Below are 142,615 nucleotides of genomic sequence, written 5' to 3'. Positions count from 1 at the left end.
TTGATGCCCAAGGGAGGAGATTTGGAGCTTTAGGAAGGTGTAGGGGTGACCTGGATTGATGCCTGTTTGCCCCAGGGAGATTCTGGGATGTCCAGGAAGATGCTTGGGTGACCAGGGAGGTGTTTGGGTGCCACGTGGACATTGATTAATATCTCCAGGGAGGTGCTTGGCTTCCCTGGGAAGAAGTGCCAGGTCCTGCACTTGGGACGGGGAAACCCTGGCTGCACGTACAGACTGGGCGATGAGACGCTGGAGAGCAGCCTAGAAGAGAGGGATCTGGGGGTCGTGGTAGACAGCAAGTTGAATATGAGCCAGCAGTGTGCCCTGGCAGCCAGGAGGGCCAACCGTGTCCTGGGGTGCATCAAGCACGGCATCACTAGTAGGTCAAGGGAGGTGATTGTCCTGCTCTACTCTGCGCTGGTGCGGCCTCACCTCGAGTACTGTGTGCAGTTCTGGGCACCACAGTATAAAAAGGACATGAAACTGTTGGAGAGTGTCCAGAGGAGGGCTACAAAGATGGTGAAAGGCCTGGAGGGGAAGACGTACGAAGAACGGCTGAGGTCACTGGGCCTGTTCAGCCTGGAGAAGAGGAGGCTGAGGGGAGACCTCATCACAGTCTACAACTTCCTCGTAAAGGGGTGTCGAGAGGCAGGAGACCTTTTCTCCAATAACACCAGTGACAGGACCTGCGGGAACGGGGTTAAGCTGAGGCAGGGGAAATTTAGGCTTGACATCAGGAGGGGGTTCTTCACAGAGAGGGTGGTTGTACACTGGAACACGCTCCCCAGGGAAGTGGTCACTGCACCGAGCCTGTCTGAATTTAAGAAGAGATTGGACTGTGCACTTAGTCACATGGTCTGAACTTTTGGGTGTCAAGAGTTGGACTTGATGATCCTTAAGGGTCCCTTCCAACTTAGGATATTCTATGATTCTATGATTCTATGTTTGGATAATTCAAAGGAGAGGCTTGGGTGTTCCAGGGAGGTGTTTGGGTGCCCTGAGGAAATGTTTGGGTGATCCCAGGGAGGTGCTTGTGTAGCCCAGGGAAATGCCCAAGGAGGTGTTAGTATGCCTGGGAGAGATGCCTGGGTGCTGCACAGAGATGTTTGCATGCTCCAGGAGACACCAGGGTGGCTTGGTGGACAGTAGGGTGCTCCAGGGAGGTTCTTGAATGCCCCGGGCAGGCTCCTGGGTGTCCTGGGGAGATGCATTGGTGCTCCACTGAGATGTCTCCTCCAGGAAGATGCTCTTTGGAGATTCTTGGCTACAGACGTTGATGTTGTTCAGCCCTAGGGAGGTGCTTGAGTGCTCCTGGGAGATACCTGGATGCTATAGAGGGTTCTCCGAGAAGATGCTTGTATTCCCAGGGGAGATTTTTTGCTTTCCCAAGGAGGTACTCGGCTTCTCCAGGGAGGTGCCTGAATGCTCCTTGGAAAATATCTTCCGCTTTTGATAGGTGTTTGGGTCCTCCTTGTAAGATAGGTTGGTGGTCTGGGGAGATTCTTGAGTTGTCTGGGGAGATTCTTGGGTGCTCCAGGGAGAAGCCTGCGTACCCTTGGGATGTGCTTGTTTGCCTAAGGGAGATGTTGGTGTGAACCAGGGCAATGCTTTGTTTGCCAGGCATCTCCTTGGTATAACCAAGCACCTCTCTTGGACACAAAAACATGCCCAGCAGGAACAAAATCATGCCATTGCAGGAGCCAACCATTACCATTCCCATCGTAGCAGCTCTCTGAGGAACTTCATTATACTCCCAGTGGAAACAAGCATCTCTGCCCAGCACTCAGTGGTGCCAGCACGTATCTCCAGAGGGCAGTGAGGCATCTCCCTGGGGCACACAAGCATCTCCCCAGGACATTCAAGAACTTGCCTGGAGAAAAGAGGTTTCTGCTTGGACAACCAAGCAACTCCCCAGGGAATCATAGGGTGTCCCCTGAGAACTCCATCACTTCTCAAGATTTCAACTCAAGGATGTCCCCAAGGCATCCAAGCATCTCCCTGGAGTTCCAAGGCATTTCCACGGGAACACAAGCATTTCCCTGAGGTGCCAATCTTCTCCCCAGGGAACACAGCCATCTTCCAGGAGGACCCATGCACCTCCCCACTGCACTCTAACATCTCTCTGGAGCACTGAAAAAGCATCTGCATAGGTCATCCAAGAATATCTTTAAAGCACCCAGGAATCTCCCTGCAGCAATGAAGTATGTCTCTGGAGAAACCATCCATTGCCCTGGGTCAGCCAAACACCTTCCTGGGTGCACCAGCATCACCCTGGGGAATCCAAGCACCTTCCTGGAGGACCCATGGAGCTGCTGAGGGTAACCAAGAATTTTCCCACAGCCCCAAGCACCTCCCAGTCACACAAGAACAAACCAGTTGCACTCCAGCACCTCCCTGGAGCACACAAACTGCTCTCTGCAGTACTGAAGAATCTTCTGGGGCACACAAGTGACCCCAGAGGAATATAGCATCTTCCTAGAGAGCCCAAAGATATTCTCAGGGCACACAAGCAACTCCCTAGGGCATACAAGCATACCCCTGGGGCACAAGAAAAGCCTCCCTGGGGCACACAAAGTTATCCCCTAATCACACAGAGTTGTGCCCCTGTCACCGAAGCATGTCCCTGCAGCACAGATGCATCTCCCTGGAACAACCAAGCACCTCACCGGAGCACACAGAAATCTTCCCACCACATGCCTATATCTGAGTGGAGAACCCAAGCATCTCCCCAGGGTTCCAAAACACCACCCGGGGCACACAAACCTCTCACTGGAGATGGGAAGCACCTCCCTTGGCACCCAAGATCTTCTGTGGGATGCACAAGATCCTGCCAGGCATCATCTGAAGGCACATCAGCATTTTCCATCTGGCACCCAAGCATCTCCCTGGTCACCCAAGCATCTTTCTGGACATCCCAGCATCTCCCCAGAGCAATCAGGCATCAATCCAGGTCATCCCTACACCTTCCAAAAGCCCCAAGGCTCCTCCCTTGGGCATTAGATAATGTATCCCTGGGGCACGCAAGCAGTATGTCAGAGCACCAGAGAATCTCCCCAGGCCACACAAACACCTCCCTTGAATATGCAGGCACCTCCATGAGGCTTGGGTCTCTCAAGGTGCTGCTTGGTCCTCTATTTAGGTGTGTGGGTAGTTAGGTGTCGTGCTGTACGGAAAGGTGGAGCCCCTCCCTTGATGGACAGTAGTGTGTGGGCTGTGATGTAAGCAAGCGGAAGAGGCGCTATGGGCCTCGGGTATAGAACCCCATCTGACTCGACAATAAACGCCAATTGCCATCCACCATATTACAGAACAATATAACATTCTCCATCACATCTGCATTTCTGCAATGACCTTGCTTTTATTAAGTTCTTGCCACTGTAAGAGAACAGTCATTTCCATCTACTTTACTAACTTTTCCTAAATGCTACTCGCTTTGCTACATTTTCAGCTCCAAATTTTGCTATCAATTTACTTCTAACATGCTCATCATCCTTTTGCAATTCTAAATCGTCCTCTCTGCTCCATACAGGGGATCCATCCAAACGCTGCTCTGTCTGCAGAAAGTATGATGTAGTCTCCACTTCACCAGTGTTTTTCAGAAAGGCCTGTGTAACAGCGAACAGGTCCACGTTAAACCTTTCCATGAAGTGCCGCATCGTTTTCACTACTTCTCCCACCACACTGGAAGAAGAGCAAGTGCTTCTTGGTCTGTCTGCCCTTTGTAACCGAGTGCCAGGGACATTGGTGTGTGTGAGCCGAGGGACCGAGCGGCCTGGGGTTGGTCGCCGTGCCGTTCCTGAACCGGGTCGCCACTGCCCCCTGAAGGCAACAAGTGGTGCCAAAACCCGGGAAAACTCCTGGATTTGGGAGAACGGCGGCCGGAGCGGAGGGACCAGCCCGGCGGGGAGGACGCTCCCGGACCAACAAGGAAGATGGAAACCCTTGTGAAGGTCGTATCAAAGTTGTGGAAGCTATGGGGTGGCTCAGCTGAGGAAGCCAGGGGTGCCGGTGGGGAACCAGAGCCTGGGGAAATCTGGGAGAGACCACCGCCATGTGCGCCCCAGTACGGCGCTGATTCGTCGGGTGAAGAAGCCGCCTGCGGGAACGGGGATGAAGTGCTAGGTTTGAGTAACACGTGGAAATGGGAGAAAGAAAACGGTTGCGGGGTTCGACCGGGGAGGAGGTAGAAGCGCGAGAGAGGGGCAGAGAGCCGATCGGAACGGCCATCCGAAAAAACGCTCCAGTGGCGCAAACGCCTCGCTGAGAAGGCGGCGGGGCGAGCCACGAGGGAGAGAGCGGCCCCCCCGCAGGGGCAGTGGGCGGGGCCCGAACTCGACGGGAGGGTAGCGGGACTCGGAGGAGACCAGTCAGCCGAGCTCCGACTCCGGATCAGATACCGCTCCAAATTCGGAGGAGGAAATGGGGACAGATAGCAAAAACATCCCCAACCGAAATAAAGCTGCACCGCGAGGGGGAGAAATTCCTCTCACGGATCGGAGGAAAATTAAGATTGTGTGTGCCGTCTGGGCTCTATTGGCCATGTTAGCGTTCCCGGTCTGGGTGACAGACGGGGGGCAGAGGGTTCACTCACCAATAAACCCGAAGGATGTACAAGCGGTTGTTAAAGCCATTGCAGATAAAGGGCTTCATTCTGCAATGATCTCCACCCTCATAGATGGTGTTTTCGGGGGAGACAATATGCTCCTGTTTGATATAAAACAAACTTGTCGACTGATCTTTGACGGGGGGGGGGGGATGATCATTTTTAAACAAGAATGGGAGGACAACTGTATGCTAGCCTGCAGTGCCTAATGGGTATGGACCCAACAGTGATCACCCCCCAGGCGCAAGCCCAGGGCCTGTGGGCCCATGGCAACGCTCCAACTTCCAGTGGAAAATGCTGCCTCAAGGAAAGATCAACTCGCCTACTGTTTGCCAGATCACAGTGGCTTGGGCGCTGGCACCAGTTCGGCGCATTGACCCGACCGCGACTCAGAATAAAACTAATGAAAACTGAGTTTCTGTTCACAGGAACGGATCATCGGACACCCCCGTAATCTGTATACCCCGGTGACAAGAGAAGACAATAAGTCAGCAAGCGTCCTGTCTAAGCCTGAGAGTTCCACACTGGCAGAATCCAGACAACAGCGAAGCGACCTCCGTGGGTGGGGGGCTGCGATGCCGTTGTGTGATCTTATCTTTGGACCTTGTATACTAAATAAGCTTGTGTTGTTTGTTAAAAGCTGGTTAGAGAAAGTTTACATTATGTTGGTAGAACACCAACAGCTACTTTAAGAGTGTATTTACTCAGGGTTACCAGTTACCTCCTAGTTTTCTCCTGGTTATTGTGCCTTATGTTTTTTATTTAAGTTATGATGTCTACGTCTTAAGATTGTTATATTTTAGCTAATTTGGTTGTGCATAGGGAGGGGGGAAATGTGGGTAGTTAGGGTCTGGCGGCCGGAAGATGTCGTGCTGTACGGAAAGGTGGAGCCCGTCCCTTGATGGACAGTAGCGTGTGGGCTGTGATGTAAGCAAGCGGAAGAGGCGCTATGGGCCTCGGGTATATAACCCCATGTGACTCGACAATAAACGCCATTTGCCATCCAGCACATTGGTGTCTGTGAGCCGATGGACCGAGCGGCCTGGGGTTGGTCGCCGTGCCGTTCCTGAACCAGGTCGCCACTGCCCCCTGAAGGCAACACATAAGTTAGTGATACTACTGAAAGAGTTGTGGTTCAGATGTAGATCTGATTTCTCCTAAGCACGCTGAATTCACAGCTGTTGATCCTCCAGAGGAGGCTTTGCAATTGAACACGTGGAGAATAGGTAAATTTCCCGCTGTTGTTTTCCTCTCCTCTTGTTTTGTTTTGTTTTGTTTTTTTCCTAGTAGCATAGGCTTAAGACTCTGAAGAAACGGGCTGCTTTTTTTCATTTCCAGCACTGGCTGTTCCTCCTCAGTCCCGCCTTGTATTTTTTCAGTCATAGGGTATGTGAATGTAAATTCTTGGGAGAGAGGTAGAAAACTCTGTTTCAACTGGTGTTTTTTTCAGCTCTGTGGGGAGAACAAATAGGGTGGTTTTGAATATTCTGGCTCTTATTCAGAGCAGCATGTGGAGGGAGAGAGATGCGTTTGCTTTTTTAGTGCAATGGCTTCAGAAGCAAGAGGGGAAAAAACACTTTCTCTGGGAGCTGGAGAAGGTGTCCTAATCACCGGAGAGGTTTCTAAATGGCATATCTTTGCGAGTGTTCTGTAGTCCGGAGGTTTTTGTTTGTTTGACTTTGGAAGGTTTTCCTCTTAATATTCACGTCCTTCAGCAGAAGTGAGAAATGTGATCTTATTTTGTGCAGTGTCGTGGACCCTCCGAAATCTGCTGGGAATGATGAATACCTCGCACAGTACCAATGTGATGACGGTGGAGAGAAGGAGAAACCAAGACGATCAAAAGAACGTGACCTCATTTCAAAAGAAAACGTTTTGTCCGGCAAAGAGTCTTGTGAGCCTGGTGAGAAATTGCGGCAAACTTCCTCTCTCAAGTCTGACACTGAATGTAGCTCTAAAAACCTTTCCTCCTCAGCTATTACAGAGAGATGCCAAGATACAAAGGATGAGACTAAAACCACTGACAAAGGGCGTTACCAAAGCAAGAGGGAACGTGCTCCTACTGAAGAGAAGGAGAGTCCAAAAGCAGGTCCTTCCAGCAAGAGGAGGTGCTCTCAGAGCATGGAAGTTGTTGAGCAAAAGCGTCACAAGCAGGAGTACTGGGAGGGAAGCAGGTGCAGAGCTTTCCCTGCTGAAAGAAACAGCCCTGAGAATGGCAGACGAGCAGTCAAATATTCAAAGTACAGATCTGGCAGTGGAGGAAGATCAGAACAAGGTAGCAATAGATATTACCGATCCAAAGGGGAAAGAAGTTGGAGCAGAGAAAGATACCATCGAGATGAAGCACGGAGATGGGAAAGATGTAGCTATTAGAACGATTACTATTCACCTCATGCGACAGGAGACAGTAGAGAGAGAAAGTTCTCTCACGGAGATGCAGCCCTTGACAAATCGACTGCAACTTAACTACAGCAGGTCACATAAGCGTTATCATTACAAAAGCGGATGGCCTCACGGTTCCCTCTTGAGAGAGGAAGATGTACGTCGCTTTAGCACACCCCGAGCAGACTTGCATCGTTGCTCAGTACTTCAGCAACATTCCGGAAGACATTCTCGTGAAAGACATGCGCTTCCACCTGTGTCAGCTCATTTGGAGAACTGTCGCCAGAAAAATGAAACAGAAGGAAACAGAAAAAGAAAATATACCCGTGCAGAAGGTAGTGAAAGTGAAATAGAAAGGAAAGACAGAAAGATAGAAAAGGAGCTTTTAGGTGGTGAAAAAAATGCAAAAATATCACAAGTTCTAGAAGAAAAAGAAGTCTAAAGATAAACATGGAGAGAAGGATTCCAAGTAAGCAAGGATTCCAGCATGCTCCGCATATTTTATCCTAATTCTTTTCTGGGTGCTTCTCATGTCTTCCTTTTTTTTTTTTTTCTCCTTTTTTTTCTTCTCTCTTTTTTTTTTTTCTGGTAGTTTCTAAGTTATTTAGATAGCATCAGCTGACTGGGGATCATGTTGTTAGGTTGATCAGTGAAGACGTGAAAGCTATTGTTGAATTGTGTCAGAGCTTTGGACCACATAATTCGAATCACATCCGTACACCATTCTGGATTAGGTTAAAAGTTTTTTTCTGCTTGCACCTATTCCAGAGCTAGCCATTGTTAATGATCTGTGTACAAACCAGGACCTATGGTCCTTCAATCTGAGGGCTTAAGTTTGCTGCATCTAAAGTAAGTTGCGTGTGCACATAGCACCACAAAATAGCTGACATGCTGCAAATCATCACCTGTGGTAAAATAAATCAAGTTTCATATAGGCAACAAGTGCCACATCTTTTTTTTCTCTTTTTAACTTGCATGTTTCTTTCAGACTTCACGATTTGTGTTTCTGTGCGCTCCACTTTGACAATGCCAATCGCAAGCGTAAAAGAAGAAGAAAAAGGAGAAGAAGAAAAAGGAGAAACACCAGGAAAGCGAAAGGCTCCTTGGAACACTTAGATCATTGTTTCCAGAAGATAATGTGGGAGAAGAAGGAAGAATGCCATCCTCCAGATGGCTCTTCATGTGAGCAATGCAGAAGCGAGGGCAGTAAACAACCTTACAAGGAAAGGAAGCCTTCCAGCGCAGGCGAAAGCAAGAAATACAGCTCCATGGCATCCAACGAGTATATTAAAGGTAAGCGGCCGCAGTGTGTTTGAGGAATTCCTTTTATATTAATGTAGAGATTATTTCAACCAGTCTTGAAGTGCTTGATGACTTAACAGTCTGCAGATTTATTATCAAATCAAAAAAAGCCGACTTGGTAGACTATTTTTTTCCCAGTTTTGAATGACCACTAGGAAGAAGGTTGTTCCGGCATCAAACAGGATCTTGGCTTCACCCGGACAAGCACTATCACCCATTTTCATGGCACTTTTTAAAAGATCAGTAGAGAATATTTTACAAGTTGTGCAGAAGATCTTCCCGTATGCACAGCTTGCGCTAAAGGAGGACTGACAGCAAGATATAACCACAGCATCCACTTCTTTATAATTCCTCTAAAGCAAAAACTTGTGGTTTGTGCAATCAACTTAAACCTTTCAGACATAATGATGGTAGAATTTTATTTTTTGCATGTGCATGTCTTTCTTTTGGGCATGTCTGGAATATAACGCATAGGTTTTATTGTGGATTCGAAACTGAAATGCCAAATGGAAGCTCTGAATGACTCAATACACAGTAAAGGACGATGCGTTCTCTACTGAAGCATCCTGCTTCTGATGGCAGCTAAGATAATTAGCATTTGTAGAGGTTGACTTGAGGTTTGAAGTATAAGGCACCTATTTTTCTTTCAAAAATCAAAACTCAGATCTTTGGAGGGGAAGCATTTCTAGGTCAATGTTTCTAATTCCTTTCTGAAGAATGTCAGGACCAGGATACAAGTATAACTGGTCTAAGCTAAATATTGTTTTAGCTATCATCATTTTTAACCAGTCTCCTAATTTAAATGTTTGTGGATCATACTATACATGTGCACGTGAGATCAATTAGCATTAATACTTACTAGACGAATGGAATTCTGTGACCATCACATCCTTTATCACCGTGCTTTCATTGTGGGAACCTCCTCCAGAAAGAAATGTTCTTTTTTTTTTTTTTTTTTTTTAGTTATTTAGCAACTGCAGAAATTGTTCGTAATCTCCTTTATTCCAAGGGGGAGAAAAAAATCACCAAGAGTAGCATACCTTATCACATCAGTGATACCACATCAGTGGGACTTAGTACAGCTTTGTAGGGCCTTGTGCCATCTCCTTAAATCTGTGGTGGGATGAACTCTAGGAAATAGCTTTCAGTGTGTGCTCTCAAATGAAGAAAGGGTTTTGGCACTTATTTAGAAGCTGTATTAATGTAAGAGAAAGAGACAAAGGCTATTCAGGAAAGTTAACAAACCTCTTTTGCCTTTCAGAGCATTTCAATCCTATTTTACAAGATGATATGTTCGACAGTGATGACGATGCATCCTTGGTTTCTGGAGATGAATTAAAAGATGGAATGCCTGACGGACCAGAGAAAAAACGCCTCTGTTTCAGCAGGTAAAGAAAGATAGATCCCTGTTACGTTTAAATTCTCAGGTCTGCTGAGTCTTTTAAACAGTTCCAGCTGTTAAAAGTGCGAGGGGTGGTAGACGAAGGGGTAACATCAAGTTTGTGTGTTGAAGAGGTGCTTGGTATTCACAAGAAGAAAGGGTGAAGGGACTAAAGTAGTAATGAAGTTGCTCTGAATAACTAAATTGAAAAGCGCAGGCTTCTCTTCCTAAGCCAAAGTGATCCGTAGACTACCAGAACACGTTGACTTAATCCATGGCGTTCTTTGAAAGACTCAAGACCACATAAATGTCCTGTCTGTCCTTTTAGCTAAAAATACGCCAACTTTATGGGTTTGTGTTGCCACCTTTTGCCCTTGTGTTTTCCAGGATTGTTAAACCAGTAGTGAATTATGTAGCAGAAAGAAAACTGAGAAATGGCTTGTTAAAACACCTTGAGAAAAATTTGAACGGTGTCTTTATTTGTTAAGCCACCAAGTTGTGTTAATCTTTTGGTATTTTAGTATGGAAGTCATGCAAGCCCACAGTTGGAAAGTTAGATCATGTTGTTGCAGCTGGATCAGTTATTTTTCTCAGTTTCTATTGCTGTGCTGTCCAGAAGATTTTCTGTGCTTCAGAGCAAGGCTAAGTCTCTAGCATCTTTGATTTAAGCCAGCAAAGGTACAGCCTGATTGTAGTGGGGAAACAAATGCTCCTAGCAAATTTATTTCCTAGTAGTAAAGCAAGATTGCAGGGATATTAATTTGCAGTCTTGGTTTAGTAAAGAATAGGAAACACAAGGGAAGAAGATGAAACATTTGGGATGACTGAATAACTTAACTGGAAATCTTACATGTATTTAATATACCACTGCCATTTGGATTATTTGGGGAGGGAAAAGAAAGTCTATAGGAAAAGTACTTGGAACATCTGTGTGTCTGTCTATTCAGCACCTCATTTATAAACTTGTTTTCTTAACTCTTGTTCTAGGAGTGCTTTCTGCGAACCAACATCATGCCGGCCCCGTCCGCTAATAGTAGGAAAAGAAGGGTACGGCCAGGTTTCTTACGTGGCACCCGCGGTGTTGCACGCTTTGGAGAAGTTTCCCGTTCACACCCTGGACCTTTCTGTTCTGCTTACAAACGTTGCACTGCCAGAAGAAATCTGCGGACACGTACCTTTTTATTCTCATCGGACTCACTGACTGTATGTAAAGGATCAATCGAGTTGCAAGTAAGGTGAGCAAAATTCATTGGTAATGGAGGTGGCCTTGTTTTAATGTGCTGGGATGTTTGCTTCTGTCTGAAAATCCCCTTTTCTTTTAGACAAAACCACAGACAATCTGGATGTTGTACATGTCCACATTTTCCATGCCCAATTTCACAGTGAGGATGTTGCTAGCAGCTCAGGAAGCTGGGCGGTGTTGCTAATAAACATCTCTTTGTGGAAAGAAATGCTGCTCATGTCACTGGGATCCAGAAAGTAGTTTTCATTGCCTCCTAAGACTGTGTGCTCCCAGTAGATGGCTCTGTACCAGACTGCATGTCGGCTACTTTTTGTAGCCTTCTTTTAAATTATATTAGTAAGGCAACCAAGGTTTGGGGCTTCTGTTTATTTTGTTTTCACACGGACATACACAACTTGTGCTGTTGCAGTATGTGCAATAAAAGCATTAACATTCACAAAACACTTCATTTGCACGCTGATGTGGTTTTAACTAGAAAAAATGAACAGATTTGGTGTTTTTACGTTTAGGCAGGAAATCCATTTTATTGTTTGGCATCACTACCTCAAAATATTTTTACCTTTAGTGGAAACGTTTGAGAGCCATACAAGTAAGGACAGACATGTTACATGACTGAATACTGATGTGTCCCATAAGAGGGACATTTCCTTTCTTTGTTATGTGATGATTGTGGCTGTGGCCATACAGCTACGGTGTCTAGCCACTGCCTGAATATATCCTTCCCATCTTCTGACTAGAGTTCTCCGAATACTGATAATCTGAAAGGGTGCACAGAGAAATTCCTTATGTGAAAGGATGCTTGCCACTCTGTTCACGTAGTTTCATTTCATGGGGCAGTCCGATGGCTATGTAGCTATGTATTAACAGGTTATTCTACGTGTTTTAGTTTTCTTACCCAAGCTTTCCTTTTCGGTAGCTGATCCGAAATGCTCAGAAGACAGCACCAAGCATAATTTATGTCCCAGATATCCATTTATGGTGGGACAACGCTGGACCTGCCTTGAAACTTACTTTTCTAACTCTACTACATAACATTCCAGCATTTTCGCCAGTTTTGCTGCTTGCTACGTCTGATGTATGTCACTCAGATCTCCCAGAAGAGGTATTTGTCAATACTTTTCTTACTATTTCTTCAGTGTCTTGTGATTTATGAATGCTTTCAGCATCAAAATGCTGTGCTTTGTTAAATGCATGCTGTTATTACTCAGGCACCCTAACAAATCACTTAAAATTTGCTTAGAGAAAAAGAATACTGTGAAAGCATCTGCTTAAGGTTTTTTCTGAGTCAAGCAAGTGACTTTCACCCCTTTCTCATGCATGCAAATAATAAATTAATACAATAATTCCGGTGGCTACAAAGTGGTTCAGTCAAGAATATGCAGTGCTTGAAATGACAAGAGGATGTCTTTACTGAAGAGATTTTTTCTGACAGTCTGCCATTCCATGCTATGGTGGGTAAACTGCTAATAATGCAATTTAGTAGAGAATTGAAACACTTTGATTAAAAAAAATAAAAAATCAGTTTCTTTCTTCAGATAGGCCAAAGCATTCCAAGCTGGAAAGCTGAGTTCCAATTTCTGCTAAAGTAACTTTGGAATCGAATTCTAGTTGTAGTCCTAAATAAACTGTAGTAAAAGTACATGCAGGACTTCATTGACTTCTGAGAGTTTACATTAAGGGAAGGTGCCCAAAACAGGACCACACTGTTCTCATTCTGATTATTTTGTCTCAGTTATTGGGGGAAGAGAACGGGTCTAACCTAGAGGTGTTTATTATCAACTGCTTTGAAAGTGCTTGAGTTCCCACAGAAGTTTTTGTACAGGTTGTAAATTCCTTCTAAAATAAGTAGTGAAATTCCTTACCTACCTTTTAATACTAGAACTTGAACATGGAGGAAGACGTAGAGGTACTAGCTACTTCAGACACCTTTTGGTAGAGAAATAAAAACTCAGCAAAAAGCCCTCACTTGTCTGCTGAAGCCTTTCTCTTCCCTCTATAGCCATAAAGGTTCTAAGTAAAGGATGCAGCAAGGCAAGTAAATACAAAGGAGGCGCTGTTGGATGTGGTGAAAGCCATTACTTTATCAGTGTAGCGTACAATCCCTTCAGCGAGCTTTAATTCTACAGGTGATTCTTAAAGGCGATATTTGAATTTGCCGTGCCAGCCTGTGAAAATGTAGCCTTTTAAGGCCAGGAAGATAACTTTTTTCAGTTTGTGTTCTTCAGGTTATTATTAATTTGAAAAGGTACTCGTCTTTTTGGAATAGAATATGAGTTTTTGTGGCCTTAAATCTGAAATGTCTTTCCTCCTTCTGCTTTAGATCCCAAAATTATTTAATAAGGAATTTGGAGAAGTGTGCAATATTGAATTGTCTGGTAGGGCAGAGAGAGCAGCTTTTTTTGAGGACCTAATTCTAAATGAAGTGGCTAAGCCTCCTGTAAAGAAAAGAGGTGAGGAGGATATAAGAAGTACATCTAAAACTTTCCTATCGAAGTTACTAGCTCTTTGGGATTTGCTTTGGTGGTCATTTTCTGTCAGTAATTTGTCATATGTCATTTTGCTGACTCTCAAATGTCTCTTATGGGATTATTCGCTGAAAGCCCTGTTTTCGTTCTAAAAAGCCAGTCCAAATGCCAACACAGTTTGCTCGTGAAAAGGCTTTGATACGTAGGCATGTCACAGCACTGAAAAGCACAGAGATCTTTCCTTATAATTACAAACAGTATTTATAGGACTACTTGAATGAAGTCTAAAGCCCTTTCTTGGACTGTCAGTTCCTGTGGGAACAGGAATAGGAGCAGCAGTTTGTAAAAATAAGTTTTGAGGTCCTGTTCTCTGTTTCATCTGGAACTCCTCAATAGGAATCAATCATAAGTGCAGTGTGTTTTCTTTTTCCTCCAATTGGCTGCTTATATCCCTTTTTCTCCTTAATTTATTAGATAAGCCTAAACTAGGGGCGTGTATTTCAAAGACAGATGTAACTTGAATATACCTGCGGATCAGCAAAAGTCCTCTTCATGTGGGCATCCACTGGCTTTTCTTCCCCTTTTCTCCTAGGTTCTTGAGCTGTGAAAAATCTAGACAAATATATATTTCCTCATCTGAACTAGTCATTAGGCTCCTCTTCTGGTCTGAGGGAAGAAATCAGCACCTCTCGGCCCAGTTATCTCATTCTAAAGTAGATGCCTGCAATAGGTACTTCACAGGTGCAATTCATGCACCTTTTCCTCAATGTCGACAACAAAGAAAATGTCGGATGGCTTGCTCAGCTTTCACTGTTGTGATTTTCTGAAGCAAAGTGAAATGAATCTCCCACCCTCAGTGTTTCTTCTCTACCATGCACGTGCTTCTGACCTCCCTACTTCTTGTTGTCCTCTCCTAGCAGCTCTAATGCCAGTTGAAAGAGCCCTTCCATTTTTGAGAAGCAAACTGGTTAATTTCAGCATCTTCTGATGCATCGCAAATGTTCAGAGTTTTTAGGAAGTCGTTTATTTAAAGTTTTCAGAATAATTTTGGTAGACAGTGTGCAAGGTTAAGAAAACCCCTGAATGCTTGTATTTGATCTGCAGGTACCTGACTATGCCACAAGGATTAAAGAGCTGATGGATCTTTCAACAGTTCTGACTCAAATTGACTCGCGCCAGTACCTCGCTGCAGGAGACTATCTGAAGGACATCGATCTAATCTGTAACAATGCCTCAGAGTACTACCCGGATCAAAGATCTACAGGTGAGGATGTGCTTTTTAGCCCTAGTTTAAAATATCTGTCAGATGTATAGATGGATAAATGCTGTGTGTGGACAATAGACTTCGGATGGATGAGATGATTTTGGACATCCACAGAGAACATCTCTTACCACATTGTAAATATTTTATCATTTTGCTACTTGGGTATGGAATTGTGATACAAGTGTTCCCAAGGAACTAGTGCTTTTGTTTTAATTAACTTCGATGTTGTTATGCTGAAAATATTCACTGAGATAACCTTTTGGAACCAACCTATGAAGAAAGCAATTTTTTCTGTGATCAAAACAGTTTCATTGGTTGGTAGACAACATTCAGTTAAAGTCTGTAAAATTTCAGATCGTCACAGCGCCTATGTTTTGCAAGACACTGCATATTCAATGGCGAGGAACGAAATGGATACAGAGTTTGGACGACTTTGTGAACAAATTAAAGAATCTCGTGAGAAAAGAGGTACATGCTTTAACGCTAAGGATTTGAAGACTTGTCTCTGCATTTGTAACTGAAAATGCACGGCAAAGATCTTTGGTATCTATTCTTTATTGCAAGGTCGCACCTCTCCAGCGTGTGCTCCATGCGACAACTCCAAGTCACCACAGCAGAACCCTGCTACTGAAGACGACAAGCCAGAGGAAGAGTCATGAAAATGAGGAGATGACAGCGGCACCTGTAGATGCCAGTACACCCATTTCTAATGGCAAGTTGCATTTTATTCAGCTGCTCTTGTCATTCATACCTTCTCTGTTCTTGAGGCGCAACAGGTGTCTCTGATGCCTGGCTCTTTATGCCAGAGGTATTTTGTTTTCAAATTGACTTCCAAATGGGAGAGAGAAATCCAGAGGTCATTCATTCAATATAGTGATGAATTAAAGTTCAAAGAAAGTTGGTTCATTTGATGTACTCTTACTGGAACTTCATTTTGTAAACAGAACGACCCCCCACTCAAGGATATCACAGCTTCCCTCCCGTACTAAAAATGATAGTACTCACCCTTGTAGGAGCAGCAATGTGAAGAAGGTCAAGGGCAGTAAGAAGGGTTCAAAGCTTTGATATAACAAGCCTTACACTTTTTTTGACAGAGCTCCTAATCAGCATCTTTCGCAAGGTCTGGAGATGGGAGAAAAACTCAAACTAGATTTTAATTCTAGGATGTATAATGTCAAGCTTGACTGTTCCTCTGAACAGTCAATTGAATTTAAATTTTTTAAATTTAAATTAATTAGTTTAGTTTTTTTAATTTAAATTCAATTGAATTTAAAGTTTTGAATTTAAATTCCAATTGAATTTATGAAAAAAAATCCAATTGAATTTAAAGTTTTTTTGTTGTTGTTGTTTTTCACGAAACACTAAGTTTATGTGAAAGGTTTTGCTGCAATATCTTTTTGCCAAGGATATTAAGCTTAAGTTATCCACAAGAAAATGGTGGGGAGAGGGAAGCTTTAGTTTTGAAAGCTTTTTTTTTTTTTTTTTTCCCAGGTTTTTCTTGAGCACAGCAGCGTTTAAGTGTCTGCCTGCCATTAGTTGCCCCACTACCAAGTCAGGAGGGTTAATTAAACTTGCGTGAGGCAGAATTTCTTTATCTGAATCTACGTGGTTTGCATAAATATATTCTTATTTCCTTCTTTCCCTAGGATTATTCTTCTACCAGTATTGAATGTTTCAACGGACACCGTTTAAGATCAATGAGAAAAAGCATCCTGCGGTGTTCAGTCTCCAGCTTTGAAGAAAGTATGGCGATACTGAGGGGAAATGTCAAGAGAAGACGCTTTTCAAGGTACTGTATTTCTGTATGTTCAATCTCTGTTCGATCTGTAGATTGAAAAGCAAGAGAGAAAGCATGTGCAGTGAGTTGTGGCCTGATAAACCTCTGGCTAAAATCAGCAGAGGCCTATGAGCATGCTGATGGCATACCAGTACCTTAAAACTAGAATCCCTCTTCTCAGTGGAAGTCTTCTGCTTTTCTAAAAAAAACATGTGTTTTTTTTCCCAAACCCCTTTGAGGTGGTGTTGTGGTGTTTAGCTGCCGGCCGGGTTAAACCACACAGCCCTTCTCCAACCCTCCCACCTCCCTCTCTGGGATGGGGGAGGGAAACGGGAAAGTGAAGCCTGCGAGTTGAGATAAAGACAGTTTATTAAGACAGGAAAATAATGATGATGATGATGATGATGATGATAGTACTGCTAATAGTAATGTGTACAAAACAAGTGATGTGCAATGCAGTTGCTCACTACCCGCTGACCAGTGCCCAGCGTAACCCCTAGCAGCCCAGCTGCCCCGCCCTATCCATGGTGCAGCATGTTGCCATAAGGCATAGAATTCTTTGGCCAGTTGGGGTCGGCCATCCTGAGTCTGTCCCCTCGCAGCTGTTGCTGTGCGCCGATTCTGATCGCTAGTAGGAGAGTGAGACACCGAAAGTTCCTTGGCTTGTTGTAAGTACTGCTCTGCAGCAACTGAAACATCGGGGTGGTATCAGCACTCTTCTAAACATCCTTTCACACTTCCTAAGCCAAAACATAGCAACCTACCCGCCACTAGGAGGAGAACTAACTCTGTCCTAACTGAAACCAGGACATGTATCTTTTCCACTTGGGTGCTATTGCTCATAATTTTGAGAATTCAACATGAGCAAGCTAGGAAATGTGGGTACATACAGAACCGCGTGTATATGGTACGCAACAGACTTGGGATGTGGATCCTGCGTGAGGCCTACAGGCTTCTCTTTGTATACCATGGAGCACTGGCTTGTAAACATGGTGAAATTTCCCATCCTTGATGGGTCTAATACAACAAGTCTTTCCTCCCTTCTCTCCCCTGTCCTCTTTCTTAATGTAGGCAGTTGAGAAAAACACAGGTAAGTGGCTGTAAGTCCCCGGGATACCTATTTACGCTGGTTACTGAAGAGGATGGCACTTGGTCACTCCATCGCTTTCATTTGGCCCCAAAGCCTTCTGTAGTCAGCTGAATTCAGTCCTCAGTGACTTTTCTGTGAAGAGAGGTAGGTGCAAACAGGAGATTTTATGAATTCCTTGGGGAGGGAGCAGTGTGAATTGCAGCTTCGTAGGCACAAAGCAAACTGTTCTAATTGTGCAAAGTAAATTGATACTTGGTAAGTTCAAACTTAGTTTTATAGTTGGCAAGCACAAAAGTAAACCTTAGCTGTGATCCTACCAGCACAGTGGTGTAGCTCTTCCCTTCCCCTTGTCCTCTTGGCTCTTTTAATGACAGTGCAAGCAACAAACCTGTGCCAAAGGGTGCTGTATAGTAAACAATGGGCAGGCTTTTTTCTAAAAAGCACGAGTTTGAGTTATGTGGTGTTTGGGTGTTTCTCTTGAAACGATTCTTACCTCCTTGAGCTGTTAGATCATAATGCAGGAAATGAAAGTGCTGCATGCATAAACAGAGTAATCAAACATACACCTCTTAGGAAGAGGCTTGCAATGTAATAGTGTTTGTTTTGAGCACTGTTAGATACAGTTTGACATGAATGGAGTGAAAACACCTTAGAGAAAGGTGTTGATTGTTCTCACTTTTCCAAGACAGAAATAACTGGAGTAGATTTCCCTCCTGCATGGAACAAAAGTTGCACCTTTTTTTTTTGTCTGGCTAGCTTTCAGTCTCTTTAAGAATTTCTCTACAGGTCACAGTTTTAAGTAGACGGTTTAAACGTGCAGAGCGATAAGTAAGTGGAATGCAGTGGTTGTGACAACAACTTCTGATCTGAAATGTAAAGAAAAATCAATCCACTTCAGGGTGCCTTTTTTGTTTGTCTGTTTCCATTTTACAAGAGCAACGGTGAAATAAGGAGAATCCCATCTTCACTGTTTCAAAATACTTTGTTTCTGCGTTTCAGTCACCAGAACATTGAGGAGTAGAGCTGGTGCAAAAACTGTGAGACGAGTCCACGGAGAAAACAGGGACTTGGAGCTGCGCCGCAGCTGTAGAGTCGGACGCAGTCGGTACTCTACTACTAACTCGTCCATTCTATTTGACAAACTTATAACAAAGTAAGTCATCTTTTCTTGCAGACCTCTTAAAATGATCTTTCTTAGCAAGCCTTTGCACTATGGCATGATGTTGGCCTCGACTTGCTCTGTATTTTGACAGCAAAGAGGTATGGCTGCTCCTGGCATTGAGAGTTCAATTTGTTGAGTTTTCCCCATTTGGCAGTTTTCTTAGCATCAGAAGTGCCTTCATTTTTAATGAACTTTTGGTTCCATACTCACAAAAGTAAATGTAATGCTTGATTAAGAAACTGAGGATGGTTTGATACAGTCAAAGCAAAGTAGTCCTAGCGATTCTGCATTTCTGTCCATGGTTTATTTCTGTTTCTGAAGCCAAAATTGTTTTCTGCTTCAGAATTTGCTTTCCTTGCATTTCATCATTTTCTACAACACGAAACTTAGATTCCCATGTAGAGAAGAACAAACAGCCTTTCCTCGGTTAACAAAAAATGACTTAATGCTACTGTGCAGAGCAACTTAAGAAGGATTAAAAGTTGACATAATTTTTTTATAACATCTTAGTAGGATGTCAGAATTCTTATTTTCCTCCTGCATTTAAATATATATATATTTTAAATGTGCTCAGTAAGAGGGGAAAATAAACCTGAAAACAGCGTATGTTTGCAAATCCTCAAAAGCTTGTTCTTAAATCTCTATCAAAAATAAAGATTTGACCTAATTTTTTGGTAATGTCTAAAATCTTGGCTAAGTGTCAATGACTTTTGCTTTGTGCGTACTACATTAAAATCTCTTACTGATTATGTGTGCTGTTTTATTTTGTTCATACATGCCTAACTTTGCTCTTACATGTCAACTTTGTATCTTAGTACTGCGGAAGTTGTGCTACAAAAAATGGATGAAATGGAGCAGATGCGTAGATGCCAAAGATGTTGGGAAGATGTTGAGGTACAAATGACAGAGCAAATACTCCGTCAGTTTGCCATTTTTGTAGAGTATTTCACGTAGGGAAGTAACTTAGTTGTAATTTTTAATTGAACTGAAATAACTTCCTTCCAAAGAATAGTGTGGTCTAAACTACCATTTGGTCTTGCTCTCTGGTTATATCTTCATGTCTTACTGATACGGTTGTGCTCCAGATATCTTTTAAGAGTGGAGGAAGCATCTTCTGCAGAAGATGTGGGATAACGGGGAGATGCTGAAATGCATGTCTTCCACTCCAGTTTCTGAATTGCCTTCTGCATTTTGAATAGACACTGTTTACAAACAGCTGTTTCGGACTTGGGTTTTTACTCCAAATGTTACTAAAAGCTCTGCCTGGGGGACTGAATATGCAAAAAGACCGGTGCTTTCCATCAGCTTGGCAGTTTAAGCTGTTTAGCTTTTTATCCGTAACTCCTAGATCATATTTCTCGTCATGCTCAGGAACGCACTTACTTGGAAAGCTTAACAAAAGGCAGTGCATGGCTTCCTGTGTTGGTCACTCGCTCGAATTTTGATTCCTGTTAACATCTTTTTTCCCGAGAGCTCACAAAGAGTCTCCAGTATCATGTAGCTTTAATCATCTGTTACAGGCAAATGGAGCTGTTTTCTTTAATTGACCTAACTTGCATTTTAGAATTCTTCCTTGGTTGCAAACTGCTCCCAGAGTTTTCAGGAACTTGAAGCCTTTCAAATTTCCAGCTGAATGAACTGATGGCTACTTTATGTATATTTGTTCGTGTGCTGGCCTTGCCTGAGAGCTTAAATAAACCCCTGTCTCTAGAGGAACCCCTGTTAAAGCTGTATGCAGCAATCATACTCCTCTGTCTTAGTTTTGCTCTATTAAATTAAACTATTTTATTAAATTACTGTTTCTTATGAATGATAGGCACATCGTTTTAAAACTTCCCGATAACCTACTTTCATAGCTTTTTGTTTAGCTCTGAATTGCCTTCTTTTTCTCTCAAATCACAGAATGGTTGAGGTTAGAAGGGGCCTCTGGAGGTCACCTGGTCCAACCCTCCCCTGCTCAAGCAGGGACACCTAGAGCTGGTTGCCCAGGGCTGTGAAATGAATCCAGAATTGTCCACAGTACTTTTTATTAGCATCTCTCACACGCCTGTATGATTTCTTTTGGTATGTCTGCTAGAAAGGTAGTTCTTTTTCCTTGCTTCTGTCACACTGTAGGTTATTAACCTATGATTAACTAATGCACTCAGTTTTGTATCTGGGCAAGTATTTAACCACTGCATGTACTGAGCCCTGGTTTAGAGCAGAAATTCTTGTTACTGATTGTGGGTGCACGCAATCATATTCCCATTCTCTCCTCTTGTGCAATAATTTATTTTTTGTGTGTATACGGGGTGCCTCGATAATGTTACTGTGTAAGCATCAACAGACAGACGTGTCTGTCAGTGGATGTACATGTATGCACGTCTGTTTTTCTGCACGTTTGTGACCGATCTTTCTTGCTGCTTGGAATTAGGAGAACCTTGATATCTTGACCTGTGTGAAGTCGGACTTTGAAAGAACTGGACCTGGCAGTCCAGATGAGATTGGTGAGTTCTGGTTTTAAGTTTTCTTTACTCTGTTCTAACCAAAAGCCTTGTCTTAAACAATTGAAACAAGCTAATCTACTGGGTATTTGTCTTCTGTAACAATTCTGTGTTGCTATTGACTTCACAAGCCTTAGTATGAGCTCTAGGGCTGTACTGTAGTGAGCTCAGAACAGGTGAAAAAAAAAAAAAAACAACAAAAAACAAACAGCCCTTTTCCAAACTGCTTACAAGATAAAAGGCAACAGATGGTTGTAGACAGGTGGGAATGGAAAGAAATGGACAGCATTACTCAGCATGTGAAACGGCGATACCGCTACAGCAGGAGCGTGACAGTTTTCATGGTTTTGAGCAGCACAGCAAGAATTTTCAGGAAGCAAGATAGATAGGCTGCCAGAAGTGTATGAAAAGCTCCTCCCAGGCGTGAAGCTCAGCAGGAGGGAAGATAGCGTTGTGCATTTCTGTGTTTAGGAGGCAGTCACCGTAAGCTGCTGTCAGGGCCTGTAATTAGGAGCTGTCATCTGGGTACTCAGTGACTTGTGGAATGAGGTTAAGCCACGAAAGCCCATATTAACTTGGAAGTGATGGGAAAACTTACAGTTTTTGAGAAGAACATTAGTTGTGATTAAGGCAGTAAATTAGATCATCCTTGTAGGAGCTTTCTAAACAGATCAGAACAGGGCAAGACTGTACTTAAGGACCGAAAAGGGTGTTGCAGTAGACGAGCTGACGAGTTAGATTATGTGATAGAGCTCAGCTGCACACCTGCAAAGGAACTCAGAGAGACAGTGACAGGAGGCTGAGCCCCAGAAAATACTTTGCTCCTCCCTTCAGAGGCCCAGAGGAGCAGAGAGATGCACAGTGGCAGGTGGGAACCCGAGGGAAGTTCTTCAGAGGAAGAATGGCTGGGCCATGGACTAGTAAGGGAGAAGCAGAGTTGACTCCTTTGGAGGTTTAGTTAGGAAAACATTAGCTCAAAGTCTTAATAAGAGGAGCTTGAATACAAGGAGGGGGCCAGTCTAGAGGGAGAAGCTTGGTTAAAGTGTGTGGGTTTCAGGGAGCTGTGCAGTAGAGACTTGCAGAGAGGAATTTTAAATAGCATGTTGAATGGGAAATCAATTGATGATCAAAATGCAAACTACAATTTTAAATCAGGAAAGAGCTAGAATATACTTTTATAATGAAAAATACGCCAGAAAAGAGTGAGGAAAGTGTCAGTGTTGTTATAAAGGAAGTTATTGGAAAAAGGAAAGGGTTAGAGGAGCACTAAAGCAGAGAAATTCATGCTTTTGTGATAGAAGTGTTGGAACACCAAGGACTGGAGATGGTAGTGATCACAAACTCATTTACTGATTGCTCAGTTTTCTGTGTGCTGTCTGTATACCCCATGGCACCTACCTTGCATTCAGAAAGCAATGCAACCTTTAGGGTTAAAAAATAAAAACCAAAGAGGGCAGTGCTTTCCAAGAAAAAAAGATAAGTCCTTTTGGCAAACAGGTAGGTGAACGGAGTATGTATGTTCCTTCCTCGGTGTCCTGCTGTTAACGTGAGAGGATATTCTCCAGAACCCAGTAGATAATTGCACTCTGGTTCTTGCCATCTTTCATGAAACAACTTCAGGTTACTTGACAGAAGCTAATGGCCTAAGCTTATGTGCATTTGGCATTGTTTTCTCATTGGTGAGCTTCAAGCCTGTGTCTGGCCCATTATTGCTCCCAGAATTTGTGGCAGAGCTAGACTTGGACTTAGATTACTACGCTTAGTCTTAGCACTACAGATTATTAAAACCCTTTCCATTAAATACTTTCTCAAACTAAGAAGTGGCTTTCTGAAATAGCTGTTTTCAGAAGATCTGCATCTTAGCTAAGCAATATGACAGATTTTTGCCTGTTGTTAAACACTGAGGCTGACGACAAGTCCATCAGCAGTTTCAGAGAGGACAGAACAATGTCTAGATGCATGCTCATCTGCTAGGATTTGTGATTTCTGAAACGTGACTTGCATAAATTCATCTTAAGGTTTTGCAGGATCCACTGTGTCATTAAAATAACGATAATAATAAAACTTACAGGCATCTGTGTAATGCATTTTGGATTTCATATAATTTGCAAAAGTACTTAACGATTCGGTGTCATTTTGTGGTACACTACAAACATCAAAAGGAAGTGAGAACAAAGAAAATGATGGTGAAGATGTTCCAAGGCGTTACAACCTTCGACAGAGTAAACCTGTTGACTGCTACCAAGCTCCTATGGAAAGTAGGTTGAACGCACAGTTTCTCTTAAAACCTTATTTCTTGCACATAAGTGAGATAAAATTTTTGAATGTAAATACATGTGTTTGCACACACAGTTCTGTTTCAGTTCTGTACCTTCATTCTGCACATGAACTTCACTGTTTTCATCAGACACGTGTGTCCTGTGCACATTGTATTTCTTTGCTGTTTGGCATGCTTAGTGCTATGTATCCTTGATATAACAGTAATTAATCACACTTAACAGTCTTGCTCTTGTGATTTTCAGTTCACCTTTAAACAGGGCGTAGTTTTCCACTTGTGCCATGCACTGATGAAAAGCAAAAACAGTTAAAAATTCTTCTGGAATTAGGGATGAGTGAAACACGTGGCATTTTCTTTATCTTTTGATATCCTCCTCTCTTAAATGTATCTGTATCATTATTCTAAATTCTTTCCTTTCAGTAAGACAAAGAGATCGAGAGAGGACTAACTCGGGCCAGCCCCATTCTGTCAGACAGAAAGAGTCACTTGAAAATGCTGGGTCACAAAAATATAGAAGACGTGCCAGGTTGGTGTATGGCTAGTGATAGCTCTTACTTATCCGTAGAGCTGTCAGTCTCCTTACTGCATAATGCTTCAAAGGGTTTTCAGTTTAGTGGTAATTACAGAGTAAGTTTATGATCGGTACTTTGGTAGTCTTAAGGTAGAGAGGAAAGAAATATTTGGAGGGGAGGAGGTGGATACTTTTAAGTTGGTTTCTTTTTTAACTCCAATATTTGTGGGTCGCTGATAAGATGATTATGGAGGTAGTGTCTGAGTTTCTGTAACTGAAATTCTTTGGTTCTGGAACTGAAGCCAGAATCCCCCCTTAAAAATCTTAGTCAGACTATTTAATCTTGAAGGATACAAATGATTTTCTTAAAACCGAAAATAATTTTATTCAATTTAGAGGGAGAGGCTTTATGGAAGTTTTGTTAGATTTAAAAAAAAAAAAAAAAAGAAAAAGTTATCACTCAAATACTGACTCTAGTTTCTGTTTGGAATCAACTAATGTTTCTATATGAAGTTAACCTTAAACAATAAAAGATCTAAATGAAATGATAAATTGCCTTAGTAATGATAAAGGCTTTTTGGATTCTGTAAGCAGTTAGTGCGTAGAGAATGCTGTTGATTGCCAGATATTTTGTTGAGCATTCTTGAAAGCAGACAGTTGTCACGAGGAAAATCATGTCATGGCCTTTGAAATCAGATTCCTAAGGAGTACAATGGACTGGAAAATAGATCTCAGAGTAAATTTTGAGATAGAATTCCCTTAATTTTTGGTGTTACTTAGTATCTGCTCTATTTTCTTTTTAACTTTCTGGTCTATATGCTTGCTTGCAGACAGAGACGTGCAGATGACATCAGTGATTCTACACCCTCTTGCTCATCTCCCTTGCTTAGCACGTGTGATACGGAGGATGGTGGTGAGAGCAGTGAGGATGGCGAGAGCAACCAAGAAGGTTGCTGTCGTTAGAGAATAGGGGAGGGATGAACCTCCTTCCAATGAATATTTAGCCATGTTTAAGTTTATCTGAATGTAACTGTGTAAGTTTATGTCAATTAATTAGGTCTTCTATATATTAATTAATGTCTTCTACATTTGCTTGGCATTATTACGAAAAACAAATCTTCGAGCTGCATCTTAAAGAAAAAGAAGCCCTATAACTTCTCCTTAATTCAAATCAGGACTTTTCGAGTGAAACGTCAGAAACGGGACCTAAAGAGAGTTCAGAGGGATCAAAAGAAAGTTGGAAGAAGTCAGGGAGATGCAATGCAAATAGTGTGGTAAGTCGTAAACTAATCATCATGTCAGTGAGTGTTTCCAGTGATTATGAAAGATCTCAGTGTGCCATCTACAACTACCTTTGTTGATGGTTTTCTCTAAAGCAACTTCAAAAATTGCCCAGAATGTTTCCATTGTGCTGAGATAATTTCTGATGAAACCTTGATCTAGATTGCTGCTTTCTTTAACATACAAACTCTGTTGTGTTGAATTTCTCTTTAGATTGGATTTGAGAACGTGGGTGGTCTTTCCGAACACATCGCAGCTTTGAAAGAGATGGTGATTTTTCCCTTCCTGTATCCAGAAGTTTTTCAGCGGTTCAATATTCAGCCCCCAAGGTAACTCAGTGATAAATCTTAAGTCAGCTGTTTTCAGGAGAAAGTTCAATTAAGGTATCAATATGCTTCCATGCTTCAACATTTTTGGCAGCGGTGAACATTTGTTTTAGTAGTAGCAAAAAGTGGTTTCTTAAAAACGGATAGAATCAAGAATATTTGTAGGTTAAAAATATAAGCAATGTCTTAAAATTTTAAGTTTTACCATCTGGTGTTTTTAAAAAGTTGGGTTAGTTGGGTTGGAGTGGTTTTGTTCTCAGTTTTATGTACAAGTCAGCTTGATTAGTTTGTAAGCAAGAAGGGATTATCTAGTGGAAGTCAATTGTAATATGTTGCCTGGAAGCCCAGTTGTTTTTCCTGCCTACTTTTGCTTTCTTTTTTTTTTTTTTTTCCTCTGAGTGCTAAGGCATCGCTTTTCCTTCCGGCTTTAGGCTTCCTCACTTGCCATCAGCAATAGATGGTCTGAGAGACCAAACCCAGTAACTTAATGCTTTTGAAAGGAGCATTAAATGCTTTACTAACAGATTCTGCATATTGTGAAAGCAAGAATATGCAGTTTATTGCTGAAGAATGAACTGGTGATTCACCATTCAGCCCATTCTCAGATTCTGTGCTGAAGTTTGCCCGTTTGGCTCCGGTTTGCTGTAATCACCCTGTTTGTCAGCAGTTTTGGAAGTGTCCTTCTGGGACAGTATGCTCTCTTTTGAAGGTTTTATACGTTTGAGTTACCCCCTTATTCATTTCTTTGGGTGAAAAAAATGAATTTTCTTGTGAAACGTTGTAAAAACGCAGAACTTCTATCTGTTCTGCCTCTACCCACACTTCAGCTATTACTGCTGTCTTGTACATGATGTGTTTTGGTTAGGAAGGATGAGTTTGTTCTAGAGACGATGGTTGTAGGAGGTACTCATCATGATGTTTTTTTTCCTATCTGGATCATTTTTATTGCAGAGGCTGTCTATTTTATGGCCCCCCAGGAACAGGGAAAACACTAGTTGCTCGTGCACTTGCCAGTGAATATAGTCGAAGTGACAGGAAAATATCATTTTTTATGAGAAATGCTTCAGACTGCATGAGAAAATACATGGGGGAATCAGAACGCCAACTTCGTGTGTTATTTGAACAGGTAAGGTTGAAATGCACAGTGTATTCTGTCAGAGTTGAAACCATTATTTTCTGTGGTCAACGTTTTTAAGTAGAACTTGCTCTTTTTTTTGTATTTTGTTAGTTTTTTTTTTTCCCACTGAAATGGAAATGCCAGTGTTTCTGCTGTGAATGTCAGCTGTAAGAACTACTGGAACAATTTGCTTCCTGTCACCCGGATACAGTGGGTTGACACAGACTGTCTTCTGTTAGTCATGCCAGATACTCCAGTAGCTCTATCAGTAGAGGTCCCAGAGGCTAAAATGAAAGATCTAGTTTAGATGACATTCCAACCATGATGTTTTTGTGCATTTTTCCTTTAAATAATGCTGTTTTACTCTGTGTTTTTGTGCTAGGCCTATCAGATGCGACCTTCAATTATTTTCTTTGACGAGATAGATGGTCTCTCTCCTGTGCACTCCAGTAAACAAGACCACATTCACAGAATCACAGAATCACAGAATTTCTAGGTTGGAAGAGACCTCAAGATCATCGAGTCCAACCTCTGACCTAACGCTAACAGTCCCCACTAAACCATATCCCTAAGCTCTACATCTAAACGTCTTTTAAAGACTTCCAGGGATGGTGACTCCACCACCTCCCTGGGCAGCCTGTTCCAGTGTCTAACAACCCTTTCAGTAAAGAAGTTCTTCCTAACATCTAACCTAAAACTCCCCTGGCGCAACTTAAGCCCATTCCCCCTCGTCCTGTCAGCAGTCACGTGGGAGAACAGGCCAACCCCCACCTCACTACAGCCTCCTTTAAGGTATCTGTAGAGAGCAATAAGGTCGCCCCTGAGCCTCCTGTTCTCCAGGCTGAACAAGCCCAGCTCCTTCAGCCGCTCCTCGTAGGACTTGTTCTCCAGGCACCTCACCAGCTTCGTCGCCCTTCTCTGCACCCGCTCAAGTCCCTCGATGTCCTTCTTGTAGCGAGGAGCCCAAAACTGAACACAGTACTCGAGGTGCGGTGTCACCAGAGCCGAGTCCAGGGGGGCCAATAACCTCCCTAGCCCTGCTGGTCACACTGTTTCTGATACAAGCCAGGATGCTGTTGGCCTTCTTGGCCACCTGAGCACACCGCTGGCTCATATTCAGCCGACTATCCACCATCACTCCCAGGACCTTCTCTGCCAGGCAGCTCTCCAACCACTCATCTCCCAGCCTGTAGCTCTGCTTGGGGTTATTGCGCCCCAGGTGCAGGACCCGGCACTTGGCCTTGTTGAACTTCATGCAGTTGACCTCAGCCCATCGGTGCAGCCTATCCAGATCCTCCTGCAGAGCTTTCCTACCCTCGAGCAGATCGACACACGCACCTAACTTGGTGTCATCTGCAAACTTACTGAGGGTGCACTCAATGCCCTCATCCAGATCATCGATGAAGATATTAAAGAGGACCGGCCCCAGCACTGAGCCCTGGGGGACGCCACTAGTGACTGGCCTCCAACTGGACTTGACTCCATTTACCACGACTCTTTGGGCCCGGCTATCCAGCCAGTTTCTAACCCAACGAAGCGTGCGCCAGGGCCGTGGCCGTGCGGCGGCTGCCGGCGAGATGGCGGTGGCAGGGGGCGGTGGCGGATCCTCGGCATCCTGCGCACCCTCCGCCCGCGGCCTCGAGCGGCCCGACCCGCTGGCGCGCCTCACCTGCCCCGTGTGCCTCGAGGTGTTCGACAGCCCCATGCGCGTCCCCTGCGGACACGTGTTTTGCACACCATGCCTGCAGGAGTGCCTCAAGCTCAAAAAGCCAGTCTGTGGTGTCTGCCGCAGCACCCTGGCGCCTGGCAGCAGGGCTCTGGACTTGGAAAAGCAGTTCGAAGCGACAGAAAGCACTTGTAATGGCTGCAACAAAAAGATGTTTCTCTCAAAGATGCGCAGCCACACAGCTTCTTGTTCAAAGTACCAGAACTATATCATGGAAGGTGTGAAAGCTGTGACTAAAGAACCACTCCACAACACCAGGAACTTCCCCAATCGCTTCACCTTTCCTTGTCCATATTGCAGCAAGAAAAGCTTTGATCAAGAAGGACTAGTTGAGCACTGAAAAACATTGCACAGCATGGATGCAAAACAAGTGGTTTGCCCAATTTGTGCCTCGATGCCGTGGGGAGATCCAAATTACAGGAGTGCTAACTTCATGGAACACCTTCAGAGACGACACTGGTTTTCATACGATACTTTTGTGGTACGTGTTTCTTCATCCTTGGAATACGTGAGCCTGATGACTCTTAAAACCCAGCTTTTTTTATGTAGCCACTACTGTAAAATGTAGTCCTTGCAGATGGTATAATGCGAGAAGTTGAATTACTGTTAAGTCAGAGGAGGAGACAGCTGGTTTTGTGTTGTGTTAACCAATATGGCCCTGGCAGTAAAAGAATTTCTGTACCCTTTGTTCATAGGATTATGATGCTGATGAAGATGATATGATGGCACAGGTTTTGATGCGTTCTTTGCGGGATAAATAAAATAAAAAAGAAGACTAATTGTCAAACCAAGCTTCCATGAGAGGGAAATGGCCAGCATTCTTGCACTTCTCCCTGTCCATGCCAAGATGAACTCAGGCATTCAGAAATATGGAAAACTTTAATCTTAGTTTTGAATCCCCATTTGATCTTTTGGTATCATTCTTGTTTTTTATTAATATGACTATGTTGTTCAACCACGTTCTTTTTTGTTTCACACAAAGCTTATTTATAGGTCAGTGTGGAGGAGACAGTTCTGTTTTCCTTCACATCTGCCTGTTTTCTGATTGCTTTCTGCCAGTTGTGCTAGTTTGACTAAAGCCAGAAATACTCCAAATTGACTGGCATGAACTAGCTGGTAAACCTCTTCTTCCCCTGATCTTGTTTACATTTCTTAAATGATAGTATGAGAGGTGTCTTTGTGGCTCTTTTCCTTTAGTGAGACCCCTAGGTGCTAACTCACCAGATTAGTTCCTGTTTCAACTGGCCTATGATGCCTGTGATTTCATGATGTTTACCAGTGTGTGAATTCTCACAGGCAGCCTCTCAATTATATGGAAAACATGTCTTCAGTATGTCTTCAAACTGCAACATTCCTTAGCAAAAATGTTTGAAGCTGAGTAAGAAACTAGTTCAAAACACTTTAGTTCTATACCTGATGACGATTTTGTTCCATACTTTGACCATAATTTCTAGCCTGCCTGGAAAACAGAACTTTGGTGTTAGCTAAAATGCATAACTTTCAACTGTTATAGCAAATATTAATCATTTGTTGGCCTTATTAAACTGGTGTTTAAAAAATCGGTTTTCTAGGAATCTTAAGCCTTATGCTTGTAGGGGAATTCAGAAGCTTTTTCAATATCCGTATCTTATGTCAACTAAAAATTTCATATATATATTCCTAGTTGTTCCATCCCTCAAGGCAAGCTGGTAGCAAAACTTATAACCCGTAGCACTTGCACAGCACTGCCTTCTGCATTGCAGATTCTAACAAGTATTTTGAATTCCTGTTTTTACTTAAACGTCGCTAAGGTAGCTGAAGCTGTACTTAGATTGTTTTCCATATACATACAGGATGGAGGTATAGCTTTCAAAGAAAATGTAAAATATAAACAAGTTTGAATTCATAGACAATGGATACTTGATACTCAGTTATACACTTTCATTGTAGAGTTTCATTTTTAGTTTAACACTAATTGCACGGTCAATATGCTGAGATCAAGCAGTCTCAGAGACCCGAACAGAGCTTGGAAATTGGAGTAGTAGTGCTGAGATGTCTGGTCTCATTGAACTTGGCATGCCTGATTGGAGCAGCGGACCTGCATCACCACAGAACTGAGTACTAATCAATTTATTTGACCAATAAACTTCACACTCTGCAGACTGCAGCATAGCCTTACCCCTAAGAAATGAAACGCACCCCAGCTAAAACATCTTGATTAAACTTTGTGTCCAGCAAGTTTGTGGCTTCTAATATATTTAACTTGGTTTTGGTGTGCTTTCCCTAATGTGGTAAGGCTGGTATAGATTCTCACTGAGGTATCTGCTTGGTGACTGCAATCTTAGTCTTAGGGAAAGAATACATCAGTGTGGGAAAAGTACTGTGTTATGGGGTTGGTGATTCCTAATGCTTGGTCTGTGAAGAGATTACAATGTGCTAGTGGTTGGGTAGGGATTTCTAGGTTCTGGCTATGACAAAGTTTTGTGATAAAGATTGGCCTGAGTCTAGATTTCTGCAACTGTTCTAAGTGCACTTCCATGCAATTCTGACATTCATAGGTATTACAGTTTTGCACCTACATAAAATCTGCTTGATCTTTGGGGAATGAAAAAAAAAAAAAAGGATGATGACCTGTTTAATTTACTGTGAACACGTTAATTTATCCTGAAAACTTGTAACTCAATGCCAAAACAGGTGATTCTAAACTATAGTTGAAACCAATTTACTAAGCCTGATATCAGCAAGTGGTCTGTGTTAACTTACCTATTTTTTATGTCTTAAAATGAGTCTTGTCCTTAAAAAGCTTGTCCATTATGACTACTCATGGAAGAAAGTCATGTGGAATGGAACAAAATTTACTGAACCGGTAAGTAAAACCTATATTTTTCTATTAGTTCCATTGTTTCAACTCTTCTGACGCTTATGGACAGCATAGATAACAGAGGGGAGATTGTGGTAATCGGAGCTACCAACAGACTGGATTCTATAGATCCTGCTTTACGAAGACCAGGACGCTTTGACAGAGAGTTCCTCTTCAAATTGCTAAATACAGAGGTGAGAACTTAAATTCAACATTAGTGCTACCATGGCAAAGTCCAACTTTATAGGGAAAAAAAAAATGACAACTTGAACAAAAGAGTGATATGTGGAGACACTGCCTTGTTCCATGGAGGGCAAATCTGGTACTGGATATATATGGTCAGAATGATACCACCAAGTAGTTAGTTCTATAACCAAACCTTTCATTTCCAAAGTTGTACCTGTTTACTTAATTATTTAGTCCACTTGGGCGCTTTCATCATGAAGTTGTGTTTTTGGTCTCAATCCTTCACTTATGAATGAATAGGGGACGTGTTTGCATTTGATTGTGCCCCGGATCAGTGATAGTAGTTTGAGTCATAATTTTGTCTTTTTTTTTCTTACTAGGAAATTAAGAAAGAAATCTCAGCCTTCTGGTCCGACACGTAGTCTTCAACATACTTTTTACTCTCCAGAGGCTTTTGTTGCACACTGTTCTGTTATTTGTAAGCAATTTAGTAAATAGTATCTCATATAGGTATATAAAATTTCATATATACGTATTTTAAGATATTTTAAATAAATTCGTTTATTTGACCTTTCTTAAATATATTTAAGTACTTTTATTTGATATTTTTGTTCTATATATGTAGCTCTCTTTTTATTATCCTATATATATATAGGATAATAGAGAAGTGAGAAACAAAGGAAAGAAACCAAAAGCACCTTCCCCCCCCATCCACCCTCTTCCACCTCCTGCCCCCGAGCGGGGGGGGGTCCCATTGGACCGCGCGGCCCGCCCCTCGCCGGGGCCCCCGCGATCCGATTCGTGGAGGAGCCTCCTGCGGTCCCGCCCCTTCGGCCCTTCTGTGGTCACGCCTCTCCGCTGTCAATCACAGCCGGACCCGATTCTGAGTGGGCAGCGGCGCGGGGCGCATTGTGGGGGCCGGAGCAGAGCGGTCGCCATGGAGACGGGGCCTGGTCCCGCTCTGCGAGCCTGACCCCCGGCCCCTGACCTCTTCTTGACCTTTACCAGTGACCCCGGCCCCAAATGAGACCCCCCAAGGCGTCCCCATTGACTCCCCAGTCAGTAGGATTGTAAAGTACGAATGTTTATTCAGCGCAGGGCAGAGCGGGGGATAGTCCCACCAAAGACGTGCGCACCCGACGTGGCAACTTGCCTTGCTTATCTGCAGCAAAGAGTTACGTAGGCCTGAAGTTTCACAACGCGCCCGTACCTATTCATAGCCTGTCCCCGCTTCGTCTTAAAATGAGTCCCAAGCAGTCATTGCTGGAAACTCCTCCCATCTGCGCTTGCGCAGTGTGTCTTGGTGGTGGTCGTTGGGGGTCGTGGGGATGAAGGCTGGTGACTCTTCCTCGTCACTGCTCCTTGACCTCTTGTCTCTGCGCAGACTCAGTTGCTCCTTGGCTCTTGTCCATCCGCAGTGTAATACACAATAAATGTTTGTTCATTGTCTTTTGTATTATAAAAACAAGGAGTTCTGTTTGAGGAACGGGAGTTGTGAAAACTCCCTGCTGAAGTAAGGAGCTGTATAATGCTTTGCTAGACACTATGAAAATTCTTTTGCTTAATGTAACAAAATAGAGAACCCCCTCCCCTTCTCTCCTTCTGCATCTCAGTAGCCTCTTTTGTTAAAAAACCACTGCTGCAAAGCTCATGTAACCATCTCCTGATAAGTTGTTAAACTAGTGTATCACCATCCTGCCTTCCTGTCTCACGCTGGCCCAACATGACCAAAAAAAACAAAAAACAAGGTGAACCACAACGCCGAGGAAGACTATGGCCTTCATCTTCACGACCACCAGAGGGACAGAGACGACCCCCTAGCAACAGTGCGCGCAGTCGCAGAATATACCAGATGTGCTGCGTAATCCCGGAATTACCAAAATATAAAAAGGGACCCTGGCGGGGGTGAGATGCGCGCCGTTGGCGGAGCCGAGACTCCCCGGCCGCCCAGCGCTGTTTTCCTTGCTGTTGCTTACTCAATAAATTCCTTTCTATTATTAACGCAATGCTCTCTGAAAATTAATTAAGGGGGCAACTTCTACAACCCTCCTTCTTCTCCTGCCTTCTTAGAAGCTGACAGCTTAGCTGTCTACAAGAAAGAAGCGGAGAGCTTGCACAGCATTCTGTCCTTCGTCAGCAGCACGCAACAGGTAGGTGTGGCCTTGCCATGGTGGCTGTGCCTGTGTCTCCTGAGGGTCGCGCAGCTCTGCTGCCAGGATGCTGGCGGGCTGCTGGCGAGGCAGAGCTGCCGCCCTCCAGGAGCCCCGCACAGCCCTGAGCCCCTCGAGGCTTTGGTCCTGCTGCCGGCCATGGGTCTCCCCTCTCACACTCCCCGTTGGTCTCTCTGCCACCCGGCTGCCAGGATAAAGACCTGAAGATGAAGTTCCTAAGGAGCGTCATCAGCGTCTGCAGAACCGCCAGAAACTGCGGCCTGTGGAGCGGCCTCGATGCCTTCTGCAGCAAATACCAGCTGGCAGAGCATATTAAGGTGAGGGGACACCCCCTGGTGGCTCTGGGAGGGGTGCAAGGGCAGGCTGTGGGGACGGGACTCTCGAGGGCTTTGGCGGGGGCAAGCGCTGCGTGGACACTCAGCTGCCCCCGACGGCCTTGGGGCCATTGAGAAGCCCCGCCAGCGGAGAGCTCAGCAGCAGGGAGGTGGCAGGGCGGCCCTCTGGGTGCCACAGCTGGCTGGGGGCACTGGGGCTCCACCGGCCCTTCTGACCTGGACCAGCTCTGCTGGCGCTGCCGAGCTGTGCCGCCCGATGCCCGGTGCCATCCCGGTTGTGCTGTGCAGGTGCTGCTGGAAGACGAGCCCTTGGACGTTCTGCACACAGCGGTGCAGCAGCAAGCCATGCTTGCACTTCGCCACTTGAGGTACGTGCCCAGCCCCTGCTCTGGCCCTGGGCCCAGCTTCCAGGCTTCCCCTGTCTAGGCAGCAGCCTGGCAGTGCCGGCCGCGGGGCCGCTGCTCGCCAAGCCTCGGGGCTTCTGGAAGGTGGAAGGCAGCCCCCATGGCAGGGACCGAGGCCCCGCAGTGCTGCGTCCTCCTCCCTGAGGCCCTGAGGCCCTGCTCCCAGCACCGTGACAACAAGGCCCCTTGCTTTCTTTGCAGCTATGTCAAGTCAGTGCTGGAGGGCAAGAAGAGCATCCTGCTCGTGTGCTTCAATAGCATCTTCTTGCTTCCTTCACACGAGCATTTGGAGGGCCCGAGCCGTGTCAGCTACTTGGAGGTATGCTCTGGGAGAGCTCTTGGAACATCCATCCCTCTGGGTTGGTCCCTGGCTGCTCTGTGCTGAGATCTGTGCAGATCCTGGCAGAGGGAGAGGGACTGGAGATCCACTGCCATCCCTTTGTTGTCCTTGCAGACCCTGGATGCCATGGACCACATGCTGGAGCTATTCATCAGGAATTCTCCCGTCTCCGGCTTCAGTGAGCTGCAGGACATCTTGCAGGTCTGCCACTTGCCAAGAGCAGTGTTCCCAGGGGCGCTTCCTCACCCGGAGGGAATTCAGCATCCACTCCGGAACGGACAGGCCCTACTGCAGTGCCACGCACAGGCAGCACAGGGCAGGAAGGGTGCCCGCCTCCCTTGGGGGAACCGGGGGCTGCCCACTGAGGTCTTCTGGCAGCCCCGTATCCCACGGGGCCACTGCTCGCCAAGCCTCGGGGCTTCTGGAAGGTGGAAGGCAGTCCCCATGGCAGGGACCGAGGCCCCGCAGTGCTGCATCCTCCTCCCTGAGCCCCGCACAGCCCTGAGCCCCTTGAGGCTTTGGTCCTGCTGCTGGCCATGGGTCTCCCCTCTCACACTCCTGGGGCAGTTGGTGGGATGGCTCCTCCTTTGCCACACTTGCGAGAATAGGCAGCTACGATGGGAGGCTTTGGATGCTCTTCATTACCTCTTCCGATTCATCCAGAAAAACAGTAAGAGAAGCTGTGTTGGGCTGCCCTCCCCTCCAGCCGAGAGGCTCCCCCCTAAAAAAACGGGACTGGCTGGATACCCCTGGTGGGGTGGGGGGTAAAAGGAAAGGGTAAAAAGGGGGGGAGGAGGAAAGGAGGAAATAGGGTACAAGTGGTAGGGTAAAAAGAGGGGGTATGAGGGGAAGGGCAGACGGATGGGGGCAAAAAGGGGGAGGGCAAGAGGGGGAGGGGGGCAAGAGGGGGCTGGTTTAAGGGGGGGGGAAGGGGATACCGGGCGCCAGGGGCAGGGGGCGGGGCCGCGCGGCCGCCATTTTGTGGCGTCTTCAGAAATGGCCCGGCTCCATTTCCGCCAACCGGACAGGAACCGGGGGGTCGACCGGGAAAAGGAGAGGATGAGGGGTAGCACCAGACACCCCCCCCCCGCCGTCATGTCCCTCCCCCTCCCCACCCCCCCCAGGCCTCTCCCTCCCCCCTCGGCCGCCCCCACCTCCCGGCGCCTCACAGCTGCGCCCGCCAATCGGCGGGCTCCCTCCGCTGAACGACGCGCCGCTCGGCCAATAGGCTGCGGCGCCCCCTCACGGGAGGCGGGCCCAACATCTCCCTGCCCCGAAGCGGCCGCTGAAGCCGCCGCCAAACGCCCGAGCCCGGCCGGGGAGGCGGCGGGACGGCCAGGGAGGCGCCGCGGGCCGGGGCCGGCCCCGCACTTACCGCCGTAGCCCTGCTCCATGGCGGCCGCCCTCCGCCCGCGGCACCGCTCCGCCGCCCGGGCGCTCAGTGCGCAGCCGCGCGGCGCCCGCCGCCCATTGGGCCCCGCCGGCCCCTTCGGCCCGCCCACGAAGCGCTGCTATTGGCCGCCATCCGCGTCGGCCGCTATTGGCTGAGCTCGCCCCGAGGCGCGGCCCGGACGCCGATCCCATTGGACCGCGCGGCCCGCCCCTCGCCGGGGCCCCCGCGATCCGATTCGTGGAGGAGCCTCCTGCGGTCCCGCCCCTTCGGCCCTTCTGCGGTCACGCCTCTCCGCTGTCAATCACAGCCGGACCCGATTCTGAGTGGGCAGCGGCGCGGGGCGCATTGTGGGGGCCGGAGCAGAGCGGTCGCCATGGAGACGGGGCCTGGTCCCGCTCTGCGAGCCTGACCCCCGGCCCCTGACCTCTTCTTGACCTTTACCAGTGACCCCGGCCCCAAATGAGACCCCCCAAGGCGTCCCCATTGACTCCCCAGTCAGTAGGATTGTAAAGTACGAATGTTTATTCAGCGCAGGGCAGAGCGGGGGATAGTCCCACCAAAGACGTGCGCACCCGACGTGGCAACTTGCCTTGCTTATCTGCAGCAAAGAGTTACGTAGGCCTGAAGTTTCACAACGCGCCCGTACCTATTCATAGCCTGTCCCCGCTTCGTCTTAAAATGAGTCCCAAGCAGTCATTGCTGGAAACTCCTCCCATCTGCGCTTGCGCAGTGTGTCTTGGTGGTGGTCGTCGGGGGTCGTGGGGATGAAGGCTGGTGACTCTTCCTCGTCACTGCTCCTTGACCTCTTGTCTCTGCGCAGACTCAGTTGCTCCTTGGCTCTTGTCCATCCGCAGGACCAGTTTCTGCCAGTTTCTTAAGACAGGCTCCCAGTCTTCGTGGGAGACTGACCTTGGGAAGGGGCCCACGGCTTCTCGCTTTAGGTAATTTGCACGGGACAGGGCAGGAGTGATTCAAAGATCGAAGCCGAAATTCCTTTAAGTGGTATATTCTTTATTGCAGCGCTGGATGCACGGGGTTCTCTCCACCTATCGTGCATACTCAAAGCAGAAAGCAGTCTTGAATTTATACAATCAATCTATCAATATTCTACAAGCACCTATACATATGCATTACCTATCCCCGCCTTCCCTCGCTTCTCATGCCAATTAGTCTTTTGGCACCTTGCGCCTGCGCAGAGCCTTCCAAGAATTGTGGGCAGGGGTCTTTGGGACGTGGGCAGGGGTCTTTGGGAGGAAGACCCCGAGTCTTCCTCACAGTGTACTTTTCACCTTTGGTCAGGAATCTGCTGAATTGGCATGTTTCTTAATTGCAAGAGCTGGTTGTTGCTAATTCTCCCATTTGTTGTATCTTTATAATGAATTCCAATGTCCAGTTTCGAGATTTATAGTCCTTACAATATGGGATGTACAAGCGGTTGTTAAAGCCATTGCGGATAAAGGGCTTCATTCTGCAATGATCTCCACCCTCATAGATGGTGTTTTCGGGGGAGACAATATGCTCCTGTTTGATATAAAACAAACTTGTCGACTGATCTTTGACGGGGGGGGGGATGATCATTTTTAAACAAGAATGGGAGGACAACTGTATGCTAGCCTGCAGTGCCTAATGGGTATGGACCCAACAGTGATCACCCCCCAGGCGCAAGCCCAGGGCCTGTGGGCCCATGGCAACGCTCCAACTTCCAGTGGAAAATGCTGCCTCAAGGAAAGATCAACTCGCCTACTGTTTGCCAGATCACAGTGGCTTGGGCGCTGGCACCAGTTCGGCGCATTGACCCGACCGCGACTCAGAATAAAACTAATGAAAACTGAGTTTCTGTTCACAGGAACGGATCATCGGACACCCCCGTAATCTGTATACCCCGGTGACAAGAGAAGACAATAAGTCAGCAAGCGTCCTGTCTAAGCCTGAGAGTTCCACACTGGCAGAATCCAGACAACAGCGAAGCGACCTCCGTGGGTGGGGGGCTGCGATGCCGTTGTGTGATCTTATCTTTGGACCTTGTATACTAAATAAGCTTGTGTTGTTTGTTAAAAGCTGGTTAGAGAAAGTTTACATTATGTTGGTAGAACACCAACAGCTACTTTAAGAGTGTATTTACTCAGGGTTACCAGTTACCTCCTAGTTTTCTCCTGGTTATTGTGCCTTATGTTTTTTATTTAAGTTATGATGTCTACGTCTTAAGATTGTTATATTTTAGCTAATTTGGTTGTGCATAGGGAGGGGGGAAATGTGGGTAGTTAGGGTCTGGCGGCCGGAAGATGTCGTGCTGTACGGAAAGGTGGAGCCCGTCCCTTGATGGACAGTAGCGTGTGGGCTGTGATGTAAGCAAGCGGAAGAGGCGCTATGGGCCTCGGGTATATAACCCCATGTGACTCGACAATAAACGCCATTTGCCATCCAGCACGTTGGTGTCTGTGAGCCGATGGACCGAGCGGCCTGGGGTTGGTCGCCGTGCCGTTCCTGAACCAGGTCGCCACTGCCCCCTGAAGGCAACACATAAGTTAGTGATACTACTGAAAGAGTTGTGGTTCAGATGTAGATCTGATTTCTCCTAAGCACGCTGAATTCACAGCTGTTGATCCTCCAGAGGAGGCTTTGCAATTGAACACGTGGAGAATAGGTAAATTTCCCGCTGTTGTTTTCCTCTCCTCTTGTTTTGTTTTGTTTTGTTTTTTTCCTAGTAGCATAGGCTTAAGACTCTGAAGAAACGGGCTGCTTTTTTTCATTTCCAGCACTGGCTGTTCCTCCTCAGTCCCGCCTTGTATTTTTTCAGTCATAGGGTATGTGAATGTAAATTCTTGGGAGAGAGGTAGAAAACTCTGTTTCAACTGGTGTTTTTTTCAGCTCTGTGGGGAGAACAAATAGGGTGGTTTTGAATATTCTGGCTCTTATTCAGAGCAGCATGTGGAGGGAGAGAGATGCGTTTGCTTTTTTAGTGCAATGGCTTCAGAAGCAAGAGGGGAAAAAACACTTTCTCTGGGAGCTGGAGAAGGTGTCCTAATCACCGGAGAGGTTTCTAAATGGCATATCTTTGCGAGTGTTCTGTAGTCCGGAGGTTTTTGTTTGTTTGACTTTGGAAGGTTTTCCTCTTAATATTCACGTCCTTCAGCAGAAGTGAGAAATGTGATCTTATTTTGTGCAGTGTCGCGGACCCTCCGAAATCTGCTGGGAATGATGAATACCTCGCACAGTACCAATGTGATGACGGTGGAGAGAAGGAGAAACCAAGACGATCAAAAGAGCGTGACCTCATTTCAAAAGAAAACGTTTTGTCCGGCAAAGAGTCTTGTGAGCCTGGTGAGAAATTGTGGCAAACTTCCTCTTTCAAGTCTGACACTGAATGTAGCTCTAAAAACCTTTCCTCCTCAGCTATTACAGAGAGATGCCAAGATACAAAGGACGAGACTAAAACCACTGACAAAGGGCGTTACCAAAGCAAGAGGGAACGTGCTCCTACTGAAGAGAAGGAGAGTCCAAAAGCAGGTCCTTCCAGCAAGAGGAGGTGCTCTCAGAGCATGGAAGTTGTTGAGCAAAAGCGTCACAAGCAGGAGTACTGGGAGGGAAGCAGGTGCAGAGCTTTCCCTGCTGAAAGAAACAGCCCTGAGAATGGCAGACGAGCAGTCAAATATTCAAAGTACAGATCTGGCAGTGGAGGAAGATCAGAACAAGGTAGCAATAGATATTACCGATCCAAAGGGGAAAGAAGTTGGAGCAGAGAAAGATACTATCGAGATGAAGCACGGAGATGGGAAAGATGTAGCTATTAGAACGATTACTATTCACCTCATGCGACAGGAGACAGTAGAGAGAGAAAGTTCTCTCACGGAGATGCAGCCCTTGACAAATCGACTGCAACTTAACTACAGCAGGTCACATAAGCGTTATCATTACAAAAGCGGATGGCCTCACGGTTCCCTCTTGAGAGAGGAAGATGTACGTCGCTTTAGCACACCCCGAGCAGACTTGCATCGTTGCTCAGTACTTCAGCAACATTCCGGAAGACATTCTCGTGAAAGACATGCGCTTCCACCTGTGTCAGCTCATTTGGAGAACTGTCGCCAGAAAAATGAAACAGAAGGAAACAGAAAAAGAAAATATACCCGTGCAGAAGGTAGTGAAAGTGAAATAGAAAGGAAAGACAGAAAGATAGAAAAGGAGCTTTTAGGTGGTGAAAAAAATGCAAAAATATCACAAGTTCTAGAAGAAAAAGAAGTCTAAAGATAAACATGGAGAGAAGGATTCTAAGTAAGCAAGGATTCCAGCATACTCTGCATTTTTTATCCTAATTCTTTTCTGGGTGCTTCTCATGTCTTCCTTTTTTTTTTTTTTCTCTTTTTTTTTTCTTCTCTCTTTTTTTTTTTTCTGGTAGTTTCTAAGTTATTTAGATAGCATCAGCTGACTGGGGATCATGTTGTTAGGTTGATCAGTGAAGACGTGAAAGCTATTGTTGAATTGTGTCAGAGCTTTGGACCACATAATTCGAATCACATCCGTACACCATTCTGGATTAGGTTAAAAGTTTTTTTCTGCTTGCACCTATTCCAGAGCTAGCCATTGTTAATGATCTGTGTACAAACCAGGACCTATGGTCCTTCAATCTGAGGGCTTAAGTTTGCTGCATCTAAAGTAAGTTGCGTGTGCACATAGCACCACAAAATAGCTGACATGCTGCAAATCATCACCTGTGGTAAAATAAATCAAGTTTCATATAGGCAACAAGTGCCACATCTTTTTTTTCTCTTTTTAACTTGCATGTTTCTTTCAGACTTCACGATTTGTGTTTCTGTGCGCTCCACTTTGACAATGCCAATCGCAAGCGTAAAAGAAGAAGAAAAAGGAGAAGAAGAAAAAGGAGAAACACCAGGAAAGCGAAAGGCTCCTTGGAACACTTAGATCATTGTTTCCAGAAGATAATGTGGGAGAAGAAGGAAGAATGCCATCCTCCAGATGGCTCTTCATGTGAGCAATGCAGAAGCGAGGGCAGTAAACAACCTTACAAGGAAAGGAAGCCTTCCAGCGCAGGCGAAAGCAAGAAATACAGCTCCATGGCATCCAACGAGTATATTAAAGGTAAGCGGCCGCAGTGTGTTTGAGGAATTCCTTTTATATTAATGTAGAGATTATTTCAACCAGTCTTGAAGTGCTTGATGACTTAACAGTCTGCAGATTTATTATCAAATCAAAAAAAGCCGACTTGGTAGACTATTTTTTTCCCAGTTTTGAATGACCACTAGGAAGAAGGTTGTTCCGGCATCAAACAGGATCTTGGCTTCACCCGGACAAGCACTATCACCCATTTTCATGGCACTTTTTAAAAGATCAGTAGAGAATATTTTACAAGTTGTGCAGAAGATCTTCCCGTATGCACAGCTTGCGCTAAAGGAGGACCGACAGCAAGATATAACCACAGCATCCACTTCTTTATAATTCCTCTAAAGCAAAAACTTGTGGTTTGTGCAATCAACTTAAACCTTTCAGACATAATGATGGTAGAATTTTATTTTTTGCATGTGCATGTCTTTCTTTTGGGCATGTCTGGAATATAACGCATAGGTTTTATTGTGGATTCGAAACTGAAATGCCAAATGGAAGCTCTGAATGACTCAATACACAGTAAAGGACGATGCGTTCTCTACTGAAGCATCCTGCTTCTGATGGCAGCTAAGATAATTAGCATTTGTAGAGGTTGACTTGAGGTTTGAAGTATAAGGCACCTATTTTTCTTTCAAAAATCAAAACTCAGATCTTTGGAGGGGAAGCATTTCTAGGTCAATGTTTCTAATTCCTTTCTGAAGAATGTCAGGACCAGGATACAAGTATAACTGGTCTAAGCTAAATATTGTTTTAGCTATCATCATTTTTAACCAGTCTCCTAATTTAAATGTTTGTGGATCATACTATACATGTGCACGTGAGATCAATTAGCATTAATACTTACTAGACGAATGGAATTCTGTGACCATCACATCCTTTATCACCGTGCTTTCATTGTGGGAACCTCCTCCAGAAAGAAATGTTCTTTTTTTTTTTTTTTTTTTTTTAGTTATTTAGCAACTGCAGAAATTGTTCGTAATCTCCTTTATTCCAAGGGGGAGAAAAAAATCACCAAGAGTAGCATACCTTATCACATCAGTGATACCACATCAGTGGGACTTAGTACAGCTTTGTAGGGCCTTGTGCCATCTCCTTAAATCTGTGGTGGGATGAACTCTAGGAAATAGCTTTCAGTGTGTGCTCTCAAATGAAGAAAGGGTTTTGGCACTTATTTAGAAGCTGTATTAATGTAAGAGAAAGAGACAAAGGCTATTCAGGAAAGTTAACAAACCTCTTTTGCCTTTCAGAGCATTTCAATCGTATTTTACAAGATGATATGTTCGACAGTGATGACGATGCATCCTTGGTTTCTGGAGATGAATTAAAAGATGGAATGCCTGACGGACCAGAGAAAAAACGCCTCTGTTTCAGCAGGTAAAGAAAGATAGATCCCTGTTACGTTTAAATTCTCAGGTCTGCTGAGTCTTTTAAACAGTTCCAGCTGTTAAAAGTGCGAGGGGTGGTAGACGAAGGGGTAACATCAAGTTTGTGTGTTGAAGAGGTGCTTGGTATTCACAAGAAGAAAGGGTGAAGGGACTAAAGTAGTAATGAAGTTGCTCTGAATAACTAAATTGAAAAGCGCAGGCTTCTCTTCCTAAGCCAAAGTGATCCGTAGACTACCAGAACACGTTGACTTAATCCATGGTGTTCTTTGAAAGACTCAAGACCACATAAATGTCCTGTCTGTCCTTTTAGCTAAAAATACGCCAACTTTATGGGTTTGTGTTGCCACCTTTTGCCCTTGTGTTTTCCAGGATTGTTAAACCAGTAGTGAATTATGTAGCAGAAAGAAAACTGAGAAATGGCTTGTTAAAACACCTTGAGAAAAATTTGAACGGTGTCTTTATTTGTTAAGCCACCAAGTTGTGTTAATCTTTTGGTATTTTAGTATGGAAGTCATGCAAGCCCACAGTTGGAAAGTTAGATCATGTTGTTGCAGCTGGATCAGTTATTTTTCTCAGTTTCTATTGCTGTGCTGTCCAGAAGATTTTCTGTGCTTCAGAGCAAGGCTAAGTCTCTAGCATCTTTGATTTAAGCCAGCAAAGGTACAGCCTGATTGTAGTGGGGAAACAAATGCTCCTAGCAAATTTATTTCCTAGTAGTAAAGCAAGATTGCAGGGATATTAATTTGCAGTCTTGGTTTAGTAAAGAATAGGAAACACAAGGGAAGAAGATGAAACATTTGGGATGACTGAATAACTTAACTGGAAATCTTACATGTATTTAATATACCACTGCCATTTGGATTATTTGGGGAGGGAAAAGAAAGTCTATAGGAAAAGTACTTGGAACATCTGTGTGTCTGTCTATTCAGCACCTCATTTATAAACTTGTTTTCTTAACTCTTGTTCTAGGAGTGCTTTCTGCGAACCAACATCATGCCGGCCCCGTCCGCTAATAGTAGGAAAAGAAGGGTACGGCCAGGTTTCTTACGTGGCACCCGCGGTGTTGCACGCTTTGGAGAAGTTTCCCGTTCACACCCTGGACCTTTCTGTTCTGCTTACAAACGTTGCACTGCCAGAAGAAATCTGCGGACACGTACCTTTTTATTCTCATCGGATTCACTGACTGTATGTAAAGGATCAATCGAGTTGCAAGTAAGGTGAGCAAAATTCATTGGTAATGGAGGTGGCCTTGTTTTAATGTGCTGGGATGTTTGCTTCTGTCTGAAAATCCCCTTTTCTTTTAGACAAAACCACAGACAATCTGGATGTTGTACATGTCCACATTTTCCATGCCCAATTTCACAGTGAGGATGTTGCTAGCAGCTCAGGAAGCTGGGCGGTGTTGCTAATAAACATCTCTTTGTGGAAAGAAATGCTGCTCATGTCACTGGGATCCAGAAAGTAGTTTTCATTGCCTCCTAAGACTGTGTGCTCCCAGTAGATGGCTCTGTACCAGACTGCATGTCGGCTACTTTTTGTAGCCTTCTTTTAAATTATATTAGTAAGGCAACCAAGGTTTGGGGCTTCTGTTTATTTTGTTTTCACACGGACATACACAACTTGTGCTGTTGCAGTATGTGCAATAAAAGCATTAACATTCACAAAACACTTCATTTGCACGCTGATGTGGTTTTAACTAGAAAAAATGAACAGATTTGGTGTTTTTACGTTTAGGCAGGAAATCCATTTTATTGTTTGGCATCACTACCTCAAAATATTTTTACCTTTAGTGGAAACGTTTGAGAGCCATACAAGTAAGGACAGACATGTTACATGACTGAATACTGATGTGTCCCATAAGAGGGACATTTCCTTTCTTTGTTATGCGATGATTGTGGCTGTGGCCATACAGCTACGGTGTCTAGCCACTGCCTGAATATATCCTTCCCATCTTCTGACTAGAGTTCTCCGAATACTGATAATCTGAAAGGGTGCACAGAGAAATTCCTTATGTGAAAGGATGCTTGCCACTCTGTTCACGTAGTTTCATTTCATGGGGCAGTCCGATGGCTATGTAGCTATGTATTAACAGGTTATTCTACGTGTTTTAGTTTTCTTACCCAAGCTTTCCTTTTCGGTAGCTGATCCGAAATGCTCAGAAGACAGCACCAAGCATAATTTATGTCCCAGATATCCATTTATGGTGGGACAACGCTGGACCTGCCTTGAAACTTACTTTTCTAACTCTACTACATAACATTCCAGCATTTTCGCCAGTTTTGCTGCTTGCTACGTCTGATGTATGTCACTCAGATCTCCCAGAAGAGGTATTTGTCAATACTTTTCTTACTATTTCTTCAGTGTCTTGTGATTTATGAATGCTTTCAGCATCAAAATGCTGTGCTTTGTTAAATGCATGCTGTTATTACTCAGGCACCCTAACAAATCACTTAAAATTTGCTTAGAGAAAAAGAATACTGTGAAAGCATCTGCTTAAGGTTTTTTCTGAGTCAAGCAAGTGACTTTCACCCCTTTCTCATGCATGCAAATAATAAATTAATACAATAATTCCGGTGGCTACAAAGTGGTTCAGTCAAGAATATGCAGTGCTTGAAATGACAAGAGGATGTCTTTACTGAAGAGATTTTTTCTGACAGTCTGCCATTCCATGCTATGGTGGGTAAACTGCTAATAATGCAATTTAGTAGAGAATTGAAACACTTTGATTAAAAAAAATAAAAAATCAGTTTCTTTCTTCAGATAGGCCAAAGCATTCCAAGCTGGAAAGCTGAGTTCCAATTTCTGCTAAAGTAACTTTGGAATCGAATTCTAGTTGTAGTCCTAAATAAACTGTAGTAAAAGTACATGCAGGACTTCATTGACTTCTGAGAGTTTACATTAAGGGAAGGTGCCCAAAACAGGACCACACTGTTCTCATTCTGATTATTTTGTCTCAGTTATTGGGGGAAGAGAACGGGTCTAACCTAGAGGTGTTTATTATCAACTGCTTTGAAAGTGCTTGAGTTCCCACAGAAGTTTTTGTACAGGTTGTAAATTCCTTCTAAAATAAGTAGTGAAATTCCTTACCTACCTTTTAATACTAGAACTTGAACATGGAGGAAGACGTAGAGGTACTAGCTACTTCAGACACCTTTTGGTAGAGAAATAAAAACTCAGCAAAAAGCCCTCACTTGTCTGCTGAAGCCTTTCTCTTCCCTCTATAGCCATAAAGGTTCTAAGTAAAGGATGCAGCAAGGCAAGTAAATACAAAGGAGGCGCTGTTGGATGTGGTGAAAGCCATTACTTTATCAGTGTAGCGTACAATCCCTTCAGCGAGCTTTAATTCTACAGGTGATTCTTAAAGGCGATATTTGAATTTGCCGTGCCAGCCTGTGAAAATGTAGCCTTTTAAGGCCAGGAAGATAACTTTTTTCAGTTTGTGTTCTTCAGGTTATTATTAATTTGAAAAGGTACTCGTCTTTTTGGAATAGAATATGAGTTTTTGTGGCCTTAAATCTGAAATGTCTTTCCTCCTTCTGCTTTAGATCCCAAAATTATTTAATAAGGAATTTGGAGAAGTGTGCAATATTGAATTGTCTGGTAGGGCAGAGAGAGCAGCTTTTTTTGAGGACCTAATTCTAAATGAAGTGGCTAAGCCTCCTGTAAAGAAAAGAGGTGAGGAGGATATAAGAAGTACATCTAAAACTTTCCTATCGAAGTTACTAGCTCTTTGGGATTTGCTTTGGTGGTCATTTTCTGTCAGTAATTTGTCATATGTCATTTTGCTGACTCTCAAATGTCTCTTATGGGATTATTCGCTGAAAGCCCTGTTTTCGTTCTAAAAAGCCAGTCCAAATGCCAACACAGTTTGCTCGTGAAAAGGCTTTGATACGTAGGCATGTCACAGCACTGAAAAGCACGGATCTTTCCTTATAATTACAAACAGTATTTACAGGACTACTTGAATGAAGTCTAAAGCCCTTTCTTGGACTGTCAGTTCCTGTGGGAACAGGAATAGGAGCAGCAGTTTGTAAAAATAAGTTTTGAGGTCCTGTTCTCTGTTTCATCTGGAACTCCTCAATAGGAATCAATCATAAGTGCAGTGTGTTTTCTTTTTCCTCCAATTGGCTGCTTATATCCCTTTTTCTCCTTAATTTATTAGATAAGCCTAAACTAGGGGCGTGTATTTCAAAGACAGATGTAACTTGAATATACCTGCGGATCAGCAAAAGTCCTCTTCATGTGGGCATCCACTGGCTTTTCTTCCCCTTTTCTCCTAGGTTCTTGAGCTGTGAAAAATCTAGACAAATATATATGTCCTCATCTGAACTAGTCATTAGGCTCCTCTTCTGGTCTGAGGGAAGAAATCAGCACCTCTCGGCCCAGTTATCTCATTCTAAAGTAGATGCCTGCAATAGGTACTTCACAGGTGCAATTCATGCACCTTTTCCTCAATGTCGACAACAAAGAAAATGTCGGATGGCTTGCTCAGCTTTCACTGTTGTGATTTTCTGAAGCAAAGTGAAATGAATCTCCCACCCTCAGTGTTTCTTCTCTACCATGCACGTGCTTCTGACCTCCCTACTTCTTGTTGTCCTCTCCTAGCAGCTCTAATGCCAGTTGAAAGAGCCCTTCCATTTTTGAGAAGCAAACTGGTTAATTTCAGCATCTTCTGATGCATCGCAAATGTTCAGAGTTTTTAGGAAGTCGTTTATTTAAAGTTTTCAGAATAATTTTGGTAGACAGTGTGCAAGGTTAAGAAAACCCCTGAATGCTTGTATTTGATCTGCAGGTACCTGACTATGCCACAAGGATTAAAGAGCCGATGGATCTTTCAACAGTTCTGACTCAAATTGACTCGCGCCAGTACCTCGCTGCAGGAGACTATCTGAAGGACATCGATCTAATCTGTAACAATGCCTCAGAGTACTACCCGGATCAAAGATCTACAGGTGAGGATGTGCTTTTTAGCCCTAGTTTAAAATATCTGTCAGATGTATAGATGGATAAATGCTGTGTGTGGACAATAGACTTCGGATGCATGAGATGATTTTGGACATCCACAGAGAACATCTCTTACCACATTGTAAATATTTTATCATTTTGCTACTTGGGTATGGAATTGTGATACAAGTGTTCCCAAGGAACTAGTGCTTTTGTTTTAATTAACTTCGATGTTGTTATGCTGAAAATATTCACTGAGATAACCTTTTGGAACCAACCTATGAAGAAAGCAATTTTTTCTGTGATCAAAACAGTTTCATTGGTTGGTAGACAACATTCAGTTAAAGTCTGTAAAATTTCAGATTGTCACAGCGCCTATGTTTTGCAAGACACTGCATATTCAATGGCGAGGAACGAAATGGATACAGAGTTTGGACGACTTTGTGAACAAATTAAAGAATCTCGTGAGAAAAGAGGTACATGCTTTAACGCTAAGGATTTGAAGACTTGTCTCTGCATTTGTAACTGAAAATGCACGGCAAAGATCTTTGGTATCTATTCTTTATTGCAAGGTCGCACCTCTCCAGCGTGTGCTCCATGCGACAACTCCAAGTCACCACAGCAGAACCCTGCTACTGAAGACGACAAGCCAGAGGAAGAGTCATGAAAATGAGGAGATGACAGCGGCACCTGTAGATGCCAGTACACCCATTTCTAATGGCAAGTTGCATTTTATTCAGCTGCTCTTGTCATTCATACCTTCTCTGTTCTTGAGGCGCAACAGGTGTCTCTGATGCCTGGCTCTTTATGCCAGAGGTATTTTGTTTTCAAATTGACTTCCAAATGGGAGAGAGAAATCCAGAGGTCATTCATTCAATATAGTGATGAATTAAAGTTCAAAGAAAGTTGGTTCATTTGATGTACTCTTACTGGAACTTCATTTTGTAAACAGAACGACCCCCCACTCAAGGATATCACAGCTTCCCTCCCGTACTAAAAATGATAGTACTCACCCTTTGTAGGAGCAGCAATGTGAAGAAGGTCAAGGGCAGTAAGAAGGGTTCAAAGCTTTGATATAACAAGCCTTACACTTTTTTTGACAGAGCTCCTAATCAGCATCTTTCGCAAGGTCTGGAGATGGGAGAAAAACTCGAACTAGATTTTAATTCTAGGATGTATAATGTCAAGCTTGACTGTTCCTCTGAACAGTCAATTGAATTTAAATTTTTTAAATTTAAATTAATTAGTTTAGTTTTTTTAATTTAAATTCAATTGAATTTAAAGTTTTGAATGTAAATTCCAATTGAATTTATTGAAAAAAATTCCAATTGAATTTAAAGTTTGTTGTTGTTGTTTTTCACGAAACACTAAGTTTATGTGAAAGGTTTTGCTGCAGTATCTTTTTGCCAAGGATATTAAGCTTAAGTTATCCACAAGAAAATGGTGGGGAGAGGGAAGCTTCAGTTTTGAAAGCTTTTTTTTTTTTTTTTCCCAGGTTTTTCTTGAGCACAGCAGCGTTTCAGTGTCTGCCTGCCATTAGTTGCCCCACTACCAAGTCAGGAGGGTTAATTAAACTTGCATGAGGCAGAATTTCTTTATCTGAATCTATGTGGTTCGCATAAATATATTCTTATTTCCTTCTTTCCCTAGGGTTATTCTTCTACCAGTATTGAATGTTTCACCGGACACTGTTTAAGATCAATGAGAAAAAGCATCCTGCGGTTTTCAGTCTCCAGCTTTGAAGAAAGTATGGCGATACTGAGGGGAAATGTCAAGAGAAGACGCTTTTCAAGGTACTGTATTTCTGTATGTTCAATCTCTGTTCGATCTGTAGATTGAAAAGCAAGAGAGAAAGCATGTGCAGTGAGTTGTGGCCTGATAAACCTCCGGCTAAAATCAGCAGAGGCCTATGAGCATGCTGATGGCATACCAGTACCTTAAAACTAGAATCCCTCTTCTCAGTGGAAGTCTTCTGCTTTTCTAAAAAAACGTGTTTTTTTCCCCAACCCCTTTGAGGTGGTGTTGTGGTGTTTAGCTGCCGGCCGGGTTAAACCACACAGCCCTTCTCCAACCCTCCCACCTCCCTCTCTGGGATGGGGGAGGGAAACGGGAAAGTGAAGCCTGCGAGTTGAGATAAAGACAGTTTATTAAGACAGGAAAATAATAATAATGATGATGATGGTGATAATAGTACTGCTAATAGTAATGTGTACAAAACAAGTGATTTACAATGCAGTTGCTCACTACCCACTGACCAGTGCCCAGCGTAACCCCTAGCAGCCCGGCTGCCCCGCCCTATCCATGGTGCAGCATGTTGCCATAAGGCATAGAATTCTTTGGCCAGTTGGGGTCGGCCATCCTGAGTCTGTCCCCTCGCAGCTGTTGCTGTGCGCTGATTCTGATCGCTGGTAGGACAGTGAGACACCGAAAGGTCCTTGGCTTCTTGTAAGTACTGCTCTGCAGCAACTGAAACATCGGGGTGGTATCAGCACTCTTCTGAACATCCTTTCACACTTCCTAAGCCAAAACATAGCAACCTACCCGCCACTAGGAGGAGAACTAACTCTGTCCTAACTGAAACCAGGACATGTATCTTTTCCACTTGGGTGCTATTGCTCATAATTTTGAGAATTCAACATGAGCAAGCTAGGAAATGTGGGTACATACAGAACCGCGTGTATATGGTACGCAACAGACTTGGGATCTGGATCCTGCGTGAGGCCTACAGGCTTCTCTTTGAATACCATGGAGAACTGGCTTGTAAACATGGTGAAATTTCCCATCCTTGATGGGTCTAATACAACAAGTCTTTTCTCCCTTCTCTCCCCTGTCCTCTTTCTTAATGTAGGCAGTTGAGAAAGCCAAAACTGGAACGAAAAAAAGAATATAACACAGGTAAGTGGCTGTAACTTCCCGGGATACCTATTTACGCTGGTTACTGAAGAGGATGGCACTTGGTCACTCCATCGCTTTCATTTGGCCCCAAAGCCTTCTGTAGTCAGCTGAATTCACTCCTCAGTGACTTTTCTGTGAAGAGAGGTAGGTGCAAATAGGAGATTTTATGAATTCCTTGGGGAGGGAGCAGTGTGAATTGCAGCTTCGTAGGCACAAAGCAAACTGTTCTAATTGTGCAAAGTAAATCGATACTTGATAAGTTCAAACTCAGTTTTATAGCTGGCAAGCACAAAAGTAAACCTTAGCTGTGATCCTAGCAGCACAGTGGTGTAGCTCTTCCCTTCCCCTTGTCCTCTTGGCTCTTTTAATGACAGTGCAAGCAACAAACCTGTGCCAAAGGGTGCTGTATGGTAAACAATGGGCAGGCTTTTTTCTAAAAAGCACGAGTTTGAGTTATGTGGTGTTTGGGTGTTTCTCTTGAAACGATTCTTACCTCCTTGAGCTGTTAGATCATAATGCAGGAAATGAAAGTGCTGCATGCATAAACAGAGTAATCAAACATACACCTCTTAGGAAGAGGCTTGCAATGTAATAGTGTTTGTTTTGAGCACTGTTAGATACAGTTTGACATGAATGGAGTGAAAACACCTTAGAGAAAGGTGTTGATTGTTCTCACTTTTCCAAGACAGAAATAACTGGAGTAGATTTCCCTCCTGCATGGAACAAAAGTTGCACCTTTTTTTTTTGTCTGGCTAGCTTTCAGTCTCTTTAAGAATTTCTCTACAGGTCACAGTTTTAAGTAGACGGTTTAAACGTGCAGAGCGATAAGTAAGTGGAATGCAGTGGTTGTGACAACAACTTCTGATCTGAAATGTAAAGAAAAATCAATCCACTTCAGGGTGCCTTTTTTGTTTGTCTGTTTCCATTTTACAAGAGCAACGGTGAAATAAGGAGAATCCCATCTTCACTGTTTCAAAATACTTTGTTTCTGCGTTTCAGTCACCAGAACATTGAGGAGTAGAGCTGGTGCAAAAACTGTGAGACGAGTCCACGGAGAAAACAGGGACTTGGAGCTGCGCCGCAGCTGTAGAGTCGGACGCAGTCGGTACTCTACTACTAACTCGTCCATTCTATTTGACAAACTTATAACAAAGTAAGTCATCTTTTCTTGCAGACCTCTTAAAATGATCTTTCTTAGCAAGCCTTTGCACTGTGGCATGATGTTGGCCTCGACTTGCTCTGTATTTTGACAGCAAAGAGGTATGGCTGCTCCTGGCATTGAGAGTTCAATTTGTTGAGTTTTCCCCATTTGGCAGTTTTCTTAGCATCAGAAGTGCCTTCATTTTTAATGAACTTTTGGTTCCATACTCACAAAAGTAAATGTAATGCTTGATTAAGAAACTGAGGATGGTTTGATACAGTCAAAGCAAAGTAGTCCTAGCGATTCTGCATTTCTGTCCATGGTTTATTTCTGTTTCTGAAGCCAAAATTGTTTTCTGCTTCAGAATTTGCTTTCCTTGCATTTCATCATTTTCTACAACACGAAACTTAGATTCCCATGTAGAGAAGAACAAACAGCCTTTCCTCGGTTAACAAAAAATGACTTAATGCTACTGTGCAGAGCAACTTAAGAAGGATTAAAAGTTGACATAATTTTTTTATAACATCTTAGTAGGATGTCAGAATTCTTATTTTCCTCCTGCATTTAAATATATATATATTTTAAATGTGCTCAGTAAGAGGGGAAAATAAACCTGAAAACAGCGTATGTTTGCAAATCCTCAAAAGCTTGTTCTTAAATCTCTATCAAAAATAAAGATTTGACCTAATTTTTTGGTAATGTCTAAAATCTTGGCTAAGTGTCAATGACTTTTGCTTTGTGCGTACTACATTAAAATCTCTTACTGATTATGTGTGCTGTTTTATTTTGTTCATACATGCCTAACTTTGCTCTTACATGTCAACTTTGTATCTTAGTACTGCGGAAGTTGTGCTACAAAAAATGGATGAAATGGAGCAGATGCGTAGATGCCAAAGATGTTGGGAAGATGTTGAGGTACAAATGACAGAGCAAATACTCCGTCAGTTTGCCATTTTTGTAGAGTATTTCACGTAGGGAAGTAACTTAGTTGTAATTTTTAATTGAACTGAAATAACTTCCTTCCAAAGAATAGTGTGGTCTAAACTACCATTTGGTCTTGCTCTCTGGTTATATCTTCATGTCTTACTGATACGGTTGTGCTCCAGATATCTTTTAAGAGTGGAGGAAGCATCTTCTGCAGAAGATGTGGGATAACGGGGAGATGCTGAAATGCATGTCTTCCACTCCAGTTTCTGAATTGCCTTCTGCATTTTGAATAGACACTGTTTACAAACAGCTGTTTTGGACTTGGGTTTTTACTCCAAATGTTACTAAAAGCTCTGCCTGGGGGACTGAATATGCAGAAAGACTGGTGTTTTCCATCAGCTTGGCAGTTTAAGCTGTTTAGCTTTTTATCCGTAACTCCTAGATCATATTTCTCGTCATGCTCAGGAACGCACTTACTTGGAAAGCTTAACAAAAGGCAGTGCATGGCTTCCTGTGTTGGTCACTCGCTCGAATTTTGATTCCTGTTAACGTTTTTTTTCCCGAGAGCTCACAAAGAGTCTCCAGTATCATGTAGCTTTAATCATCTGTTACAGGCAAATGGAGCTGTTTTCTTTAATTGACCTAACTTGCATTTTAGAATTCTTCCTTGGTTGCAAACTGCTCCCAGAGTTTTCAGGAACTTGAAGCCTTTCAAATTTCCAGCTGAATGAACTGATGGCTACTTTATGTATATTTGTTCGTGTGCTGGCCTTGCCTGAGAGCTTAAATAAACCCCTGTCTCTAGAGGAACCCCTGTTAAAGCTGTATGCAGCAATCATACTCCTCTGTCTTAGTTTTGCTCTATTAAATTAAACTATTTTATTAAATTACTGTTCTTTTGAATGATAGGCACATCATTTTAAAACTTCCCGATAACCTACTTTCATAGCTTTTTGTTTAGCTCTGAATTGCCTTCTTTTTCTCTCAAATCACAGAATGGTTGAGGTTAGAAGGGGCCTCTGGAGGTCACCTGGTCCAACCCTCCCCTGCTCAAGCAGGGACACCTAGAGCTGGTTGCCCAGGGCTGTGAAATGAATCCAGAATTGTCCACAGTACTTTTTATTAGCATCTCTCACACGCCTGTATGATTTCTTTTGGTATGTCTGCTAGAAAGGTAGTTCTTTTTCCTTGCTTCTGTCACACTGTAGGTTATTAACCTATGATTAACTAATGCACTCAGTTTTGTATCTGGGCAAGTATTTAACCACTGCATGTACTGAGCCCTGGTTTAGAGCAGAAATTCTTGTTACTGATTGTGGGTGCACGCAATCATATTCCCATTCTCTCCTCTTGTGCAATAATTTATTTTTTGTGTGTATACGGGGTGCCTCGATAATGTTACTGTGTAAGCATCAACAGACAGACGTGTCTGTCAGTGGATGTACATGTATGCACGTCTGTTTTTCTGCACGTTTGTGACCGATCTTTCTTGCTGCTTGGAATTAGGAGAACCTTGATATCTTGACCTGTGTGAAGTCGGACTTTGAAAGAACTGGACCTGGCAGTCCAGATGAGATTGGTGAGTTCTGGTTTTAAGTTTTCTTTACTCTGTTCTAACCAAAAGCCTTGTCTTAAACAATTGAAACAAGCTAATCTACTGGGTATTTGTCTTCTGTAACAATTCTGTGTTGCTATTGACTTCACAAGCCTTAGTATGAGCTCTAGGGCTGTACTGTAGTGAGCTCAGAACAGGTGAAAAAAAAAAAAAAACAACAAAAAACAAACAGCCCTTTTCCAAACTGCTTACAAGATAAAAGGCAACAGATGGTTGTAGACAGGTGGGAATGGAAAGAAATGGACAGCATTACTCAGCATGTGAAACGGCGATACCGCTACAGCAGGAGCGTGACAGTTTTCATGGTTTTGAGCAGCACAGCAAGAATTTTCAGGAAGCAAGATAGATAGGCTGCCAGAAGTGTATGAAAAGCTCCTCCCAAGCGTGAAGCTCAGCAGGAGGGAAGATAGCGTTGTGCATTTCTGTGTTTAGGAGGCAGTCACCGTAAGCTGCTGTCAGGGCCTGTAATTAGGAGCTGTCATCTGGGTACTCAGTGACTTGTGGAATGAGGTTAAGCCACGAAAGCCCATATTAACTTGGAAGTGATGGGAAAACTTACAGTTTTTGAGAAGAACGTTAGTTGTGATTAAGGCAGTAAATTAGATCATCCTTGTAGGAGCTTTCTAAACAGATCAGAACAGGGCAAGACTGTACTTAAGGACCGAAAAGGGTGTTGCAGTAGACGAGCTGACGAGTTAGATTATGTGATAGAGCCCAGCTGCACACCTGCAAAGGAGCTCAGAGAGACAGTGACAGGAGGCTGAGCCCCAGAAAATACTTTGCTCCTCCCTTCAGAGGCCCAGAGGAGCAGAGAGATGCACAGTGGCAGGTGGGAACCCGAGGGAAGTTCTTCAGAGGAAGAATGGCTGGGCCATGGACTAGTAAGGGAGAAGCAGAGTTGACTCCTTTGGAGGTTTAGTTAGGAAAACATTAGCTCAAAGTCTTAATAAGAGGAGCTTGAATACAAGGAGGGGGCCAGTCTAGAGGGAGAAGCTTGGTTAAAGTGTGTGGGTTTCAGGGAGCTGTGCAGTAGAGACTTGCAGAGAGGAATTTTAAATAGCATGTTGAATGGGAAATCAATTGATGATCAAAATGCAAACTACAATTTTAAATCAGGAAAGAGCTAGAATATACTTTTATAATGAAAAATACGCCAGAAAAGAGTGAGGAAAGTGTCAGTGTTGTTATAAAGGAAGTTATTGGAAAAAGGAAAGGGTTAGAGGAGCACTAAAGCAGAGAAATTCATGCTTTTGTGGTAGAAGTGTTGGAACACCAAGGACTGGAGATGGTAGTGATCACAAACTCATTTACTGATTGCTCAGTTTTCTGTGTGCTGTCTGTATACCCCATGGCACCTACCTTGCATTCAGAAAGCAATGCAACCTTTAGGGTTAAAAAATAAAAACCAAAGAGGGCAGTGCTTTCCAAGAAAAAAAGATAAGTCCTTTTGGCAAACAGGTAGGTGAACGGAGTATGTATGTTCCTTCCTCGGTGTCCTGCTGTTAACGTGAGAGGATATTCTCCAGAACCCAGTAGATAATTGCACTCTGGTTCTTGTGTTTTTTACCATCTTTCATGAAACAACTTCAGGTTACTTGACAGAAGCTAATGGCCTAAGCTTATGTGCATTTGGCATTGTTTTCTCATTGGTGAGCTTCAAGCCTGTGTCTGGCCCATTATTGCTCCCAGAATTTGTGGCAGAGCTAGACTTGGACTTAGATTACTACGCTTAGTCTTAGCACTACAGATTATTAAAACCCTTTCCATTAAATACTTTCTCAAACTAAGAAGTGGCTTTCTGAAATAGCTGTTTTCAGAAGATCTGCATCTTAGCTAAGCAATATGACAGAATTTTGCCTGTTGTTAAACACTGAGGCTGACGACAAGTCCATCAGCAGTTTCAGAGAGGACAGAACAATGTCTAGATGCATGCTCATCTGCTAGGATTTGTGATTTCTGAAACGTGACTTGCATAAATTCATCTTAAGGTTTTGCAGGATCCACTGTGTCATTAAAATAACGATAATAATAAAACTTACAGGCATCTGTGTAATGCATTTTGGATTTCATATAATTTGCAAAAGTACTTAACGATTCGGTGTCATTTTGTGGTACACTACAAACATCAAAAGGAAGTGAGAACAAAGAAAATGATGGTGAAGATGTTCCAAGGCGTTACAACCTTCGACAGAGTAAACCTGTTGACTGCTACCAAGCTCCTATGGAAAGTAGGTTGAACGCACAGTTTCTCTTAAAACCTTATTTCTTGCACATAAGTGAGATAAAATTTTTGAATGTAAATACATGTGTTTGCACACACAGTTCTGTTTCAGTTCTGTACCTTCATTCTGCACATGAACTTCACTGTTTTCATCAGACACGTGTGTCCTGTGCACATTGTATTTCTTTGCTGTTTGGCATGCTTAGTGCTATGTATCCTTGATATAACAGTAATTAATCACACTTAACAGTCTTGCTCTTGTGATTTTCAGTTCACCTTTAAACAGGGCGTAGTTTTCCACTTGTGCCATGCACTGATGAAAAGCAAAAACAGTTAAAAATTCTTCTGGAATTAGGGATGAGTGAAACACGTGGCATTTTCTTTATCTTTTGATATCCTCCTCTCTTAAATGTATCTGTATCATTATTCTAAATTCTTTCCTTTCAGTAAGACAAAGAGATCGAGAGAGGACTAACTCGGGCCAGCCCCATTCTGTCAGACAGAAAGAGTCACTTGAAAATGCTGGGTCACAAAAATATAGAAGACGTGCCAGGTTGGTGTATGGCTAGTGATAGCTCTTACTTATCCGTAGAGCTGTCAGTCTCCTTACTGCATAATGCTTCAAAGGGTTTTCAGTTTAGTGGTAATTACAGAGTAAGTTTATGATCGGTACTTTGGTAGTCTTAAGGTAGAGAGGAAAGAAATATTTGGAGGGGAGGAGGTGGATACTTTTAAGTTGGTTTCTTTTTTAACTCCAATATTTGTGGGTCGCTGATAAGATGATTATGGAGGTAGTGTCTGAGTTTCTGTAACTGAAATTCTTTGGTTCTGGAACTGAAGCCAGAATCCCCCCTTAAAAATCTTAGTCAGACTATTTAATCTTGAAGGATACAAATGATTTTCTTAAAACCGAAAATAATTTTATTCAATTTAGAGGGAGAGGCTTTATGGAAGTTTTGTTAGATTTAAAAAAAAAAAAAAAAGAAAAAGTTATCACTCAAATACTGACTCTAGTTTCTGTTTGGAATCAACTAATGTTTCTATATGAAGTTAACCTTAAACAATAAAAGATCTAAATGAAATGATAAATTGCCTTAGTAATGATAAAGGCTTTTTGGATTCTGTAAGCAGTTAGTGCGTAGAGAATGCTGTTGATTGCCAGATATTTTGTTGAGCATTCTTGAAAGCAGACAGTTGTCACGAGGAAAATCATGTCATGGCCTTTGAAATCAGATTCCTAAGGAGTACAATGGACTGGAAAATAGATCTCAGAGTAAATTTTGAGATAGAATTCCCTTAATTTTTGGTGTTACTTAGTATCTGCTCTATTTTCTTTTTAACTTTCTGGTCTATATGCTTGCTTGCAGACAGAGACGTGCAGATGACATCAGTGATTCTACACCCTCTTGCTCATCTCCCTTGCTTAGCACGTGTGATACGGAGGATGGTGGTGAGAGCAGTGAGGATGGCGAGAGCAACCAAGAAGGTTGCTGTCGTTAGAGAATAGGGGAGGGATGAACCTCCTTCCAATGAATATTTAGCCATGTTTAAGTTTATCTGAATGTAACTGTGTAAGTTTATGTCAATTAATTAGGTCTTCTATATATTAATTAATGTCTTCTACATTTGCTTGGCATTATTACGAAAAACAAATCTTCGAGCTGCATCTTAAAGAAAAAGAAGCCCTATAACTTCTCCTTAATTCAAATCAGGACTTTTCGAGTGAAACGTCAGAAACGGGACCTAAAGAGAGTTCAGAGGGATCAAAAGAAAGTTGGAAGAAGTCAGGGAGATGCAATGCAAATAGTGTGGTAAGTCGTAAACTAATCATCATGTCAGTGAGTGTTTCCAGTGATTATGAAAGATCTCAGTGTGCCATCTACAACTACCTTTGTTGATGGTTTTCTCTAAAGCAACTTCAAAAATTGCCCAGAATGTTTCCATTGTGCTGAGATAATTTCTGATGAAACCTTGATCTAGATTGCTGCTTTCTTTAACATACAAACTCTGTTGTGTTGAATTTCTCTTTAGATTGGATTTGAGAACGTGGGTGGTCTTTCCGAACACATCGCAGCTTTGAAAGAGATGGTGATTTTTCCCTTCCTGTATCCAGAAGTTTTTCAGCGGTTCAATATTCAGCCCCCAAGGTAACTCAGTGATAAATCTTAAGTCAGCTGTTTTCAGGAGAAAGTTCAATTAAGGTATCAATATGCTTCCATGCTTCAACATTTTTGGCAGCGGTGAACATTTGTTTTAGTAGTAGCAAAAAGTGGTTTCTTAAAAACGGATAGAATCAAGAATATTTGTAGGTTAAAAATATAAGCAATGTCTTAAAATTTTAAGTTTTACCATCTGGTGTTTTTAAAAAGTTGGGTTAGTTGGGTTGGAGTGGTTTTGTTCTCAGTTTTATGTACAAGTCAGCTTGATTAGTTTGTAAGCAAGAAGGGATTATCTAGTGGAAGTCAATTGTAATATGTTGCCTGGAAGCCCAGTTGTTTTTCCTGCCTACTTTTGCTTTCTTTTTTTTTTTTTTCCTCTGAGTGCTAAGGCATCGCTTTTCCTTCTGGCTTTAGGCTTCCTCACTTGCCATCAGCAATAGATGGTCTGAGAGACCAAACCCAGTAACTTAATGCTTTTGAAAGGAGCATTAAATGCTTTACTAACAGATTCTGCATATTGTGAAAGCAAGAATATGCAGTTGTCGTGGTTCCGCTCGAGTGGGCAGCCGAGCTCCACCACAGCCGCTCTCTCACTCCCCCTCCTCAAAGAGGAATGGGGAGAAAATATGTGAAAAGGGCTCAAGGATTGAGATAAGGACGAGAAAATCATGCAATAATTATTGTAACGGGCAAAACAGACTCGGCATAAGGAGATAGTAAGATTTATTGCCTACAACTAACAAGCGAGAGAAGTGAGAAAACAAAGGAAAAAAAAAAAACAAAAGCACCTTCCCCCCCCATCCACCCTCTTCCACCTCCTCCCCCCGAGCGGCGCAGGGGAACGGGGAATGGGGGTTATGGTCAGTCTACAGCACTTCTTCTCTGCCGCTCCTTCTCGGTCACTCTCGTCCCCTGTGCTGTGGGGTCCCACCCACGGGATGCAGTCCTTGATGAACTGATCCGGCGTGGGCTTCCCACAGGCAGCAGCTCTTCCAGAACTGCTCCAGATATGGGTCCGTACCACGGGGTCCATCCCTCAGGAGAAAACTGCTCCAACCTGGCTCCCCTACGGGCAGCAGCTCCTGCCAGATCACCTGCTCCTGCGTGGGCTCCTCTCCACGGGCTACAGGTCCGGCCCGGAATCTGCTCCGGCAGGGGTCTTCCACAGGCGGCAGCCTCCGTCGGTGCAGGGCCACCTGCTCCACCGTGGTCTCCTCCACGGGCTGCAGCGTGGAACCCTGCTCCACCGTGGTACTCCATGGGCTGCAGGGGGACATCCTGCTTCACCATGGTCCTCACCACAGGCCGCAGGGGACTTCTGCTCCGGCGCCTGGAGCACCTCTCCCCCTCCTTCTACACTGACCTTGGTGCAAGGCTGTTCTCCCACTCCCTTGACTCTCCCGGCTGCTGTGTGGCGCAGCGTTTTTTCCCTGTCTTAAATATGCTCTCACAGAGGCGCAAAACAACATCGCTTATTGGCTCGGATCTGGAAAACAATGGGGCCCTTCCCAAACATGGGGCAGCTTCTAGATCTTTCTCACAGAAACCACCCCTATGGCTCCCTGCTACCAAAACCTTGCCACGTAAACCCACTACAGCAGTTTATTGCTGAAGAATGAACTGGTGATTCACCATTCAGCCCATTCTCAGATTCTGTGCTGAAGTTTGCCCGTTTGGCTCCGGTTTGCTGTAATCACCCTGTTTGTCAGCAGTTTTGGAAGTGTCCTTCTGGGACAGTATGCTCTCTTTTGAAGGTTTTATACGTTTGAGTTACCCCCTTATTCATTTCTTTGGGTGAAAAAAATGAATTTTCTTGTGAAACGTTGTAAAAACGCAGAACTTCTATCTGTTCTGCCTCTACCCACACTTCAGCTATTACTGCTGTCTTGTACATGATGTGTTTTGGTTAGGAAGGATGAGTTTGTTCTAGAGACGATGGTTGTAGGAGGTACTCATCATGATGTTTTTTTTCCTATCTGGATCATTTTTATTGCAGAGGCTGTCTATTTTATGGCCCCCCAGGAACAGGGAAAACACTAGTTGCTCGTGCACTTGCCAGTGAATATAGTCGAAGTGACAGGAAAATATCATTTTTTATGAGAAATGCTTCAGACTGCATGAGAAAATACATGGGGGAATCAGAACGCCAACTTCGTGTGTTATTTGAACAGGTAAGGTTGAAATGCACAGTGTATTCTGTCAGAGTTGAAACCATTATTTTCTGTGGTCAACGTTTTTAAGTAGAACTTGCTCTTTTTTTTGTATTTTGTTAGTTTTTTTTTTTCCCACTGAAATGGAAATGCCAGTGTTTCTGCTGTGAATGTCAGCTGTAAGAACTACTGGAACGATTTGCTTCCTGTCACCCGGATACAGTGGGTTGACACAGACTGTCTTCTGTTAGTCATGCCAGATACTCCAGTAGCTCTATCAGTAGAGGTCCCAGAGGCTAAAATGAAAGATCTAGTTTAGATGACATTCCAACCATGATGTTTTTGTGCATTTTTCCTTTAAATAATGCTGTTTTACTCTGTGTTTTTGTGCTAGGCCTATCAGATGCGACCTTCAATTATTTTCTTTGATGAGATAGATGGTCTCTCTCCTGTGCACTCCAGTAAACAAGACCACATTCACAGAATCACAGAATCACAGAATTTCTAGGTTGGAAGAGACCTCAAGATCATCGAGTCCAACCTCTGACCTAACGCTAACAGTCCCCACTAAACCATATCCCTAAGCTCTACATCTAAACGTCTTTTAAAGACTTCCAGGGATGGTGACTCCACCACCTCCCTGGGCAGCCTGTTCCAGTGTCTAACAACCCTTTCAGTAAAGAAGTTCTTCCTAACATCTAACCTAAAACTCCCCTGGCGCAACTTAAGCCCATTCCCCCTCGTCCTGTCAGCAGTCACGTGGGAGAACAGGCCAACCCCCACCTCACTACAGCCTCCTTTAAGGTATCTGTAGAGAGCAATAAGGTCGCCCCTGAGCCTCCTGTTCTCCAGGCTGAACAAGCCCAGCTCCTTCAGCCGCTCCTCGTAGGACTTGTTCTCCAGGCACCTCACCAGCTTCGTCGCCCTTCTCTGCACCCGCTCAAGTCCCTCGATGTCCTTCTTGTAGCGAGGAGCCCAAAACTGAACACAGTACTCGAGGTGCGGTGTCACCAGAGCCGAGTCCAGGGGGGCCAATAACCTCCCTAGCCCTGCTGGTCACACTGTTTCTGATACAAGCCAGGATGCTGTTGGCCTTCTTGGCCACCTGAGCACACCGCTGGCTCATATTCAGCCGACTATCCACCATCACTCCCAGGTCCTTCTCTGCCAGGCAGCTCTCCAACCACTCATCTCCCAGCCTGTAGCTCTGCTTGGGGTTATTGCGCCCCAGGTGCAGGACCCGGCACTTGGCCTTGTTGAACTTCATGCAGTTGACCTCAGCCCATCGGTGCAGCCTATCCAGATCCTCCTGCAGAGCTTTCCTACCCTCGAGCAGATCGACACACGCACCTAACTTGGTGTCATCTGCAAACTTACTGAGGGTGCACTCAATGCCCTCATCCAGATCATCGATGAAGATATTAAAGAGGACCGGCCCCAGCACTGAGCCCTGGGGGACGCCACTAGTGACTGGCCTCCAACTGGACTTGACTCCATTTACCACGACTCTTTGGGCCCGGCTATCCAGCCAGTTTCTAACCCAACGAAGCGTGCGCCAGGGCCGTGGCCGTGCGGCGGCTGCCGGCGAGATGGCGGTGGCAGGGGGCGGTGGCGGATCCTCGGCATCCTGCGCACCCTCCGCCCGCGGCCTCGAGCGGCCCGACCCGCTGGCGCGCCTCACCTGCCCCGTGTGCCTCGAGGTGTTCGACAGCCCCATGCGCGTCCCCTGCGGACACGTGTTTTGCACACCATGCCTGCAGGAGTGCCTCAAGCTCAAAAAGCCAGTCTGTGGTGTCTGCCGCAGCACCCTGGCGCCTGGCAGCAGGGCTCTGGACTTGGAAAAGCAGTTCGAAGCGACAGAAAGCACTTGTAATGGCTGCAACAAAAAGATGTTTCTCTCAAAGATGCGCAGCCACGCAGCTTCTTGTTCAAAGTACCAGAACTATATCATGGAAGGTGTGAAAGCTGTGACTAAAGAACCACTCCACAACACCAGGAACTTCCCCAATCGCTTCACCTTTCCTTGTCCATATTGCAGCAAGAAAAGCTTTGATCAAGAAGGACTAGTTGAGCACTGAAAAACATTGCACAGCATGGATGCAAAACAAGTGGTTTGCCCAATTTGTGCCTCGATGCCGTGGGGAGATCCAAATTACAGGAGTGCTAACTTCATGGAACACCTTCAGAGACGACACTGGTTTTCATATGATACTTTTGTGGTACGTGTTTCTTCATCCTTGGAATACGTGAGCCTGATGACTCTTAAAACCCAGCTTTTTTTATGTAGCCACTACTGTAAAATGTAGTCCTTGCAGATGGTATAATGCGAGAAGTTGAATTACTGTTAAGTCAGAGGAGGAGACAGCTGGTTTTGTGTTGTGTTAACCAATATGGCCCTGGCAGTAAAAGAATTTCTGTACCCTTTGTTCATAGGATTATGATGCTGATGAAGATGATATGATGGCACAGGTTTTGATGCGTTCTTTGCGGGATAAATAAAATAAAAAAGAAGACTAATTGTCAAACCAAGCTTCCATGAGAGGGAAATGGCCAGCATTCTTGCACTTCTCCCTGTCCATGCCAAGATGAACTCAGGCATTCAGAAATATGGAAGACTTTAATCTTAGTTTTGAATCCCCATTTGATCTTTTGGTATCATTCTTGTTTTTTATTAATATGACTATGTTGTTCAACCACGTAAGGCTAATTTTCTTTTTTGTTTCACACAAAGCTTATTTATAGGTCAGTGTGGAGGAGACAGTTCTGTTTTCCTTCACATCTGCCTGTTTTCTGATTGCTTTCTGCCAGTTGTGCTAGTTTGACTAAAGCCAGAAATACTCCAAATTGACTGGCATGAACTAGCTGGTAAACCTCTTCTTCCCCTGATCTTGTTTACATTTCTTAAATGATAGTATGAGAGGTGTCTTTGTGGCTCTTTTCCTTTAGTGAGACCCCTAGGTGCTAACTCACCAGATTAGTTCCTGTTTCAACTGGCCTATGATGCCTGTGATTTCATGATGTTTACCAGTGTGTGAATTCTCACAGGCAGCCTCTCAATTATATGGAAAACATGTCTTCAGTATGTCTTCAAACTGCAACATTCCTTAGCAAAAATGTTTGAAGCTGAGTAAGAAACTAGTTCAAAACACTTTAGTTCTATACCTGATGACGATTTTGTTCCATACTTTGACCATAATTTCTAGCCTGCCTGGAAAACAGAACTTTGGTGTTAGCTAAAATGCATAACTTTCAACTGTTATAGCAAATATTAATCATTTGTTGGCCTTATTAAACTGGTGTTTAAAAAATCGGTTTTCTAGGAATCTTAAGCCTTATGCTTGTAGGGGAATTCAGAAGCTTTTTCAATATCCGTATCTTATGTCAACTAAAAATTTCATATATATATTCCTAGTTGTTCCATCCCTCAAGGCAAGCTGGTAGCAAAACTTATAACCCGTAGCACTTGCACAGCACTGCCTTCTGCATTGCAGATTCTAACAAGTATTTTGAATTCCTGTTTTTACTTAAACGTCGCTAAGGTAGCTGAAGCTGTACTTAGATTGTTTTCCATATACATACAGGATGGAGGTATAGCTTTCAAAGAAAATGTAAAATATAAACAAGTTTGAATTCATAGACAATGGATACTTGATACTCAGTTATACACTTTCATTGTAGAGTTTCATTTTTAGTTTAACACTAATTGCACGGTCAATATGCTGAGATCAAGCAGTCTCAGAGACCCGAACAGAGCTTGGAAATTGGAGTAGTAGTGCTGAGATGTCTGGTCTCATTGAACTTGGCATGCCTGATTGGAGCAGCGGACCTGCATCACCACAGAACTGAGTACTAATCAATTTATTTGACCAATAAACTTCACACTCTGCAGACTGCAGCATAGCCTTACCCCTAAGAAATGAAACGCACCCCAGCTAAAACATCTTGATTAAACTTTGTGTCCAGCAAGTTTGTGGCTTCTAATATATTTAACTTGGTTTTGGTGTGCTTTCCCTAATGTGGTAAGGCTGGTATAGATTCTCACTGAGGTATCTGCTTGGTGACTGCAATCTTAGTCTTAGGGAAAGAATACATCAGTGTGGGAAAAGTACTGTGTTATGGGGTTGGTGATTCCTAATGCTTGGTCTGTGAAGAGATTACAATGTGCTAGTGGTTGGGTAGGGATTTCTAGGTTCTGGCTATGACAAAGTTTTGTGATAAAGATTGGCCTGAGTCTAGATTTCTGCAACTGTTCTAAGTGCACTTCCATGCAATTCTGACATTCATAGGTATTACAGTTTTGCACCTACATAAAATCTGCTTGATCTTTGGGGAATGAAAAAAAAAAAAAAGGATGATGACCTGTTTAATTTACTGTGAACACGTTAATTTATCCTGAAAACTTGTAACTCAATGCCAAAACAGGTGATTCTAAACGATAGTTGAAACCAATTTACTAAGCCTGATATCAGCAAGTGGTCTGTGTTAACTTACCTATTTTTTATGTCTTAAAATGAGTCTTGTCCTTAAAAAGCTTGTCCATTATGACTACTCATGGAAGAAAGTCATGTGGAATGGAACAAAATTTACTGAACCGGTAAGTAAAACCTATATTTTTCTATTAGTTCCATTGTTTCAACTCTTCTGACGCTTATGGACAGCATAGATAACAGAGGGGAGATTGTGGTAATCGGAGCTACCAACAGACTGGATTCTATAGATCCTGCTTTACGAAGACCAGGACGCTTTGACAGAGAGTTCCTCTTCAAATTGCTAAATACAGAGGTGAGAACTTAAATTCAACATTAGTGCTACCATGGCAAAGTCCAACTTTATAGGGAAAAAAAAAATGACAACTTGAACAAAAGAGTGATATGTGGAGACACTGCCTTGTTCCATGGAGGGCAAATCTGGTACTGGATATATATGGTCAGAATGATACCACCAAGTAGTTAGTTCTATAACCAAACCTTTCATTTCCAAAGTTGTACCTGTTTACTTAATTATTTAGTCCACTTGGGCGCTTTCATCATGAAGTTGTGTTTTTGGTCTCAATCCTTCACTTATGAATGAATAGGGGACGTGTTTGCATTTGATTGTGCCCCGGATCAGTGATAGTAGTTTGAGTCATAATTTTGTCTTTTTTTTTCTTACTAGGAAATTAAGAAAGAAATCTCAGCCTTCTGGTCCGACACGTAGTCTTCAACATACTTTTTACTCTCCAGAGGCTTTTGTTGCACACTGTTCTGTTATTTGTAAGCAATTTAGTAAATAGTATCTCATATAGGTATATAAAATTTCATATATACGTATTTTAAGATATTTTAAATAAATTCGTTTATTTGACCTTTCTTAAATATATTTAAGTACTTTTATTTGATATTTTTGTTCTATATATGTAGCTCTCTTTTTATTATCCTATATATATATAGGATAATAGAGAAGTGAGAAACAAAGGAAAGAAACCAAAAGCACCTTCCCCCCCCATCCACCCTCTTCCACCTCCTGCCCCCGAGCGGGGGGGGGTCCCATTGGACCGCGCGGCCCGCCCCTCGCCGGGGCCCCCGCGATCCGATTCGTGGAGGAGCCTCCTGCGGTCCCGCCCCTTCGGCCCTTCTGTGGTCACGCCTCTCCGCTGTCAATCACAGCCGGACCCGATTCTGAGTGGGCAGCGGCGCGGGGCGCATTGTGGGGGCCGGAGCAGAGCGGTCGCCATGGAGACGGGGCCTGGTCCCGCTCTGCGAGCCTGACCCCCGGCCCCTGACCTCTTCTTGACCTTTACCAGTGACCCCGGCCCCAAATGAGACCCCCCAAGGCGTCCCCATTGACTCCCCAGTCAGTAGGATTGTAAAGTACGAATGTTTATTCAGCGCAGGGCAGAGCGGGGGATAGTCCCACCAAAGACGTGCGCACCCGACGTGGCAACTTGCCTTGCTTATCTGCAGCAAAGAGTTACGTAGGCCTGAAGTTTCACAACGCGCCCGTACCTATTCATAGCCTGTCCCCGCTTCGTCTTAAAATGAGTCCCAAGCAGTCATTGCTGGAAACTCCTCCCATCTGCGCTTGCGCAGTGTGTCTTGGTGGTGGTCGTCGGGGGTCGTGGGGATGAAGGCTGGTGACTCTTCCTCGTCACTGCTCCTTGACCTCTTGTCTCTGCGCAGACTCAGTTGCTCCTTGGCTCTTGTCCATCCGCAGTGTAATACACAATAAATGTTTGTTCATTGTCTTTTGTATTATAAAAACAAGGAGTTCTGTTTGAGGAACGGGAGTTGTGAAAACTCCCTGCTGAAGTAAGGAGCTGTATAATGCTTTGCTAGACACTATGAAAATTCTTTTGCTTAATGTAACAAAATAGAGAACCCCCTCCCCTTCTCTCCTTCTGCATCTCAGTAGCCTCTTTTGTTAAAAAACCACTGCTGCAAAGCTCATGTAACCATCTCCTGATAAGTTGTTAAACTAGTGTATCAACATCCTGCCTTCCTGTCTCACGCTGGCCCAACATGACCAAAAAAAACAAAAAACAAGGTGAACCACAACGCCGAGGAAGACTATGGCCTTCATCTTCACGACCACCAGAGGGACAGAGACGACCCCCTAGCAACAGTGCGCGCAGTCGCAGAATATACCAGATGTGCTGCGTAATCCCGGAATTACCAAAATATAAAAAGGGACCCTGGCGGGGGTGAGGTGCGCGCCGTTGGCGGAGCCGAGACTCCCCGGCCGCCCAGCGCTGTTTTCCTTGCTGTTGCTTACTCAATAAATTCCTTTCTATTATTAATGCAATGCTCTCTGAAAATTAATTAAGGGGGCAACTTCTACAACCCTCCTTCTTCTCCTGCCTTCTTAGAAGCTGACAAGTTAGCTGTCTACAAGAAAGAAGCGGAGAGCTTGCACAGCATTCTGTCCTTCGTCAGCAGCACGCAACAGGTAGGTGTGGCCTTGCCATGGTGGCTGTGCCTGTGTCTCCTGAGGGTCGCGCAGCTCTGCTGCCAGGATGCTGGCGGGCTGCTGGCGAGGCAGAGCTGCCGCCCTCCAGGAGCCCCGCACAGCCCTGAGCCCCTCGAGACTTTGGTCCTGCTGCCGGCCATGGGTCTCCCCTCTCACACTCCCCGTTGGTCTCTCTGACACCCGGCTGCCAGGATAAAAGCCAGAAGATGAAGTTCCTAAGGAGCGTCATCAGCATCTGCAGAACCGCCAGAAACTGCGGCCTGTGGAGCGGCCTCGATGCCTTCTGCAGCAAATACCAGCTGGCAGAGCATATTAAGGTGAGGGGACACCCCCTGGTGGCTCTGGGAGGGGTGCAAGGGCAGGCTGTGGGGACGGGACTCTCGAGGGCTTTGGCGGGGGCAAGCGCTGCGTGGACACTCAGCTGCCCCCGACGGCCTTGGGGCCATTGAGAAGCCCCGCCAGCGGAGAGCTCAGCAGCAGGGAGGTGGCAGGGCGGCCCTCTGGGTGCCACAGCTGGCTGGGGGCACTGGGGCTCCACCGGCCCTTCTGACCTGGACCAGCTCTGCTGGCGCTGCCGAGCTGTGCCGCCCGATGCCCGGTGCCATCCCGGTTGTGCTGTGCAGGTGCTGCTGGAAGACGAGCCCTTGGACGTTCTGCACACAGCGGTGCAGCAGCAAGCCATGCTTGCACTTGGCCACTTGAGGTACGTGCCCAGCCCCTGCTCTGGCCCTGGGCCCGGCTTCCAGGCTTCCCCTGTCTAGGCAGCAGCCTGGCAGTGCCGGCCGCGGGGCCGCTGCTCGCCAAGCCTCGGGGCTTCTGGAAGGTGGAAGGCAGCCCCCATGGCAGGGACCGAGGCCCCGCAGTGCTGCGTCCTCCTCCCTGAGGCCCTGAGGCCCTGCTCCCAGCACCGTGACAACAAGGCCCCTTGCTTTCTTTGCAGCTATGTCAAGTCAGTGCTGGAGGGCAAGAAGAGCATCCTGCTCGTGTGCTTCAATAGCATCTTCTTGCTTCCTTCACACGAGCATTTGGAGGGCCCGAGCCGTGTCAGCTACTTGGAGGTATGCTCTGGGAGAGCTCTTGGAACACCCATCCCTCTGGGTTGGTCCCTGGCTGCTCTGTGCTGAGATCTGTGCAGATCCTGGCAGAGGGAGAGGGACTGGAGATCCACTGCCACCCCTTTGTTGTCCTTGCAGACCCTGGACGCCATGGACCGCATGCTGAAGCTCTTCATCAGAAATTCTCCCGTCTCCGGCTTCAGTGAGCTGCAGGACATCTTGCAGGTCTGCCACTTGCCAAGAGCAGTGTTCCCAGGGGCGCTTCCTCACCCGGAGGGAATTCAGCATCCACTCCGGAACGGACAGGCCCTACTTCAGTGCCACGCACAGGCAGCACAGGGCAGGAAGGGTGCCCGCCTCCCTTGGGGGAACCGGGGGCTGCCCACTCAGGTCTTCTGGCAGCCCCGTATCCCACGGGGCCACTGCTCGCCAAGCCTCGGGGCTTCTGGAAGGTGGAAGGCAGTCCCCATGGCAGGGACCGAGGCCCCGCAGTGCTGCATCCTCCTCCCTGAGCCCCGCACAGCCCTGAGCCCCTCGAGGCTTTGGTCCTGCTGCTGGCCATGGGTCTCCCCTCTCACACTCCTGGGGCAGTTGGTGGGATGGCTCCTCCTTTGCCACACTTGCGAGAATAGGCAGCTACGATGGGAGGCTTTGGATGCTCTTCATTACCTCTTCCGATTCATCCAGAAAAACAGTAAGAGAAGCTGTGTTGGGCTGCCCTCCCCTCCAGCCGAGAGGCTCCCCCCTAAAAAAACGGGACTGGCTGGATACCCCTGGTGGGGTGGGGGGTAAAAGGAAAGGGTAAAAAGGGGGGGAGGAGGAAAGGAGGAAATAGGGTACAAGTGGTAGGGTAAAAAGAGGGGGTATGAGGGGAAGGGCAGACGGATGGGGGCAAAAAGGGGGAGGGCAAGAGGGGGAGGGGGGCAAGAGGGGGCTGGTTTAAGGGGGGGGGAAGGGGATACCGGGCGCCAGGGGCAGGGGGCGGGGCCGCGCGGCCGCCATTTTGTGGCGTCTTCAGAAATGGCCCGGCTCCATTTCCGCCAACCGGACAGGAACCGGGGGGTCGACCGGGAAAAGGAGAGGATGAGGGGTAGCACCAGACACCCCCCCCCCGCCGTCATGTCCCTCCCCCTCCCCACCCCCCCCAGGCCTCTCCCTCCCCCCTCGGCCGCCCCCACCTCCCGGCGCCTCACAGCTGCGCCCGCCAGTCGGCGGGCTCCCTCCGCTGAACGACGCGCCGCTCGGCCAATAGGCTGCGGCGCCCCCTCACGGGAGGCGGGCCCAACATCTCCCTGCCCCGAAGCGGCCGCTGAAGCCGCCGCCAAACGCCCGAGCCCGGCCGGGGAGGCGGCGGGACGGCCAGGGAGGCGCCGCGGGCCGGGGCCGGCCCCGCACTTACCGCCGTAGCCCTGCTCCATGGCGGCCGCCCTCCGCCCGCGGCACCGCTCCGCCGCCCGGGCGCTCAGTGCGCAGCCGCGCGGCGCCCGCCGCCCATTGGGCCCCGCCGGCCCCTTCGGCCCGCCCACGAAGCGCTGCTATTGGCCGCCATCCGCGTCGGCCGCTATTGGCTGAGCTCGCCCCGAGGCGCGGCCCGGACGCCGATCCCATTGGACCGCGCGGCCCGCCCCTCGCCGGGGCCCCCGCGATCCGATTCGTGGAGGAGCCTCCTGCGGTCCCGCCCCTTCGGCCCTTCTGCGGTCACGCCTCTCCGCTGTCAATCACAGCCGGACCCGATTCTGAGTGGGCAGCGGCGCGGGGCGCATTGTGGGGGCCGGAGCAGAGCGGTCGCCATGGAGACGGGGCCTGGTCCCGCTCTGCGAGCCTGACCCCCGGCCCCTGACCTCTTCTTGACCTTTACCAGTGACCCCGGCCCCAAATGAGACCCCCCAAGGCGTCCCCATTGACTCCCCAGTCAGTAGGATTGTAAAGTACGAATGTTTATTCAGCGCAGGGCAGAGCGGGGGATAGTCCCACCAAAGACGTGCGCACCCGACGTGGCAACTTGCCTTGCTTATCTGCAGCAAAGAGTTACGTAGGCCTGAAGTTTCACAACGCGCCCGTACCTATTCATAGCCTGTCCCCGCTTCGTCTTAAAATGAGTCCCAAGCAGTCATTGCTGGAAACTCCTCCCATCTGCGCTTGCGCAGTGTGTCTTGGTGGTGGTCGTCGGGGGTCGTGGGGATGAAGGCTGGTGACTCTTCCTCGTCACTGCTCCTTGACCTCTTGTCTCTGCGCAGACTCAGTTGCTCCTTGGCTCTTGTCCATCCGCAGGACCAGTTTCTGCCAGTTTCTTAAGACAGGCTCCCAGTCTTCGTGGGAGACTGACCTTGGGAAGGGGCCCACGGCTTCTCGCTTTAGGTAATTTGCACGGGACAGGGCAGGAGTGATTCAAAGATCGAAGCCGAAATTCCTTTAAGTGGTATATTCTTTATTGCAGCGCTGGATGCACGGGGGATCTCTCCACCTATCGTGCATACTCAAAGCAGAAAGCAGTCTTGAATTTATACAATCAATCTATCAATATTCTACAAGCACCTATACATATGCATTACCTATCCCCGCCTTCCCTCGCTTCTCATGCCAATTAGTCTTTTGGCACCTTGCGCCTGCGCAGAGCCTTCCAAGAATTGTGGGCAGGGGTCTTTGGGACGTGGGCAGGGGTCTTTGGGAGGAAGACCCCGAGTCTTCCTCACAGTGTACTTTTCACCTTTGGTCAGGAATCTGCTGAATTGGCATGTTTCTTAATTGCAAGAGCTGGTTGTTGCTAATTCTCCCATTTGTTGTATCTTTATAATGAATTCCAATGTCCAGTTTCGAGATTTATAGTCCTTACAATATGGGATGTACAAGCGGTTGTTAAAGCCATTGCGGATAAAGGGCTTCATTCTGCAATGATCTCCACCCTCATAGATGGTGTTTTCGGGGGAGACAATATGCTCCTGTTTGATATAAAACAAACTTGTCGACTGATCTTTGACGGGGGGGGGGATGATCATTTTTAAACAAGAATGGGAGGACAACTGTATGCTAGCCTGCAGTGCCTAATGGGTATGGACCCAACAGTGATCACCCCCCAGGCGCAAGCCCAGGGCCTGTGGGCCCATGGCAACGCTCCAACTTCCAGTGGAAAATGCTGCCTCAAGGAAAGATCAACTCGCCTACTGTTTGCCAGATCACAGTGGCTTGGGCGCTGGCACCAGTTCGGCGCATTGACCCGACCGCGACTCAGAATAAAACTAATGAAAACTGAGTTTCTGTTCACAGGAACGGATCATCGGACACCCCCGTAATCTGTATACCCCGGTGACAAGAGAAGACAATAAGTCAGCAAGCGTCCTGTCTAAGCCTGAGAGTTCCACACTGGCAGAATCCAGACAACAGCGAAGCGACCTCCGTGGGTGGGGGGCTGCGATGCCGTTGTGTGATCTTATCTTTGGACCTTGTATACTAAATAAGCTTGTGTTGTTTGTTAAAAGCTGGTTAGAGAAAGTTTACATTATGTTGGTAGAACACCAACAACTACTTTAAGAGTGTATTTACTCAGGGTTACCAGTTACCTCCTAGTTTTCTCCTGGTTATTGTGCCTTATGTTTTTTATTTAAGTTATGATGTCTACGTCTTAAGATTGTTATATTTTAGCTAATTTGGTTGTGCATAGGGAGGGGGGAAATGTGGGTAGTTAGGGTCTGGCGGCCGGAAGATGTCGTGCTGTACGGAAAGGTGGAGCCCGTCCCTTGATGGACAGTAGCGTGTGGGCTGTGATGTAAGCAAGCGGAAGAGGCGCTATGGGCCTCGGGTATATAACCCCATGTGACTCGACAATAAACGCCATTTGCCATCCAGCACGTTGGTGTCTGTGAGCCGATGGACCGAGCGGCCTGGGGTTGGTCGCCGTGCCGTTCCTGAACCAGGTCGCCACTGCCCCCTGAAGGCAACACATAAGTTAGTGATACTACTGAAAGAGTTGTGGTTCAGATGTAGATCTGATTTCTCCTAAGCACGCTGAATTCACAGCTGTTGATCCTCCAGAGGAGGCTTTGCAATTGAACACGTGGAGAATAGGTAAATTTCCCGCTGTTGTTTTCCTCTCCTCTTGTTTTGTTTTGTTTTGTTTTTTTCCTAGTAGCATAGGCTTAAGACTCTGAAGAAACGGGCTGCTTTTTTTCATTTCCAGCACTGGCTGTTCCTCCTCAGTCCCGCCTTGTATTTTTTCAGTCATAGGGTATGTGAATGTAAATTCTTGGGAGAGAGGTAGAAAACTCTGTTTCAACTGGTGTTTTTTTCAGCTCTGTGGGGAGAACAAATAGGGTGGTTTTGAATATTCTGGCTCTCATTCAGAGCAGCATGTGGAGGGAGAGAGATGCGTTTGCTTTTTTAGTGCAATGGCTTCAGAAGCAAGAGGGGAAAAAACACTTTCTCTGGGAGCTGGAGAAGGTGTCCTAATCACCGGAGAGGTTTCTAAATGGCATATCTTTGCGAGTGTTCTGTAGTCCGGAGGTTTTTGTTTGTTTGACTTTGGAAGGTTTTCCTCTTAATATTCACGTCCTTCAGCAGAAGTGAGAAATGTGATCTTATTTTGTGCAGTGTCGCGGACCCTCCGAAATCTGCTGGGAATGATGAATACCTCGCACAGTACCAATGTGATGACGGTGGAGAGAAGGAGAAACCAAGACGATCAAAAGAGCGTGACCTCATTTCAAAAGAAAACGTTTTGTCCGGCAAAGAGTCTTGTGAGCCTGGTGAGAAATTGTGGCAAACTTCCTCTTTCAAGTCTGACACTGAATGTAGCTCTAAAAACCTTTCCTCCTCAGCTATTACAGAGAGATGCCAAGATACAAAGGACGAGACTAAAACCACTGACAAAGGGCGTTACCAAAGCAAGAGGGAACGTGCTCCTACTGAAGAGAAGGAGAGTCCAAAAGCAGGTCCTTCCAGCAAGAGGAGGTGCTCTCAGAGCATGGAAGTTGTTGAGCAAAAGCGTCACAAGCAGGAGTACTGGGAGGGAAGCAGGTGCAGAGCTTTCCCTGCTGAAAGAAACAGCCCTGAGAATGGCAGACGAGCAGTCAAATATTCAAAGTACAGATCTGGCAGTGGAGGAAGATCAGAACAAGGTAGCAATAGATATTACCGATCCAAAGGGGAAAGAAGTTGGAGCAGAGAAAGATACTATCGAGATGAAGCACGGAGATGGGAAAGATGTAGCTATTAGAACGATTACTATTCACCTCATGCGACAGGAGACAGTAGAGAGAGAAAGTTCTCTCACGGAGATGTAGCCCTTGACAAATCGACTGCAACTTAACTACAGCAGGTCACATAAGCGTTATCATTACAAAAGCGTATGGCCTCACGGTTCCCTCTTGAGAGAGGAAGATGTACGTCGCTTTAGCACACCCCGAGCAGACTTGCATCGTTGCTCAGTACTTCAGCAACATTCCGGAAGACATTCTCGTGAAAGACATGCGCTTCCACCTGTGTCAGCTCATTTGGAGAACTGTCGCCAGAAAAATGAAACAGAAGGAAACAGAAAAAGAAAATATACCCGTGCAGAAGGTAGTGAAAGTGAAATAGAAAGGAAAGACAGAAAGATAGAAAAGGAGCTTTTAGGTGGTGAAAAAAATGCAAAAATATCACAAGTTCTAGAAGAAAAAGAAGTCTAAAGATAAACATGGAGAGAAGGATTCTAAGTAAGCAAGGATTCCAGCATACTCTGCATTTTTTATCCTAATTCTTTTCTGGGTGCTTCTCATGTCTTCCTTTTTTTTTTTTTTTCTCCTTTTTTTTCTTCTCTTTTTTTCTTTTCTTTTCTTTTTTTTTTTTTTTTTCTGGTAGTTTCTAAGTTATTTAGATAGCATCAGCTGACTGGGGATCATGTTGTTAGGTTGATCAGTGAAGACGTGAAAGCTATTGTTGAATTGTGTCAGAGCTTTGGACCACATAATTCGAATCACATCCGTACACCATTCTGGATTAGGTTAAAAGTTTTTTTCTGCTTGCACCTATTCCAGAGCTAGCCATTGTTAATGATCTGTGTACAAACCAGGACCTATGGTCCTTCAATCTGAGGGCTTAAGTTTGCTGCATCTAAAGTAAGTTGCGTGTGCACATAGCACCACAAAATAGCTGACATGCTGCAAATCATCACCTGTGGTAAAATAAATCAAGTTTCATATAGGCAACAAGTGCCACATCTTTTTTTTCTCTTTTTAACTTGCATGTTTCTTTCAGACTTCACGATTTGTGTTTCTGTGCGCTCCACTTTGACAATGCCAATCGCAAGCGTAAAAGAAGAAGAAAAAGGAGAAGAAGAAAAAGGAGAAACACCAGGAAAGCGAAAGGCTCCTTGGAACACTTAGATCATTGTTTCCAGAAGATAATGTGGGAGAAGAAGGAAGAATGCCATCCTCCAGATGGCTCTTCATGTGAGCAATGCAGAAGCGAGGGCAGTAAACAACCTTACAAGGAAAGGAAGCCTTCCAGCGCAGGCGAAAGCAAGAAATACAGCTCCATGGCATCCAACGAGTATATTAAAGGTAAGCGGCCGCAGTGTGTTTGAGGAATTCCTTTTATATTAATGTAGAGATTATTTCAACCAGTCTTGAAGTGCTTGATGACTTAACAGTCTGCAGATTTATTATCAAATCAAAAAAAGCCGACTTGGTAGACTATTTTTTTCCCAGTTTTGAATGACCACTAGGAAGAAGGTTGTTCCGGCATCAAACAGGATCTTGGCTTCACCCGGACAAGCACTATCACCCATTTTCATGGCACTTTTTAAAAGATCAGTAGAGAATATTTTACAAGTTGTGCAGAAGATCTTCCCGTATGCACAGCTTGCGCTAAAGGAGGACCGACAGCAAGATATAACCACAGCATCCACTTCTTTATAATTCCTCTAAAGCAAAAACTTGTGGTTTGTGCAATCAACTTAAACCTTTCAGACATAATGATGGTAGAATTTTATTTTTTGCATGTGCATGTCTTTCTTTTGGGCATGTCTGGAATATAACGCATAGGTTTTATTGTGGATTCGAAACTGAAATGCCAAATGGAAGCTCTGAATGACTCAATACACAGTAAAGGACGATGCGTTCTCTACTGAAGCATCCTGCTTCTGATGGCAGCTAAGATAATTAGCATTTGTAGAGGTTGACTTGAGGTTTGAAGTATAAGGCACCTATTTTTCTTTCAAAAATCAAAACTCAGATCTTTGGAGGGGAAGCATTTCTAGGTCAATGTTTCTAATTCCTTTCTGAAGAATGTCAGGACCAGGATACAAGTATAACTGGTCTAAGCTAAATATTGTTTTAGCTATCATCATTTTTAACCAGTCTCCTAATTTAAATGTTTGTGGATCATACTATACATGTGCACGTGAGATCAATTAGCATTAATACTTACTAGACGAATGGAATTCTGTGACCATCACATCCTTTATCACCGTGCTTTCATTGTGGGAACCTCCTCCAGAAAGAAATGTTCTTTTTTTTTTTTTTTTTTTTAGTTATTTAGCAACTGCAGAAATTGTTCGTAATCTCCTTTATTCCAAGGGGGAGAAAAAAATCACCAAGAGTAGCATACCTTATCACATCAGTGATACCACATCAGTGGGACTTAGTACAGCTTTGTAGGGCCTTGTGCCATCTCCTTAAATCTGTGGTGGGATGAACTCTAGGAAATAGCTTTCAGTGTGTGCTCTCAAATGAAGAAAGGGTTTTGGCACTTATTTAGAAGCTGTATTAATGTAAGAGAAAGAGACAAAGGCTATTCAGGAAAGTTAACAAACCTCTTTTGCCTTTCAGAGCATTTCAATCGTATTTTACAAGATGATATGTTCGACAGTGATGACGATGCATCCTTGGTTTCTGGAGATGAATTAAAAGATGGAATGCCTGACGGACCAGAGAAAAAACGCCTCTGTTTCAGCAGGTAAAGAAAGATAGATCCCTGTTACGTTTAAATTCTCAGGTCTGCTGAGTCTTTTAAACAGTTCCAGCTGTTAAAAGTGCGAGGGGTGGTAGACGAAGGGGTAACATCAAGTTTGTGTGTTGAAGAGGTGCTTGGTATTCACAAGAAGAAAGGGTGAAGGGACTAAAGTAGTAATGAAGTTGCTCTGAATAACTAAATTGAAAAGCGCAGGCTTCTCTTCCTAAGCCAAAGTGATCCGTAGACTACCAGAACACGTTGACTTAATCCATGGCGTTCTTTGAAAGACTCAAGACCACATAAATGTCCTGTCTGTCCTTTTAGCTAAAAATACGCCAACTTTATGGGTTTGTGTTGCCACCTTTTGCCCTTGTGTTTTCCAGGATTGTTAAACCAGTAGTGAATTATGTAGCAGAAAGAAAACTGAGAAATGGCTTGTTAAAACACCTTGAGAAAAATTTGAACGGTGTCTTTATTTGTTAAGCCACCAAGTTGTGTTAATCTTTTGGTATTTTAGTATGGAAGTCATGCAAGCCCACAGTTGGAAAGTTAGATCATGTTGTTGCAGCTGGATCAGTTATTTTTCTCAGTTTCTATTGCTGTGCTGTCCAGAAGATTTTCTGTGCTTCAGAGCAAGGCTAAGTCTCTAGCATCTTTGATTTAAGCCAGCAAAGGTACAGCCTGATTGTAGTGGGGAAACAAATGCTCCTAGCAAATTTATTTCCTAGTAGTAAAGCAAGATTGCAGGGATATTAATTTGCAGTCTTGGTTTAGTAAAGAATAGGAAACACAAGGGAAGAAGATGAAACATTTGGGATGACTGAATAACTTAACTGGAAATCTTACATGTATTTAATATACCACTGCCATTTGGATTATTTGGGGAGGGAAAAGAAAGTCTATAGGAAAAGTACTTGGAACATCTGTGTGTCTGTCTATTCAGCACCTCATTTATAAACTTGTTTTCTTAACTCTTGTTCTAGGAGTGCTTTCTGCGAACCAACATCATGCCGGCCCCGTCTGCTAATAGTAGGAAAAGAAGGGTACGGCCAGGTTTCTTCCGTGGCACCCGCGGTGTTGCACGCTTTGGAGAAGTTTCCCGTTCACACCCTGGACCTTTCTGTTCTGCTTACAAATGTTGCACTGCCAGAAGAAATCTGCGGACACGTACCTTTTTATTCTCATCGGATTCACTGACTGTATGTAAAGGATCAATCGAGTTGCAAGTAAGGTGAGCAAAATTCATTGGTAATGGAGGTGGCCTTGTTTTAATGTGCTGGGATGTTTGCTTCTGTCTGAAAATCCCCTTTTCTTTTAGACAAAACCACAAACAATCTGAATGTTGTACATGTCCACATTTTCCATACTCAATTTCACAGTGAGGATGTTGCTAGCAGCTCAGAAAGCTGGGCGGTGTTGCTAATAAGCATCTCTTTGTGGAAAGAAATGCTGCTCATGTCACTGGGATCCAGAAAGTAGTTCTCATTGCCTCCTAAGACTGTGTGCTCCCAGTAGATGGCTCTGTACCAGACTGCATGTCGGCTACTTTTTGTAGCCTTCTTTTAAATTATATTAGTAAGGCAACCAAGGTTTGGGGCTTCTGTTTATTTTGTTTTCACACGGACATACACAACTTGTGCTGTTGCAGTATGTGCAATAAAAGCATTAACATTCACAAAACACTTCATTTGCACGCTGATGTGGTTTTAACTAGAAAAAATGAACAGATTTGGTGTTTTTACGTTTAGGCAGGAAATCCATTTTATTGTTTGGCATCACTACCTCAAAATATTTTTACCTTTAGTGGAAAAGTTTGAGAGCCATACAAGTAAGGACAGACATGTTACATGACTGAATACTGATGTGTCCCATAAGAGGGACATTTCCTTTCTTTGTTATGTGATGATTGTGGCTGTGGCCATACAGCTACGGTGTCTAGCCACTGCCTGAATATATCCTTCCCATCTTCTGACTAGAGTTCTCCGAATACTGATAATCTGAAAGGGTGCACAGAGAAATTCCTTATGTGAAAGGATGCTTGCCACTCTGTTCACGTAGTTTCATTTCATGGGGCAGTCCAATGGCTATGTAGCTATGTATTAACAGGTTATTCTATGTGTTTTAGTTTTCTTACCCAAGCTTTCCTTTTCAGTAGCTGATCCGAAATGCTCAGAAGACAGCACCAAGCATAATTTATGTCCCAGATATCCATTTATGGTGGGACAACGCTGGACCTGCCTTGAAACTTACTTTTCTAACTCTACTACATAACATTCCAGCATTTTCGCCAGTTTTGCTGCTTGCTACGTCTGATGTATGTCACTCAGATCTCCCAGAAGAGGTATTTGTCAATACTTTTCTTACTATTTCTTCAGTGTCTTGTAATTTATGAATGCTTTCAGCATCAAAATGCTGTGCTTTGTTAAATGCATGCTGTTATTACTCAGGCACCCTAACAAATCACTTAAAATTTGCTTAGAGAAAAAGAATACTGTGAAAGCATCTGCTTAAGGTTTTTTCTGAGTCAAGCAAGTGACTTTCACCCCTTTCTCATGCATGCAAATAATAAATTAATACAATAATTCAGGTGGCTACAAAGTAGTTCAGTCAAGAATATGCAGTGCTTGAAATGACAAGAGAATGTCTTTACTGAAGAGATTTCTTCTGACAGTCTGCCATTCCATGCTATGTTGGGTAAACTGCTAATAATGCAATTTAGTAGAGAATTGAAACACTTTGATTAAAAAAAATAAAAAATCAGTTTCTTTCTTCAGATAGGCCAAAGCATTCCAAGCTGGAAAGCTGAGTTCCAATTTCTGCTAAAGTAACTTTGGAATCGAATTCTAGTTGTAGTCCTAAATAAACTGTAGTAAAAGTACGTGCAGGACTTCATTGACTTCTGAGAGTTTACATTAAGGGAAGGTGCCCAAAACAGGACCACGCTGTTCTCATTCTGATTATTTTGTCTCAGTTATTGGGGGAAGAGAACGGGTCTAACCTAGAGGTGTTTATTATCAACTGCTTTGAAAGTGCTTGAGTTCCCACAGAAGTTTTTGTACAGGTTGTAAATTCCTTCTAAAATAAGTAGTGAAATTCCTTACCTACCTTTTAATACTAGAACTTGAACATGGAGGAAGACGTAGAGGTACTAGCTACTTCAGACACCTTTTGGTAGAGAAATAAAAACTCAGCAAAAAGCCCTCACTTGTCTGCTGAAGCCTTTCTCTTCCCTCTATAGCCATAAAGGTTCTAAGTAAAGGATGCAGCAAGGCAAGTAAATACAAAGGAGGCGCTGTTGGATGTGGTGAAAGCCATTACTTTATCAGTGTAGCGTACAATCCCTTCAGCGAGCTTTAATTCTACAGGTGATTCTTAAAGGCGATATTTGAATTTGCCGTGCCAGCCTGTGAAAATGTAGCCTTTTAAGGCCAGGAAGATAACTTTTTTCAGTTTGTGTTCTTCAGGTTATTATTAATTTGAAAAGGTACTCGTCTTTTTGGAATAGAATATGAGTTTTTGTGGCCTTAAATCTGAAATGTCTTTCCTCCTTCTGCTTTAGATCCCAAAATTATTTAATAAGGAATTTGGAGAAGTGTGCAATATTGAATTGTCTGGTAGGGCAGAGAGAGCAGCTTTTTTTGAGGACCTAATTCTAAATGAAGTGGCTAAGCCTCCTGTAAAGAAAAGAGGTGAGGAGGATATAAGAAGTACATCTAAAACTTTCCTATCAAAGTTACTAGCTCTTTGGGCTTTGCTTTGGTGGTCATTTTCTGTCAGTAATTTGTCATATGTCATTTTGCTGACTCTCAAATGTCTCTTATGGGATTATTCGCTGAAAGCCCTGGTTTCATTCTAAAAAGCCAGTCCAAATGCCAACACAGTTTGCTCGTGAAAAGGCTTTGATACGTAGGCATGTCACAGCACTGAAAAGCACGGAGATCTTTCCTTATAATTACAAACAGTATTTACAGGACTACTTGAATGAAGTCTAAAGCCCTTTCTTGGACTGTCAGTTCCTGTGGGAACAGGAATAGGAGCAGCAGTTTGTAAAAATAAGTTTTGAGGTCCTGTTCTCTGTTTCATCTGGAACTCCTCAATAGGAATCAATCATAAGTGCAGTGTGTTTTCTTTTTCCTCCAATTGGCTGCTTATATCCCTTTTTCTCCTTAATTTATTAGATAAGCCTAAACTAGGGGCGTGTATTTCAAAGACAGATGTAACTTGAATATACCTGCGGATCAGCAAAAGTCCTCTTCATGTGGGCATCCACTGGCTTTTCTTCCCCTTTTCTCCTAGGTTCTTGAGCTGTGAAAAATCTCGACAAATACATATGTCCTCATCTGAACTAGTCATTAGGCTCCTCTTCTGGTCTGAGGGAAGAAATCAGCACCTCTCGGCCCAGTTATCTCATTCTAAAGTAGATGCCTGCAATAGGTACTTCACAGGTGCAATTCATGCACCTTTTCCTCAATGTCGACAACAAAGAAAATGTCGGATGGCTTGCTCAGCTTTCACTGTTGTGATTTTCTGCAGCAAAGTGAAATAAATCTCCCACCCTCAGTGTTTCTTCTCTACCATGCATGTGCTTCTGACCTCCCTACTTCTTGTTGTCCTCTCCTAGCAGCTCTAATGCCAGTTGAAAGAGCCCTTCCATTTTTGAGAAGCAAACTGGTTAATTTCAGCATCTTCTGATGCATCGCAAATGTTCAGAGTTTTTAGGAAGTCATTTATTTAAAGTTTTCAGAATAATTTTGGTAGACAGTGTGCAAGGTTAAGAAAACCCCTGAATGCTTGTATTTGATCTGCAGGTACCTGACTATGCCACAAGGATTAAAGAGCCGATGGATCTTTCAACAGTTCTGACTCAAATTGACTCGCGCCAGTACCTCGCTGCAGGAGACTATCTGAAGGACATCGATCTAATCTGTAACAATGCCTCAGAGTACTACCCGGATCAAAGATCTACAGGTGAGGATGTGCTTTTTAGCCCTAGTTTAAAATATCTGTCAGATGTATAGATGGATAAATGCTGTGTGTGGACAATAGACTTCGGATGGATGAGATGATTTTGGACATCCACAGAGAACATCTCTTACCACATTGTAAATATTTTATCATTTTGCTACTTGGGTATGGAATTGTGATACAAGTGTTCCCAAGGAACTAGTGCTTTTGTTTTAATTAACTTCGATGTTGTTATGCTGAAAATATTCACTGAGATAACCTTTTGGAACCAACCTATGAAGAAAGCAATTTTTTCTGTGATCAAAACAGTTTCATTGGTTGGTAGACAACATTCAGTTAAAGTCTGTAAAATTTCAGATCGTCACAGCGCCTATGTTTTGCAAGACACTGCATATTCAATGGCGAGGAACGAAATGGATACAGAGTTTGGACGACTTTGTGAACAAATTAAAGAATCTCGTGAGAAAAGAGGTACATGCTTTAACGCTAAGGATTTGAAGACTTGTCTCTGCATTTGTAACTGAAAATGCACGGCAAAGATCTTTGGTATCTATTCTTTATTGCAAGGTCGCACCTCTCCAGCGTGTGCTCCATGCGACAACTCCAAGTCACCACGGCAGAACCCTGCTACTGAAGACGAGAAACCAGAGGAAGAGAGTAATGAAAATGAGGAGATGCCAGCGGCACCTGTAGATGCCAGTACACCCATTTCTAATGGCAAGTTGCATTTTATTCAGCTGCTCTTGTCATTCATACCTTCTCTGTTCTTGAGGCGCAACAGGTGTCTCTGATGCCTGGCTCTTTATGGCAGAGGTATTTTGTTTTCAAATTGACTTCCAAATGGGAGAGAGAAATCCAGAGGTCATTCATTCAATATAGTGATGAATTAAAGTTCAAAGAAAGTTGGTTCATTTGATGTACTCTTACTGGAACTTCATTTTGTAAACAGAACGACCCCCCACTCAAGGATATCACAGCTTCCCTCCCGTACTAAAAATGATAGTACTCACCCTTTGTAGGAGCAGCAATGTGAAGAAGGTCAAGGGCAGTAAGAAGGGTTCAAAGCTTTGATATAACAAGCCTTACACTTTTTTTGACAGAGCTCCTAATCAGCATCTTTCGCAAGGTCTGGAGATGGGAGAAAAACTCAAACTAGATTTTAATTCTAGGATGTATAATGTCAAGCTTGACTGTTCCTCTGAACAGTCAATTGAATTTAAATTTTTTTAATTTAAATTAATTAGTTTATTTTTTTTTAATTTAAATTCAATTGAATTTAAAGTTTTGAATTTAAATTCCAATTGAATTTATGAAAAAAAATCCAATTGAATTTAAAGTTTTTTTGTTGTTGTTGTTTTTCACGAAACACTAAGTTTATGTGAAAGGTTTTGCTGCAATATCTTTTTGCCAAGGATATTAAGCTTAAGTTATCCACAAGAAAATGGTGGGGAGAGGGAAGCTTCAGTTTTGAAAGCTTTTTTTTTTTTTTTTTCCCAGGTTTTTCTTGAGCACAGCAGCGTTTAAGTGTCTGCCTGCCATTAGTTGCCCCACTACCAAGTCAGGAGGGTTAATTAAACTTGCGTGAGGCAGAATTTCTTTATCTGAATCTACGTGGTTTGCATAAATATATTCTTATTTCCTTCTTTCCCTAGGATTATTCTTCTACCAGTATTGAATGTTTCAACGGACACCGTTTAAGATCAATGAGAAAAAGCATCCTGCGGTGTTCAGTCTCCAGCTTTGAAGAAAGTATGGCGATACTGAGGGGAAATGTCAAGAGAAGACGCTTTTCAAGGTACTGTATTTCTGTATGTTCAATCTCTGTTCGATCTGTAGATTGAAAAGCAAGAGAGAAAGCATGTGCAGTGAGTTGTGGCCTGATAAACCTCTGGCTAAAATCAGCAGAGGCCTATGAGCATGCTGATGGCATACCAGTACCTTAAAACTAGAATCCCTCTTCTCAGTGGAAGTCTTCTGCTTTTCTAAAAAAAACATGTTTTTTTTTTCCCAAACCCCTTTGAGGTGTTGTTGTGGTGTTTAGCTGCCGGCCGGGTTAAACCACACAGCCCTTCTCCAACCCTCCCACCTCCCTCTCTGGGATGGGGGAGGGAAACGGGAAAGTGAAGCCTGCGAGTTGAGATAAAGACAGTTTATTAAGACAGGAAAATAATAATAATGATGATGATGGTGATAATAGTACTGCTAATAGTAATGTGTACAAAACAAGTGATGTGCAATGCAGTTGCTCACTACCCACTGACCAGTGCCCAGCGTAACCCCTAGCAGCCCGGCTGCCCCGCCCTATCCATGGTGCAGCGTGTTGCCATAAGGCATAGAATTCTTTGGCCAGTTGGGGTCGGCCATCCTGAGTCTGTCCCCTCGCAGCTGTTGCTGTGCGCTGATTCTGATCGCTGGTAGGACAGTGAGACACCGAAAGGTCCTTGGCTTCTTGTAAGTACTGCTCTGCAGCAACTGAAACATCGGGGTGGTATCAGCACTCTTCTAAACATCCTTTCACACTTCCTAAGCCAAAACATAGCAACCTACCCGCTACTAGGAGGAGAACTAACTCTGTCCTAACTGAAACCAGGACATGTATCTTTTCCACTTGGGTGCTATTGCTCATAATTTTGAGAATTCAACATGAGCAAGCTAGGAAATGTGGGTACATACAGAACCGCGTGTATATGGTACGCAACAGACTTGGGATCTGGATCCTGCGTGAGGCCTACAGGCTTCTCTTTGAATACCATGGAGAACTGGCTTGTAAACATGGTGAAATTTCCCATCCTTGATGGGTCTAATACAACAAGTCTTTTCTCCCTTCTCTCCCCTGTCCTCTTTCTTAATGTAGGCAGTTGAGAAAGCCAAAACTGGAACGAAAAAAAGAATATAACACAGGTAAGTGGCTGTAACTTCCCGGGATACCTATTTACGCTGGTTACTGAAGAGGATGGCACTTGGTCACTCCATCGCTTTCATTTGGCCCCAAAGCCTTCTGTAGTCAGCTGAATTCACTCCTCAGTGACTTTTCTGTGAAGAGAGGTAGGTGCAAATAGGAGATTTTATGAATTCCTTGGGGAGGGAGCAGTGTGAATTGCAGCTTCGTAGGCACAAAGCAAACTGTTCTAATTGTGCAAAGTAAATCGATACTTGATAAGTTCAAACTCAGTTTTATAGCTGGCAAGCACAAAAGTAAACCTTAGCTGTGATCCTAGCAGCACAGTGGTGTAGCTCTTCCCTTCCCCTTGTCCTCTTGGCTCTTTTAATGACAGTGCAAGCAACAAACCTGTGCCAAAGGGTGCTGTATGGTAAACAATGGGCAGGCTTTTTTCTAAAAAGCACGAGTTTGAGTTATGTGGTGTTTGGGTGTTTCTCTTGAAACGATTCTTACCTCCTTGAGCTGTTAGATCATAATGCAGGAAATGAAAGTGCTGCATGCATAAACAGAGTAATCAAACATACACCTCTTAGGAAGAGGCTTGCAATGTAATAGTGTTTGTTTTGAGCACTGTTAGATACAGTTTGACATGAATGGAGTGAAAACACCTTAGAGAAAGGTGTTGATTGTTCTCACTTTTCCAAGACAGAAATAACTGGAGTAGATTTCCCTCCTGCATGGAACAAAAGTTGCACCTTTTTTTTTTGTCTGGCTAGCTTTCAGTCTCTTTAAGAATTTCTCTACAGGTCACAGTTTTAAGTAGACGGTTTAAACGTGCAGAGCGATAAGTAAGTGGAATGCAGTGGTTGTGACAACAACTTCTGATCTGAAATGTAAAGAAAAATCAATCCACTTCAGGGTGCCTTTTTTGTTTGTCTGTTTCCATTTTACAAGAGCAACGGTGAAATAAGGAGAATCCCATCTTCACTGTTTCAAAATACTTTGTTTCTGCGTTTCAGTCACCAGAACATTGAGGAGTAGAGCTGGTGCAAAAACTGTGAGACGAGTCCACGGAGAAAACAGGGACTTGGAGCTGCGCCGCAGCTGTAGAGTCGGACGCAGTCGGTACTCTACTACTAACTCGTCCATTCTATTTGACAAACTTATAACAAAGTAAGTCATCTTTTCTTGCAGACCTCTTAAAATGATCTTTCTTAGCAAGCCTTTGCACTGTGGCATGATGTTGGCCTCGACTTGCTCTGTATTTTGACAGCAAAGAGGTATGGCTGCTCCTGGCATTGAGAGTTCAATTTGTTGAGTTTTCCCCATTTGGCAGTTTTCTTAGCATCAGAAGTGCCTTCATTTTTAATGAACTTTTGGTTCCATACTCACAAAAGTAAATGTAATGCTTGATTAAGAAACTGAGGATGGTTTGATACAGTCAAAGCAAAGTAGTCCTAGCGATTCTGCATTTCTGTCCATGGTTTATTTCTGTTTCTGAAGCCAAAATTGTTTTCTGCTTCAGAATTTGCTTTCCTTGCATTTCATCATTTTCTACAACACGAAACTTAGATTCCCATGTAGAGAAGAACAAACAGCCTTTCCTCGGTTAACAAAAAATGACTTAATGCTACTGTGCAGAGCAACTTAAGAAGGATTAAAAGTTGACATAATTTTTTTATAACATCTTAGTAGGATGTCAGAATTCTTATTTTCCTCCTGCATTTAAATATATATATATTTTAAATGTGCTCAGTAAGAGGGGAAAATAAACCTGAAAACAGCGTATGTTTGCAAATCCTCAAAAGCTTGTTCTTAAATCTCTATCAAAAATAAAGATTTGACCTAATTTTTTGGTAATGTCTAAAATCTTGGCTAAGTGTCAATGACTTTTGCTTTGTGCGTACTACATTAAAATCTCTTACTGATTATGTGTGCTGTTTTATTTTGTTCATACATGCCTAACTTTGCTCTTACATGTCAACTTTGTATCTTAGTACTGCGGAAGTTGTGCTACAAAAAATGGATGAAATGGAGCAGATGCGTAGATGCCAAAGATGTTGGGAAGATGTTGAGGTACAAATGACAGAGCAAATACTCCGTCAGTTTGCCATTTTTGTAGAGTATTTCACGTAGGGAAGTAACTTAGTTGTAATTTTTAATTGAACTGAAATAACTTCCTTCCAAAGAATAGTGTGGTCTAAACTACCATTTGGTCTTGCTCTCTGGTTATATCTTCATGTCTTACTGATACGGTTGTGCTCCAGATATCTTTTAAGAGTGGAGGAAGCATCTTCTGCAGAAGATGTGGGATAACGGGGAGATGCTGAAATGCATGTCTTCCACTCCAGTTTCTGAATTGCCTTCTGCATTTTGAATAGACACTGTTTACAAACAGCTGTTTTGGACTTGGGTTTTTACTCCAAATGTTACTAAAAGCTCTGCCTGGGGGACTGAATATGCAGAAAGACTGGTGCTTTCCATCAGCTTGGCAGTTTAAGCTGTTTAGCTTTTTATCCGTAACTCCTAGATCATATTTCTCGTCATGCTCAGGAACGCACTTACTTGGAAAGCTTAACAAAAGGCAGTGCATGGCTTCCTGTGTTGGTCACTCGCTCGAATTTTGATTCCTGTTAACGTTTTTTTTCCCGAGAGCTCACAAAGAGTCTCCAGTATCATGTAGCTTTAATCATCTGTTACAGGCAAATGGAGCTGTTTTCTTTAATTGACCTAACTTGCATTTTAGAATTCTTCCTTGGTTGCAAACTGCTCCCAGAGTTTTCAGGAACTTGAAGCCTTTCAAATTTCCAGCTGAATGAACTGATGGCTACTTTATGTATATTTGTTCGTGTGCTGGCCTTGCCTGAGAGCTTAAATAAACCCCTGTCTCTAGAGGAACCCCTGTTAAAGCTGTATGCAGCAATCATACTCCTCTGTCTTAGTTTTGCTCTATTAAATTAAACTATTTTATTAAATTACTGTTCTTTTGAATGATAGGCACATCATTTTAAAACTTCCCGATAACCTACTTTCATAGCTTTTTGTTTAGCTCTGAATTGCCTTCTTTTTCTCTCAAATCACAGAATGGTTGAGGTTAGAAGGGGCCTCTGGAGGTCACCTGGTCCAACCCTCCCCTGCTCAAGCAGGGACACCTAGAGCTGGTTGCCCAGGGCTGTGAAATGAATCCAGAATTGTCCACAGTACTTTTTATTAGCATCTCTCACACGCCTGTATGATTTCTTTTGGTATGTCTGCTAGAAAGGTAGTTCTTTTTCCTTGCTTCTGTCACACTGTAGGTTATTAACCTATGATTAACTAATGCACTCAGTTTTGTATCTGGGCAAGTATTTAACCACTGCATGTACTGAGCCCTGGTTTAGAGCAGAAATTCTTGTTACTGATTGTGGGTGCACGCAATCATATTCCCATTCTCTCCTCTTGTGCAATAATTTATTTTTTGTGTGTATACGGGGTGCCTCGATAATGTTACTGTGTAAGCATCAACAGACAGACGTGTCTGTCAGTGGATGTACGTGTATGCACGTCTGTTTTTCTGCACGTTTGTGACCGATCTTTCTTGCTGCTTGGAATTAGGAGAACCTTGATATCTTGACCTGTGTGAAGTCGGACTTTGAAAGAACTGGACCTGGCAGTCCAGATGAGATTGGTGAGTTCTGGTTTTAAGTTTTCTTTACTCTGTTCTAACCAAAAGCCTTGTCTTAAACAATTGAAACAAGCTAATCTACTGGGTATTTGTCTTCTGTAACAATTCTGTGTTGCTATTGACTTCACAAGCCTTAGTATGAGCTCTAGGGCTGTACTGTAGTGAGCTCAGAACAGGTGAAAAAAAAAAAAAAAACAACAAAAAACAAACAGCCCTTTTCCAAACTGCTTACAAGATAAAAGGCAACAGATGGTTGTAGACAGGTGGGAATGGAAAGAAATGGACAGCGTTACTCAGCATGTGAAACGGCGATACCGCTACAGCAGGAGCGTGACAGTTTTCATGGTTTTGAGCAGCACAGCAAGAATTTTCAGGAAGCAAGATAGATAGGCTGCCAGATGTGTATGAAAAGCTCCTCCCAAGCGTGAAGCTCAGCAGGAGGGAAGATAGCGTTGTGCATTTCTGTGTTTAGGAGGCAGTCACCGTAAGCTGCTGTCAGGGCCTGTAATTAGGAGCTGTCATCTGGGTACTCAGTGACTTGTGGAATGAGGTTAAGCCACGAAAGCCCATATTAACTTGGAAGTGATGGGAAAACTTACAGTTTTTGAGAAGAACGTTAGTTGTGATTAAGGCAGTAAATTAGATCATCCTTGTAGGAGCTTTCTAAACAGATCAGAACAGGGCAAGACTGTACTTAAGGACCGAAAAGGGTGTTGCAGTAGACAAGCTGACGAGTTAGATTATGTGATAGAGCTCAGCTGCACACCTGCAAAGGAACTCAGAGAGACAGTGACAGGAGGCTGAGCCCCAGAAAATACTTTGCTCCTCCCTTCAGAGGCCCAGAGGAGCAGAGAGATGCACAGTGGCAGGTGGGAACCCGAGGGAAGTTCTTCAGAGGAAGAATGGCTGGGCCATGGACTAGTAAGGGAGAAGCAGAGTTGACTCCTTTGGAGGTTTAGTTAGGAAAACATTAGCTCAAAGTCTTAATAAGAGGAGCTTGAATACAAGGAGGGGGCCAGTCTAGAGGGAGAAGCTTGGTTAAAGTGTGTGGGTTTCAGGGAGCTGTGCAGTAGAGACTTGCAGAGAGGAATTTTAAATAGCATGTTGAATGGGAAATCAATTGATGATCAAAATGCAAACTACAATTTTAAATCAGGAAAGAGCTAGAATATACTTTTATAATGAAAAATATGCCAGAAAAGAGTGAGGAAAGTGTCAGTGTTGTTATAAAGGAAGTTATTGGAAAAAGGAAAGGGTTAGAGGAGCACTAAAGCAGAGAAATTCATGCTTTTGTGATAGAAGTGTTGGAACACCAAGGACTGGAGATGGTAGTGATCACAAACTCATTTACTGATTGCTCAGTTTTCTGTGTGCTGTCTGTATACCCCATGGCACCTACCTTGCATTCAGAAAGCAATGCAACCGTTAGGGTTAAAAAATAAAAACCAAAGAGGGCAGTGCTTTCCAAGAAAAAAAGATAAGTCCTTTTGGCAAACAGGTAGGTGAACGGAGTATGTATGTTCCTTCCTCGGTGTCCTGCTGTTAACGTGAGAGGATATTCTCCAGAACCCAGTAGATAATTGCACTCTGGTTCTTGTGTTTTTTACCATCTTTCATGAAACAACTTCAGGTTACTTGACAGAAGCTAATGGCCTAAGCTTATGTGCATTTGGCATTGTTTTCTCATTGGTGAGCTTCAAGCCTGTGTCTGGCCCATTATTGCTCCCAGAATTTGTGGCAGAGCTAGACTTGGACTTAGATTACTACGCTTAGTCTTAGCACTACAGATTATTAAAACCCTTTCCATTAAATACTTTCTCAGACTAAGAAGTGACTTTCTGAAATAGCTGTTTTCAGAAGATCTGCATCTTAGCTAAGCAATATGACAGAATTTTGCCTGTTGTTAAACACTGAGGCTGACGACAAGTCCATCAGCAGTTTCAGAGAGGACAGAACAATGTCTAGATGCATGCTCATCTGCTAGGATTTGTGATTTCTGAAACGTGACTTGCATAAATTCATCTTAAGGTTTTGCAGGATCCACCGTGTCATTAAAATAACGATAATAATAAAACTTACAGGCATCTGTGTAATGCATTTTGGATTTCATATAATTTGCAAAAGTACTTAACGATTCGGTGTCATTTTGTGGTACACTACAAACATCAAAAGGAAGTGAGAACAAAGAAAATGATGGTGAAGATGTTCCAAGGCGTTACAACCTTCGACAGAGTAAACCTGTTGACTGCTACCAAGCTCCTATGGAAAGTAGGTTGAACGCACAGTTTCTCTTAAAACCTTATTTCTTGCACATAAGTGAGATAAAATTTTTGAATGTAAATACATGTGTTTGCACACACAGTTCTGTTTCAGTTCTGTACCTTCATTCTGCACATGAACTTCACTGTTTTTATCAGACACGTGTGTCCTGTGCACATTGTATTTCTTTGCTGTTTGGCATGCTTAGTGCTATGTATCCTTGATATAACAGTAATTAATCACACTTAACAGTCTTGCTCTTGTGATTTTCAGTTCACCTTTAAACAGGGCGTAGTTTTCCACTTGTGCCATGCACTGATGAAAAGCAAAAACAGTTAAAAATTCTTCTGGAATTAGGGATGAGTGAAACACGTGGCATTTTCTTTATCTTTTGATATCCTCCTCTCTTAAATGTATCTGTATCATTATTCTAAATTCTTTCCTTTCAGTAAGACAAAGAGATCGAGAGAGGACTAACTCGGGCCAGCCCCATTCTGTCAGACAGAAAGAGTCACTTGAAAATGCTGGGTCACAAAAATATAGAAGACGTGCCAGGTTGGTGTATGGCTAGTGATAGCTCTTACTTATCCGTAGAGCTGTCAGTCTCCTTACTGCATAATGCTTCAAAGGGTTTTCAGTTTAGTGGTAATTACAGAGTAAGTTTATGATCGGTACTTTGGTAGTCTTAAGGTAGAGAGGAAAGAAATATTTGGTGGGGAGGAGGTGGATACTTTTAAGTTGGTTTCTTTTTTAACTCCAATATTTGTGGGTCGCTGATAAGATGATTATGGAGGTAGTGTCTGAGTTTCTGTAACTGAAATTCTTTGGTTCTGGAACTGAAGCCAGAATCCCCCCTTAAAAATCTTAGTCAGACTATTTAATCTTGAAGGATACAAATGATTTTCTTAAAACCGAAAATAATTTTATTCGATTTAGAGGGAGAGGCTTTATGGAAGTTTTGTTAGATTTAAAAAAAAAAAAAAAAGAAAAAGTTATCACTCAAATACTGACTCTAGTTTCTGTTTGGAATCAACTAATGTTTCTATATGAAGTTAACCTTAAACAATAAAAGATCTAAATGAAATGATAAATTGCCTTAGTAATGATAAAGGCTTTTTGGATTCTGTAAGCAGTTAGTGCGTAGAGAATGCTGTTGATTGCCAGATATTTTGTTGAGCATTCTTGAAAGCAGACAGTTGTCACGAGGAAAATCATGTCATGGCCTTTGAAATCAGATTCCTAAGGAGTACAATGGACTGGAAAATAGATCTCAGAGTAAATTTTGAGATAGAATTCCCTTAATTTTTGGTGTTACTTAGTATCTGCTCTATTTTCTTTTTAACTTTCTGGTCTATATGCTTGCTTGCAGACAGAGACGTGCAGATGACATCAGTGATTCTACACCCTCTTGCTCATCTCCCTTGCTTAGCACGTGTGATACGGAGGATGGTGGTGAGAGCAGTGAGGATGGCGAGAGCAACCAAGAAGGTTGCTGTCGTTAGAGAATAGGGGAGGGATGAACCTCCTTCCAATGAATATTTAGCCATGTTTAAGTTTATCTGAATGTAACTGTGTAAGTTTATGTCAATTAATTAGGTCTTCTATATATTAATTAATGTCTTCTACATTTGCTTGGCATTATTACGAAAAACAAATCTTCGAGCTGCATCTTAAAGAAAAAGAAGCCCTATAACTTCTCCTTAATTCAAATCAGGACTTTTCGAGTGAAACGTCAGAAACGGGACCTAAAGAGAGTTCAGAGGGATCAAAAGAAAGTTGGAAGAAGTCAGGGAGATGCAATGCAAATAGTGTGGTAAGTCGTAAACTAATCATCATGTCAGTGAGTGTTTCCAGTGATTATGAAAGATCTCAGTGTGCCATCTACAACTACCTTTGTTGATGGTTTTCTCTAAAGCAACTTCAAAAATTGCCCAGAATGTTTCCATTGTGCTGAGATAATTTCTGATGAAACCTTGATCTAGATTGCTGCTTTCTTTAACATACAAACTCTGTTGTGTTGAATTTCTCTTTAGATTGGATTTGAGAACGTGGGTGGTCTTTCCGAACACATCGCAGCTTTGAAAGAGATGGTGATTTTTCCCTTCCTGTATCCAGAAGTTTTTCAGCGGTTCAATATTCAGCCCCCAAGGTAACTCATTACAGTGATAAATCTTAAGTCAGCTGTTTTCAGGAGAAAGTTCAATTAAGGTATCAATATGCTTCCATGCTTCAACATTTTTGGCAGCGGTGAACATTTGTTTTAGTAGTAGCAAAAAGTGGTTTCTTAAAAACGGATAGAATCAAGAATATTTGTAGGTTAAAAATATAAGCAATGTCTTAAAATTTTAAGTTTTACCATCTGGTGTTTTTAAAAAGTTGGGTTAGTTGGGTTGGAGTGGTTTTGTTCTCAGTTTTATGTACAAGTCAGCTTGATTAGTTTGTAAGCAAGAAGGGATTATCTAGTGGAAGTCAATTGTAATATGTTGCCTGGAAGCCCAGTTGTTTTTCCTGCCTACTTTTGCTTTCTTTTTTTTTTTTTTCCTCTGAGTGCTAAGGCATCGCTTTTCCTTCTGGCTTTAGGCTTCCTCACTTGCCATCAGCAATAGATGGTCTGAGAGACCAAACCCAGTAACTTAATGCTTTTGAAAGGAGCATTAAATGCTTTACTAACAGATTCTGCATATTGTGAAAGCAAGAATATGCAGTTTATTGCTGAAGAATGAACTGGTGATTCACCATTCAGCCCATTCTCAGATTCTGTGCTGAAGTTTGCCCGTTTGGCTCCGGTTTGCTGTAATCACCCTGTTTGTCAGCAGTTTTGGAAGTGTCCTTCTGGGACAGTATGCTCTCTTTTGAAGGTTTTATACGTTTGAGTTACCCCCTTATTCATTTCTTTGGGTGAAAAAAATGAATTTTCTTGTGAAACGTTGTAAAAACGCAGAACTTCTATCTGTTCTGCCTCTACCCACACTTCAGCTATTACTGCTGTCTTGTACATGATGTGTTTTGGTTAGGAAGGATGAGTTTGTTCTAGAGACGATGGTTGTAGGAGGTACTCATCATGATGTTTTTTTTCCTATCTGGATCATTTTTATTGCAGAGGCTGTCTATTTTATGGCCCCCCAGGAACAGGGAAAACACTAGTTGCTCGTGCACTTGCCAGTGAATATAGTCGAAGTGACAGGAAAATATCATTTTTTATGAGAAATGCTTCAGACTGCATGAGAAAATACATGGGGGAATCAGAACGCCAACTTCGTGTGTTATTTGAACAGGTAAGGTTGAAATGCACAGTGTATTCTGTCAGAGTTGAAACCATTATTTTCTGTGGTCAACGTTTTTAAGTAGAACTTGCTCTTTTTTTTGTATTTTGTTAGTTTTTTTTTTCCCACTGAAATGGAAATGCCAGTGTTTCTGCTGTGAATGTCAGCTGTAAGAACTACTGGAACAATTTGCTTCCTGTCACCCAGATACAGTGGGTTGACACAGACTGTCTTCTGTTAGTCATGCCAGATACTCCAGTAGCTCTATCAGTAGAGGTCCCAGAGGCTAAAATGAAAGATCTAGTTTAGATGACATTCCAACCATGATGTTTTTGTGCATTTTTCCTTTAAATAATGCTGTTTTACTCTGTGTTTTTGTGCTAGGCCTATCAGATGCGACCTTCAATTATTTTCTTTGACGAGATAGATGGTCTCTCTCCTGTGCACTCCAGTAAACAAGACCACATTCACAGAATCACAGAATCACAGAATTTCTAGGTTGGAAGAGACCTCAAGATCATCGAGTCCAACCTCTGACCTAATGCTAACAGTCCCCACTAAACCATATCCCTAAGCTCTACATCTAAACGTCTTTTAAAGACTTCCAGGGATGGTGACTCCACCACCTCCCTGGGCAGCCTGTTTCAGTGTCTAACAACCCTTTCAGTAAAGAAGTTCTTCCTAACATCTAACCTAAAACTCCCCTGGCGCAACTTAAGCCCATTCCCCCTCGTCCTGTCACCAGTCACGTGGGAGAACAGGCCAACCCCCACCTCACTACAGCCTCCTTTAAGGTATCTGTAGAGAGCAATAAGGTCGCCCCTGAGCCTCCTGTTCTCCAGGCTGAACAAGCCCAGCTCCTTCAGCCGCTCCTCGTAGGACTTGTTCTCCAGGCACCTCACCAGCTTCGTCGCCCTTCTCTGCACCCGCTCAAGTCCCTTGATGTCCTTCTTGTAGCGAGGAGCCCAAAACTGAACACAGTACTCGAGGTGCGGTGTCACCAGAGCCGAGTCCAGGGGGGCCAATAACCTCCCTAGCCCTGCTGGTCACACTGTTTCTGATACAAGCCAGGATGCTGTTGGCCTTCTTGGCCACCTGAGCACACCGCTGGCTCATATTCAGCCGACTATCCACCATCACTCCCAGGTCCTTCTCTGCCAGGCAGCTCTCCAACCACTCATCTCCCAGCCTGTAGCTCTGCTTGGGGTTATTGCGCCCCAGGTGCAGGACCCGGCACTTGGCCTTGTTAAACTTCATGCAGTTGACCTCAGCCCATCGGTGCAGCCTATCCAGATCCTCCTGCAGAGCTTTCCTACCCTCGAGCAGATCGACACACGCACCTAACTTGGTGTCATCTGCAAACTTACTGAGGGTGCACTCAATGCCCTCATCCAGATCATCGATGAAGATATTAAAGAGGACCGGCCCCAGTACTGAGCCCTGGGGGACGCCACTAGTGACTGGCCTCCAACTGGACTTGGCTCCATTCACCACGACTCTTTGGGCCCGGCTATCCAGCCAGTTTCTAACCCAACGAAGCGTGCGCCAGGGCCGTGGCCATGCGGCGGCTGCCGGCGAGATGGCGGTGGCAGGGGGCGGTGGCGGATCCTCGGCATCCTGCGCACCCTCCGCCCGCGGCCTCGAGCGGCCCGACCCGCTGGCGCGCCTCACCTGCCCCGTGTGCCTCGAGGTGTTCGACAGCCCCATGCGCGTCCCCTGCGGACACGTGTTTTGCACACCATGCCTGCAGGAGTGCCTCAAGCTCAAAAAGCCAGTCTGTGGTGTCTGCCGCAGCACCCTGGCGCCTGGCAGCAGGGCTCTGGACTTGGAAAAGCAGTTCGAAGCGACAGAAAGCACTTGTAATGGCTGCAACAAAAAGATGTTTCTCTCAAAGATGCGCAGCCACGCAGCTTCTTGTTCAAAGTACCAGAACTATATCATGGAAGGTGTGAAAGCTGTGACTAAAGAACCACTCCACAACACCAGGAACTTCCCCAATCGCTTCACCTTTCCTTGTCCATATTGCAGCAAGAAAAGCTTTGATCAAGAAGGACTAGTTGAGCACTGAAAAACATTGCACAGCATGGATGCAAAACAAGTGGTTTGCCCAATTTGTGCCTCGATGCCGTGGGGAGATCCAAATTACAGGAGTGCTAACTTCATGGAACACCTTCAGAGACGACACTGGTTTTCATACGATACTTTTGTGGTACGTGTTTCTTCATCCTTGGAATACGTGAGCCTGATGACTCTTAAAACCCAGCTTTTTTTATGTAGCCACTACTGTAAAATGTAGTCCTTGCAGATGGTATAATGCGAGAAGTTGAATTACTGTTAAGTCAGAGGAGGAGACAGCTGGTTTTGTGTTGTGTTAACCAATATGGCCCTGGCAGTAAAAGAATTTCTGTACCCTTTGTTCATAGGATTATGATGCTGATGAAGATGATATGATGGCACAGGTTTTGATGCGTTCTTTGCGGGATAAATAAAATAAAAAAGAAGACTAATTGTCAAACCAAGCTTCCATGAGAGGGAAATGGCCAGCATTCTTGCACTTCTCCCTGTCCATGCCAAGATGAACTCAGGCATTCAGAAATATGGAAGACTTTAATCTTAGTTTTGAATCCCCATTTGATCTTTTGGTATCATTCTTGTTTTTTATTAATATGACTATGTTGTTCAACCACGTAAGGCTAATTTTCTTTTTTGTTTCACACAAAGCTTATTTATAGGTCAGTGTGGAGGAGACAGTTCTGTTTTCCTTCACATCTGCCTGTTTTCTGATTGCTTTCTGCCAGTTGTGCTAGTTTGACTAAAGCCAGAAATACTCCAAATTGACTGGCATGAACTAGCTGGTAAACCTCTTCTTCCCCTGATCTTGTTTACATTTCTTAAATGATAGTATGAGAGGTGTCTTTGTGGCTCTTTTCCTTTAGTGAGACCCCTAGGTGCTAACTCACCAGATTAGTTCCTGTTTCAACTGGCCTATGATGCCTGTGATTTCATGATGTTTACCAGTGTGTGAATTCTCACAGGCAGCCTCTCAATTATATGGAAAACATGTCTTCAGTATGTCTTCAAACTGCAACATTCCTTAGCAAAAATGTTTGAAGCTGAGTAAGAAACTAGTTCAAAACACTTTAGTTCTATACCTGATGACGATTTTGTTCCATACTTTGACCATAATTTCTAGCCTGCCTGGAAAACAGAACTTTGGTGTTAGCTAAAATGCATAACTTTCAACTGTTATAGCAAATATTAATCATTTGTTGGCCTTATTAAACTGGTGTTTAAAAAATCGGTTTTCTAGGAATCTTAAGCCTTATGCTTGTAGGGGAATTCAGAAGCTTTTTCAATATCCGTATCTTATGTCAACTAAAAATTTCATATATATATTCCTAGTTGTTCCATCCCTCAAGGCAAGCTGGTAGCAAAACTTATAACCCGTAGCACTTGCACAGCACTGCCTTCTGCATTGCAGATTCTAACAAGTATTTTGAATTCCTGTTTTTACTTAAACGTCGCTAAGGTAGCTGAAGCTGTACTTAGATTGTTTTCCATATACATACAGGATGGAGGTATAGCTTTCAAAGAAAATGTAAAATATAAACAAGTTTGAATTCATAGACAATGGATACTTGATACTCAGTTATACACTTTCATTGTAGAGTTTCATTTTTAGTTTAACACTAATTGCACGGTCAATATGCTGAGATCAAGCAGTCTCAGAGACCCGAACAGAGCTTGGAAATTGGAGTAGTAGTGCTGAGATGTCTGGTCTCATTGAACTTGGCATGCCTGATTGGAGCAGCGGACCTGCATCACCACAGAACTGAGTACTAATCAATTTATTTGACCAATAAACTTCACACTCTGCAGACTGCAGCATAGCCTTACCCCTAAGAAATGAAACGCACCCCAGCTAAAACATCTTGATTAAACTTTGTGTCCAGCAAGTTTGTGGCTTCTAATATATTTAACTTGGTTTTGGTGTGCTTTCCCTAATGTGGTAAGGCTGGTATAGATTCTCACTGAGGTATCTGCTTGGTGACTGCAATCTTAGTCTTAGGGAAAAAATACATCAGTGTGGGAAAAGTACTGTGTTATGGGGTTGGTGATTCCTAATGCTTGGTCTGTGAAGAGATTACAATGTGCTAGTGGTTGGGTAGGGATTTCTAGGTTCTGGCTATGACAAAGTTTTGTGATAAAGATTGGCCTGAGTCTAGATTTCTGCAACTGTTCTAAGTGCACTTCCATGCAATTCTGACATTCATAGGTATTACAGTTTTGCACCTACATAAAATCTGCTTGATCTTTGGGGAATGGAAAGAAAAAAAAAAAAAGGATGATGACCTGTTTAATTTACTGTGAACACGTTAATTTATCCTGAAAATTTGTAACTCAATGCCAAAACAGGTGATTCTAAACTATAGTTGAAACCAATTTACTAAGCCTGATATCAGCAAGTGGTCTGTGTTAACTTACCTATTTTTTATGTCTTAAAATGAGTCTTGTCCTTAAAAAGCTTGTCCATTATGACTACTCATGGAAGAAAGTCATGTGGAATGGAACAAAATTTACTGAACCGGTAAGTAAAACCTATATTTTTCTATTAGTTCCATTGTTTCAACTCTTCTGACGCTTATGGACAGCATAGATAACAGAGGGGAGATTGTGGTAATCGGAGCTACCAACAGACTGGATTCTATAGATCCTGCTTTACGAAGACCAGGACGCTTTGACAGAGAGTTCCTCTTCAAATTGCTAAATACAGAGGTGAGAACTTAAATTCAACATTAGTGCTACCATGGCAAAGTCCAACTTTATAGGGAAAAAAAAAATGACAACTTGAACAAAAGAGTGATATGTGGAGACACTGCCTTGTTCCATGGAGGGCAAATCTGGTACTGGATATATATGGTCAGAATGATACCACCAAGTAGTTAGTTCTATAACCAAACCTTTCATTTCCAAAGTTGTACCTGTTTACTTAATTATTTAGTCCACTTGGGCGCTTTCATCATGAAGTTGTGTTTTTGGTCTCAATCCTTCACTTATGAATGAATAGGGGACGTGTTTGCATTTGATTGTGCCCCGGATCAGTGATAGTAGTTTGAGTCATAATTTTGTCTTTTTTTTTCTTACTAGGAAATTAAGAAAGAAATCTCAGCCTTCTGGTCCGACACGTAGTCTTCAACATACTTTTTACTCTCCAGAGGCTTTTGTTGCACACTGTTCTGTTATTTGTAAGCAATTTAGTAAATAGTATCTCATATAGGTATATAAAATTTCATATATACGTATTTTAAGATATTTTAAATAAATTCGTTTATTTGACCTTTCTTAAATATATTTAAGTACTTTTATTTGATATTTTTGTTCTATATATGTAGCTCTCTATTTATTATCCTATATATATATAGGATAATAGAGAAGTGAGAAACAAAGGAAAGAAACCAAAAGCACCTTCCCCCCCCATCCACCCTCTTCCACCTCCTGCCCCCGAGCGGGGGGGGGTCCCATTGGACCGCGCGGCCCGCCCCTCGCCGGGGCCCCCGCGATCCGATTCGTGGAGGAGCCTCCTGCGGTCCCGCCCCTTCGGCCCTTCTGTGGTCACGCCTCTCCGCTGTCAATCACAGCCGGACCCGATTCTGAGTGGGCAGCGGCGCGGGGCGCATTGTGGGGGCCGGAGCAGAGCGGTCGCCATGGAGACGGGGCCTGGTCCCGCTCTGCGAGCCTGACCCCCGGCCCCTGACCTCTTCTTGACCTTTACCAGTGACCCCGGCCCCAAATGAGACCCCCCAAGGCGTCCCCATTGACTCCCCAGTCAGTAGGATTGTAAAGTACGAATGTTTATTCAGCGCAGGGCAGAGCGGGGGATAGTCCCACCAAAGACGTGCGCACCCGACGTGGCAACTTGCCTTGCTTATCTGCAGCAAAGAGTTACGTAGGCCTGAAGTTTCACAACGCGCCCGTACCTATTCATAGCCTGTCCCCGCTTCGTCTTAAAATGAGTCCCAAGCAGTCATTGCTGGAAACTCCTCCCATCTGCGCTTGCGCAGTGTGTCTTGGTGGTGGTCGTCGGGGGTCGTGGGGATGAAGGCTGGTGACTCTTCCTCGTCACTGCTCCTTGACCTCTTGTCTCTGCGCAGACTCAGTTGCTCCTTGGCTCTTGTCCATCCGCAGTGTAATACACAATAAATGTTTGTTCATTGTCTTTTGTATTATAAAAACAAGGAGTTCTGTTTGAGGAACGGGAGTTGTGAAAACTCCCTGCTGAAGTAAGGAGCTGTATAATGCTTTGCTAGACACTATGAAAATTCTTTTGCTTAATGTAACAAAATAGAGAACCCCCTCCCCTTCTCTCCTTCTGCATCTCAGTAGCCTCTTTTGTTAAAAAACCACTGCTGCAAAGCTCATGTAACCATCTCCTGATAAGTTGTTAAACTAGTGTATCAACATCCTGCCTTCCTGTCTCACGCTGGCCCAACATGACCAAAAAAAACAAAAAACAAGGTGAACCACAACGCCGAGGAAGACTATGGCCTTCATCTTCACGACCACCAGAGGGACAGAGACGACCCCCTAGCAACAGTGCGCGCAGTCGCAGAATATACCAGATGTGCTGCGTAATCCCGGAATTACCAAAATATAAAAAGGGACCCTGGCGGGGGTGAGGTGCGCGCCGTTGGCGGAGCCGAGACTCCCCGGCCGCCCAGCGCTGTTTTCCTTGCTGTTGCTTACTCAATAAATTCCTTTCTATTATTAATGCAATGCTCTCTGAAAATTAATTAAGGGGGCAACTTCTACAACCCTCCTTCTTCTCCTGCCTTCTTAGAAGCTGACAAGTTAGCTGTCTACAAGAAAGAAGCGGAGAGCTTGCACAGCATTCTGTCCTTCGTCAGCAGCACGCAACAGGTAGGTGTGGCCTTGCCATGGTGGCTGTGCCTGTGTCTCCTGAGGGTCGCGCAGCTCTGCTGCCAGGATGCTGGCGGGCTGCTGGCGAGGCAGAGCTGCCGCCCTCCAGGAGCCCCGCACAGCCCTGAGCCCCTCGAGACTTTGGTCCTGCTGCCGGCCATGGGTCTCCCCTCTCACACTCCCCGTTGGTCTCTCTGACACCCGGCTGCCAGGATAAAAGCCAGAAGATGAAGTTCCTAAGGAGCGTCATCAGCATCTGCAGAACCGCCAGAAACTGCGGCCTGTGGAGCGGCCTCGATGCCTTCTGCAGCAAATACCAGCTGGCAGAGCATATTAAGGTGAGGGGACACCCCCTGGTGGCTCTGGGAGGGGTGCAAGGGCAGGCTGTGGGGACGGGACTCTCGAGGGCTTTGGCGGGGGCAAGCGCTGCGTGGACACTCAGCTGCCCCCGACGGCCTTGGGGCCATTGAGAAGCCCCGCCAGCGGAGAGCTCAGCAGCAGGAAGGTGGCAGGGCGGCCCTCTGGGTGCCACAGCTGGCTGGGGGCACTGGGGCTCCACCGGCCCTTCTGACCTGGACCAGCTCTGCTGGCGCTGCCGAGCTGTGCCGCCCGATGCCCGGTGCCATCCCGGTTGTGCTGTGCAGGTGCTGCTGGAAGACGAGCCCTTGGACGTTCTGCACACAGCGGTGCAGCAGCAAGCCATGCTTGCACTTGGCCACTTGAGGTACGTGCCCAGCCCCTGCTCTGGCCCTGGGCCCGGCTTCCAGGCTTCCCCTGTCTAGGCAGCAGCCTGGCAGTGCCGGCCGCGGGGCCGCTGCTCGCCAAGCCTCGGGGCTTCTGGAAGGTGGAAGGCAGCCCCCATGGCAGGGACCGAGGCCCCGCAGTGCTGCGTCCTCCTCCCTGAGGCCCTGAGGCCCTGCTCCCAGCACCGTGACAACAAGGCCCCTTGCTTTCTTTGCAGCTATGTCAAGTCAGTGCTGGAGGGCAAGAAGAGCATCCTGCTCGTGTGCTTCAATAGCATCTTCTTGCTTCCTTCACACGAGCATTTGGAGGGCCCGAGCCGTGTCAGCTACTTGGAGGTATGCTCTGGGAGAGCTCTTGGAACACCCATCCCTCTGGGTTGGTCCCTGGCTGCTCTGTGCTGAGATCTGTGCAGATCCTGGCAGAGGGAGAGGGACTGGAGATCCACTGCCACCCCTTTGTTGTCCTTGCAGACCCTGGACGCCATGGACCGCATGCTGAAGCTCTTCATCAGAAATTCTCCCGTCTCCGGCTTCAGTGAGCTGCAGGACATCTTGCAGGTCTGCCACTTGCCAAGAGCAGTGTTCCCAGGGGCGCTTCCTCACCCGGAGGGAATTCAGCATCCACTCCGGAACGGACAGGCCCTACTTCAGTGCCACGCACAGGCAGCACAGGGCAGGAAGGGTGCCCGCCTCCCTTGGGGGAACCGGGGGCTGCCCACTCAGGTCTTCTGGCAGCCCCGTATCCCACGGGGCCACTGCTCGCCAAGCCTCGGGGCTTCTGGAAGGTGGAAGGCAGTCCCCATGGCAGGGACCGAGGCCCCGCAGTGCTGCATCCTCCTCCCTGAGCCCCGCACAGCCCTGAGCCCCTCGAGGCTTTGGTCCTGCTGCTGGCCATGGGTCTCCCCTCTCACACTCCTGGGGCAGTTGGTGGGATGGCTCCTCCTTTGCCACACTTGCGAGAATAGGCAGCTACGATGGGAGGCTTTGGATGCTCTTCATTACCTCTTCCGATTCATCCAGAAAAACAGTAAGAGAAGCTGTGTTGGGCTGCCCTCCCCTCCAGCCGAGAGGCTCCCCCCTAAAAAAACGGGACTGGCTGGATACCCCTGGTGGGGTGGGGGGTAAAAGGAAAGGGTAAAAAGGGGGGGAGGAGGAAAGGAGGAAATAGGGTACAAGTGGTAGGGTAAAAAGAGGGGGTATGAGGGGAAGGGCAGACGGATGGGGGCAAAAAGGGGGAGGGCAAGAGGGGGAGAGGGGCAAGAGGGGGCTGGTTTAAGGGGGGGGGAAGGGGATACCGGGCGCCAGGGGCAGGGGGCGGGGCCGCGCGGCCGCCATTTTGTGGCGTCTTCAGAAATGGCCCGGCTCCATTTCCGCCAACCGGACAGGAACCGGGGGGTCGACCGGGAAAAGGAGAGGATGAGGGGTAGCACCAGACACCCCCCCCCCGCCGTCATGTCCCTCCCCCTCCCCACCCCCCCCAGGCCTCTCCCTCCCCCCTCGGCCGCCCCCACCTCCCGGCGCCTCACAGCTGCGCCCGCCAATCGGCGGGCTCCCTCCGCTGAACGACGCGCCGCTCGGCCAATAGGCTGCGGCGCCCCCTCACGGGAGGCGGGCCCAACATCTCCCTGCCCCGAAGCGGCCGCTGAAGCCGCCGCCAAACGCCCGAGCCCGGCCGGGGAGGCGGCGGGACGGCCAGGGAGGCGCCGCGGGCCGGGGCCGGCCCCGCACTTACCGCCGTAGCCCTGCTCCATGGCGGCCGCCCTCCGCCCGCGGCACCGCTCCGCCGCCCGGGCGCTCAGTGCGCAGCCGCGCGGCGCCCGCCGCCCATTGGGCCCCGCCGGCCCCTTCGGCCCGCCCACGAAGCGCTGCTATTGGCCGCCATCCGCGTCGGCCGCTATTGGCTGAGCTCGCCCCGAGGCGCGGCCCGGACGCCGATCCCATTGGACCGCGCGGCCCGCCCCTCGCCGGGGCCCCCGCGATCCGATTCGTGGAGGAGCCTCCTGCGGTCCCGCCCCTTCGGCCCTTCTGTGGTCACGCCTCTCCGCTGTCAATCACAGCCGGACCCGATTCTGAGTGGGCAGCGGCGCGGGGCGCATTGTGGGGGCCGGAGCAGAGCGGTCGCCATGGAGACGGGGCCTGGTCCCGCTCTGCGAGCCTGACCCCCGGCCCCTGACCTCTTCTTGACCTTTACCAGTGACCCCGGCCCCAAATGAGACCCCCCAAGGCGTCCCCATTGACTCCCCAGTCAGTAGGATTGTAAAGTACGAATGTTTATTCAGCGCAGGGCAGAGCGGGGGATAGTCCCACCAAAGACGTGCGCACCCGACGTGGCAACTTGCCTTGCTTATCTGCAGCAAAGAGTTACGTAGGCCTGAAGTTTCACAACGCGCCCGTACCTATTCATAGCCTGTCCCCGCTTCGTCTTAAAATGAGTCCCAAGCAGTCATTGCTGGAAACTCCTCCCATCTGCGCTTGCGCAGTGTGTCTTGGTGGTGGTCGTCGGGGGTCGTGGGGATGAAGGTTGGTGACTCTTCCTCGTCACTGCTCCTTGACCTCTTGTCTCTGCGCAGACTCAGTTGCTCCTTGGCTCTTGTCCATCCGCAGTGTAATACACAATAAATGTTTGTTCATTGTCTTTTGTATTATAAAAACAAGGAGTTCTGTTTGAGGAACGGGAGTTGTGAAAACTCCCTGCTGAAGTAAGGAGCTGTATAATGCTTTGCTAGACACTATGAAAATTCTTTTGCTTAATGTAACAAAATAGAGAACCCCCTCCCCTTCTCTCCTTCTGCATCTCAGTAGCCTCTTTTGTTAAAAAACCACTGCTGCAAAGTTCATGTAACCATCTCCTGATAAGTTGTTAAACTAGTGTATCAACATCTTGCCTTCCTGTCTCACGCTGGGCCAACATGACCAAATAAAGAAAGAAGTTGAACCACAACGCTGAGGAAGACTACGGCCTTCATCTTCACGACCACCAGAGGGACAGAGACGACCCCCTAGCAACAGCGCGCGCAGTCGCAGAATACTCCAGGATGTGCTGCGTAATCCTGAAATCACCAAGATATAAAAAGGGACCGTGGGGGGGGATGAGGTGCGCGCTGTTGGTGGAGCCGACACTCCCCGGCCGCCCAGCGCTGTTTTGCTTGCTGTTGCTTACTCAATAAATTCCTTTCTATTATTAATGCAATGCTCTCTGAAAATTAATTAAGGGGGCAACTTATAACACGCAGGACCAGTTTCTGCCAGTTTCTTAAGACAGGCTCTCAGTCTTCGTGGGAGACTGACCTTGGGAAGGGGCCCACGGCTTCTCGCTTTAGGTAATTTGCACGGGACAGGGCAGGAGTGATTCAAAGATCGAAGCCGAAATTCCTTTAAGTGGTATATTCTTTATTGCAGCGCTGGATGCACGGGGGATCTCTCCACCTATCGTGCATACTCAAAGCAGAAAGCAGTCTTGAATTTATACAATCAATCTATCAATATTCTACAAGCACCTATACATATGCATTACCTATCCCCGCCTTCCCTTGCTTCTCATGCTAATTAGTCTTTTGGCACCTTGCGCCTGCGCAGAGCCTTCCAAGAATTGTGGGCAGGGGTCTTTGGGACGTGGGCAGGGGTCTTTGGGAGGAAGACCCCGAGTCTTCCTCACAGTGTACTTTTCACCTTTGGTCAGGAATCTGCTGAATTGGCATATTTCTTAATTGCAAGAGCTGGTTGTTGCTAATTCTCCCATTTGTTGTATCTTTATAATGAATTCCAATGTCCAGTTTCGAGATTTATAGTCCTTACATTCGTTTCTCTGTCCGCCTGCCGCTTCCTTATCATGAGTTCCAGTGTCTTGTTTCGAGATATACAGTCCATGTCTGGGGATTGTTCTTGCCTCCCCAATACCTCCCCAATACCTCCTTAATCAATCCCCCCTTTTATTTTCCCATGCAAATTCTTTTGCATCAGATACTTTCATTATTTACAGTAACACAACAAAGCAGGCATCTAAACAACATGCACACAAATATTCCTAACACTACTAATACGATTAGAGCAATGAATACTTGTTTCAACCATTGGAAATTGGGCAACCAGGAGGTTAACTTATTCCATATTTCACTAAAACTCCATGAAAGATCATCTTTACTGATCTCATGTAGGATCCTTGTCTGCTTCCATATTTCTTCCAGGTCGGTAGAGATCCTTCCACTCTGCTCTACATACATACAACAACTTGTGTTTATTACTGTGTGGAGGAATGGTTAAGTGAAGTAGGTCATGTGCATGTTGAGCAGCTAGGAGGTCGTGAGTTAAGAAAGTATCGAACGCAGCTCATATGAGTCTGAGAAAGTACGTAACGTCTGGGAGCTAATCAGGCACAAGGACACGATATCCGTTGGAGGTTTGGGAAAGTACTAACTGTGTTATTTCGGTTGATGGGAGTGAGAAACTAGCTGATAAAATAGAGAAATGCACTAACCAATCATGAGCTTAACTTTTGCAATATGTATGAGCTAATTATATTGAATTAGATAAAAGACGACTGAGCTATCCAATAAATCGAAGTTCACTGATCACTCATATTGAGCGTCTGTGTCTTCCTTCCGTCGACAACAAATGTCCTCGCAATAAATGGCGCCCGAACAGGGACCAATCTGAACGGGAACAGGGACTCCGCTGGAGTTGAACCTGCGAGCCACGGTTGGACGGAATACGGGAACTGGTCCTGCAACGCAGCTCAGGAGGTGAAAAGGATGAAAAATTGCTGAATCCCCGCACCCGAGGTCTGAAAGGTGAAAGGGATGAAAACTTGGAATCCCCGCACCCGCAGCTCGGAAAGGGAGTCCTCGCACCCGGGATGAGCCTATAGAGGGTCCCGCCGGAAAGCGCCGCCGAGGTCTTTGCAAAGGCTGCAACGGTACCGACGTATATAAAGGTATGGAGAGACAAGCGGCGTATGATTTGCTCAAATGCTTTTTAGAAAAGCGGAGCACGCAGCTTATAGACTGCAAAAAGGATTTACCAGGATTATTAGCATATGGAGTAGCGCAGGGTTGTTTTATCAATCCTGATACAGTTTTTGAACAAACAGTGTGGCGTAAATTTGGGGACAAATTGTTTGATGAAAATAAGGCTGCTGAAAAGTTATTGAAGCCTTGGAGAGCAGTCACTAACGCCTTAGTTATACATCAGGCTGAGCAGAGAGTCGCTGCTGCCGTTACAGAGCAACTGGGATTGCCGGGAAGTGCTGGAGCTGGGGATTGCCCACTGCCGCCTTCAGTGAGAATGATAACGCTGCCTCAGGGGGCTACGGGGCAATGGGAGCCTCCCCCCCCTCAGTCACCGCCACGAGCAGCGCTGCGCTTGGAGCTCACCGTGAGGCGAGTCGGCACAGAGAAGAGGGACGGACATCAGGACCCTGCAGCCTGTCTGATGGAAGCAGCGGCAGCTGTGCTGCTTCTCTCTGGCATTCTTTTTATAAGAGGTTTACCTTGCAATGCAAAAGAGATACTAACTGGAGTGTTAATAATTGTATGTGTTATTCTTAAATGTCCAGGTATTTTGTGTTGAAAGTATTTGTGTAAGGGTAAAGTTTTAAAACAAAGTGTTGCAAGTCACTTCAGGAGGAACACAATGAGAGACAATACTTGTTTGTTTGGTTATGATTCTAAATTATATTGGCCGCACGTATTGTTTGCTTATCATTCTAAATTATATTCTTGTGGTATGATTGAGGTTGTGGTATGATTGAGAGTGAGATGTGCCAGAGGCCTCTGAGTGTACAATTGTGCTCTGAGTGTACAATTGTGCTCTGGGTGTGCAAGTGTGCTCTGGGTGTGCAAGTGTGCTGTGTACTGTGTTAGTGAGAGCCCATTTATTGCCATAGTACAGGCTGAAATCATAGGAAATTAGTACTGGTCGAGCAAAATCATGTTTCACAAGTATGGAGTCATTGTGTGAAGTAGCCACTTGGAGAAATTTAAGGGAACGTACTGTTTAAAACTTTTTGATCATAATGAGTCAATTCACAAATCCATTACTTTCTTGAAAGAGCACATGAGAAAGAGTCAATATGGTATCAATCCTTTCAATCAATGGTTCACTGATTTGTTTGAAACAATGCATAGATGGTTACTGGGATTAGTCAAAGGGGGATTAAAGATTCTGTTCGCTGTGGTGTCAATCATCATTGCATGTAGTACTGTGATAAATGTGGTTAAAGGGTTACTTGCAAAAATGCTATAAAATGTTATAGAGATTTTGAAATGGTGCCGGAAACAGGTACCCAGTGGATCACTGCAAAGTGGACTGAAGCAGCTTTAGAATCTGCACACGCCGAAGACGACCAGGAAGAGGTTCCTGATAATTATTCTGACAATGACGTGGGTTGTGACACCTCAAGGACTGTCAAGAACAGCCTTTGATCACTATCGAGTGATTAGGTTTAAGTGTGTTACTATTAAGTTGTGTTACTTACTATTAATTGTGTTACCATTAAGTGCTTACAGTAATTGTAGTGTTATTAGGGTTAAGTTGTATAGTTGTGTTATGTTATGTACCCTTTCAGAACATGCTTGTTTGTGGTCCCAATAGGGGATCCAAAGGAACCGAGTGAAATGTTAGCACCATATTCTGCCAGTATTACTCTGCTTAATGGATCTTTTTCTGACTGTAGGAACTGCACATGCTTTGACTAGCATTAATAAGCTTGCTTGTTGGGCTGTTAAACAATCAAATGTAACAACTGAGATTATTACCGAAATGGCACAAGATATGGATAGTCTTAGGCATGCTGTGTTACAAAATAGGGCTGCAATTGATTTTTGCTTTTAGCGCAAGGACATGGATGTGAAGATGTAGAAGGAATGTGTTGCTTTAATCTCTCTGGTCATGGTCAATCAATTCACAATCAATTGAAATGGCTAAGGGATCATACACAAAAAAATTACGATACAGAATAATTGGTTTGATGATTGGCTTAAATCTGTCTTTGGAAATGCAGGGGGATGGGTTTTTTACTTAATCAAAGAGGGACTTCGCCTTTTGCTTATAATTATGTTGATTATAATTGCTGCACGGGTAGTCTTTAACTGCTTATCTAGGAAGCTTGAACAACTCACTGAAAAGGCATTTGTAGCCCAAATTAAAAACGGGGGAATTGTGGAGGAATGGTTAAGTGAAGTAGGTCATGTGCATGTTGAGCAGCTAGGAGGTCGTGAGTTAAGAAAGTATCGAACGCAGCTCATATGAGTCTGAGAAAGTACGTAACGTCTGGGAGCTAATCAGGCACAAGGACACGATATCCGTTGGAGGTTTGGGAAAGTACTAACTGTGTTATTTCGGTTGATGGGAGTGAGAAACTAGCTGATAAAATAGAGAAATGCACTAACCAATCATGAGCTTAACTTTTGCAATATGTATGAGCTAATTATATTGAATTAGATAAAAGACGACTGAGCTATCCAATAAATCGAAGTTCACTGATCACTCATATTGAGCGTCTGTGTCTTCTTTCCGTCGACAACAAATGTCCTCGCAACATTACTGTACAGACTCCCCCTTGAGTGGCCAGTAACAAGTCTAGGGTCATCCGATTTTGTAATACTACCTGTGATAAACTAGATATCTCTTCTTGTTGAGCCTTTATAACATACAGAATTTTGTTTTCTAACTTCTCTATAATTGCAGAAATATTAACTATTGCCTTTTCCAATTCACTCACTCCTAACCATGTGATAAACCATCACACAAAACTATGAAAAGGGGTGTGTCTCTCTACCAATGTATTGTTAATTTTTCATCTGATTCTCCGGATATGATTTCTCAAGTAACCTCGAGGCACTACATCATGTACTGTCATATTGGGGACTACCGCTCCAAGAGTGCAAGTTCCCTTCCAATTCTCAGGCAAGACCTTACAGGCTGTATCATTGCATAGCCAATACCACCCTTTTCCTTCTGGAACCGTCCAGCTGGTTGAATTTGCCCAGCCGCTAGTCGTACTAATATCAATTGTTCAATTACAAGATGTCTGATTTCCCACATAAGTAGTATCCGTATTTATACAATGCTGTTTTCCTATACCCTTAGGCGGGTTACACCTTTGTACACATACATAATAGGATTCTAACGGTATGAAGCTACTCACTTCTAGTTCCAAAACTGCTTAATATTTTCGACCCCAAGATGTGTTTTCCCACAAATTAGTCCAAGATAAGTTTGCAGGCAAGGGAATCCCGATTAACGATACACCCTTATTCCCATGCTGTGGCAGATGGGTGCATACCCAACAGTTTGTCTTATTAGTTACTTGAGAAATTGTTTGTATTAAGGTCAGGTGTAAGTTCTCATCCCAAGTTGCCCACCCCGAATCCGAGAACCGCACCCCTGCAATCATTAGGATCTGGAAAACCGTAATTTTGTTGGTCCAATTGGAGTGGTGGTCTATATCCTCGCCGGGACCTTCTTCACCCTTGAATTGTGGATCCAAGCTGCTTGCTTCTTAATCTTAATGGCGGTGTGTGTTGTCAGTAATACTTGGTATGGTCCCATCCACTTTCCTTCCATTTTTCCTGTAGGGGTTGTCCTGAAAAAGTCTTTATATATATATAATTCCCGAGCTTAAAGGGGTGGATTGGTTGATCCAACCCTCTAGCCCTGGTCCCTAAAACAAATTTATGTACTTTATTTAATTGTTTCTGAAGTTCAGTTATATAAGCATATAAATATTCTGATCCTAACTGCGTTAGGTCCTCTCCACTAAATAGAAATTGCTATGGCCTTCCATATAAGATTTTGAAGGGACTCAAATTCCCTTTTATTCTAGCTTTAACTCTAATTCCAAGTAATGCTAAAGGGAGGGATTGAGGCCATGACAAATTAGCTTCTTATCCAATTTTAGCTATTTATTGTTTAATTAAATGGTTCATTTTTTCTACCTGTCCACTTGCCTGTGGTCTATAAGGAGTATGCAGTTGCCAATCTATCTTTAGAATCTTACTTATCTGTTCTACCACTTGTGCACAAAAATGTGAAACTCTATCAGAAGACATTGCTACTAGAATCCCAAAGCATGGTATTATTTCATTTAACAAGACTTTAACCACTTCTCTTGCTTTGTTTGTTCGACAGGGAAAGGCTTCAGGCCTTCCTGAAAACGTGTCAGTCAGAACCAGTAATAATGATACCCCCCTTTTCTAGGGAGTTCTGAAAAATCAATTTGCCACTGTTGCCCCGAATAATTTCCTTTACCGATTATTCCAAATTTTATTCTATTCTTGGTATTGGGGTTATTGTGTAAGCAAATGCTACATTGTTGAGTTACTTGTTTTATCATATCGTCCCACTAATGTCTGACTCAGGCTCTTATGCAGTGTGCCAGCTCCCCAATGCGTTTTATTGTGTTCTGTAAGAACTATGGGCCATGTCAAACTAGAGGGTATTACTATGTGGTTATCTTTTAAATATACTCATCCATCTGGTTTCATTTTACCTTTCAAATCTTCAATTAATTTTAAGTCTTCTTTTGTATAATTTGGATATAGTTTGGATTTTACCGTCTGGTATCAAAGACAATGCCTTCACCTCAGTTATTTCAGCTGCCTGCTTAGCCTCTGCCAATCGATTTCCAATTTCAAAATCGGTGTTCCCCTTTTGGTGTCCCTGACAATGCATGATAGCTACCTTTTCTGGTTGTTTTACAGCCTCTAACAATTTTAAAATTTCTTCAGCATACTTTGTGTTTTCACTGAGCGGTCAGCAATCCATGTTCTTTCCAAATTGCTCCATGAACATGTACCACGCCGAATGTATATTTAGAATCTGTCCAAATATTTACCCTTTTTCCTGCTGCCAGTTCCAATGCTCTCGTGAGAGCAACTATCTCCGCCTTTTGAGCTGATGTTCCAGGGGGTAAAGGCTTAGACTCGATTACCTGCTGAGTAGTTGTTATAGCATATCCAGCTTTACGTTGTCTTTGCATAACAAAACTGCTCCCATCCGTGAACCAAGTTTCTTCTGCATCTTCCATGGGCTCCTCCTTAAGGTCTGGTCGGCTGGAATACACAGTCTCTATAGTTTCTAAACAATCGTGAATCACAGGTTGTGCCGGAGCATCGCTAAGAAAAGAGGCTAGATTCACAATATTAGTTATCACAATTTCCATGTTGTCCTGTTCTACCAATATTGCTTGATATTTCAAAATCATCAATTCTTGTTTAAGTTGTTTAAACACTTTTTGTGCTTCTCCAGTCCAGACTAACTTTGACTGGTTAATCTTTATCAATTCACATAGAGGCTTTACCAACAGTCCATAATTATAAATCCAAAGGCGACACCAACCTGTCATTCCTAAAAAGGTTTGTAGCTCCTTTACCATTTGAGGTTCTGGAGTCTGGCAAATGACTTCCTTATGTTCAGTTCCTAGTTCTCGTTGTCCTTCCGAAATTTCAAATCCCAGATAGGTCACACTTTGTTGAGCCAGCTGGACTTTCTGTCAAGAGACTTGATATCCATTTAAACCCAGAAAATTGAGACGACTTATAGTCCATTGAATACAACTCCCTTTAGTCTCGGTAGCTATTAAGAGATCATCTACACATTGTAACAAAGCACCTTCAGTGTCCGGAGGCATCCATGTTTTGAGTTCCCTTGCTAATTGGTTTCCAAAAATAGTGGGGCTATTCTTGAATCCTTGAGGTAGTAATGTCCACGTAAGCTGCGTCTTTCTGCCTGAATCGGGATTTTCCCATTCAAAGGCGAATAGGTTTTGGCTTTCTGTGGCTAAGCCTAGGCAGAAGAAGGCATCTTTTAAATCCAGTACGGTAAACCAGGCTTGACTATTCTTTAATTTAGTCAGCAAAGTATAAGGGTTTGCCACTACTGGATGTATATCCTCAGTGATTTTATTTATGGCCCTCAAATCCTGAACTAGCCTATAGCTTTTTCATCTGCCTTTTTAATTGGCAATATGGGTGCATTGTATTCTGATTCGCATTCAATCAATAATCTATACTGTAAAAATTTATTAATTATCTCTTTAATTCCTTTCCTATCTTCTATCCTCAAAGGATATTACTTATCCTTAACGGGTTTCTCTCCTGGCTTTAATTTAATAATTATTAAGGTCACATTTTTAGCTCTTTCAGGGGTTTCAGTAGCCCAAACTCCTGGACATACTTGATCTGTGATCTCTAAAGGTATTTCACTTTTAGGGTCAGTTTGTATTAGTGCCAAGCTTAACACATTTGTTAGTTGTTCTTCTCCTATACTTAATTCCATTTTCCCTTTTTCAAAGACAATTTCTGCTCCTACTTGCTCTAATAAATCTCTACCTAAGAGTGCCCATGAGGAGCTAGGCATATCTAAAAATCTGTGTATGCCCCATTGTTTCCCTAACTTGTACTTCAAAGGTTCACAAAAATAAGCCTTTTCGGTTACACCTTGTCCTGGTTTCAGTTAGAACAGAGTTAATTTTCTTCCTAGTAGCTGGTAGAATGCTATGTTTTGGCTTAGGATGAGAAGAGTGCTGATAACACCCCGATGTTTTAATTGTTAAAGAGCAGTGCTTATACCAAGCCAAGGACATCTCAGCCTTTTGCCCTGTCCTGCCAACAGGCAGGCTGGGGGTGCAGTAAGAGCTGGGAGGGGACAGACCCAGGACAGGTGACCCAAACCAGCCAAAGGAGTATTCCATACCATCTGACGTCAGGCTAAACAATACATAGGGGTGGCTAGCCGGGGGGAGGGGGCCGGACTGCTCGGGGTTAGGCTGGGCATCGGTCAGCGGGTGGTGAGCAATTGCATTGTGCATCACGTGTTTGTACACATTATTAGTAGTGGTACTATTATCATCATTGTATTATTATTATTATTATTATTATTATTATTATTATTATTATTATTATTATTATTATTATTATTTTCCTGTCTTATTAAACTGTCTTTATCTCAACTCACGGGCTTCACTTTCCATTTCTCTCCCCCGTCCCAGAGAGGGAGGGGGAGGGTGAGCAAACGGCTGTGTGGTGTTTAGCTGCCGGCCGGGTTAAACCACGACACATCTTTTACCCTAACATAATAATTCTGTGAAGGCATTAATGCTTGATTTAGAACTGAATACGTTGCCCCATATCAATAAGAAATTTCACTTCCATTCCTCCCCTAGCTTCATTATAACCAGTGGAGGATCCGCTAGGATAGATTCCCCAGGTCCCCATTATTCCTGTTGAAATCAGGGGTCAATTACCCTAGGAAAAGGCTAGTCAATTTGTCCTCCGAAGCCAGGTCCAAACCGTTTTGTTTTATTTATTTATTTATTTATTTTCATTACATTTCAGAGTTGGTCTAAAAATTCTATAGGGGTTTCTTTTAGACCTTGTTGGAAGCATATTCTCAATTCCCAATTCATCCAGGTTTTAGTATTTACTTAACCGTTCATAATTTTCAGGATGATTTGGGTCTTAGCGGGGGTCGGTCAGGGGAATGCAATTGTCCACAGTTCCCTGAGCGGTCCCATCGGCAATCTGAGCTCGCACATGAACTCAGGTTGTTTTAAGAGTTAACTGCTTTTCTGTTTCTGTGACAACTCTCTGGGACCCATCATGGTCCCTTTGCCCTAAAGGGCTAACACCCGTGATTTTAAGATCTCTGCCTCGGGCAGAGGCAGAACTATTAACATTCCTACATCCTCTTTCCCTGCTCATTCAACTTCAAACACCTTTAACACTTTCAACAACCCTTTTAACACTTCCTTTATCTTTCTCCAGCCTGTACTTCTCTAATGCCAACATCAAAGGTTCAGTCAGGGGCCAACTTAATTCCCTACCTTTTCCCACCAAGATGCTGAAACATCAGTATACAACATTTCATCCTGTTCTGCTTCTCAAAAAACAACATTAACTGTAGCAAAATATTATAGTTTAAAGTTCCATTTAGGGGCCACTTTTCTCCACATTCCAGCTTATAAAGCGGCCACCACTGATTACGATATTTTATCAATGTTTTCCTGTTCACACTTCCACCGGCAGATCCTCCAATATCCTTCCAGTGACTTAAAACACATCCTAACACACTTTTCTTTAAAATTTCACTGCTTGTTTGCCCCCCCATTTTCCAGTTTACACTTTCAGAATACACATGTTACTTGCAAAAGCGTATCACAAAACGTATCACTCACAAAAATACGGGCACGCATTATCTTTCAGTAGCGATGTCACAAAACTACTATTACCAGCAATATTGCCAAAATCACAATAACAATAGTCAGAGTCAAATTCCACATGCGATAAGTCAGAAAACCGAACTGTGTAACACCGTAACGATATCTTTCTTATAACAATGCCACGAACCTACTATTACCACCAGGAAAATAGCCAAAATCGCAGTAACAATAACCAGAGTTAAATACCATACTCCATGAGTCAGAAAACCAAAATAGACAACACAATTCCAGATGGACCTTAAAGCGAGCTCCTTCCTTAAGGTCCCCAAACATATACTTATGGTGCTAACCACAGAGTATATACCAAACACTGCCTCGCAGAAGATCACCTTCTGACTTACAGACAGTTCCAGATGACCGGTCTACCAGAAAACCAAACCAGAATAAAGAATATACTCACTTACAATGATGGGGTCCTTGTCTGCCTCCGCAGTGATCCGGTGAGTCGAGGAGTCCCTCCGGGAAATCCCGGGGGTGCCCTAGGGAGTCCTGTTCCCAGCGGGTCCTGCGGTCCGGCAGAGAGGTTGTCCCATCTGGGGTGCCAGATTGATTCAAAGATCGAAGCCGAAATTCCTTTAAGTGGTATATTCTTTATTGCAGTGCTGGATGCACGGGGGATATCTCCACCTATCGTGCATACTCAAAGCAGAAAGAAGTCTTGAATTTATACAATCAATCTATCAATATTCTACAAGCACCTATACGTATGCATTACCTATCCCCGCCTTCCCTCGCTTCTCATGCTAATTAGTCTTTTGGCACCTTGCGCCTGCGCAGAGCCTTCCAAGAATTGTGGGCAGGGGTCTTTGGGACGTGGGCAGGGGTCTTTGGGAGGAAGACCCCGAGTCTTCCTCACAGTGTACTTTTCACCTTTGGTCAGGAATCTGCTGAATTGGCATGTTTCTTAATTGCAAGAGCTGGTTGTTGCTAATTCTCCCATTTGTTGTATCTTTATAATGAATTCCAATGTCCAGTTTCGAGATTTATAGTCCTTACATTCGTTTCTCTGTCCGTCTGCCGCTTCCTTATCATGAGTTCCAGTGTCTTGTTTCGAGATATACAGTCCATGTCTGGGGATTGTTCTTGCCTCCCCAATACCTCCCCAATACCTCCTTAATCAGGAGCATGAGGCTGCAGAGCAGTCCCCGAGCATAGCCCACGTCTTCACTCAGTGCCGAGCCATTTCTGTGAGATTGCCTCTTCTCTACCCTCAGCCCGCAGGATGGGGGAGAGACGACCACCCAGTAGCCCCATGCTGGCCTGGGTGGAGCCCGAGGCTCGTCAGGAGAACACAGCTCCCACTGAACACCATGAGCACGTCATGGAGCTGCTGTTGAACGGTGAGCGAGGGCTCCCATCAGGGGGAGCAGGGCTGGGGCTAGGGAGCGGGGGGGCCAGCAAGAGCACCCTGCTCAGCGTCAGGACCAGCATGGCAGCCCAGCCCCCGGACACCCCCAGGGAGGTTGTGCCAGGGGAGCAAGCACAGGGCTGGAGGGAGGCCAGAGCTCCTTCCTCTCCTCCCTCCTGCCTTTGGCCACCCTCTACAACCCTCCTTCTTCTCCTGCCTTCTTAGAAGCTGACAGCTTAGCTGTCTACCAGGAAGAAGCGAAGAGCTTGTACAGCATTCTGTCCTTCGTCCTCAGCACACAACGGGTAGGTGTGGCCTTGCCATGGTGGCTGTGCCTGTGTCTCCTGAGGGTCGCGCAGCTCTGCTGCCAGGATGCTGGCGGGCTGCTGGCGAGGCAGAGCTGCCGCCCTCCAGGAGCCCCGCACAGCCCTGAGCCCCTCGAGGCTTTGGTCCTGCTGCCGGCCATGGGTCTCCCCTCTCACACTCCCCGTTGGTCTCTCTGCCACCCGGCTGCCAGGATAAAGACCTGAAGATGAAGTTCCTAAGGAGCATCATCAGCGTCTGCAGAACTGCCAGAAACTGTGGCCTGTGGTGCGGCCTTGATGCCTTCTGCAACAAATACCAGCTGATATTTGTTTTTGGTATTTGTGAGCAACTTTGTTTCTCACAGGGGGACTACCCCCGTGCCGCCCAGCGCTGAATAAACACACCTACTTTACAGTCTTATGGATTGTGGAGTCCGTTTTCCACAAGCCACCTCTCCTAAGCCATTCCCCACCACACCACCTAAAACCCTTACAGCTGCCTACTATGGTAGAGGCTGGAATGCTCAGCACACCATGCAAAGGATTCCCCGGCCCTGCACGTGTTGTTGGAGTTTTAATGGAATGCAGGCGTTTGAAGGTTTTGTGCCTCTCCCTGGCTTAGGAGAGGCAGCAGCACAGTGCCCGCCGGCACCAGCTCGATGTCAGCTGCTCCCTTGGACATGTCAGGATGAAGATGGTCTGAGTGGCCAGAGACACAACACTTTCCTCCTCGTCATTCTGCAAGGGCTGGAGGACTGCAATGGAGAGCAACAGAGCAGAAATGAAACCCACCTGTCTGCAGAGACTGCGGGCAGAGCCTGCCACCCCTCCACCCATCACTTCCCGCAAAGACACAGAGGGACCAAGGGGTTAGAGTCAGAGAATCATTAACTATCCTGTGTTGGAAGGGATCACTGAGCCCAACTCCTGACTGCACACTGGACGGCACAGGACTTAACACCACATATGCAACAGCTTTGTCCAAATGCTTCTTGAACACCCACAAGCTCGGGCACCATGCCTGCTTGCCTGGGGAGCCTGCTTCAGTGCCCAACCACCCTCTCAGGGAGGAACTTTTCCCCAAAATCTGATCTGAACATCCCCTGACCCGGCTTTAAGCCACTCCCTCGCCTCCTATCACCGGTCGCCTGAGAGGAGAGCTCGGTGCCTCCCTGTCTGCTCCCCGTCACAAGGAAGTTGTAGACAGACGTGTTTTGCTGTTAACATACTCCAGAAAAGCCCTTTCTCTTAGCCACCCCGGTACTGGCCAGCTTCAACCCCAGCCGAGCTTTTGGCCATACAAACTTTCTCCCTTCCCTCTGAAAAAGGTGAATGCCCCCTGCCCCATTGGTCGTGGACCCACACCCCGCTGCCTTCACTCACTGCTGCAGATTTCATGGATCTTCCTCTCGCTCTGGTCCTTGCAGTGCTGTGCAGCAAGACCTAGGCACAAAGCTGCTGTCAGAAGCCTGCAAGGCGCCACCCAGGCCCACTTGCATGGGGACCCAGTCCCGGGGGGGACTCTAGGGACACTGGGGCTGGCAAAGGCTGACAAAAGAGGGACCCTGGGGGCTGTGGCTCACCAATGAATCTGATGGCTGCCTCCCGCAAGGCGACCTGAGTGTGCTGCAGGTACGGCAGGCTCTGCTGCAGGTATTTCTCCACCTTTCTCTTGTCCTGCACGAGCTGGAGAGAGCGCAAGGTTACGGGGCTTGCAGACCCTGCCCAGCTGGACAGACCACCCCCTCCTGCCAACACCCCCCCTTCCCCTCAGGCCATTCCCATCTCCCAGCCACGAGCCCTGTGGGGCTGGGGTTTTGAGGTATGGAGAGAGCTGTTGTCTTTACCAAGCACTCTGCGATCCTCCAGGTCTGCTCTGTCTGCGCCAGGTACTTGAGTTTTTCCTTCTTCAGGAAGTTTGCAGCGGTGACAAGGGCTTCCAGGGAGGCCTGCAGAGCAGCAGAGGCTGAGATGGCACCAGAGCCCAGGGAAGGGGACCTGGCAGCCCCCACCTCTTGGCAGGGCTGCAGGCCTTTCCCAGCCCACGGTGGGATAATGCAGTGGGGGGTGAGTGTGAACTGCGTTTGGCATAAGGAAGGAGGGGAGCTGTGCCCCCATTCTCCATGACGCAGGCGGCTGCACCCCGAAGGGACACACATGCCAAGTGCCCAATTACCTTCAGCCCTGGCCCCGGACACCCAGGCAACCCCTGTGGTGTCAGTCTGCTAGTCCCTCTAGTCAGGTATGCCATACGCACCTTGGCCACGCTCTGGGTCTGGTCACTCAGGTGAAAAAAGAGTGGGAGCAGGCTCCTCTGCACGACCTTCTTCAGCTGCCTCTTGTGGCGCCACAACGCAGCCTGCATCACTTTGTTGTAGAGGCAGATGGAGAGCTCTTGCAGCTGGCTGCACTCCTGGTAGGAGGAAGAGAGGAAGACTTCAGCAAGAGCTGCTCCCTGCCCGCGGTGAGCAGGGGCGTCAGGGTGGCTGACGTGAACGGAGGTGCTACAGAATCAGAGTGTGCTCAAAGGAGCTGTGGCCAGATCTGTAGCCACAGTGAAAGGACGCAGCCCCACTAGAGGGAACGTAAGAGGCCTCCTTCACGGGGGGCAGCTGTCATGAGAGTGCCCATTTGTGGGCTCAGGTCCCGCAGCAGTCTTACATCGTTAAACAGTGGCAGGATGTCCCCAGCCACTTGCAGAGCGATGGAGCTGGCCTGCTTCCTCTTCACGTGGTCCATCACGTTTCCGATGAGAAGCAGGGCCTTCATCTTGGTGTCAGCCCTGGCAACCTGCAGGCCCTGAATGATGCCTGGCAGCAGCATGGGAAGTTTTCTTGCCTGGAGGAAGGACAGAGTTTCCGTTTGGTGAAATGATGAAAGGCCACCCTGGGCAGAAGCCTGTGGTGCCAGAGCACCAGGCTGCCATCTTGCTCGCGCAGAGGCAGCACGATGAAAAGGAGGGCAGCTGAGCAAAGACTCTGTGCCCCCTTTCAGACCCGCTCCAAAAGGTACATGGCATGCATGGAAAGCTCCCCAGAGAGCCGCTGGGCCCCTCCATGGCCAGCTCGTTTCTTGGCCATTTCTTCTGCGCCACAGAGCTGCGGGCAGAGCAGAGCTCTCCCAGCTGGCCGGGAGCAGGCCATGATACCTTCAGGACAAAGGCCCACCGGCCTTCACAGTAGTGTGCCCTGCTCACCGTGACAGGTGTCTCTGACGCTCGGAGGAGAGCGCTGAGCACCAGCGAGTGCGTCACTCGGTTGGGATGCTTCAAGAGCCTCTGGAGATGGTGCAGGGCCCCCGAGTCGTCTTCTCCAACATCTGGGTGGGCCAGCAGCTGAAAGGAACACAGCATTGAGAGACTGTCAGAGGCTGCAGGCAGCTCCCGGCTCTCCCGGCGCCTCAGACCAGGGGCCCCGGGGCCAGGCAGCCTGTCCTGGGGCAGCTGTGGCTGTGGAGGGCCACAGGGCCCCTGAGTGCCCTGTGCCTGGCAGCACCCAGCAGCCTTTCTTTGCTTGCTGCTCCCGCACGGACGTCCTGGAGGAGCTGCCATTTTGGGGGTAGATGGGCAGAGGCACACACACGGCCCTGAAGAGGAGCAAGGCCTCGTCCAGTAACTCACCGCCAAGTGAGGGATGCAGTTGTCGTCAGGGATGAAGCCCGGGAGCCTGCGCAGCTTCTGCTCCTGGAGCATGCTAAGTGTCTCCCTCAGGACATTCTCCATCGTCTGGTTCTGGGAGAACATGGTTTCCCACATGGCCAGGGCAGCGCTGCAAGGACGAAGCACTCAGTCAGCAGGGCACACTCCGCCCCAGCGCCGTGGCCTGCACAGGCCCCGCAGGCCCCAGGCTGTCCTGCAGCCCTGGCCCTGCCGCCCCCCTCCCTTGGGGTGCCCTGGGAGCCTTGTCCAGGCAAGCAGGAGAGGGCAGAGATGACGTTCCCTGTGGTGGCAGGGATCCTGGCTGGCTTGCTCAGCTCCGGCTGCCCTGGCTGTGGCCAAGGAACCACGGCTGGCAAGCATGGCGGCGTGGAGGGCCCTGCTCTGGAAACGCAGCGTGCAGTTTGCTGTGGATGTGTCAGGCGGATGTGTCCTGTCCCCTCCCCTCCCATACAAGAAGCCCTGAAGGTTGGCATGCCTGTCAGATGATGGCGAGATCTGCAGCAGGGTGCTGGCCACCTCCCTTGGCCGCTGGTTGGCCAGCCAGAGGATGAGGATGTCCAGGCTGCGCCGGGCTGATGCCGTGTTGATGCACTCCACGTGTCTGTAGATGCACCTCACGATCTCCGGCACCTGGAGAGGAAAAAGTGGAGTGCAGACGTATTTTCAGCCACTACTCACACAACTGCCCTTCCCATCGCTCTGGGATGGCTTCCAGGGATTGCCTGAGGTGCCTGAGAGGGCTGGACGTGGCAGGGAGGAAGCGGGGCCTGACATGGGCTAACGGGCAGGGCAATCCAACTGCAGGCCACTTACGTCGGTCAGCCAGGAGGCAGGGTCTTCGATGGCCATATCCAGCACACCGCTGGCCTCCTGCTTGTCGTATATGTTGGAGTCTCTCAGGGCTTCAATGACCATGAGGATGACGTCTGTCCTCTGAGACTGCTGGAGGTATTTTCCAAAGTTCTGCAAGGAGGAAGGGACGTAAGACACGTTGCAGCAAGTGCCCCGATGGTGCTGCAGAACTGAGCGGTGAGAGCAGCTCTGGAGACAGATGCCTGGCCGTGCTGGCAGCAGCGCCCACAGGAAAGCAGGAAGCAGGGGCTGCAGTCCCTGCGTGGTGGGGGCTGAGAAGAGCCCTCGGGGTGAGGGACCAGGGTTGGAGGCACGGGCCCAGGGTGCTGGCCCTGCAGATATGTGGGGCTTGCCGGTGGCCAGGAGGGCCGGGAGGAGCTGCTGCTGTGAGGCTGGAGTACCGCCTATGGAGAGGTCCTACTCAGGGACAGCAGGACCGCGCGGGCCAGAACAGCGAGGCCACACCAGCCGCACTGATGCCGGAGCCCTGTGTTCCCACAAGTCTCCTGCTGCTGCTGGGACAAGTGTGCCAGGAAGGGAGGAACTCATTACCGTGGCAATGTCCGTGGTAGTGGGCGAAGGAAGCCACGGTACGGCCTCGGCTTTCCCTTGAGGCTGTTGACTAGCTTCTGGTGCTGTTCTTCCTAAACACGGCAGCGGAGGGGGACAAAAAGAAGAAGATTCACAAGGACAAGCCACTTTTGTTAGGAGGCTTACCAAGTGGCGAAAAGAGCTTTTGAGTAGGAATGGCTGAGGAGGGCGGAGATGCTGCAGAGCCCTATGTTAGCACTATGTTAGCACTATCTGAGCTGCATAAAACCGTGCATGTGGTTCGCTAAACCTTCCAATTCTTCTTAGATGTGAGAACATTTCACCACCAGGAATGGGAGGCAGTGTTGGACAGAGATGGAAAGCAAAGGCAGACAGCTGATGGGAGCAACGGAGATGGCAAGAGAGCAAGGGGTGACGTGTGCCTCAGGGGTACGCATGCAAATGCTCCCAGCCTGGGACACGCAAAGGAACGAGAGCCCTGCGTGCAATCACACAACTAAAACGCTCTTGGCCTAACTGAGGTGTGGGGGGTGGCTCGAAGGGCTGGAGCGCTGTAGTGCAGGGATACGAGGGGTACATACAGGGATCCTCTCTCTAGGAAGACCGCTCTAGAGGTCTCCACAAGAGCGCTCCTTGGCACTACTTAGGAAAAGAAGCAAGTGCCTCAGGCAGTGCCTGTGTCTGGAGGGGAAGGAAGCCCAACACAGCTTCTCTTACTGTTTGTCTGGAGGAATCGGAAGAGGTAGTGAAGGGCATCCAAAGCCTCCCATCGTAGCTGCCAGTTCTTGCAAGTGTGGCAAAGGAGGAGCCATCCCACCAACTGTCCCAGGAGCGGCACATTGCACTCTGTGCATCCGTTCGTGGGTCCTCCATCGGCGCTGTGGTCCTGCGCGAGGGAGACAGGAGGGAAGTGCTGTGGGAGGCAGCTGGGGCCGAAGTCCTGGAGCCAAGAGTGTGCCCAGGGCTGGGTCCCAGGTGAGTCAGCAGCCTTGGCCATGCCTGCTCTCCCACCGTGCTCCCTGGGCGCTTGAGGCCTGCACAGGACGGGGGGCAGAGCTGGCTCCTGAGAGTGCTCTCAGGGACTGGGAACATCCCCCAGGATCGGGGTCCATGGGCAAAGGAGGGCTGAAGGCCCTTGCTTCAGGGCTGAGCCCTAGCTGAGGGTCTGTAGCCGGGCTTGCCTCGGCAGCACCCCTGAGCTGCAGGCTGATGTGGTCTGCGGGGAAGGGGAGGTGGGCTGGCTGGAGGGGTGCGTGGCTCCTTACCTCCGGTGAGAATCTTGTGGGTAGCCATCTGGTCAGCTTCACGGCCCTCCCCACGGCCCTCTCGCAAATAGCTTCGCTGGGGGAGTTGGCAAAGGGCAGCAGAATCTGTGAGGGGAGAAAGTGCTGGTCTGCCCTGGGAGCTGATGCCCGCTAAAGCAGGAGCATCAGTGCTGGGCTCCCGCAGCACTCCGATCTCGGGAGGAAAGCACCGCGGACAGGGAGGCAGGTGGACAGCAGCAGCACCAGTGGTGACCAGTGCAGTGCCTCGGAAGAGGGGTCCAATTCCTGCTGCTGCGTTGACGCAAAGGAAGCCCAGGAGCGCCATGGGCAAGGCTTTTCTCCGACACAGGAGGAGTCTGTGGAGGGGAAAGGTCTGCAGCCAGGGGATATGGGGCTGCCAGAAGACCTCAGTGGGCAGCCCCCGGTTCCCCCAAGGGAGGCGGGCACCCTTCCTGCCCTGTGCTGCCTGTGCGTGGCACTGGAGTAGGGCCTGTCCGTTCCGGAGTGGATGCTGAATTCCCTCCGGGTGAGGAAGCGCCCCTGGGAACCCCGCTCTTGGCAAGTGGCAGACCTGCAAGATGTCCTGCAGCTCACTGAAGCCGGAGACGGGAGAATTTCTGATGAAGAGCTTCAGCATGCGGTCCATGGCGTCCAGGGTCTGCAAGGACAACAAAGGGGTGGCAGTGGATCTCCAGTCCCTCTCCCTCTGCCAGGATCTGCACAGATCTCAGCACAGAGCAGCCAGGGATCAACCCAGAGGGATGGGTGTTCCAAGAGCTCTCCCAGAACATACCTCCAAGTAGTTAATGCGGCTTGGGCCCTCCAAATGCTCGTGTGAGGGCAGCAGGAATACACTGTTGAAAGAGGCGAGCAGGATGCTCTTCTTCCTGCCCTCCAGTGCTGACTTGACATAGCTGCAAAGAAAGCAAGGGGCCTTGTTGTCACGTTGTCACGGAGCAGGGCCTCAGGGCCTCAGGGAGGAGGACGCAGCACTGCGGGGCCTCGGTCCCTGCCATGGGGGCTGCCTTCCACCTTCCAGAAGCCCCGAGGCTTGGCGAGCAGCGGCCCCGCGGCCGGCACTGCCAGGCTGCTGCCTAGACAGGGGAAGCCTGGAAGCCGGGCCCAGGGCCAGAGCAGGGGCTGGGCACGTACCTCAAGTGGCGAAGTGCAAGCATGGCTTGCTGCTGCACCGCTGTGTTCAGAACGTCCAAGGGCTCGTCTTCCAGCAGCACCTGCACAGCACAACCGGGATGGCACCGGGCATCGGGCAGCACAGCTTGGCAGCGCCAGCAGAGCTGGTCCAGGTCAGAAGGGCCGGTGGAGCCCCAGTGCCCCCAGCCAGCTGTGGCACCAGAGGGCCGCCCTGCCACCTCCCTGCTGCTGACGGGGCTTCTCAATGGCCCCAAGGCCGTCAGCGGCAGCTGAGTGTCCACGCAGCGCTTGCCCCCGCCAAAGCCCTCGAGAGTCCCGTCCCCACAGCCTGCCCTTGCACCCCTCCCAGAGCCACCAGGGGGTGTCCCCTCACCTTAATATGCTCTGCCAGCTGGTATTTGCTGCAGAAGGCATCGAGGCCGCTCCACAGGCCGCATCTTCTGGCAGTTCTGAACACTCTGATGACGCTCCTTAGGAACTTCATCTTCTGGCTTTTATCCTGGCAGCCGGGTGTCAGAGAGACCAACGGGGAGTGTGAGAGGGGAGACCCATGGCCGGCAGCAGGACCAAAGTCTCGAGGGGCTCAGGGCTGTGCGGGGCTCCTGGAGGGCGGCAGCTCTGCCTCGCCAGCAGCCCGCCAGCATCCTGGCAGCAGAGCTGCGCGACCCTCAGGAGACACAGGCACAGCCACCATGGCAAGGCCACACCTACCTGTTGCGTGCTGCTGACGAAGGACAGAATACTGTGCAAGCTCTCTGCTTCTTTCTTGTAGACAGCTAACTTGTCAGCTTCTAAGAAGGCAGGAGAAGAAGGAGGGTTGTAGAGGGTGGCCAAAGGCAGGAGGGAGGAGAGGAAGGAGCTCTGGCCTCCCTCCAGCCCCGTGCTTGCTCCCTTGGCACAACCTCCCTGGGGGTGTCCGGGGGCTGGGCTGCCATGCTGGTCCTGATGCTGAGCAGGGTGCTCTTGCTGGCCCCCCCGCTCCCTAGCCCCAGCCCTGCTCCCCCTGATGGGGGCCTTCGCTCACCATTCAACAGCGGCCCATGGTGTTCAGTGGGAGCTGTGTTCTCCTGACGAGCCTCGGGCTCCACCCAGGCCAGCATGGGGCTACTGGGTGGTCGTCTCTCCCCCATCCTGCGGGCTGAGGGTAGAGAAGAGGCAATCTCACAGAAATGGCTCGGCGCTGTGTGAAGACGCGGGCTACGCTCGGGGACTGCTCCGCAGCCTCGTGCTCCTGCCCTGTCCCGTCACAGCCGTGCCGGACACTGGGTGGCCGGGGCTGGCTGCTCTGGCTTTTATAGGCAGCAGTGGGGAGTGCCCCGATGACGTCACAAAGGGCCCTTCTGCGACCCGCTGCTGACTCGGGGAGGGCCGGGTGTCCCCTGCAGGGGCACAGGGGCAGCTTGGAGAGAGGGAGGTGGGGGAATCTCATCGAGTCGAGATAGAGCGCTGACGGCATTAAGCTAGGATGCTACTCAGTGTCTTTGCTAACCGTGGTGCATTGTGCAAATTACCTAAAGCAAGAAGCCGTGGGCCCCTTCCCAAGGTCAGTCTCCTATGAAGACTGGGAGCCTGTCTTAAGAAACTGGCAGAAACTGGTCCTGCGGATGGACAAGAGCCAAGGAGCAACTGAGTCTGCGCAGAGACAAGAGGTCAAGGAGCGGAGACGAGGAAGAGTCACCAACCTTCATCCCCACAACCCCCGACGACCACCACCAAGACACACTGCGCAAGCGCAGATGGGAAGAGTTTCCAGCAATGACTGCTTGGGACTCATTTTAAGACGAAACGGGGACAGGTGATGAGTATGTGAAGCTTCAGGCCTATGTAACTCTTCGCTGTAGATAAGCAAGGCAAGTTGCCACGTCGGGTGCGCACGTCTTTGGTAGGACTACCCCCCGTTCTGCCCAGCGCTGAATAAACACACCTGCTTTTCAGTCTTACTGATTGTGGAGTCCTTTTTCCTCAAGTCAGCTTGCCTGTGGGCACCGGGCTCCTCTCAGGGTCTGCTGAGGCCCCCGTTTGCTCTCGTGTCTCTTGCCATCCAGCGTGTCCCATACCCCGGGGAACACCCTTCAGCACACTGTGGAGCCCTGCCTGTCCCCTTCCGCAAGGGTCAATGTTGAAGATTGACTCCACCTTAAGGGACATAGTGCCTTTTGTGGCTTCTCTCTTCTCTTTGAAACAACGAGGATAAAACAGAAAAGATGTAACATAGCAAGCTGAAGGGATTGCTGAACTTGATAAATTGTTGTATCGGCCTTAGTTTTGTATCGGCCTTGCTTTTGTATCGCGCCTTGCTTTTGTATATAAGACTCAGTTCTAGCCACAAAATCAAGGCTGAAGAAGAAACACGGTGCCCATTAAATTAGCCTTAATTGAATTAGCCTTTTTTTGCCTGCTCCTCCTGCATGTACGTCCTGGAGGAGCTGTACATTTGGGGGTAGATGGGGAGGGGTGAGGGTTGTCATATTTACCCAGATATTGCCCCTTACATAATCGTATCTCCCTATCTCTAAGGGGGAAACAGATCCTAGGCCAGGAGCTGGTGGGGCTCATTGAGAGGGCTTTAAACTAGGTAAGATGGGGGACGGGGCTGAAACAAAGCTTGTTAGAGCTGTGCCGGGGGGACAATGGCAAGGTTGGGAGAGAAGGCAATGGCCCAAGTGAAGTGCATCTTCACTAATGCATGCAGCATTGGTAATGGCATGCATTAATGCCATGAGCGCAGTGTTGTGGGGAAATCCCTGAGTGCGTGCAGCAGGCTTCAGAATTCACTTGCAGAGGCAGAAAATGTCCCCATCCTGCAGCACCGCTGCATCCTGCCAGCGTGCAGTGTTCTTTAGGTGGGTCAGAGTGTATGGGCTGATGCGTTTCCAAGTTGAGAGAGAGAAGCACGTCTTTTTGAGGTAACAACTCGTAGGATCTTTGAGAGTAAAGCAATCTTTGCAGTAGTAGGTGCCTTTCCTGCATGCAGCTCTTCTTCAAGTGAGTAATTTTTACAGCGTGCTTATGGATAGTTGTTGTTTTGTTAACAACTTCTTACGTCGTCGTTAACAAATGATGTTATTTTGCGTGTTTTCTCTGTGGTTCTAGGTCCCTTATGATTTTTGCAGAATTACGGGGCTTACTGCAATTGTGACCTTATGCCTTCACCTGTATTTCAAATATTATCAAAGTTGCAACATTGGTGGTAAAGTGATGGAGCAGGGTTTAGGGGAAATGTTTCATCCAAGTTCCCTGTGCCAGGGTGTATCTGAAAACAACAGCAGTAGGCATGTAAGATGTAGCCTTTTTCAGGGTTGGAGACAGTTTCTTTTGTTTTTGGAGCTTTTTCCTGCTCTTTTGCTGGCTGTAGAGCCTTGTAACCTTCTGGATTTTAAGTGCTTGGAATTCTCTTAATAGGGGGATATTTAGTATCAGTTGCTGGCTAACTTGGTTTTGGGATGTAGTGGCATATGCTTCTGTTTTGGGGTTATAAATGAATCTACAAATATAATATTTTTAACCTTTTTGGGCTATATTTTAATCTCTAGATATATCAAGCCATTCTTTGTGAATCCTCTTCAGAAGATAGGCGCAGTATTATCAAGAGACTGAGCAGGGTCACCTTTTTCATCTGTGAAGGATAAGTCTGCAATTAGCCCTGCTGGGGCTGCTGTGCATTCATGTCCTGTTGGCATTTGTGGACTTGTAGTGGTTTAACCTGGCCAGCAGCTAAACACCACACAGCTGTTTGCTCACCCTCCCCCCTCCCTGTCTGGGTTGGGAGAGAAACGGGAAAGCGAAGCCCGTGAGTTGAGATAAAGACAGTTTATTAAGACAGGAAAATAATAATAACAATACATGTAATAATAATAACAATAATGATGATAATAGTACTACTACTAATAATGTGTACAAACAAGTGATGCACAATGCAATTGCTCACCACCCGCTGACCGATGCCCAGCCTAACCCTGAGCAGTCTGGCCCCCCTCCCCCAACTAGCCACCCCTATATATTGTTTAGCATGACATCAGATGGTATGGAATACCCCTTTGGCCAGTTTGGGTCACCTGTCCTGGGTCTGTCCCCTCCCAGCTCTTGCTACACCCCCAGCCTGCCCATTGGCAGGACAGAGCAAGAAGCTGAGATGTCCTTGGCTTAGTATAAGCACTGCTCTGCAACAATTAAAACATCGGGGTGTTATCAGCACTCTTCTCATCCTAAGCCAAAACATAGCATTCTACCAGCTACTAGGAAGAAAATTAACTTTGTCTTAACTGAAACCAGGACATCTATCCACCCCTTATTCCATACCATTTATGTCATGCTCAGGTTACACTCTTTTGCATACATTCTAATTAATCGCTATTTTCGTCTAGGGTATATAGTAATCATGGTAGCGATGACATACAGTATTATATAGTAATTAACATGATACAATTCAATTCATGGGCTATTCTCACCCAGTATTAAATCCCCTTGAGGTACACACCGGATCTCTCCGCTCTTTTGCATTACCCACCAAGTGCATCCAGGTCCCTGAGCAAAAGCAATTCCCTGAATGGGTTTGCCTTTTCCTGAGGCAGGAGTAGCCCAGACTGTTTCTTATGTGCACTACAGGAACTTTATCCCCTTCTACAGTACGTAACAGGTTGATTGGGCAGGTCTAGCTTGGTTGGCAGATCCCCTAGTATTGACTAACCAGGTGGCCTTTGCTAAATGCGTATCCCAATTTTTGAATGTCCCAGCGCCCATTGCTTTCAATGTAGTCTTTAACAGTCCATTGTATCATTCAACTTTCCCGGAGGCTGGTGCATGATAGGAGATGTGATACACCCACTCAATACCATGCTCTTTGGCTGAAGCGTCTGTAAGGTTGTTTCGGAAATGAGTCCCATTGTCTGACTCTGTTCTTTCTGGGGTGCCATGTTGCCACAGGACTTGCTTTTCAAGGCCCAGGACAGTGTTCCAGGCGGTGGCGTGAGGCATAGGATATGTTTCCAGCCACCCGGTGGTTGCTTCCACCATTGTAAGTACGTGGCACTTGCCGTTGCAGGTTTGAGGGAGTGTGATGTGATCAATCTGCCAGGCCTCTCCATATTTATCTTTCAGCCATCGTCCTCCATACCAAAGAGGCTTTGACCGTTTGGCTTGCTTGATTGCAGCACATGTTTCACAGTCATGAATAACCTGTGCTATAGCGTCCATGGTCAGGTCCACCCCTCGATCACGAGCCCAACTGTATGTTGCATCTCTACCTTGATGGCCTGAGGTGTCATGGGCCCATCGGGCTATAAATAATTCACCTTTATGCTGCCAATCCAGGTCCACCTGAGCTACTTCAATCTTAGCAGCCTGATCCACCTGCTGGTTGTTTTGATGTTCTTCAGTAGCCTGATTCTTGGGCACATGAGCATCTACATGGCGTACCTTTACAGCCAGGTTCTCTACCCGAGCAGCAATATCTTGCCACAATGCAGCAGCCCAGATGGGTTTGCCCCTGCGCTGCCAGTTGTTTTGCTTCCATTGCTGTAACCATCCCCACAGGGCATTTGCTACCATCCATGAATCGGTGTAGAGATAGAGAACTGGCCATTTTTCTCGTTCAGCAATGTCTAAAGCCAGCTGAATGGCCTTCGCTTCTGCAAACTGGCTCGATTCACCTTCTCCCTCAGCAGCTTCTGCAACTCACTGTGTAGGACTCCATACAGCAGCCTTCCATCTCTGATGCTTCCCCACAATACGACAGGACCCATCAGTGAACGGGGCATATTTCTTCTCATTCTCTGGTAACTGGTTGTACAGTGGGGCTTCTTCAGCACGACCCACCTCCTCCTCTGATGATATCCCAAAGTATTTGCCTTCTGGCCAGTCCATAATCACTTCCAAAATTCCTGGGTGACTGGGGTTTCCTATTCGAGCCCGCTGAGTAATCAGTGCAACCCACTTGCTCCATGTAGCATCAGTTGCATGATGTGTAGAGGGGACCCTTCCTTTGAACATCCAGCCTGGTACTGGCAATCGGGGTGTTAGGAGGAGCTGCGCTTCAGTACCGACCACCTCCGAAGCAGATCGAACTCCTTCGTATGCTGCCAATATCTTCTTTCCAGTTGGAGTGTAGTGGGCCTCAGATCCTCTGTATTCCCAACTCCAAAACCCCAGGCGTCGACCTTGACTATTGAAAGGTGAATGAGTCTTTCTGATCACTTCTTGGCTCTCCAATTGACGGATTAGCTTATGGATGGGAATCAGGGAGTCTCGGGTAGTGCGATATTGCCGCCGGTGCACAGTTGTGGTAGCAATTGGCACTTGCTGTTCTTCGACCCTCAGCAACCCCACAACAGAGGGGTCCTCTGAGAGACCAGGCGAGGTAGATAATTGTTTAATGCCCTCTGTCTCTAAGGCAGCTATACCAAAAGCCCACCGGAACCCTTTTGGGTCCTTGAAATATCCTCTTCTAAGATAGTCTATGCCAAGGATACATGGAGCATCCGGGCCAGTCACAATGCGGTGCTTTTCCCACTCATTCCCAGTCAGACTCACTTCAGCCTCCAATACAGTCAACTGCTGAGATCCCCCTGTCACTCCACAAATACAGATGGGCTCTGGCCCTTTATAGCTCGATGGCATTACAGTACCTTGTGCAGCGGTGTCTACTAAAGCCTTATACTTCTATGCGTCTGACGTGCCAGGCCATCGAATCCACACAATCCAATAAACTTGATTGTCCCTTTCCTCCCCCTGGCTGGAGGCAGGGCCCCCCTAATCCTGGTCAGAATCTTCTTCATTTCTGTGTTTGAAGGACTGTCTGCTGGACGTTGGAGCAGCAAACTTTTCAGAGAATTCCTTTTTCCCAATTGTTTTCTTTTGCAACTCACGTACACGTGCCTCTAGGGTCACGGTAGATTTTCCATCCCATTTTCTCATGTCCTCTCCATGGTCTCGTAAGTAAAACCACAGTGTGGCACAGGGTGAGTACCCACCATATCGTCTTCCTTGTGCGGATGAACGCTTACCCCGATAGCTAAGAAACTGCTTTGCACAGGTGGGGAGGAAAATAATCTCTCTTCAAGTTGGTGAACCTTTTCAGAAAGTTTCTCCCAAGTGTTCTCTTTTGGTCGGTGGACACTGGTTGGTTCAGGTGGGGAGGAAGATAGATTCTCTTTAAGTTGGTGGAACTCTTTAGAATGTTTCTCCACAGCTGAGATGCAGGCCTGTAAGGAAGAGGAGAGACTTTCTTTGTACTGCCAGAGTTGTTTAGCCACTTCATCCACTGTGGGTTCCTCATCCTCTTTCCAGGCCATTATTGCCAATGAGCTGGCATATGATGATGGTGCACTCCGTACAAACTTCCGCCACATGGGTCGCGTACACCTGACTTCATCTGGATCTGTGGATGTTTGTCTGAGGTCTGGATCCTCATAAATCACTTCCTGTATGGCTAATTCCCTCAGGTACTGGATTCCCTTCTCCATAGTGGTCCACTTGCCTGGTAGACATTCAAGTTCTTCCTTGAAGGGATACCTTTCCCTCACAGCTGAGAGGAGACGCCTCCAGAGGCTGTGAGATTGTGCTCCATCTGCAATTGCTTTGTCAATGCCTGCATCTCTAGCAAGGGATCCCAGCCGCTTGGCTTCCCTGCCGTCTAATTCCACACAATTGGCTCCAGTGTCCCAGCACCGGAGCAGCCAGGTGACAAGCTGCTCACCTATACAACGACCAAAATCTTTTCGCACATCTCGTAGCTCACGCTCGTATAGGTTTCGGGTAGTTACTGTTGATTTTTCGGCATCCTCATCTTCCTCCTTCTGAATCCCTGATGGCCCAGCGTCGTCGTCATCTCTATACCTAGATTTGGCAGAAGACTCTCTGCGTTCGAAATGATCTGAATCTCTATACCATTTTTTCACCTTCTCTACAGGGTCAACTTGCACTGCTACAGCTCGTTTCTCTGACCCCGTTACAGGGTCTGCCACAGGGGTTGTAATACCCTCTGCAGGGTCAACTTGCACTGCTACAGCTCGTTTCTCTGACCCTGTTACAGGGTCTGCCACAGGGGTTGGAATACCCTCTGCAGGGTCAACTTGCACGGCTACCACTCATTTCTCTGACCCAGCCACAGGAGCTGGAGCGGCTGCAGGAACTGGAACTGGGGTGGCTGCAGAGTCCACCGTAGGGGTCGCAGTGGCCGTTGGATCTGTCACAGGACTTGGAGTGGCCGCAGGGTCTGTCACTAAGTTGATAGCAGTATCAATGGCAGCTCGATAGGCATAAGCCAGGCCCCAGCACGTTACAATGATTTGTGTTACTTTGGAACTGTCAGAGTCGTGACACCTTTTTTTCAAGCATTCTGCCAGATTTTTAGGATTTTGCAGTTGTTCAGGGGTGAATTTCCAAAACACTGGGGGTGCCAACTGCTCTAGATGCCTGCCCATATCCTCCCATACTCCCTGCCACCCACAACTATACTGCCTCCGGGCAGATCTCCGGATGAGCTTCCTAAGTAGTTGTTTAACTTTGAGCAAAACGTGAAGCACATTCAGGAGGCATAACAACAAGACCATGCTGGTCTGACTATCCCAAGGATATTCAGTATCTTGGAGAGCTATTGTAACAAGCTTGGAGGATAAGAGGGTGGTGAAGGAGAAAGGGAGAGTGATCAAGTAAGAAAAAATATCTTCCCCTTTCCCCTCCACAGATTGACTCCCTAATGAAAAAAGGCAACAGGTATAATTGCTAACAGTTTCCAAGATACAGCTTCCAGAGTATAGAGTCGACGATGTTACTGAGTACAAATACCAAGTTAGAGTCATGACCAGATATCTCATCGTCTCATAAGCCACTGTTACAGCACACAGTACCATAATGATCTGAAACCAGGGCCCAGAGAGGATAAACAACATGACAGAGAGCACATACGGAAAATAATATGCTATAATACTCAATTTGGAAAACAGGCGCAGAAGACTTGAGATTAAAGCAATCAGCATTATGACAAGTGACTATTAAGCAGGTCTAATACTTATACCAATTTTAGTTTAACACCCTCTGGTCAGATCTGCCGTTATCTCAACCTTTCGGGCCCCACGTTGGGCGCCAAAAAGACTGTCGTGGTTTAACCTGGCCGGCAGCTAAACACCACGCAGCCGTTCGCTCCCCCTCCCCCCTCCCTCTCTGGGACGGGGGAGAGAAATGGAAAGTGAAGCCCGTGAGTTGAGATAAAGACAGTTTAATAAGACAGGAAAATAATAATAACAACAACAACAACAACAACAATAATAATAATAACAATAACAATAATAATAATATACAGTGATGATAATAGTACTACTACTAATAATGTGTACAAACAAGTGATGCACAATGCAATTGCTCACCACCCGCTGACCGATGCCCAGCCTAACCCCGAGCAGTCCGGCCCCCCTCCCCCGGCTAGCCACCCCTATATATTGTTTATCATGACGTCAGATGGTATGGAATACCCCTTTGGCCAGTTTGGGTCACCTGTCCTGGGTCTGTCCCCTCCCAGCTCTTGCTACACCCCCAGCCTGCCCATTGGCAGGACAGAGCAAGAAGCTGAGATGTCCTTGGCTTAGTATAAGCACTGCTCTGCAACAATTAAAACATCGGGGTGTTATCAGCACTCTTCTCATCCTAAGCCAAAACATAGCATTCTACCAGCTACTAGGAAGAAAATTAACTCTGTTCTAAGTGAAACCAGGACACTAGTACGGGAGGATACATGACTATCTGGAGGAGTCACAGTCTCATCTGAGTCATCACCCTGTTCCTGTGGTCGAGGGGGAGGCTTAAATACATCTATCAGGTCTTGTTTTGGTCCCTGATGAATTTTACTTATCTTAGTACACCTCTGCCCGATGCTGCACGCTGAACAACACCATCTCAACTTGCCTTTAAGTCCCTTACTGTTTCCTCGCTCAAGGGCTAACACTATGGGGTCCTGTGGAGGCACAATTCCACAGTCCCTCTGCCACTCTGGGTGATTCCGGAGAGTGAAAAACATGTCTGCATATGCAGCCTCATCCCATTTACTTTCTCTTCTCGGAAACAGCATCAACTGTAATATAGTGTTATAATTAATAGTACCATTGAGGGGCCACTTCTCTCCATCCTCTAATTTATAAAGTGGCCACCACTGATTGAAATGCTAGAAATGGCTCAGTCTTCAAAATAGGATTAAATAAAAAAAAATAGGATTTTTTAAAAGAATAGAGGTAAGCAAACAGTGCTGGGTGCACCAGGAGTCTCCGTTCCACCAGGACGCACACCAGTTACATCAAGTATCTGATTTTTATGCTCCTAGACTAATACATATTCGTTACTACTTCTAAAAAAAATAGGTTATTATAATTAGCTTCCAGGGTCCAGTCCCTCCTACTGGAGCATGCGCATCAGTCTCCGGTGGTCCCTCTGGGGGTCTCTAGGGGTCTTTCATGCTGAAGGCTCGTAGTCTTCCTCTCCAAGTTTTTTTCTTGTCCTTCCCCTTTGTACTCCTTGGCACCATGTCAAGTTTATACAGCATCCCCTGCAGGTCTTGTCTCCTAGCTGTCCTTCAGCTTCTTTTTTTTCTTCTTCTTAATCTCTTGGCCACCTGGCCAGATATCAGAGGACTGCATAGTATCCCATAACAGTCACTAGTTGTTATCAGTTGTTCTGAAACCCCCAGACATCAAAGACTTCATACAAACACAAATAGCTTTCTTATTGACACTTCATGAGTAATTAAAACATTCCTCACCAGCCGTTCACAGGGACAGTCACACCTATAGCCGTGTTAAATTAATCTCAAAGAAGACAAAAAACAAAAGGCTGTAACTATTAGAAATAGAAGTTCGGAATAACAAAAGCAAACAGGTTCATAAATTTGAGGAGTATTTGCTGAAGACTTGATAAATTGACTAGAATGAGGGGGAGACTGGGACACACTGCATCTGTGGTTCAAGAATTAAATTGCCAGTGCAGGACCCAGAGGCAGACAGGACTGTTCTTTATTGACACAAATTGTTAAAACATTCCTAACACAATATTTGATAAGAGTTCTTTTACTCTCTGTTCCCCCTTGCCCCACTATATCCCTCCAATATGTAAGTGTACATCCTAAGGTGCTTTTCTGTGAGATTTCTTTGCTTTGACTTTGTCCCATTCTAATCTATAGCAGTTAACGTTCCACCGTCCTCTAAGGAGCTGTTTACTAATTTATCCCAATCCCTCCAAAATCCACAGTATATGCAATTAAAATCAGGCAACCGTAAACCAACTGCCTGTAAACGATTACACCAAGGACAGCTGAGCCTGAAAGACCGATAATACACCAGAGCAAATTTAGTTCCCTTTGGCATACACCCCAATAGCAGTCCTTATATTACACTGTATTTACCGATGTTTAAAAGAATACTTTAACAACAAATGCCCAGGCCTTTATAAATACAACATACAATTATTATTCCAATTAGAATTATTCCCCCAGCAGCTGCAAACACTATAACAGTTATCATTAAGGCTCACTTACCCCCCCTTCTGTCTCTTTTCACAATCTTTTAGGAGGTTCCTTGTGGTTCTTGGAACCAGGGTATAATGGCTTATACTCAAAACCCCTTTTGGCCATTCTATCAGCCCCCAAAAACCCTTTTGGCTGCTCTACCGGCCACCTCCCAGGACACCCTCAGGGTTCATGTCGCGTGCTAGACGTCTCTATAAGACTTATCGACCTCCCCGGCAAATTGGCTTAACTTTATTAACATATACCATTTGTCCGCAACCACAGGATCTTCCTCTATCCCCGTAGTGAGCGGCAGGGAAAGGAGCTACTCTGAGAGAGAAAAAAAGGGGCTTGGGGTGCACCTAGGAGGTCCATTCTACAGTCGATCCCACAACCAAACAGAGTCCTCCTGCCTGGCTTGCCAAACTGACGTGTGGAAAAGACTCCACAACCATTGGGTTGTAACGTAGGTATACTTTATTACAGTGCACCGGGCGCACTGGGAATAGCTTCCCTCAAAAAGTGCTCACCTGCCCGGTCATCTCTCACAATTTTATGCACAAACACTGTTACATATTACATGAGCTCTAATACATATTCATTAATTTCCGGAAAAGGCAGACCTCTTCCAAGTACTCATTTCCATACTCCCCGCCCTTAGCTCCTTTCGGTTGCGCCTGCGCAATGTATCCTGGTGGTTGTGGGCAGGGGTCTTTCAGGATGAAGGCACCGAGGAAGAGGGGGTTAAGCTCTCTTTGCCTTTGTGGACTTTGACATTCTGTTGGACAGTTTAAGCCTTTTTTGCTTATCTTTGCCTTGTTTCCTGCCACCAAGTTGTTCATTCTTTCTTAACAAGATGTTCATTCTTCCCTCATCCATTAGCCTTGAACGATATCTTCTTTTTACATCTCCTTCTAATCTACATCCCTATAATTAGAATATTTTTAGGTTCTCATCCACATCCCCAATACTTAAGATATTTTACCATATACGTAATGTAGCTAGATACTAATTCAGATAGTTTATTTAACATCTTCCCCATCTCACCCTCCATTAACAAACAGGACCTGGCAAAGCTCTATGAATGGCTAGCGCTTCTGCAGAGGATGAGGAATTCCCCTACATTATGTCAATTATATGTGGCCTGGGCATTACAACCAATTCAGACAGCGTGGTGTGACGTAATTATTTACCATTATATGGATAACATTCGGTTTGGTAGGCCAGAATGCTTCCAGGATTCAGATTTAAAGTTTATTTGTGATACTTTGGAAGCAAAAGGGTTGAAGATAGCCCCAGAGAAGGTTCAATGGGAACAGCCATGGCTATATTTGGGTTGGAAAATATCAGACTCTACTATTCGTCCCCAGAAAGCTGATATAACTACGGTGTTACATAATTTGATAAATGCACAAATGTTCCTGGATAATATTCAGTGGGGTTGCCACATTGTACAGATTACTAATGATGACTTAGCTATATTACTACCTTTATTGCGGTGCAGGAGTGCAAAGCACCAGATTACACTAACAAATGACCAACAGCAGGCTCTTTCACAAATAGCTTCTCAGGTTGCAGCTGGCGCTGTTTGTAGACGTATAGCAGAAGCTGCACTCTCCTTAGTGGTAAGCAATCGTGTGTCTCATCCATTTGCGGTGCTTGGTCAGTGGCAAAAAGAAAAGGGGGAGAGTCAGGGGCAACAAAGACAGAAACGGTATCAGGAGGATACCACTGACACTAACAGCACTGGGAATAGGAATGGCATAAACGAAACAGGTGATAGCAAGGGTGGAATGATAGGGCAGCATTTTTGAGTTCTGGAATGGATTTTTCTACCGATTCAGCAAAAAATGCGTGTTCAGACACGGGCGGAAGCTATCGCAGAGTTAGTACTTAAGGGTCGCTCTCAGAATATTGAGATCAGCGGGCAGGAACCAGGAGACATTAGTCTGCCGATGACTCAGGATCATTTGGAATGGTGTTTACAGCAATCCATACCGTTACAAGAAGCTGTGTTAGATTACCCAGGATTGGTACATTCCCAAACTCCAAAGGGGCCTCTCTGGCAAGTTATAAGATCATATAAATGGCATGTAGTACCATGGCTTTCGTCCCGACCAGTGGTGGGTCGCACTGTATACACTGATGCAGGTGTGGCAAGTAGAAAGGCTGTGTGTGTGTGGTACGAGAACAGAAGTTGGGAGAAATACATAATTCCGGAGGAGACAGGGGATTCATTACAAACATTGGCATTGTCTGCAGTTGTTTGGGCTTGTCAATGCTGGATGCATGAGCCGATTAATATCGTCTCAGACTCTGTGTATGTTGTCAGCGTGGTAAACCAGATAGAGGATGCCTTGATAAGGCCAACTAAGAGGGACAGATTATTTCTGCAGCTGCGAGATGCCATTCAGGGGAGAACTGCACCTTACTGTGTTATCCATACACATAGTCATCAGTTCTCGATCGGGTTAGCAGAAGGTAATTCACAAGCAGACAAGTTGGTGAGTATAGTCACAGAGGGGCCTGAGAGTGATTTTGCATGTGTGCGAGTGTCGCACAAAATTTTCCATCAGAATGCAAAGGGTCTTCGGAGAATGCTTGGATTTACTTGGACAGAGGCAAAAGGAATAGTAAGATCGTGCTCTTCCTGTAGTCATCATGGACCAGGGCTAGGTTTGGGTATTAATCTACGGGGTGTTAAGGCACTTTAGGTATTGCAAATGGATGTAACACATGTACTGGAATTTGGTACTAAAAGATATGTTCATGTGAGTATTGATACTTTTTCAAGATTCATATGGGCAACGGCGCAGGGGGGAGAAAAAGCACACCATGTATGTAGACATCTGACAGTGTGTGTTGCCATTATGAGAGTGCTACAGCAGATCAAGATGGATGATGGTCCAGCGTATGTCAGGAAAAGGGTTAGAAAATTTATGAAAATGTGGGGAGTAAAGCATATCGCAGGTGTTCCATATTCTCCCACGGGCCAAGCGATTGTCAAGCAATAACATCAGGTTTTAAAGGAACAATTAGCGAGATTAAAAGAAATCAAGGACATCGATGAGCGATTGTCCAAGGCATTGGTTGTCTTGAACCACTTATGTTTGACTAGTGACCGAGAAGACCCTCCTGCGAGTATTCATTTTCAAACAGTAAATAGAGCAGCACCAAATGTGTTACCACAAATAAGAGTGAATTACCTGAGATCCTGCTACAGGAACTTGGAAAGGGCCATACGGGTACAGAAATACAAATAACACCTGTGATTACAATGACGCTGCTAAGCAGGGTTTAGGGGCTTATGTCACGGGGACAAGGGGTAACAACTATAGCGTTTGGAACAATCGTACAGCTATGGCCTTACCTCCTGATGTTTTTCTGATTTGCGGAGATAGGGCCTGGTAAGGTATCCCTGCAAATGCTATTGGAGGTCCTGTTACTTAGATAAACTCACTATATTTGCTCCTAGCTTGTCACACTTGCATAAATCACCAGACATAAATGGGCATTGCTCACACTGGATTGCAATGATAATGTTGAGTTGCTTGGTGTTATGACTAGAGTGGCATCTGAGGCCGCACTTAATGATTTAGAAAAATTGGTATGCTGTAAGCCCATGCCACGACAGAGATGCTTGAGGACATGTTCAAAATAGTCTGCGACATGCGCTCTTACAGGATCGAGCTGCTATTGACTTCTTGCTTTTGGCTCAAGGGCATGGGTGTGAGGACTTTGAGGGAATGTGCTGTTTAAACCTTTCTAATCATAATGAGTCAATTCACAAATCCATTACTTTCCTGAAAGAGCACATGAGAAAGATTCAGTATGATATCAATCCTTTCAATCAATGGCTCACTGATTTGTTTGGAACAATGCATAGATGGTTACTGGGATTAATCAAAGAGGGATTAAGGATTCTGTTTATTGTGTTGTTAATCATCATTGCGTGTTGTATTGTAATAAATGTGGTTAAAGGGTTACTTGCAGAACTGTTACATCGGGCTTGGTTTGCTCAAAAAGAAAAAAGGGGAATTGTTGAGGGATTTTTGAAACAGGAAGGAGGCCGTGACTTGCTGCAGCTGAGCAAACCTAGCTACTAGGGCAACTATGAGAAGTTCCCATGACAGTGTTCCCACATAGCCCGACTGAGAATTTAGAAAAATATTGTTGCCAGCAGATGGCTTCAAGGACGAGATCTATGTGACTGCTAATCCCAAGGGGGTTGTTTTCTTGCAGGTGGGGTTGTTTTCTTGCAGTTGTTTATCTGAGTGCTTTTGACCATTAATCTTGTGTGAGACACTATCCGCCCCTGTTAAATTTGCTATAAAAGTCAGGCTATTCGGGTAATAAAGAGAGAGCATGATCTGACCATGCTGGTGTCTGTTGTGTTTTTGGCCTTTCTTCCTGCAACACCCACTTCTGAACTGGTCTTGTGCACTGCTCATACACACAGGGCTGTTCAGAGACACGAGTCCTTGCCTTGCACTCACATTGGCAGTGCACTTCAGCACTTGCAGGGTCTCTCTGGCTCCTGCAACCACTGCCAGAGGCTGGGAGGCACCTCAGCCCTGTGGTGGGTGCATCGCCCTGCTCTTGCCTCTTCTGGGATGCCCCAAGACATGAGTATTGAGCATAGGGACCTTGCAGTTTCAAGGAAGCAAATCTCAGAGCTGCATTCAGCTCTTGCACTTTGAACTAGACGGTCTCTGAAGGTGCCTTCCAACTGAACTATTCTGTGTTATTCAGGCAGATGCCCCGTGGCTATTATGCTAGAATGACGGGATCTGAAGACGCTCTCTGCCCCACTGACCTTCATGACACACCTAGGGATAGCTGATGGCCTTTGTGCTCACTCGTGTTCCTGTGCATACCATGTGCCTCCAGGTAGCAGCAGCAGCAAGGGATTTCAGGTCCCGTGTCTCCCCTGTACATGGACAGGCCCTGCTCTTCTCCTAAGCCACCCCATCTCCCAGGGAGCCTCTCCCAGGTGAGACCGTCTGTGCTGGCCTCGCCGGCCACTGCTGCAGCCCCTGGCCATGCTCCCCAAAGCCCCAGCTGGTGGTGCTGCTCTGCAGAGCCAGGGGGCTGTGGTGCCCGGGGCACGGGGGCACTTTGCAGGGCCGTGCTGGTCAGGCTGGGTGTCAGAGCCAGCTAGTGGGGGCCCTGCCACTGACCACATCCCACAGCTGTGGCCATGGGGTGCTCAGAGGTGCCCAGCCTGGCAGAGTGAGGAGCCTCTTTGGACTCTCTTCCTTGGGCACCTTCGGATCTGACAGCAGCTCTGAAAGCAGAAGTGAGCCTTCAGGCACAGCCCTTTTAGGAGAGAGATGATTCTCTGTAGGCCAGGTGTGTCACTGCAGTGCCCACTGCCTGTTCCTGCCTGCAGTCCCAGCACAGCCCCACAGCAGCACTGGAACCAAGCCACAGGAGCAGCAAAAAAACAAGCAAACAAACAAACACAAAACGAAAAACAACTTTAATTGAATAAAAAGCACAATAAAATGCAGAATTATATTTCTTTTTGGACAACTTTTGTAATAAAACTGGGGGAAAAACAATCAGCACAAGAACATAAGACAGGCTTTGTTTATTACGCGTACCTTTAAGAGTGATTTGCAGAACAGGGCAGGCAGCTTATTGTTTATGAAATACAGTTGGTCTTCAGTTTCCACACAGCATTCTTAAGTTCCTGGTTCCTCATGCTGTAGATGAGGGGGTTCACTGCTGGAGGCACCAGCAAGTACAGAACTGCCACTACAAGGTCCAGGGTATGGAATGAGATGTAGGGGGACTTCAGGTGGGAAAACATGGCTGTGCTGAAATTCAGAGAGACCACAGTCAAGTGAGGGATGCATGTGGAAAAGGCTTTGTGTCATCCCTGCTGTGAGGGCATCCTCAGCACAACCCTGAAGATCTGAACATAGGACATAGCAATCAAAACAAAACAGCAACTCAGTAGAAAAAAACTAGCCATAGTAATTCGAATTTCCCATAGGTAAGATTCTGAGCAGGAGAGCCTGATGATCTGGGGGATCTGACAGAAAAATTGGTCCAGGGCATTGCCATGGCTGAGAGGTAAAGAAAATACATTGGCAGTGTGCAGTACAGCGTGGAGAAAGCCACTGCCCCAAGCAGCTGCTGCCATGGTGGCACAGGCTCTGCTGCCCAGGAGGGTGCCATAGTGCAGAGGCCTGCAGATGGCGACGTAGCGGTCATAGGACATAACAGTGAGAAGGGAAAATTCTGCTGAAAACAAAAAGACTAACAGAAAGACCTGTGCAGCACATCCTGCATAGGAAATGGTCCTCATGTTCCAGAGGAAATTTGCCATGGCTTTGGGGAGAGTGGTGGAGATGAGGCCAAGGTCGAGGAGGGCAAGGTTGAGGAGGAAGAAGTACATGGGGGTGTGGAGGCAGTGGTCCCAGGCTATGGCTGTGATGATGAGGCCATTGCCCAGGAGGGCAGCCAGGTAGATGCCCAGAAAGAGCCCGAAAGTCAGGAGCTGCAGCTCCCGTGTGTCTGTGAATGCCAGGAGGAGGAACTCGGTGATGGAGCTGCCATTACGCATTTATCGCCTCTGAGCAAGGGAGCCTGTCGAAAAGAAAAAATGACAGCGTAAAATTTAATTACTTCTCTGACCAAAACCCATTGCAAGTCTCACAGAACACCTTCCCACACAATAATCTGTGCCACGTTCTTTTCAGGAAGAGCTTTCTGCAGCTCCTTAGCTTATGTCTGGTTGTTGCTCTGAGGGTGCCACAACAAGCGTGGGGCTCTTCTGTGCGCTCTTCGGCAGTCAGTCCTGGTCTGCAGCAACACTTAGAAGGGAACCTGGAGTGGTCTGAGAAGTCTGCTGGCCAGGGACATCTCCCCGTTTGCAGGTCATGAGAAGGTCAAACAATTCCCTAAGAAAAAACAAAGGTAATGTTGGTACTGTCTGTACACTGAAGTGTGTGAGGTGCCTCATATCTACAGCAATGATCAAGGAGCCTTAGTCTTTAGTACTACTACTCCATTACTATCCCTATGAATCACCACACAGGTGGGAAAACGAAGGCAGAGAAAAGTGTATTGCTTTCAGGTAGGTCTTGCCTTGCAGTTCTGCTGTGCAGTGCCCTGGGGAGGTGTGGGGCTGTGAGCAGCCTGTCTCTGGCAGCAGGCTCTGGGCAGCAGCAGGACCCTGCCCTGCCATGCCGGGGGAGCTCCTTCCACCCGCAGCTTCTCCCTGCAGCCCCTGGGCAGCTCCCTGGCCAGGCTGAGTGCTGAGCCTGGCAGGCAGCAGAGGCCCTGCCCTGGCACACAGCCCCTGGGGCACAGCAGGGACCCTGCTCTGCACCACAGCCCTGGGCACCCCTGCCTGCATCCCCGGCTGCACAGCCTGCAGCCAGCCCCAAGAGAAGGGAGCCCTCGGGCCCTGCACGCTGACCCTGCAGCACACAAGCCCTGCATGCCCTTCAACTCCAACACTGACTGTACTCCTGACAGCTCCCATCTGCTGAGGGCTGTGCCAGCTCCAGGAGAGCCTGGCAGGGCATGCCGAAGC

At 45.8% G+C, this 142,615-nt stretch overlaps 1 protein-coding gene, 6 long non-coding RNA genes and 3 pseudogenes across 10 annotated transcripts; 7 read left to right on the top strand and 3 right to left on the bottom strand.

Annotated features, from left to right (window-relative positions):
* Positions 1 to 18,515: 18,515 nt before the first annotated feature.
* Positions 18,516 to 21,670, top strand: LOC309889089. Its single transcript, XR_014319186.1, has 3 exons — positions 18,516 to 18,660; positions 19,485 to 19,563; positions 21,083 to 21,670. It is a non-coding gene; the product is annotated as an uncharacterized lncRNA (long non-coding RNA).
* A 3,178-nt stretch (positions 21,671 to 24,848) lies between these two features.
* Positions 24,849 to 34,684, top strand: LOC309889032 (ATPase family AAA domain-containing protein 2-like; the record flags this gene model as incomplete). Its single annotated transcript, XM_082781706.1, has 6 exons — positions 24,849 to 24,854; positions 25,117 to 25,215; positions 25,436 to 25,551; positions 26,500 to 26,674; positions 27,048 to 27,136; positions 31,265 to 34,684. The coding sequence occupies 6 exons, from the start codon at positions 24,849 to 24,851 to the stop codon at positions 31,434 to 31,436; spliced, it is 657 nt and encodes a 218-aa protein (XP_082637832.1). The 3' UTR covers positions 31,437 to 34,684.
* LOC309889085 (E3 ubiquitin-protein ligase RNF114-like) lies at positions 27,351 to 29,365 on the top strand (annotated as a pseudogene). The gene is made up of 2 exons: positions 27,351 to 28,872; positions 29,087 to 29,365. The product of its transcript is annotated as an E3 ubiquitin-protein ligase RNF114-like (transcript).
* Positions 34,685 to 51,362: 16,678 nt separating the features above from the next.
* LOC309889088 lies at positions 51,363 to 56,381 on the top strand. Its single transcript, XR_014319185.1, has 3 exons — positions 51,363 to 51,554; positions 52,379 to 52,457; positions 53,976 to 56,381. It is a non-coding gene; the product is annotated as an uncharacterized lncRNA (long non-coding RNA).
* Positions 56,382 to 61,828: 5,447 nt separating this feature from the next.
* Positions 61,829 to 66,236, top strand: LOC309889086 (E3 ubiquitin-protein ligase RNF114-like; annotated as a pseudogene). The gene is made up of 2 exons: positions 61,829 to 62,833; positions 63,048 to 66,236. The product of its transcript is annotated as an E3 ubiquitin-protein ligase RNF114-like (transcript).
* A 220-nt stretch (positions 66,237 to 66,456) lies between these two features.
* Positions 66,457 to 70,817, bottom strand: LOC309889087. Its single transcript, XR_014319184.1, has 2 exons — positions 70,014 to 70,817; positions 66,457 to 69,359 (listed from the first exon to the last, which is right to left on the bottom strand). It is a non-coding gene; the product is annotated as an uncharacterized lncRNA (long non-coding RNA).
* A 12,156-nt stretch (positions 70,818 to 82,973) lies between these two features.
* On the bottom strand, positions 82,974 to 84,486 carry LOC309889056. Its single transcript, XR_014319181.1, has 3 exons — positions 84,434 to 84,486; positions 83,444 to 83,487; positions 82,974 to 83,335 (listed from the first exon to the last, which is right to left on the bottom strand). It is a non-coding gene; the product is annotated as an uncharacterized lncRNA (long non-coding RNA).
* Positions 84,487 to 85,367: 881 nt separating this feature from the next.
* On the top strand, positions 85,368 to 88,192 carry LOC309889079. Its single transcript, XR_014319183.1, has 3 exons — positions 85,368 to 85,559; positions 86,384 to 86,462; positions 87,981 to 88,192. It is a non-coding gene; the product is annotated as an uncharacterized lncRNA (long non-coding RNA).
* A 6,893-nt stretch (positions 88,193 to 95,085) lies between these two features.
* Positions 95,086 to 97,835, top strand: LOC309889022 (E3 ubiquitin-protein ligase RNF114-like; annotated as a pseudogene). Its single transcript has 2 exons — positions 95,086 to 95,781; positions 95,996 to 97,835. The product of its transcript is annotated as an E3 ubiquitin-protein ligase RNF114-like (transcript).
* A 1,573-nt stretch (positions 97,836 to 99,408) lies between these two features.
* Positions 99,409 to 104,060, bottom strand: LOC309889078. The gene is made up of 2 exons (XR_014319182.1): positions 102,966 to 104,060; positions 99,409 to 102,311 (listed from the first exon to the last, which is right to left on the bottom strand). It is a non-coding gene; the product is annotated as an uncharacterized lncRNA (long non-coding RNA).
* Positions 104,061 to 142,615: the final 38,555 nt, after the last annotated feature.

This window comes from Aythya marila (genome assembly GCF_965140915.1).
Source record: "Aythya marila genome assembly, chromosome: 32".
Lineage (NCBI taxonomy): Eukaryota > Metazoa > Chordata > Aves > Anseriformes > Anatidae > Aythya > Aythya marila.
Note: the sequence above shows the minus strand (reverse complement) of the source record. Positions and strands in the feature narration are given on the sequence as shown.